Source organism: Macaca mulatta, chromosome 16, assembly GCF_049350105.2.
Source record: "Macaca mulatta isolate MMU2019108-1 chromosome 16, T2T-MMU8v2.0, whole genome shotgun sequence".
Classification (NCBI taxonomy): Eukaryota; Metazoa; Chordata; class Mammalia; order Primates; family Cercopithecidae; genus Macaca; species Macaca mulatta.
The window spans coordinates 18,336,383-18,438,664 of NC_133421.1; the positions used below are offsets into that span (position 1 = coordinate 18,336,383).

Consider the following 102,282-nt stretch of genomic DNA (forward strand, 5'->3'; position numbering starts at 1 on the left):
AAGACCATTATTAGATGCTCCATAAATAAACTGATGACATCATAAAAGGCCCTGGGAAGAAAATATTTTCAAGAAAAATGAAAATACAATGAACAATAATATTTTATAAACAGAAAACATTTCTGAAGGTGGACAGTAGATTGTATTTAGACAAAGCCAGCTGACAAATTCTTGGAGCAGAAGGATGTAAGGAAAGTGCAGTGCTTGTGAGAAATGCTAAACCTCTGTAACCATGGCATTGAACTGGATGGAACAGTGCAGTTACTTTTCCTCTCTTTCCAGGCGATGCTAACCTGCTCTCCATGGATGCCCTCGTGACCCTCTCCCTGCCTAGGGCAGCCTGCTGGGCAATCAGCACTGGCATTCCGTCCTCTTCAAGTTCCTCCAGACACGTGTCAGCATCACCGTGGACAAGCACACTCATCATTTTCAGGCAAAGGGAGAGTCCAGCTATTGTGGATCTTGATTATGAGGTGTGAATATTACTTTTTAAGTATTATAGATTTTACCATTGACACACCAGTATTATAATTATCTAGATAAAATACTACTACATAGTGGAATATCCTTTCTTAGTAATTCAGAATTGTGATGACATATTTCCCATGAGTGACTATCACACAGTTGTAGAGAACATGCAGGCACTATTGAGACATATTATCGCTTAAAGATGTACATTTTCAAATGAGAGTCGCTTGTCACACCATTATGTTTAGAAAGCATATAGATGAAGAGCTATCAGTATAGGAAGCAACATATTTTTGTTTATTTATATATTTTTTTCTGGAGCAATATTTAATTTTAGAGTCCCTTGAATACAGAAGTGAAAATGTACTATTTAAGACTTGTATTTAACTTTATAAAATTTCTTTGCTAGATGGATATTACCTCTTATTGAACAACTAATAAAATATGTGGTATATAGTCATACATTTAAAACGTGGGAAGACGACTAAAACCTTTTTTCTTTTTTTTTTTTTTGAGACGGAGTCTCCCTCGGCCGCCCAGGCCGGAGTGCAGTGACGCCATCTTTGCTCGCTGCAAGCTCCGCCTCCCGGGTTCACACCATTCTCCTGCCTCACCTTCCTGAGTAGCTGGGACTACAGGCGCCCGCCACCATGCCCGGCTAATTTTTTGTATTTTTAGTAGAGACGGGGTTTCACCGTGTTAGCCAGGATGGTCTGGATCTCCTTAGCTCGTGATCCGCCCACCTTGGCCTCCCAAAGTTCTGGGATTACAGGCGTAAGCCACTGCACCCAACCAACAACTAATATCTTAAAGTACATGAAGACAAACTTCAGGAGGCAAACATTAAATATATCCCCAAACTAAATGGACCTGTACTTTGCTTACAAATTGCTTAAATGGAAATGAAATTTGTGTTTAAGAAATGTTTTCACTGATGGAAAATAAATCTAATAAAACCATTATGTAAAAACATACTGATTTACAAAGCCAATGTGTCTCCATTTTAATTTGTATATACTCTAAATGAGGTTTATATTAAATGAAAATAAAATACGAAGAGTCCGTCAACGTGTAGAAAAGAAATTCAGCTGCTCGAGTACTAGATAGAGCTTCATATTCTTTAATCTATTTCCAGACCTGTGAATTGACTTTTAAAAATTTTATAATTTATCAACTACTCCCTATGGTTATTGACAATAGCAGGTGTTGGCCGAGCGCAGTGGCTCACACCTGTAATCCCAGCACTTTGGGAGGCCTAGGCAGGCGGATCACCTGAGGTCAGGAGTTCAAGACAAGCCTGGCCAACATGGAGAAACCTCATCTCTACTAAAAATACAAAAATTAGCCGGGCGTGATGGTGGGCGCTTTTAATCCCAGCTACTCAGGAGGCAGAGGCGGGAGAATTGCTTGAACCCTGGAGGCAGAGTTTGCAGTGAGCCGAGATCGCATCACTGCACTCCAGCCTGGGCAATAAGAGCGAAACTCTGTCCTAAAACAAACAAACAAACAAACAAAACAATAGCAGGTGTTATGACTGGGCATATGATGTCATTTGTTTCTCCTATTACTTTTATCTCTATATTACCATATAAAATTTTCAATCCAGTATTTTATAGCCCTGTGTTTAAACTGATTAGTACCCTTAAAAAAATAAGATTCTAGATATAAACTTGGTGGTTTAAGGCCCAGTAAACAGTAATCAAACAAACAATAGATTTGTCCTCATAAAGAGCATATGAAAGCCAAAGGTTTTTTTCTTTGTTGATCCTGCTTTGTATTACTCTGTTCTGTCCATTTTCTTTTCTGTAAGAAAACCCCAAAGAGATATAAAACAGTGGTGAATGGCCTCCAAATGACTGTTTGCCCTTGTTTTTTGAGCCAAAAACCTCTGGGAACAGGTCTTTAATTCTGGCAGCAGATTAGAACAAATGCTCAAAAATTCATGTTTTCTTCAAAAAATTTCAACTGGCGAGCTTTCACAATGTAAATTGTATACTTTTCACCCACATGCTCCCACAAACGTGCCTCTCTCTCATATTCATCCTCCTCTTCCAAAAGATCATACACCTGCTCTAAAAGCTGAACTCCCAGGCCCTGAATTATATCAGCTCTCAAGACTTCAACTAGTCTCCTGATCTTTTCAGAACCTCACATGGTAGCTGAAGGCAGTTCTTTGAAATGGAGTTCCTCTGCCTCTTCTGCAACTTTCCCATGAAGTATCAGTGTGTTCCGATATTTCCGATGAAGTTTGAATTCTGACACTCAATTTGCTACCAGGAGATCTTCACAGCTCGCTTTAGAATCCAGTTTCAGGTCATCAATTGTACCAAGGCATTAATTTCATTTGTCTGACCTTTCCCTTCCCTGGAATCCCCATCTGACTTATCAGTTGCACTTGTAGAAGAACTTAACTCATCCTCAGACAATGAATCGGTTTCCTTTCCTGAGGGACGCTGCAGTCAGAGGAGAGCCATCAGGCGGGATGGGTTGGTCTTCCTCCGGCGGTTTCCCTGGCCCTACTACACTCAAGAGAAGCTTTCCTCACTGAAGGGCCTGAAGAGAACATTTCTTCCTGAGACTGCTTTAGTTGCCTCCTCTCTGGCTGATAATGTTCAGTCCTTTGATGATGACGTCTCACTGCTCCTTGAACTGCTCAGACCCTGTGGCCACTCTACCTTGATTTTCAGCATCTTTTTTGTGTTGATGTGATATCCACTTTTCCAACAATGGGATGAGAGGGCAAAAATCGAGGAGGCGACTCTTGGAACTGCCTCTTTTCCCCTCTGTGCTCAGTCTGTTCTTTCTTCTTCTGCCATCACTGTTGAGACAGGGAAGGTTCAGATCTCGAGTTGTGTGGCTATCAATCTGGGTGGATTCTGCCGTGTCTTTCTATAATACATTCACCAGCAACTTGATCCTGGTCCTTTGGCTTTTGTTCTTTGATTAGGGGCTGCAGAGCTTCATTGGTTCATTCTTTTCCCCAGTGACAACGTCAGAGGACCACGTGGGAATAAGGTTTTCAGGCTGAGCACTGGATTTAGTGTTGTCCTGCAGCAACCCCTCTTCCACTTGAGAAACACTGCATTTACCTGCTAACTCATTAGAGGCATCCAGGTGTCTTGGCTGATTCTCCTGAATGAAGCCATCGCTCCCTGAGTCCCTCCCTTTTGCTGGTAAGATGTCAATATTTACCCTACTGATTGTGGCTAGTTCTGTGGTATTGCTCAAGTCCTGTTTGTAGGTATGGGCTTTCAGGCTGGCACGTGACTTCAAGGGACCAGTTCCTAGGTCACTTGGCCAATTCCTAGGTTCCCCACTTTGATGATGTTTGTTCTTGTTAGGAAGACATTTTGAGTTTTCAGATCTCGATGAAGGGTGTGTTTTTCATGTAAATACTGCAAAGCCGTGGCGATCTGTACAAATCACTCTGCCACCTGATTCTCAGGCAGAAGCTGCCCTTTCTGCTCCTTGAGTTTTCGGTACAGATCACCTCCTTCAAAGAAGCCCATGACAATGTCTCCTCCCTCCCATGACTCCTTGTAGGTGACAATGTTGGGATGCTTCAGCTGAGACAAGAGCTGGGCTTCCTGTTCAGCAGCTCGCCGCTCTTGGCTACAGGCATTTCGGAGGTTCAGTTATTTTTGTTTTGTTTTGTTTTGTTTTAGACAGAGTCTTGCTCTGTTGCCAGGCTGGAGTGCAGTGGCACAGTCTCGGTTCACTGCAACCTCTGCCTCCCGGGTTCAAGTGATTCTCCTGCCTCAGCCTCCCAAGTAGCTGGGACTACAGGCACATGCTAATTTTCGTATTAGCATGCCCAGCTAATTTGTGTATTTTTTAGTAGAGACAGGGTTTCACCATGTTGGCCAGATGGTCTCGATCTCTTGACCTTGTGATCCTCCCACCTCAGCCTCCCAAAGTGCTGGGATTACAGGCGTGAGCCACCACTCCCAGTCCCTTGGAGGTTCAGTGTTTTAATGACATACTGCTTGTCATCCTTCTGGTGATTCACAGGCATCACCTCTCCATAGCTCCCCTTGCCCACGACCCGCAGGTAGTGGTAGGCAGCCAGGGGCACATTCCCAGCGCTGGCCCAGAGTCAGGATGTGGCAACAACGGCAGGTAAGGCAGCAGGCAGCAGCAGGAGGCTCAGTTCACGCCCAAGAGGCAGCAGTGGGGGCTACTGTTGAGGCAGCCATTCCCCGGGCAGGAGCGTGAGTTCCAGCCCAAGATGACACCACTGCCATAGCCTATTTATTTATATATATATTTTAAGAGGCAGGGTCTCACTATTGCCCAGGCTGGATTACAATGGTGCAATCATGGCTTGCTGCAGCATTGACCTCCCAAACTGAGGTGATCCTCCCACCTCAGCCTCCTGAGTAGCTAGGGCTACAGGTGCACACCACCATGCCTGGCACATTTTTTTATTAAAAAAATTTTTTGGTACAGATGAGGTCTTGGCAAGCAACATTTTAAAATGCATTCTTTTGGACCATTCTTCTGTATTACACCTGGTGTTTCACTGTGAACCCTGAATATTTCTTCTTGCTTTACTTATTATATTTTATTATTTTATTTATTTATTCCTAAATAGAATAAGCAATATGGAGAGGCTGTCAACATGTATTCTAACCTGATTTATTATGGACCAAAGGACCTAAGTGCACATAAATTAAAATACTCTTTCTTTTGGATTTTTAGGATTTTAAAGGACCTAACAGTGTTTGCAATACATTGCCTACAGACCTCTATTCTACCCTGAAATGCAGCATTTATCCTGACCATGCTGCTTATCGCCTGTATTGGAGTGAGAAAACCAGAACATTTTGACATTCACTGGCCTCAGCAGAAGAGACCAGCTGAAGATCCTGGGCTTGAATGAGATTATCAACGACTTTACTATTCTAACCTATTAATGCCACAGCAAAGCCAGTACCCTAAAGTCTCACTACTAGAAAGATTTATACAAAGTCATATGCCATCAGAGTAGGATACATTGTTAGGCAGATCAAGATTTACTAGGGAAATAAAGATGCAATATTCCCCATCATAAATGATGACAGTCATATGACTAGCAAATTATAAGAATGGGATATATCTATATAAATACAATAAAGATAATGATAAACTTACATCTTAAAACTTCATTTGAAATTAAAATGACAATGTAAAATAATGCAAAATAGACTTGAAGGCAACTGACACTATACCCATTAATCATAAATGCTTTAGGCAGATGATATGGTGAGGCTTTGTGTCCCACCCAAATATCATCTTGAATTGTAATCCCCATAATTCCCACATGTCAAGGGAGAGACCAGGTGGAGGTAATTGAATCATCGGGGCAGTTTCCCCCATGCTGTTCTTGTGATACTGAGTGAGTTCTCATAAGATCTGATGGTTTTATAAGGGGCTCTTCCCCCTTCACTCAGCACTTCTTCCTGCTGCCTTATGAAGAAGGTACCTTGCTTCCCCTTCACCTTCCTCCATGACTGTAAGTTTCCCAAGGCCTCCCCAACCATGCTCAACTGTGAGTCAATTAAATCTCTTTCCTTCATAAATTACCCAGTCTTGAGCACTTCTTTATAGCAGTTTGAAAATGGACTATTACAGCAGATAATCAGAAAATCATTAAGCAACATTATTTATGTCTTTTTTTCCCCTAAGATCAGCTTTGGAGGGACTCCTGGACATGGAAAAACAATGGCGTTCCTACATAAAAACTTTGATGGTGTTTCAAAAACCTCTATTAGAATAGAGCAGATTATCATTGATTTGTCAAAGAAACACAAACCACAGATTCTCATTCCGGTAAGAAACTCTATTTGAGTTCAGTAGAAAAGGGAACTGCAATCTGTTTCATTAATTCAGTTTTAAAATATACATCTTCTGAAGGTACAGATTCTATATACTTAGTTCATGTTTGACTTCATTTTTACATATGTATGGAAAGATATGTGTAATTTTACAAAAGTGTTAAAGTGTAATCATATAAAGGTTTTTAAATGCAATATCTTTTCTAAAATTGTGGTAAGAGCATGTAACATGAGATCTACTCTCTTAACAAAACTTTAAGTGTATGATAAAGTGTTTTTAACTATAGGCAGGTTGTTGTACTGCAGATCACCAGAATTTATTCATCTTGCATGTAACACACTTTATATTGGTTGTATAGCAACTCCTCATTTCTTTCTGCTTCCAGCATTTCACAATCATTCTATTCTCTGCTTCTATGAGTTTGACTACTTTAGATACCTCATATAAGTGGAATCATGCAACTCTTAATTTCATTTACTTTTTATTTTATTTTTTGAGATGGAGTCTCACTCTATCGCCCAGGCTGGAGTGCAGTGGCACGATCGGGGCTTACTACTAGCTCCGCCCCCTGGGTTCTCACCATTCTCCTGCCTCAGCCTCCCGAGTAGCTGGGACTACAGGCCCCTGCCACCATGCCCGGCTAATTTTTTTGTATTTTTAGTAGAGACAGGGTTTCACCATGTTCACCAGGGTGGTCTCGATTTCCTGACCTCATGATCCGCCCACCTCAGCCTCCCAAAGTGCTGGGATTACAGGGTTGAGCCATCGCGCCCAGTCTACTTTTAAAAATTTCCTTTTCTGTCCTCAATTTATTTCTGCTCTACTGTGATTTCCCTTTTTTTGCCTAACTTTAGGCTTTGTTTATTCTTCTTCTAGTTTTTTGAGGTGTAAAGTTTCGTATTTGATTTGAGATCTTTTTCAAAGTCAGCATTTATTATTCATTTCCTTCCTGGCACTGCTTTTGCTGCATCCCATAAGTTTTGGTATGCTGTGTTTTCATTTTCATTTGTCACAAGATGTTTTCTGATTTCTCTTTTGATTTCTTCTTTGACATATTGGTTGTTCAAAAATATGTTCTTTAATTTCCAGATATTTGTGAGATTTCCAGTTTTCCTTTAGCTGTTAATTTCTAGTTTTATTTCATTGTGGTCAGAAAAGACACTTAATATGAACTCAGTGTTTTAGTGTTTGTTGAGACTTATTTTTTGGCCCAATATGTGATCTGTTCTGAATAATGTTCTGTGTCCTTTGAAGAATGTGCGTTCTTCTGCAACTGGGTGGAATGTTCTGTCTGTCTGGTCCATTTGGTCAGCAGTGTTGTTCAACTCTGCTGCGTCCTTATTGATTTTATATGTAGATGTTCTATCCATTATTGAAAGCTGGGTATTGAAGGCTACTTTTATTGAATTGTTGTCTCTTTCTCTTCTCTCGGTTCAGTTCTCCCAATGTTTGTTTTATATACAGTATTTAAGTGTTCTGATGCTGGTTGTATATATGTTTATAGTTGTTCTATCTTTCTGGTGAATTGACCCTTTTATCATTTTATGATGTCCGTCTTTGTCTCTGGTGACAATTTTTGACTGAAAGTCTATTTTGTCTGAGATAAGTTTAGACACACCTACTCTATTTTGGTTCCAACTTGCATGGATGATCTTTTAACCATTCTTTCACTTTCGGCCTATGAGTGTCCTTGTATCTAAGTGAGTCTCTTATAGACAACTTTTAGTTAGATCTTGTTTTTTATCCATTCAGCCACTCTGTGTCTTTTAATTGGGGAGTTTAGTTTATTCACACTTGAAGTAATTTTTGATAAAGAAATTGAACTACTTTTGTTCATAACACTTCTCACACCAAATGTGTGGATTTTTTCCTGCTGACATCAAATATGTGGTATCTTTTTAAGCACCAGTTATCCAGTTCTCTGGACACCAATTGTGTGTCCTATAATTGAATAAAACACTGACTACCCAGAGTAGTGTCAGACTCCACAGTTTATTTTATTTTAATTAATTAATTAAGTAATATTATTTTTTGAGACAAGATCTCACTCTGACACCAGGCTGGAGTGCAGTGGTGTGATCATAGCTCTCTGCAGCCTCAAGCTATCCTTTCACCTCAGTCTTCCCAATAGCCGGGACTAAAGCTACTCATGTGCCACCACACCTAGATGATTTTTGTATTTTCTAGACAGGGTCTCACTGGGTTGCCCAAGCTGGTCTTGAACTCTTGGGCTTAAGCTATATGCCCACCTCAGCCTCACAAAGGGCTAGGAATTACAGACATGATCCACCACATCCAGCTGCTACTTTTTAATTTTAACAGAAAGAACAGATCTGAACTCATATGCTTCTGGTAAAAATGAGTCAAGATATATAAAGACAAAAGTTGACTAAACTAGAAGAAGAAATTTATAAATCAACCATGATAGAAAGAGGCTTAAATATACATCTGTTAGTAATTGGTAAGTCAGTTGGACAAAAATTAGTAAGGAAATAGAGTTAACAACAAAACGAACAGCTTGATTTGTTAGAACAAAACTAAAGAATACATAATTTTCTCAAGCACACATGGCATGTTTTTAAAAACTGGTTGCCCAGCCGGTTGCGGTGGCTCACGCCTGTAATCCCAGCACTTTGGGAGGGTGAGGCGGGTGGATCTTGAGATCAGGAGTTCAAGACCAGCCTGGCCAAGATGGTGAAACCCAGTCTCTACTAAAAATACAAAAAATTAACCGGGCGTGGTGGCAGGCGCCTGTAATCCCAGCTACTTGGGAGGCTGAGGCAGGAGAATCACTTGAACTCGGAGGGCAGAGGTTGCAGTGAGCTGAGATTGCACCACTGCACTCCAGTCTGGGCAACAGAGCGAGACTCCATCTCAAAAAAAAAAAAAAGAAGAAAAAGAAAAAAGAAATGCCTACACATTCAGCAAGGTACATTGCAAACAATAAAATGAAAAACACTCTATTATTATAATATCTGCCTAAATACATACAACTTGCATCATGATTTTATATATGTATTTTCAGGACTCTGTACGCATTGTCAACGTTTAAAGCAGAATTAATGTTTAGTTTTTTCTACATTAAAAAATACAGTTTTTGACCAGGTGCGGTGGCTCACGTCTGTGATCCCAGCACTTTGGGAGGCTGAGGTGGGCAGATCACCAGGTCAGGAGATTGAGACCATCCTGGCTAACATGGTGAAACCCCTTCTCTACTAAAACTACAAAAAAATTAGCCGGGCTTGGTGGCGGGCACCTGTAGTCCCAGCTGCTCGGGAGGCTGAGGCAGGAGAATGATGTGAACCCAGGAAGTGGAGCTTGCAGTGAGCTGAGATCATGCCACTGCACTCTAGCCTGGGGGACAGAGTGAGACTCAGTTAAAAAAAAAAAAAAATTGTTTTTAATTAGTTCCTCAAGATTCAAACATCCACAGTGAATAACAAATACACTTGCATTTTTACTCTAGGATGTTTTTTTAAAACAGCAATCATAGGAATTAAAATGTTTATATGTGATGTTACAGATAGGTTGATATTTAACACCAGAAATTAATTCGGTGTATTATCCTCACATTTATAATAAAACAAATGTCCAGGTTCACTCCCCTATAATCTGGTGGTTCCTTCTGCCTTGTTGACCACTGGTTCCAAACACAGCTAGATAGTACTATGTTGGCAATAATCTACGGGCTTTCCTTAGGGGAAATCACAGGGGCTTACCCAGATAAAGCCATGCCATTTTATTTTGTCTGATTTTGGTAGCAGCCTGATTCAATAAAACAATTTCTTAACTTTTAGGATATTCATTTTATATTTCTTCCTGTCTTGCCAAATATTCTGCTGGTCACTTTATTAAAAATTTTAGACAGGATATAAACTTAACAATGCTAACTTTTCTATCTGAAATGAGGGTTCTGAACCTAAACAGAATTTGAATGACTACTAAGTCATTCATATTTTTTAGTGCAAAGCTATTCGTTTGGGTCATATTAAATTGTTGACCTGCAAAAGTGGTAGTTTTACATGCTTCAATCTGTATATCTTGGAGTGAGTGGTGGCTTTGTGATTGTTAGGAATTAAAACTTACTAAGTTCTACACGAATAAAGGGCATCAGAAAGGTAAAACTAGATGAGCGATTATTTGTCCATAAATCAGAAATACACGTATAATTGAAGTATTACAACAACAAATATGAACATCTTAAGAGCTATAGAAAAATTGCCTTACTCTGTCCAGAGGGGAGGTTGTTGGTCCAGCCAGCTCACCTGCCAGGTCTCTGGCTCCTATGCTAGACCTTTATGTGTTGGAACCACAGATACTAGTGTTTCCCCAAGTGTTTACTTACATGATGATATTATTGTTGTCATTATTATTATTGGTAATATCCATCAGATTTCCTGGGGGCATGAATGATACTTATGTCCACATGCCCCACCCACAGGCCTGGCAAATACAAGATATGCAGTAAGTGTCGATGCACGGGTGGTGACAGTCATTGGCCAAACACTTTCCCATGCATTATCCTACACAATAACTTTAAGAACGCATTGTATCATACCTTTATCTTGCTCTTGAATCAGTATTTTTTTATTTTTAAATTTATAACATCAATGAGTAAGGAAATGCCTAATAATCACAATAGGAATCTCTTAGGACTTTAGCAATAAAGTTCTGATAAATTGAAATCCTAAATCTTCTCAGTCAGGTGCTTTTATGGTGAAGGCAGATTGCTATTCCTTGCATGGTAACTGCATTTAAGTTTTATGCAGTGGCTACATTGGAAAAAGCAGTGGTGTGCTTAATTGCATGGAGAATGTAATCTCACGTCTGCACCCACGACCACTTGCTTTTCTGTGGTCAGGTTTATGAACAGTGAATACTGATCCTCAGATGACCTCACTAAATACATTACTGTGTTTGTAAGTGTTCACATGAGCATTTTGATTTCCCTGCTATTATGGATGAAAAAAAGAGTTGAATTCTGTAAAATATCTGAGGAGATTTATTCTGAGCCAAATATGAGTGACCAATGGTCCGTGACACAACCCTCAGGAGATCCTGAGAGCATGTGCCCAAGGTTGTTGGGGCACAGTCTATTTTATACATTTTAGGGAGACACGAGACTCGGTCAGATACATGTAAGATGCACATTGGTTCAGTCTGGAAAGGCAGCAAGAAGCGGGGAAGGGGAAGCTTCCAGATTATGGGTAGATGGAACAATTTTCTGATTGCCAGTTGGTTGAAAGAGTTAAGTTATTAACTGGACGACTTGGAATCGGTAGAAAGGAGTGTCTGGGTTATGATGATAAGGAGTTGTGGAGACCAAAGTTTATCATGTAGATGAAGCCTCCAGGTAGCAGGCTTCAGAGAGAAGAAATTGAAAATGTTTCTCAGCAGACTCAGTTTGTTCCGTCGGTAATTCCAAAAGGGAGGAGGGTGTAATGAGGCACCCCTTGTCCCCCATCATGGCCTGAACCAGTCCCTCAGGTTAGCCTTGGAATGCCCTTGCCCAGAGGAGGGGTCCATTCAGATGGCCAGTGGGCTTAGAATTGTATTTTTGGTTTACATTATGTATTTACAAATGTAACTTAATACCTCTTGAACTGCAATGAAAGGTTATTATTTACTGTGTGTTGTTCAGAATAACATTAAGGTAGTTGTATTTGCTTCCTAAGGCAAGTGACACAGAAGTTCTTTCCCATGAGGAGCTCCTGCTGGTCACTCAGGTTGTGAGGATGGACACACAGCAGCCATGCTCTGAAGCGGCTTACATGCTGGGGCCTCTGCTCTGCCAAAGGGACAGTAAGTAGTGGCAAGAGGAACTGTCTTGGCCCACTAATAATACATCTCCATGTTTTATGGGAAATTTACCTGCTGGGTTAATAACAATATTGTCTGCCCTGGCAGTCTGTGTTTCATTAGGAATAATTAACTTGAAAAAGCAATGTATCTTATAATTGGGAAAAAGGTGATAAAAATTATATTACCTCTGGGTTATGTCTCTTTGATACAGTGTTTAAATAAGACCACAGCTGTAAAGACTAATGGAATCATCTGAAATATTTTATCACTTGCTAGCAATATCACCTATTGAAATGTTTTCAATAGGTGAAACTATTTTATCACCTATTTTACCAAAAGCTAAGATCACTAAAATTGGTCAGCGAATGAGAAAATGCAAGGACAGAGCCATCAGGCCTATTGGCTCGTTAGCACCTCTGACAACTCTGCATGTTCACAGGGAAACCTCCATGACCTCAGCTCCCCCAAAACAGGCAAAATGAAACGCATGTATTCTAGCTTTGATCTCGTCTCTCATGAATATGCTCTGTCCAGGACTTCTCTGTCATCACTCCCCAGAAGCTGGAAGAAAGCCACAGCCATGCCAGGAGTGGAGCCAGGGTGTGCAGGACACGGCAGCAGCACCCACATGTGATGGGCTGTCTACACACAAGGTGGGTGTGCCCATGGAGCAGGTCGCAGAGAAACTGTGGGAGATCACAGACTGCAGAGATCATTCTGGCATTTGGCACTCTAAGGAAAGTATAAGGCAATTCTGTCTGATTATTTAAAATAGAATTGTTTCTGTCCCAAACCCATTTACTTTAGGAGGAGATAGGATTCCATTCTTGAGACGCCTGTGGCTGCTTCTGTTGGATTTGGTGGCAGTCCTTTCTGCATTTCTCAGAGGATCATCAGTGCAACACCCTGAGGAAAGCAGTAACATAGAAATTACACAGTTCTACTGGAGATTCACCTTTATCCAAATCGAAGATGAAGCATTTTGGGGGCAATAATAGGATGTTAGTTGTTAATTCTGGGTCCTGGGAATATGAGGGAGTTTAGTTATCTATATTTTATATTCCTCTTTGTTTAAAATTTAATAAGTTTCCAGCACTTTGGGAGGCCGAGACGGGCGGATCACGAGGTCAGAAGATCGAGACCATCCTGGTTAACACGGTGAAACCTCGTCTCTACTAAAAAAAATACAAAAAACTAGCCGGGCGAGGTGGCGGGCGCCTGTAGTCCCAGCTACTCGGGAGGCTGAGGCAGGAGAATGGCGTAAACCCGGGAGGCGGAGCTTGCAGTGAGCTGAGATCCGGCCATTGCACTCCAGCCTGGGCGACAGAGCGAGACTCTGTCTCAAAAAAAAAAAAAAAAAAAAAGGCCGGGCGCGGTGGCTCAAGTCTGTAATCCCAGCACTTTGGGAGGCCGAGACGGGCGGATCACGAGGTCAGGAGATCGAGACCATCCTGGCTAACACAGTGAAACCCCGTCTCTACTAAAAATACAAAAACTTAGCCGGGCGAGGTGGCAGGCGCCTGTAGTCCCAGCTACTCGGGAGGCTGAGGCAGGAGAATGGCGTGAACCCGGGAGGCGGAGCTTGCAGTGAGCTGAGATCCGGCCACTGCACTCCAGCCTGGGTGACAGAGCGAGACTTCGTCTCAAAAAAAAAAAAAAATTAATAAGTTTAAAAAAACATCAAAATGCCATGATTATTTTACTTTGAGATATTTAAGGATTACGGACACTTTAAAAATATACACAAAGTAAGAGTCTGGCACATACATATGCCTAACATAGCAAAACTGTGTCATTCCAGAGATTTTGGCATGTTGAATGGGCACTGTGGTGTTCTACAATCTTCAAGAACAGTACATTTACACCTTCAGTAAGAACTCCAGCTTCCCTGCAGCTTTATTTCCTGAAGAGGTCATGCTGACCAGAGAGGCGGCCACACTGAGCTTCCGAACCACCGTCCCCCCGCTTACAGCTCTGCAAGAGCTCCTTCCGCGAGGAATACCTTCCAGTTGTTCTCACCTTAAATGGTGAGTGTCCTCAGCGTAACAAGAGTGAGGCCAAATATTATAACCATAACAAGGTGGGGCCTTTCAGTGTTCAAACCACAAACAAGAAACTCGACAGCATATCCTGCAACTGTCATTTTATTAGCATTGGTTTATTTTTCATTATAGCCCTAAATATTTATCCAAAAAAGTTAAATTTTGGTGATTAAAATTAAGATACCTTTCTTCCATAAGATTTTGATCGTTTTTATGTATTTGATGTGAAATTGTGCTTCTGCTTGTCTGGAAGCCTTTCCTTCTCTATATGAATACATTTTAAATCAATTTACTTTGAAATAAGACCTATTATCTCATCTATGGAAATTATTTCCTCCTCCTAAACAAAGTAGCACTTAACCCATGTAAAAGCTGGTATCCATGTGCATAGATACCCGCAGCTGCTCTTCATCCATCGGTAGCTGGGAAGTGGCTCATGTTATCCCTGCATGAAACAGAGAAGTGGAGCGGGAGTTACCCAGCCTGTGCCCCACCAGGGCTTTTTCAGGCGTGGACATTGGAGAGCAAAACCAGCCTTCAACCTTGCCTCGTGGCACACGAGAGGAGAAACTTCTGGAAGCACCTCCACACTCTCTAATAGGATCTGGCATAGGCATCAAGGTAGAGAGTCTATCTGTGAAGACCATTGTGTGGGTAAAGGGTTTAGATATTGTAGTAAACCACTTACTTCTCTTTCCCATGTTCCTTGATTATGGCGGAAACATTAGAAAAAAAAATCCCGGTTGTGCAAAGAAAAATTATGCAAATGTCAGTAATACATTCAAATGTATTAAAATAAGTCATATTAAAAGAAGTTATTAAAAAATGTTTTCAGGGTTCATCCATGTTGTAAGAGGTATCAGAACTTCACTCCTTTTTATGCCTTAATTATATTTTATTGTTTGTATATACTATAGTTTTTAAATCCAGTCATCTGCTGGGTTGTTTCCACGTTTTGACAATTGTCACTACAGCTACTTTCACTTTTTTTTTTTTTTTGAGATGGAGTCTTACTCTGTCGCCCAGGCTGGAGTGCAGTGGCACAATCTTGGCTCACTGCAAGCTCCGTCTCCCTTGTTCAAGCGATTCTCCTGCCTCAGCCTCCAGAGTAGCTGGAACTGCAGGTACCCACCACCACACCTGGCTAATTTTTTGTATTTTTAGTAGAGAGGGGGTTTCATCGTGTTAGCCAGGATGGTCTCAATGTCCTGCCCTTGTGATCCGCCCACCTCTGCCTCCCAAAGTGCTGGGATTACAGGCGTGAGCCACCGCACCAGGCCAACATTTTTTTACAAACAGAAGTTAAATGCTTATAAAACTGAATGGTAATGCGGTATTGCCTAAGTTCTTGCCATTTAATAATATAAATATCACATTAATAATAACTTAGAGACTCACTCAGTTTTCATATGCTTAATTTCACCTTTTTCCTTTATTGAATGAAAATAGGGGGACTTGATTGTTGGTGTTTTTTGTTTATTTGTTTTGTTTTTGAGATGGAGTCTCGCTCTGTTGCCCAGGCTGGAGTGCAGTGGCGCGATCTTGGCTCACTGCAAGCTCTGCCTCCCAGGTTCACGCCATTCTCCTGCCTCAGCCTCCTAAGTAGTTGGGACTACAGGTGCCTGCCACCACGCCCGTCTAATTTTTTGTATTTTTAGTAGAGATGGGGTTTCACCATGTTAGCCTGGATGGTCTCAATCTCCTGACTTCGTGATACGCCTGACTTGGCCTCCCAAAGTGCTGGGATTACAGGCGTGAGCCACCTCGCCCGGCTGATTGTTGGTGTTTTTTAAGACTTGGGTTCTCACTCTGTCACCCAGGCTGGAGTACAGTGGTGCAATCACAGCTCACTGCCACCTACAACTCCTGGGCTCAAGGAATCCTCTTGCCTCAGCCTCCTGAGTAGCTGGGACTACAGGCATGCACCACCACACACAGCTGAAAATGGGGGAACTTGGAAAAGGTATTGTTTATTATAACCTATTTGGTCTTGACTTTTGAAATAATTAGAATTGGATTTAAAATTTGGTCCTGGAATAGCCATAATTGATCATTATTCCAGGAAAAGTAAATATTGGTGCACCCAAGTAAATGCTTAATAGATTTGAATTGTATTAAATAAATTAAAACAAAATGTGCTTTAGAACCTCCATTCACAGTTTAGTACTTCACTGGTTTTAGTTTACTTGGTAGCCAAATGTTGTCTAGTTTATGATAGTGACAACTGGGGATATGCCAATGATAATTTCTGTAAAACTCTGTTTTGGCCAATTAAAATTGTTACTCCAAGAATGTAAGACTTAGAGCAAAAATTTATAATAAATCCTAAAGAGAAGAGATACGCATTCAGCACTGTTCCTCCTTAGATCTTGCTATGACGTAACTTATAGTCAAGGTGTTTTGTTTTGTTTAACAATATTTAACAATGAGATTGTCAAATTATCATTGATATTTGACCATTTAAAATACCAAGCTCTTCTCACTGGTTGTCCTTTACCTGGCAGGGAAATGTTTGATTTATCATAGTGACTACTGGAGACGTGCCAGTGGGAACCCATTCCCACTGGGTACAAAATAACAAGGCTACAGCCAATTTACCTGAAGGAAAAATCAAGATTTGGCTTAAATAGGAATACATATTTATGTATGCACCAGAGACCAGGTGCAGTGGCTCATGCCTATAATCCCAGCACTTTGGGAGGCCGAGGCAGGAGAATCACTTGAGGTAAGGAATTCAAGACGAGCCTCGCTAACAAGGCCCTGTCTCTACTTAAAATACAAAAATTAGCCGGGCGTGGTGGCGGGCAGCTGTAATCCTGGCTACTACTTGGGAGACTGAGGCAGGAGAATCGCTTGAACCTGGGAGACAGAGGTTGCAGTGAGCTGAGACTGCGCCATTGCCCTCCAGCTTGGGCAACAAGAGCAAAACTCATCTCAAAAAAAAAAAATAATAATTAATTAATTAAAAATAAAAATTAAATTAAAAGCTCCAGAGTATTTAAATTATGCATCGTCACTTGGTTTTGAAAAATAACAGTTTTATGTTGAATCTCTATATAGCATACATTTTTCCGCTTGCATTACAAAGTTCCTGTTGATATAAGAAAAGCTTTGGCGGGGTGCGGTGGCTCATGCCTGTAATCCCAGCACTTTGGGAGGCTACGGCGGGTAGATCATGATGTCAGGAGATAGAGACCATCCTGGCTAACACAGTGAAACCCTGTCTCTATTAAAAATACACACACACACACAAAAAGTAGCTGGGTGTTTTGGCAGGTGCCTGTAGTCCCAGCTACTCAGTAGGCTGAGGCAGGAAAATGGCATGAACCTGGGAGGTGGAGCTTACAGTGAGCCGAGATCAAGCCACTGCACTCCAGCCTGGGCGACAGAGTGAGACTCCATCTCAAAAAAACAGAAAAAAGAAAAGCTTTGAGGTTTAAAATAAGTGTCTTTGTGAATTATACCAATTATAGATACTTAAAACATGAAAAAGCATAGAGGAAAAAGGGATAGACAGTGGGGTGGGGTGGAATTTGAGGTATTAGAGAAATTCTTTATGTAACAGTTTCCCCCTTTCCAAATCTTCTATTGTTTGATGTTAGTTTCTTTAACCTTTGTAATAGCACTAATGCTATTGGCTTATTTTTATCATTTTTCTTGAATTTCCTTTGATTCCCCTTCTATTATCAAAATTGCTTACTGGCCTGTCACAATGGCTCATGCCTATAATCCCAGCACTTTGAGAGGCCAAGGTGAAAGGACTGCTTGAGGCCAGAAGTTCGAGACCAGCCTAAGCAACATAGTGAGAGACCTCATGTCTACAAAAAGTTTTTGAAAAATTAGCTGGGTGTGGTGGCACATGCCTGTAGTCCCATCTACTTAGGAGGCTGAGGCTGCAGTGAGCTATGATCATGCCACCACATTCCAGCTTGGGCAACAGAGCAAGATCTTGTCCCCCTGGGGGGGCGGAGGGACCACTCACCATTTTACCGTTTCAACATTTGCTTCTTGTAGGAACATTTAATAGGTTAACCAGATTACACGGAGACAGAATTCTTTTTCATTATAGACAGAATTCAATGATTCAATGCTGTCAAATCCCTTATGTTGGAGGCAATTTTAAGAAAGAAAAAGAAAGAGTATTTCCCCCATGACATGGATCAGAGGCCCTAAATTGCAAATGCAGGAAGCATTGGCTATGCTGAAAGAAGCTCCTTGTCATATTCATAATTTCCCAGTGAGAGACAAGGTAGAAACTGCTCTCGGCTGAGCGCACATGTCATCCTAAATGCTACCTGTGAGACCACCAGGACCTTCCAAGAAAAATGCTTCCACACTGACTCCCTCACTTGGCAATCAGGCATAATGTAAGAAACTTAGCATTTTTCTAACAATTCAGGAAAGCTGAAATCAAAGCAGACATCAACTTCACAAATGATATATTAATCTGAGCTCAAATATGGAAATTATTATTATTATTATTATTATGAGTTGGAGTCTCACTCTGTCACTCAGGCTGGAGTGCAATGGCATGATCTTGGCTCACTGCAACCTCTGCCTTTCGGGTTCAAGCAATTCTCCTGCCTCAGCCTCTGGAGTAGCTGGGATTACAGGCACCTGCCACCACACCTGGCTAATTTTTGTATTTTTAGTAGAGAGGGGGTTTCACCATGTTGGTCAGGCTAGTCTCGAACTCCTGACCTTGCGATCCACCCACCTCAGCCTCCCAAAGTGCTGGGATTACAGGCAGGAGTCACCGTGCCCAGCCAGAAATTATGTAATGATAAAACTAGATTTAAGTGTGTGGGAAGAAGAGAAATAACTGTTCATTTTCTTTTAGCAAATGAATACATTTAAGGCTGTGGCTTGGGTCCTGCCTTGCCTGTCGGTTGAGGTGAGATGTATCCAGTGCTCCCCGTTACTCTTGCAAACAGGACCTAAATATTCCGCAGACATTTTTTCCAGCTACCGGTGATTTTCCATAAAAACATACTTTACTATTTAGGCATTACATTCCTAATGCCTTTATTATGTTTTCTTCTTCACAAATAATTACATTGAAATATAAATAAGTTTTCACCTTCTTTCCAGGTATGCCTTTGGACAGTCCCAGCTATTCAGGAGGCTGAGGTGGGAGGATCTCTTGAGCCTGGGAGTTCAAGGCTGTAGTGAGCCATGATTGCATCACTGCACTCCAACCTGGGCAATAGAGTGAGACCCTGCCTCAAAAAAATAGTTAATTCTTTTCTTTTTGTTCATATATAAATTGTACATTTTAAAATATTTAAATATCATTTGGAGCAAATCCCCCTGTGGCATGTTTATGATTCCTGCTTTGGTACTTGAGACTCAGCCAGGTCTGTTTTGTCCTAAACAACTGCTGGGATATTTGTTGTTTTTTCAGCCATTTGTACATTGATTCTCCTGGTCATTTCTTTTACCCCTGTGTATAATAGCACAAACCTGGGAATGTTAGAGAAGACACATGAATGGGCATTTAAAATATGTTGAGAAGCACAGTAACTATTAAAACTAACACGGCTTTCAAACAGATGATGATTAATAAAATTGTGGCTTCTTATTTTTCTAACAGGAAATGCTATGAATTTTAGTGCACTAAAAACCAATGTGTAACAGAGAGTGCAGCCTGATTTTTAAATTTTGTTTAAAACAGTGTCATAGTGTAGGAAACCAGAAAGAACTGGAAACACAAATGAAAGAAAGAGACTGCTCCCTGCAACTTTTAGCCATGAGAGTAACAGTGTACATTTAGATAGAAAAGGCTATGAGATTCCAAAAAATTCAAAGACAGTATTGAGTTTCAGAGAATAGCGGGATATAACCCAGTCCTTGGTGGTCAGCTGAACCGTATTATGATTGTTTTTAACATGGAAGGAAGAAGACTCTGCTCTCTTTTTAAAAACCTGCTGTTGGCCGGGCGCGGTGGCTCAAGCCTGTAATCCCAGCACTTTGGGAGGCCGAGGCGGGTGGATCACGAGGTCAGGAGATCGAGACTATCCTGGCTAACATGGTGAAACCCCGTCTCTACTAAAAATACAAAAAACTAGCCGGGCGTGGTGGCGGGCGCCTGTAGTCTCAGCTACTTGGGAGGCTGAGGCGGCAGAATGGCGTGAACCCGGGAGGCGGAGCTTGCAGTGAGCCAAGATCACGCCACTGCACTCCAGCCTGGGAGACACAGCGAGACTCCGTCTCAAAAAAAAAAAAAAAAAAAAAAACCTGCCGTTGAGCTGTGTACTCTCTGCCCCAGCCGATAGTCACAGCCTTGTCCTTACTGTGAGCAGAGTGAGGAACTGATCATCTCACTCGTGTGCAAGCTCTCAGACTTGTTCTTTACTAGAGTAGGTGCAGTCTGGGTGCAGTGATGGTTTCTCTCTGTGCCCAGAGGGCTGCTCCCTCCTTCACTGCCAGGACAGATGTCAGTGTGTGTTCTCCCAGCCAGTAGGACAGATGCAGTCAGTAAACAAAACAAACAAACACAGACACACACAAACACCTTCCTGGCTCAGCAACCCAGACCCCTGACAGCAGAGATGAATCATGTTACTCAAAGTAGAAAGTTGCCATCAGTAAGTGAAACTGACAAAAGGGTATCTTAAAACACAATTGCTTTAAATTTAACATCTATAAATTAATATGGCTGGGCACGGTGGCTCACACCTGTAATCTCAGCACTTTGGGAAACCAAGGTGGGCGGATCATCTGAGGACAAGAGTTCGAGACCAGCCTGACCAACATGGAGAAACCCTGTCTCTACTAAAAATACAAAGTTAGCCAGGCGTGGTGACACATGCCTGTAATCCTAGCTACTGGGGAGGCTGAGACAGGAGAGTAGCTTGAACTCAGGAGGCAGAGCTTGCAGTGAGCTGAGATTATGCCATTGCACTCAAGCCTGGCAACAAGAGTGCGACTCCATCTCAAAAAAAAAAAATTGCAGTTGATTATGGAGATTGATTAAGAAGTAAACTGCATGATAGAAAGGGGAACATATTAATCAAAAGTAGAATAATAAATTTCATTGTATAATTTTTTTCTTTTTCTCCAAGTTAATATATAAAGGACAATAGCATAGAATTAAGGGTGTTTGTTTTTATTCAAGAATGATTTTTTTTTTTTTTTTTTTTTTTTTAGGCAGAGTCTCCCTCTGTTGCCCAGGCTGGAGTGCAGTGGCATGATCTCGGCTCACTGCAACCTCCACTTCCTGGGTTCAAGGGATTCTCATCCCTCAGCCTCCTGAGTTGCTGGGATTACAGGTGCTGAGCCACCACACCCGGCCAGGAATATTTACCTTTTTTTTTTTTTTTTTGAGACAGAGTCTCGTTCTGTCGCCCAGGCTGGAGTGCAGTGGCTTGATCTCGGCTCACTGCAAGCTCTGCCTCCCGGGTTCATGCCTTTCTCCTGCCTCAGCCTCCCCAGTGGGTGGGACCACAGGGGCCCACCACCACTCCTGGCTAAATTTTTCTATTCTTTTAGTAGATACGGAGTTTCACCATGTTAGCCAAGATGGACTCAATCTCCTGACCTTGTGATCCGCCTGCCTCAGACTCCCAGAGTGCTGGGATTACAGGCGTGAGCCATCACACCCAGCCAAGAATATTTTCAAAAGCATATCTCTCAGGCTATAAAAATTGAAGTTCAAATTGTGTAATCAAGTTTATAGCCTGAAGCAATTGGGTCTATTAAAATAATAAGTATTCGTTTTATTTCTAAGTAAAAGAGATAAATCAAAGGCCAATAAAACATTTCACTTGGGAAAACTTTCTTTTCAGATGGTTCTCATTCTGATTCTGCTGTTACTTTCAGATCAGTTAATACATAGAAGATGACTACAATTTTGTGTTCAGATTTAGAGTATAAACCAAGTCTCATTTCATTAACTAATATAGACCAATGGGTTGGTTAAGAAAGGAACCATTAATTTTACAAAGAGAGTTATCCTAAACTGTGACTAGTTTTCCAGTACTTAATTCTTTTTGTAAAAAGAATTCATTCTTTTTTTAAATGGCAAATAAAATTGTATATACGTTGTGTAAAACCTGTTTAGAAATAAGCAGATTGTGGAATGATTACATTGCGCTCAGGAACATATGCATACTTACTTTTTTGGTGAGAACACTTCTTGATTTTCAAGAATACAATACATTAACTGCAGTCACCATGTTGAGCAATGTATCTCTTAAAATTATTCCTCCTGTCTAACTACAATTTTGAATGCTTTCACTGTCTCCCCAAGTCCCTGCCTCCCAGCCCCTGGTAACCTCCATTCCACATCCTGCTTCTGTGAGTTCCATTGTTTACATTCCACATAAGTCAGATCACGTGGTAGTTGTCTTTTTGTGCCTGGCTCATTTCACTTAACACAATGTGCTCCATTAACCTCCTGTGAATCCCAGTTTCTAACCTGCAATTGCTCTAAGTGTTTTCATTCCCTTTTCATGGTTTCTACTAAGAATTCCAGAGCTCAGCTGCAATGTGTTCACTGCTTTGGAAGTTATTCATTGTTTTTCTTTACTTCTTGTCCACGGACACACAAATAAATTGTCTGGTGCAAGTGCAGCGGCTATATGCCCTTCCTGTGAAGGCAGGCCGGTTTGACATCTATTAAGCAAATCCATCTCAGCATTCGTAACAGCATTTATATTGTTTGATATCAGGCTCAGCAATTTGAAAAATATGCCTCTGTCTCTGTAAGACTACCTATGAGTTGGAGAAGATTTATGTAATATTCAACCCAGCAGATAATGTATATAAAAATTATTTCATATGATTTAATGATCTTGAATCAATTTAACTGTTTATATGTCATACTTGGAAAAACCAGGGCAATTATAATGTTTAATAATGGCATCTGCATAAAAAGCAATAATTCATATTCTACTTTAAAAATCTTTTCTCTTATGTAGAGGGGTAAGTGGCATCCTAGTGGCACCAGAAGGATGTACTGGTGAGCTTGTGTAGCGGTCCCTAAGTTAACGCATGTTGCTTTATTTGACTGACACTGATGTTCCCATCTTAGCTTCCGGCTGTTACGTGGGCAGAAAACCCAAAGTTAGTAACTTTGAACAGTTCCATCAATGTTAGTAACTCAAGGGCCAAAGTGATGGACTAAACTGCCAGTCGAGTCAATCTTTGGTTCGCCCTCATGATGACAGAGTGTTTTAAGGTAGTGAGGCAGTGCTTAGTCTCAAGGTAGCCTCCCTTCCTCTCATGCATTACCTGGTGTTTGTGTGCAGGAATGTGGATCCCCTGTACATGCCTGGGGCTGTGGGTGTGGGGAGGCGCCTCCAGTGTGCTGGGGTATATATACCCCGGGGACTCTGCAAGTGCCTCACCCATAGATGCTCCCTGTGGCCTGGTGACAGGGGTCACCAGGCCCATGGAGGCTTACAGTGTGGAAGTTGGAGGCTTCACCATAATCTGTGGCCTGAGCTTGGCCTCAGGGAATATTCCTGGGTGGTGTCAGCTATACATCCTCCTTACTCATGGTCATAGGGGAGCAGTGACTCTCTGGGACTGTGGGATGGGTGGTAAAAGAATTTACCAAGACAATTGTAGGTAAAGAAAGGCAGATTTATTGGACACCACAGAGTTTACATGTTTGTGGTGATGTGGGTGTGTACAATTATGTACAGTGCATAGTGCTTGATGAAAATAATAGATGCTGATGTTAATGTTTTATGTATTTAATATCCTATGTTTTTGATTGTTATTTTAGGGTATATGCTTACTTTTTTTTTTTTTTAAGTTAACTGTGAAGCAGCCTCGGGCAGGTCCTTCAGAAGGTTTCCAGAAGAAGGCATTATTATCAAGGAGATGACAGCCCCATGCCTGTTTCTGCCCCTGAAGACCTTCCAGTGGGACAAGATGTGGCGGTAGAGGACAGTGAAATTGATGATCCTGACCCTGCTTAGGCTTAGGCGAAAGTGTATGTTTGTGTCTTGGTTTTTAACAAAAACGTTTTAAAAGTGAAATAAATAAATAAATAATGAAAAAAGCTCATAGAATAAGGTTAAAAGGAAAGAAAATATTTTTGTATAGCTATATAATTTGTGTGTTTTTCTGTTGATCTGTTTGAGACAGGGTCTCACTCTGTCACCCAGACTGGAGGGCAGTGGCACAGTCACAGCTCACTGTGGTCTCAACCTCTTGAGCTCCAGAGATCCTCCCACCTCACTCAGGAGGACGCCAGTCCTGCAGGCAGACATCAGGCCCCAGATGGACCCTGGATTCAAGGTGTACACCAGGCCCCAAGTTGACAGCTAGGCCCCAGATGGACACCAAGGCCCTAGGTGAACAGCAGGCCCATTTGAACACCAGACTCCTGTGGACATCAGGCCGCAGGTAGACACCATGCCTTAGGTAGATACATAGGCTCCAGGTGGACATTAGACCCAGGTACACAGCCAGTTCCCAGGAGAATATCAGGCCCAGGTAAAAACTCAGGCCTTAGGCGCACATCCGGCCTTAAGTAGACACCCAGACCCCAGGTTGATACCCAAGTCCCAGGTGATCACCAGACCTCAGGTGGACACAAGGCCTTAGGTTAACAACAAGACCCAGTAAGCCATCAGGCCCCAGCTGAATAGAGTCCCCAGGTGAACACAAGGCCCCAAAAGGAACATAGGCCCAAGGCAGACATCAGGCCCTAGGTGGACATCAGGCCTGAGGAGGACATCCGGCCCCCGGTGAACATCAGGCACAGGTGTCCAAGCAGGCCCTGGGTGGACATAATGGTGTCTAGGTAAGGAGGTGTCCTGGGGGGAGGGTGAGCAGTCAGCAGCCCAGTGGAGTCCTGAGTAGGACTTATGGAAGAAAGGGGCCAAGGGGACGGAACCTTAAAGAAGCGACCTCACTTCCTCGATGACACATCCAACAGAACTTAGAACTCTGGTAACCAGGCGCCCAGATCCTAGGGTCAGCCCAGTAACCAGCTCACTTGGTGGGAGACGCTTGAGAGAGCAAGATGTTCTCGTGTTGCTTCCCCACTTCGAGAGGCTGCTGCTTCAGGAATGGAGGGAGTGAGAGCCTTTTCCGACGATGCCGAAGAAGGCTCATCCCTCACCCCAGACGCCTGTGGCCCTTTGTAAGAAGGCGCACCCGGGTACCACAGGGCAGCCCGGGGCAGGCCCTAGCAGGGCCAGGCCACACCAGAGATCCCATCGGGGCTGCATCTGCACATTGTCCCTGTCCAGGAGGAGATTCGGGAGCCCATGGAGGCACAGGCACAAGGTGAGGTGGCCTGCAGTCTGGAAGATTTTGTAGGGGCAGTGTTTAGGGGCTGGAACTCCTTTAAATTCAGTGAGGTTGTTTCTGTGTTTGGAAATTCCAGTGGAAAGTGACTGACGCTGCGGACCCTTTCTCCTTTTTCAGCTCCTGGTCCATTTGAAGAAATAGGAGCACTTCCAGCACCAGCTGTTGAGCCAGAGCCAGCATGGGAAGAGCCCCCTCCAGAGACAGCGCTGGAGCTGGAGGGAGCTCCGGCCAAGGACCAACCCAATGAGGGGCTGCCTGAAATTATGGCACCTGCTGTAGCCACTGGCCTTAGCCTTGCAGCTGAAAGGGTGGCTGTAGAGAGAAGTCGGAGGGAGGGGGTGACCAACATGGCCCCAGCCAGCAGCTCCCATGCTGCCCCTAGTCCTGGGCACGGTGGCAAACATGGAGGCAGAGACCAGGGTTTTGTGCCTGGGTTCCTCTACCTTGCTGGAGAGAGGCTTGTCTCATTCACTAGAGCTGCAGTCCTGCTGCTGCAGGGCCTATTTATTCTACTGCTGCTGGTGGGGTCTATCTGTGTGCAGGAGATGCTTGAGGGCATTAAAAGAAGGCTGAGAGGAAGAATTCCAGTAGCTCCTCCTGCACCCAGAGGCGGCCTCCTCCTCCAGGCATGGATGTCTGTCTGCAGCTGGGCATCCGGGCTGTTTGCCCCTGACGTGCTGCCCAGGACAGGCTCTTAAAAGGCGGGCAGAGGGTGAGGGGACCAGGAGGCAGCTCCAAAGGGTACAGCAAGCAAAGCTTTTAAAGACAGCACTTGTGCCCCAGGCTGTCCATGCCACCACCTGCCCTAGCATTTATTAGTAGTGTTAGAATTACTAGTTGATGAAACAATATTTCAATAAAGTTTAATTTCTGAAACTTTGTGCCTTTTTGAACTCCCTAATGTTAGATGGTGTTTTTGAGGTGATCCTGAAAATCTCTGATAGTTGTGTCTTTTGTTGTGGTTGTTTGTGTGATTGAATTACCATGGAGTCAACTGTTAGTGGAAACCTTTCAGGTATGGCTTTTAGAAGACCTTGACCTACTCTTGCCTGTTTTGACTCTCTGGTTTATTGTGGAAAGAGGGATGATGTAGGCTCATGTCTCTGGCAGATCAATCACCTTTTGCCATCAAGGATTTGGCATCAGAGTTTCCAAGAATTATGTGTGCAAGTTGACACGCTGGCACTTTAGCTAATCTGGGTGTCAAAACAGAATGCCATAGACTAGGTAGCATAGAAAATTGATTGCTCACAGTTCTGGAGATGGCAAAATCCAAGGTCAAATGGTCAGGAGATTCCATGTCTGCAGAGGGCTGGCTTCCTGGTTCAGAGATAGCCATCTTTTACGGTGTCCTTACATGACAGAAGGGATGAGGGAGCTCTCTGCAGTCCCTTTGATAGGGGCACCAATTCCATTCATGAGGTCCCTGCCTTCATGAACTTAATCACCTCCCAAGGCCCCACCTACAAATACCATCACAGGGAATTAGAATTTGACACATGAATTTGAGGAGGACAGTAACATTTGCTTTACAGAATCAGGTCTCCCCGAGCCATATGCACTCACAGGAAACCTATAATCTTCTATTAAGTATTTGCTGGTCCCCTTTGAGATTAGGGAATTTTTTTTCTTTAAGAAAAATGATCTTTCATGTGATCCATGGTTTATTCATAGAAAAGCACTGTGAGTTCACACGCTAAAAAGAAGGGCAATGGTGACACAAAAATGACAGTGACCTCTCTCTGTCTCTCTCTCTTTCTCTCTCTTATTTAACCAACCCATTGGGCTGAGACGTTGTAGGGGCGCTTGGCTGGGCAGTAGGACTTGAGTAGCCACAAGCGGCAAATACATCTTTTTGGTCAGCTTGGAGTAGAAAAGGTGACAGTTTGTCAACGAAAGAAAAAGTAAAGCAGATGGAGAAGTTCTTAGTTCGCTTTCTAGCTATACCACCTCTTCCCTATGAAACCCCACCCCCAAATCAGGAACTAAGACATAAAAGAGTAAACACCAAGGCACTGGTAACCAACTGACTCTTCTGAATGCCCTTGCTATCTCCTACAACAATTCCAGGCTGAGCAGAGGGGTCAGGAAGGTGGCAGGAACACGATGATTCCCTGTGGAGGTCAGCCAGGGCTAAGACAGGGCTGCTCACTAGGGCTAGAAATTAGGAAGGAGAGGCTAAGTGCAGACCAGCCCTAGCCTCCAAGTCAGCAAGCAATGAGATTGCGACAAAAACAGGCAGAAGAAGCCTGAGGTAGAAAGGCAGGGGAAGAAAGCAAGTATGGGGTGAGAAGAGAACTGTGCAGCGAAAGCAGCCAGTCTGATGGCAGACGGAGACTGGTGCTTAGAAGCTCATTCGAGGAGAGAATGAATAGAGGAGGCACAGAGATGGGGAACAGACATTTAGCTGGTGAGAGAGATTTAACACGAATAGGAAGAGAAATCTCGCACAAAGGACACATTCATGCAGATCCTCTAAGATGAACATGCAGTCATTCCTACATGTAGAAATACACTCAGTTACACATATAAAACCACAGATGCATGGAGAGCAAGCATACACACAGACACATATTTCTACACATGTGCTCATGTGTGCCCAGATACACACACACTAAACATACAAAACACAAGAGCATTTACACATAGATATGCATCCTCACATGTATGCAAATGTTACATCCTCACACACAGACCCACAGTTCAGTGTGCACATATCCACACAGGTACGCAGTCATAGAACAGACATAGATACGCATAAAGATGTAATGTGCACATACAGACAGGCATGCGCAGTTATATCTATGCACATAGACACATGTACTCAGTCATACAGATACACACACTCTCTAGCACAAAGGTGATCAATGTAGATGAATATTGTGAGCTCAGTGGCTTCCCAGACCTTCATCTTTTCCCTGCACTTGTTTCAAAGGTGCTCAGCAGACTACTGGCGAGGCTGTGTGAGGCGGGGGAGGAGCTTCAGAGTCCTCACAGGTTTGTGAGGCAAAAGTCTAAGTCCAGTCCTGGCCTCTGCTGTTCACCCACCACTGGGCTATTAATGCTTTGTCTGTAGGTGAGAGATTTTGCATAGACTAGTCTTGGGATATTTTCTAACTGATCGTTTTTCTCCTTGGCACCCCCACTATCCCACTGGGAAGGGCATACACTCTGCAAGGGAAACCTGAGAAATGGTTGTGAGTCTCCTCAGACAGTAAGCATATCCTCTACCCACAGCTACCTCAAGTGCCCATCAAATCAGAACCAGAATTATAAATATTTATGACTTTACAATAATTGGCAACACATATACTATAGTATTTACAGCACCATAAATGCATCTATTTCTCTGGTACAGCAATCTCTGAGACGGAACAGTGTTCTGTGTTTGCCAAGAGAGACAGGGCCAATGCCCAGGACACGCAGGACGTAGGGACAGAAGGTGACATATCATGGGGTTTCTGGTCGATCTGCAGGGCCCAGCTTCTCCATGAACAGTGGGCTGTAGTGAGAAGCTTGCCAAGACAGGCATATTGACTGGAATTAGACTCTCCCCATCCTTAGCCCTGTGGTCCTTTGGCCTCAGCCACAGGTGCTCAGAGTCCTCTCAGGGTGCACAAATGTTTCAGTGTTTTTGACCTGACCTGATACTTCCTGGGGACCCAGCCTGCGGGGCCGGTGAGCTACCTGCTTTCTCAGCCAAAGGGCTCTCGAAGCAGCAGCATCAGCTTTTTCTTACCTTTGTAGATCTGTTGGAGATTGTCGATGAACTGGGCAAATTGCAGGTAGCCATCCTGGGGCAGCAGGAAGGTCTCCCGAGCCTTGCTTAGAAACTCAATAAACTCCATACCGGCAATGGCTGATGTGTGTTGGGTGTAGTGTGGGGTGTTGATGTAAGCATTGATGGTGGCATCAGCAACTGGCACAATGGAGCTCTGTCAGTGGAGATGAGCTTTCCAGAGCTGTGGCGGCCTGGGATGCTGACCAGGCCAAGTGCAGTCACCGTGCAACCTCACACACAGGATGTCTGAAAGCACCATGGCAATGTGCACACTCTTCACCACCAGGGGGATGAGAACTGCCAGATCATTCTTTCCCAGAGAGTGGCTGAGGGCACAAACTCAGAGCACGTCATTGATGGCTGCGCGGGTATCCTGGTTAAGAGCCGGGTTAAGATGGCTCATGGCCATGAGGCCAGCTTGAAGGCACGGAGCTGCAGCCATGGAGATGCACGTAGCAGGCAATGGGGAACAGCTGGGAATGGGCCGTGCCACCGGCAACAGCCTCAGTGGCAATCTGGCAGGCGGCCTCAAAGGCAATGTGGTCTTTCTCAGAGTGTAAGGGCTGACAGGGCACAGCTCTGTGGATGCTTCATAGCACGCTGCAAGGCCAGTGTGCAAGCACAGCTAGCCAGTTCCTCCCGCTGTGGATAATCAAGACTGAGGCGCGGGATAGTGGTGTGGGATACGGCTGTGGCAGCTACAATACTAGTAGCCTCAGTAGGGGTGAAGAGTGTGTCCCAGCTCTGCAAGATGCTTACTGGGGCCCACACACCTGTCAGGCCAGTGCCTGAGCTCAGCCGTGGCCATCTGGGTCCTGATTCAGGTCTGCCCAGATTACCATGTGGGGTTTGAACTTGGCCTGCAGAGATGAGTTCTCCTTCCTCCTCAGCAACCTTGAGATGATCTGAGGCAAACCAGGGCAAGGAGGCATCCCAGGTGGCCAGACCCTGCTTGGGGTCTCTTCCTATCCCTTCCGTCCCCAGGCCAGAGGGTTGAAGGTTTCTGCAGGTGCTCTTAGACCCTCACAAGGATGGAGCAGTAGAGCCTGGGGTTTGCTTGCCCCGAGGCCAGGGCTGCAGATCTGCCAGGAATTCTAGCTGAAGTGGGGCCTCTCAGGGTTGAGTCTTGTGCTGGTCTTTGGGCTTTAGAAAAGGTCCTGAGCCGGCCGGGCGTGGTGGCTCACACCTATAATCCCAGAACTTTGGGAGGCTGAGGCGGGCGGATCACAAGGTCAGGAGATCAAGACCATCCTGGCTAACATGAAACCCCGTCTCTACTAAAAATACAAAAAAATTAGCCAAGCATGGTAGCAGGCGCCTGTGGCCCCAGCTACTTGGGAGGCTGAGGCAGGAGACTGGCATCAACCCGCAAGGTGGAGCTTATAGTGAGCCGATATTGCGCCTCTGGACTCCAGCCCGGTCGACAGCACAAGACTCCGTCCCGGGAAAAAAAAAAAAAGAAAGAAAGTGTCCTGAGCCTCCAAGCTGTCTGGGGTTTCTCACAAGCATGGACAGGGACAGGACCAAGCCACCAGGCCCACATGCTCAAACCACAGTGGCTGGCCTTGGGAATTAACGGGTAGTCTTGACCGGGCGTGGTGGCTCACGCCTGTAATCCCAGCACTTTGGGAGGCCCAGGTTGGCAGATCACGAGGTCAGGAGATGGAGACCACCCTGGCCAAGATGGTGAAACGCCGTCTCTACTAAAAATACAAAAAATTTAGCCAGGCGTGGTGGTGGGTGCCTGTAGTCCCAGCTACTCAGGAAGCTGAGGCAAAAGAATGGCGTGAACCCGGGAGGCTGAGCTTGCAGTGAGCCAAGATCACGCCACTGTACTCCAGCCTGGGTTGCAAAGCAAGACTCCGTCTCCAAAAACAACAATAACAACAACAAAAACAAACAAACATTAGCTGGACAGGGCGCCTGTAATCCCAGCTATTTGGGAGGCTGAGGCAGGAGAATCGCTTGAACCCAGGAGGTAGAGGTTGCAATGAGTCCAGATCGCGCCACTGCATTCCAGCCTGGCAACAGAACTTCTAGACTCTGTTTCAAAAAAACAAACAAACAAAAAAAAATTGCACAGATCCCTAAAAATATGATTATATGCATTTTCTTTTTTGTTTTGTTTTGGTTTGGTTTGGTTTGGTTTTTTGAGGCGAAGTTTCGCTCTTCTGCCCAGCTTGGAGCAATGGCGTGTTCTTGGCTCACTGCAATATCTGCCTCCCCCGTTCAAGTGATTCTCCCACCTCAGCCTTTCAACCAAGTAGCTGGGATTACAGGTGTGTACCAGCACGCCAGTCTACTTTTTTTATTTTTCTTTTTTTTGAGATGGAGCTTCGTTCTTGTTGACCAGGCTGGAGGGCAATGGTACCTTCTTGGCTCACTGCAACATCCGCCTCCCAGCTTCAAGCAATTCTCCTGCCTCAGCCTCCCAAGTAGCTGGGATTACAGGCGCCTGCCACCATGCCCGGCTAATTTTTTTGTATTTTTAGTAGATACAAGGTTTCATATGTTAGCCAGGGTGGTCTCGAACTCCTGACCTCAAGTGATCCACCCGCCTTGGCATCCCAAAGTACTGGGATTACAAGCATAAGTCACCATGCCCAGCCTGATTATACCCATTTTCTTTTTTTTTTTTCTTTTTTTTTTTTTTTGAGATGGAATCTCGCTCTGTCGCCCAGGCTGGAGTACAGCGGCCGGATCTCGGCTCACTGCAAGCTCCGCCTCCCGGGTTTACGCCATTCTCCGGCCTCAGCCTCCCGAGTACTGGGACTACAGGCGCTCACCACCTCGCCCGGCTAGTTTTTTGTATTTTTTAGTAGAGGGGGGGTTTCACCATGTTAGCCAGGATGGTCTCGATCTGCTGACCTTGTGATCCACCTGTCTCAGCCTCCCAAAGTGCTGGGATTACAGGCTTGAGCCACCGCGCCCGGCCTCCCATTTTCAATAAACACATATGAAAATGGTCTCAGGCGTTTTAATAATTAGAAGACCAAAATAAATAAAAATGTAATAACATTACCCACTAACCAGAATATAGAAAAGAAAGACTGACAAAATCAGGTGTTGGAAAGGACATCTAATTAGAATGCTATTAAACTCGTGGTTGGGTTGTATATTAGTCAATGAAATCTTTGGAATTAAAAAAATTAATTGATAAATTGTGTGTATTTGTGGTGTACCACTATATATATATATATACACACACACACACACAGTGACACACATTGTAGAATAGCTAAATCTGTGTGTGTATATATATATATATATATATAGCCACAGACATACACTGCAAAATGGCTAAATCAATAAATCAAGGTACCTAGCATATTAGTTACCTTAGATACTTCTTCTTATTATTATTATTATTATTTATTTTTTAGATGGAGTCTCCCTCTGTCATCCAGGTTAGAGTACAGTGGTGTGATCTCGGCTCACTGCAACCTCTGCCTCCTGGGTTCAAGTGATTGTCCCGCCTCAGCCTCCCGAGTAGCTGGGATTACAGGTGCCCGCCACCACGCCCAGCTAATTTTTGTATTTTTAGTAGAGATGGGGTTTCACCATCTTGGCCAGGCTGGTCTCAAACTCCTGACCTTGTGATCTACCCGCCTCAGCCTCCCAAAGTGCTGGGATTACAGGTGTGAGCCACCGTGCCCGGCCAATACTTATCTTTCTGTGTGTGTGTGTGTATGTGTGTGTGTGTGTGTGTGTGTGTGTGTGTGTGTGTGTGTGGTGAGAACATTTAAAATCTGCTGTCTTAGCAATTGCAAATATTACCACGTTGTTATTAACTATAGTCAACATGTTGTACAATAGAGCTCTTGAGCTTTTTCCTCCTAGCTGAAATTTTTGGTGACATGCATTGCATTTGAGCATATGCATTACTATGACCAAGCTATTTCATTTGTAGGGCTGTACTTAACTAAAATATACATGTGAACCAAAAGAAATTAACAAGAATGTTCATAGTGGCTTTTTTGCTAATAGCCCCAAACTGGGAACAAACCAATGTCCATCAACAGTAGACTTGATAGATGTGCCCTATTCAGGCAGAGCACTTCCGAGCAGGGAAAAGAAATGAACTGCTTCATGAAACCGCCTGAAAGAGTGTCACAAATGTAATAATGCTGGGCCGAAGAAGCCACACACAAAACCATTCCTACCGAATGGCCCTCCATGCATCCATTTATGAAACAGGCATCACTAATGGGGCTGCTAAAAACCAGGTGACTCTTTGCTTTGGCAAGACAGATGGGCAGTGGTTAGGGAGCAGAGCTTCAGGAGAGGGATTGCCAGTTTGTTATTTTTATTTCATTTTTTTGGACTGTGTGGTAGCTCCAAGCATGTGTCCTCTTTGTGATAAATCAGAGTAGTAGAATAATAGGATTCCTGTGTATATTACACTTTAATAAATGTATTTGAATTCATTTTTGCCATTAGGGCAAATAGTATAAATTATAATAAATCTTTGCAATTTTAATATTATTTCTGCTTGATTACAAATAAGTCACCTGAAGGATTCCAAACTTGGATATTTTAATATAGAACTTTTGCCTGCAAGTATATATTTCTAGAGACCCACAACTGTCTGATTAATGTTATTTGAGTGTAAAAAAAGCAAAGTTATGTTGAGAATTTGCCAACTCTCTAACCTTTTACTTGAAGTTAAGCTAATTATCCACATCCATCAATGAAATTGCATTCACGGAAGAGTCCAGTCCATGGCATAAATGATAGGAACCTCAGAAAAGTCATTTCTTCTTCATTATTTATGTAAAAACATGACATTTCTTAGAAACACAGACCAGCAAACTCTCAGTTTAGTGTTGCTTCCATTGCTTTCTATAGTCTTGTTACCAGAGAATATTTTTATGTTCCAGAATTGCACAGAGGGAAGAGCTGCCTATTATGGTTACCACTGTGGCCATCGAGAAAGGCACACGATTCCTAGGATCCCAGCAATGACCCTCCCTGGAGGTGAGGGGAATTAAGGGACCTGCTAGGGAAATTGTGGGGGCAGAGTACACAGTCTCTACAAAGCTTTCTCTGTGTCTGGTACTTGAAGTCCACAGGCAGTAAACAAGGGAAGATTACAAAACAGGCTGGGAGGGATTCCATGAGCAAGAGCTGGAACCCCATAAAAATAAAGTGAAACCCATGTTTATGAAGCTAAACACAGGCCAGTAACCCAGCAGTCAGAGAAACTAAAGGAAAAATCCAGGAAAAGGCAGAGCAATTGCAGGCTCAGCAGCTGTTTCATGCCAATGAGGCAAGTCAGCAGATCGGCAACGTGTGTGTGCGCGCGCGCACGCGCTTCCACTTACACACTGGCTATAAAATTCAATTCATTTTATTCCAGTGTGTGAGTGTGCACATGTGTGTGTGTGCACTCCTGTTGACCCAGTATCTGCTCTATGTCCGGGTCCATGACCCTGGACGACCCCAGGTGTGCCCTCGATGACATCTGCAGGGATGGAGCACAGTCCCTGCCATTGGGCATTGCACTGTGTGATGCCATCCTTGGCGCCCTCAATGTGATGGAAACCAATAGGCTTCCTTAGGCTTTCCTTTCAGATGGACAGGAAATAGATGATGCTCTATTGTCGTTTTGTTTCATTTCTTTCCATGGATTCTGTCACTGTCTTCCTCTCCTCCTCAACTCTGCAAGAAGGGGATTCCTGATGGGGTAAGGGTAGCTGGAGAGAAATGAGGCACCAAGAAATTATCAAAGGGTCTTTTGGCCATCTGGGGACAGTCCTCATGTGGTCCCCAGCCCAGTTGAGGGTTCTGGGCCGGTCACCCTGCAGCCTTGGTGCTATATCTCTGGATCCGGCCTCCACAGGAAGAACCCTGGGAGACCCAGCAAAACGGGGTGCCTGGTCTGGCAAACATCCCCCTGTGCCTCTGGCTTTGCGGTTCAGGACTAGGCCCAGACATCATGTCCAGGCAGTGCCAGGCCACCTCACTGCCCCCTTTGAGGTGAGTACAGAAAGCTTTTGGGGGCAAGCATGAAGCTGGGCCTGAGGCCGACTATCCCTCCCTGTGTCCTGGAGAGGGGGCCTTGACCCGAGGAGACCCCCAGGGCATGGCCTGTGGGTGCTGATGTGGGGAGAGGAGGGTCTGTGGACTGAGGGGGGGCATTGGCAGGGGACATTGAGCACCGCGGCTCAGAGTTCTGCTCAGGTCAGTGGGAACCTGGTCAGTGAAGGCCTGGTCAGTAGGGTTCTGGCTAGCAGAGATCTGGCCAAGTGGCCACTAGGTGACCTCAGGCAGGGTTTGTCCTTGGAGCATCCTTGCCGCCATCTGTAGTGGGAATGAGTCATGGCATGCTGGAGGGCTTCTGGGAGGAGGAGGTGAGCAGGTGTGTGAAATCTAGCCCTGCCACACAGATCTAGCACTTCACAGCCTAGCTGAGTCCCCTGCTAGGGAGGGGGCCTGCCCTTTGCCCTTTGCCCCCAACTCTCAACCCTCTGCCCCCTATCCCCCATCTGCAATCCCAGGACTGCCCTGGATGGGGAGGTCTGAGGTTAGGGAGCACCCGTGGATGCTTCGATGATGGCCATGGGTCCTGCCGGGAGAGACAGTGACAAGGGTGACCCAGTGTCCTGGGTGTACATGTGAGTAAGGCAGCCGGGCTCAGGCAGAGCAGTGATACAGGCATGTACCCGTGTTCACCCACATACACATGCATGCTCACATGCACAAACACTGCATGCGCACACGTTGACACTTCAGAGGGTGGAGGGTGCTGACTCTGGGCCCAGCTGACCCAGGCAGGGGCCCATTGTGATGGGTGTCATGACCCCACAGTGTCACTGGTGCTGAGTACTCACCCGCCTGCCCGCCTGCCATCTCTATGTCTGGAGCTCTTAGAAACAAGACATAGAGGTGTCTGGTCCTGAGAAGAGGAAGTTTTGCTAAGCGAGAGACACAGCTGACTCAGCCAACTCAGGTGAGTGTGACCTGCTCTGTTCCCTCCCTGCTGACTTGGTGACAGTCAGTACCTGGTGGGCAGTGCTGGCCTCTGGGCAGGTGCCGAGGAGGGTCATCCCTGAGCACTCACCAGGTGCCTGTTGTGCACTGACCTGGTGGACTCGGTGGGGTAGGTGCTGTCCTCGAATGTACCCCATTCCACAGGTGAGATGTCTAGGGTTAGAGAGGTGGTGACTGGCCAAGGGACCCAGACATGACTCTGGGCTGTGCTCTTAGCCCTGCCCTGTACAAGCCCTGACCTCTGTGGCCCCCCTGCCCTAGATTCCAAATCTGCCCGGGGTTTTCCGGCCCCTGATGGGGCAGAGTCTGGCCCTGGAAGAGCCAAGATCATGTCATTGCATTCCAGCCTGGGCAACAAGAGCAAAACTCCGTCTCAAAAAAGAAAAAAGAATATACAGTATGTTCACATACTAAAACAGCACGAAAACATAAAAATTAACAAATTAGCCATATATTGAAAGTGATTAAAAATTAAAGTGATTAAAAATTAAAGAAGCTATTTAATTGAATATTATACTGGTCAGCATTGAAGTTTGCCAAAATTTAAAGATTTCAGATTGCTGAACATGTATGTTAATAAATTGTAGATAAGAATATGTGTATTTATAAATATATTTCAACAGTTTCACTTCCTCAGAATAGTGTTACTACTCAAGTATCAAAGAGGCCAATTGGGTCATGAACACACGTAGAAGCATAAATGCAATGTTTATCATCTAATCTTCATGGAAAAAAATGCTCAAAAACCTAGAGATGTGAGCAGTATCAATAAAAATTTCTACAATTTGTCAAGATTGTTTAAAATGATAAGTCTATTTCCCTGGTTGGTTGTTACTTTTCTGGAAGCCTGAGGAGAGGAGAAGCTGCCAGTGAGGTCCCTGAGGTTACCCAGGCCCTGGAGAGACACAGCATCAGCTGACAACTGTGGTAAATGCCACGGAAGACTCTTACTAGGAAGAGGCTGCAGGACCGTGTCTGCTATGCTTGTGTTTTAAATGCTGGCCAAGATGAGTCAAAACTCCTTTTCCTTTTTCAAATAGAAGAATTTTCAGGTACTCAAAAAATGTTACACAAGACTAATTTATTGTGTTTGCCCTATATAATTTCTTTCCTAAACAATTTAAGCAGGAGTTATTTCACATACTGTATTTGGCAATCAGCTTTTGTTATTTCGAACCACTGGACAATAAATTTGCTTTCTTCCCCTTTTCTCTCTGTGTGTGTGTGTGTGTGTGTGTGTGTGTGTGTGTGTGTGTTTTTGATATGGAGTCTCGCTCTTGTGGCTGGGACTGGAGTGCAATGGCGCGATCTCAGCCCACTGCAACCTCCGCCCTGGCTCGCTGCATCCCTCTCTTCTGCAGGGAAGATGTCAATATTCACCCTCCTGACCCTGGCCCGTTCTTGGTATTGCTCAAGTCCCCTGGGCCTTCGAACTGGCAGGTGACCTCAAGGCACCAACCACCCTGGGTCTCTCCTGGAACAACCACTTGCCTTCCACCATTATCATGTCTTGTTCAGCCTCAGAGGAGCGTGGTTGGGGTGGATTACTTCATGCCTTGATTCTGCCTTGCTGGAAACCACAGTGGCAGCAGGCTTGGGTGTCACCAAGTCCTCACGTTTCATGCTATTTCTGGAGGTTCTGGCCTTTGTGGCCTCGGAAAGGAAGGTGATCTGGTGCTTTGGGGAAGGCCCTCGGGATGCTCCTCCAGATGGTCTTCTTCAGGCCTTTTGCTCAGCATTGATCTGATCAGTTCTGCCAGCTCTGGGCCATGATCTCTGGCACTTCGCGGCTTTCCATCATAAACTCCAGACTTCGTGTCTTTTGCATGGAAAGCACGCGGTGCCCATTTCATATGACACCGCACCCCGGAGCCCAAACGTCAGCCCTGCAGGTGTTGGGTTTGTTGGGGACAATTTTGGGCTCAGGTGCAGGGGCGCTTCCCCAGGGCAGGCGCGTCCTGGTCCCCATCTGAGGCCGTGGGCTCCTGGCAGGAGGACCTGGAGTTTTCAGATCCCCGGGAAGGGTGTATTTCCCCCACTCTCGGGCACAAGCTGACCTTTGGTGGCTTTGGGCACGGATCACCGCCTTGCAGAAGCCCGCTATAGCGTGGAGCAAGCGGTGTGTCACTGCCTGGGACTACTCCTGGGTGATGGCGCCTGGAGGCCTTGGCTGGGACAGATTGGGGCCTCCGGGTCGGTCAGCGGCTGGCGCTCGGCTGCGGCTTTCAGAGGCTTTTGGTCACCGCCTGCCATCGGGATCCGCTCCCCCGAACTGGCCCTGCCCACGGCGCGCGGGTAGTAGCGGGCAGCCAGGAGCCAGTGGCAGGCGCCGCCGTTGGGATGACGGGCAGGAGGCTGCGCTGGAGCCCGCTAGGCAGCGCGGACCCCTAAAGCAGCGGGGCGGGTGAGCGAGCGGCTGCGCGGGCGGCTGAGAGGCTGAGGTGGGTGAGGCGGTTGAGGGCCTGAGGCGACTGCAGGGATGAGGCGGCTGAGGCGGCTGAGGGGGCTGAGGCGGCTGAGGGGCTGAAGGGCTGAGGCGGCTGAGACGGCTGAGGGGCTGAGGCGGCTGAGGGGCTGAAGGGCTGAGGCGGCTGAAACGGCTGAGGGGGCTGAGGGGGCTGAGGGGGCAGAGGGGGCTGAGGCGGCTGAGGGGCTGAGGGGGCTGAGGCGGCTGAAGGGGCTAAAACGGCTGAGGGGCTGATGGGCTGAGGCGGCTGAGGGGCTGAGGCGGCTGAGATGGCTGAGGGGGCAGAAGCGACTGAGGGGCTGAGGGGGCTGAGGGGGCTGAGGCAACTGAGGGGCTGAGGCGACAGAGGGGCTGAGGGGCTGAGGGGGATGAGGGGCTGAGACACTGAGGGGCTGAGGCGGCTGTGAGGGGCTGGGGCTGAGGGGCTGAGGGGCTGAGGGACTGAGGAGGCTGAGGGGCTGAGGGGCTGAGACACTGAGGGGCTGAGGGGCTGAGACGCTGAGGGGCTGAGAGGCTGAGGGGGCTGAGGGGCTGAGGGGGCTGAAGGGCTGAGGGGGCTGAGGGGCTGAGGCCTCTGTGAGGGGCTGAGGGGGCTGAGGGACTGAGGGGGCTGAGGGGCTGAGGGGCTGAGGGACTGAGGGGGCTGAGGGGCTGAGGGGCTGAGGGACTGAGGGGGCTGAGGGGCTGAGACGCTGAGGGGCTGAGGGGGCTGAGGGGCTGAGGGGCTGAGGGGGCTGAGGGGCTGAGGGGGCTGAGGGGCTGAGGGGCTGAGGGACTGAGGAGGCTGAGGGGCAGAGACAATGAGGGGCTGAGGCGGCTGAGGGGGCTGAGGGATAGAGAGGCTGAGAGGGCTGAGGGGCTGAGGGGGCTGAGGCGGCTGAGGAGGCTGAAGGGCTGAGGGGGCTGAAGGGCTGGGTGGCTGAGGGGCTGAGGCGGCTGAAGGGCTGAGGGGCTGAGGCGGCTGTGAGGAGCTGAGGGGCTGAGGCGGCTGTGAGGAGCTGAGGGGCTGAGGCGGCTGAGGGGGCTGGGGGGCCGAGGGGCTGAGGGGCTGAGGCGGCTGAGGGGGTTGAGACGGCTGAGGGGCTGAGGGGCTGAGGGGCTGAGGCGGCTGAGGGGGCTGGGGGGCCGAGGGGCTGAGGGGCTGAGGCGGCTGAGGGGGTTGAGACGGCTGAGGGGCTGAGAGGCTGAGGGGCTGAGGGGCTGAGGAGGCTGAGGGGCTGAGACGGCTGAGGGGCTGAGGGGCTGAGACGGCTGAGGGGCTGAGGGGCTGAGGGGACTGAGGGGCTGAGGCGGCTGAGGGGGCTGAGGGGCTGAGAGGCTGAGGGGCTGAGGGAGTGTGGAGGCTGAGGGGCTGAGGGGCTGAGGGAGTGTGGAGGCTGAGGGGCTGAGGGGCTGAGGGGCGGGCAGCCTGGCGGGTCCCTGCCACAGGGTCGACCGCACGTCACGTGGCCGAATCCCCCGGGCTGCTTTCTCTCCGGCTGTTCAGTCACTTGTTTTCTTACCGTGAACCTCGTGGGCTCCTGCTCGGCGTCCTTTCTTGCTCTGTCTCTGTTTTCGCTGCATTCTATCGGCAAGTCTTTAATTTAGGATATTTCACTGATATAACTGAGGATGAACTGTGTTTTGCAGCATTTTATTACGCGTTTTCTCCTAGATTTTGGTATCATTTTTATGCTGACTTGATTAAACATTTTGGAAACTTTCCTGGAACTGATAAAATAGCTTTGATATGATCTTTTTCTTGAGGTCATAAAATAATTTACTTTGAAATGTCTCAACCTAACAACTTTTGTGCTTTTGTTGTTTTGTGCAGAGGTGGGAAGACTCCTTTGCATTTTTGGTATAACTTCCGAGTTAATGATTTTGTTGTTTGCTTCGCACAATCACTTAGTGATCTGTGTTTTCCAGCTTCGAGTTAACATGTATCATTTTGTGAATTAAAAAAATGTCTCGCATATCTCTTTGTATGTCTCTTTTCGTTTGTCATATTTGGAATTGCCTTCATTGTTTTCAGCATTAAATCAAGAATTTATTAAATATTCCAAAAAGACCAAAGTTTTACTTCATCTCCTAGGCATTCATTTTTCCATGTGTTATTCACTGATTTCTCCATGTTCATTAATATTGGGAATAATTTATAGAAATTGATTATTGCTGCATTACACACTTACGGAGCAACATTCTTTGCCTTCAGTATTTTAATGTATTTTTCTATTAAATATACTTTAGTCACTTATACCGTATTTAGGTTTATTTTCCTGATTCTCGACCCACTAATTATTAATTGGAATGCTGATAATTTTCCCTAAGCTTCAATTGTTCATAATTTATTCATTTATTTATAACACATGAGCGTACAACTACTTTATTAGGAAGATTTAATGATATATTGTGTAGATATTTTATACTATATGCTTGGACACAAACACTCTTAAATAATTGTTGTATTTTTTCTACCTGCTTTTGACATAATGAAAGTGCCGTTTTAATTTTTTAACTTTTTTATTTAGTTGTAAAAGACTTTAGGATGTATTGGTCCCAGATGCTTTTGTTATCTGTTTTTTAGCCACGTTGTTTATTCCGTTGTCATTATATGATATTTACATGCTGTATTAGTCTGCTCAGGCTGTTATAACAAAATACTACAAACTGGGTGCTTTCAACAGCACACATTTATTTTTACAGCCCTGGAGGCTGGAAAGTCTATGACCAAGACAATGGCTGATTTGGTTCTTGAACAGGCTTTCTGACCTCTTCTTATAAAAGCATTAATTCCATCATCAAGACCCCACTCTCATGACCTCATGTAAACCTAATTACCTTCAAAGGCTCTATTTCCAAATCCCATCACACTGAGAGTTTCTTCGGCATATAAATTCTTGGGGCAGGCCGGGCGCGGTGGCTCAAGCCTGTAATCCCAGCACTTTGGGAGGCCGAGACGGGCGGATCACGAGGTCAGGAGATCGAGACCATCCTGGCTAACACGGTGAAACCCCGTCTCTACTAAAAAATACAAAAAGCTAGCCGGGCGAGGTGGCGGGCGCCTGTAGTCCCAGCTACTCGGGAGGCTGAGGCAGGAGAATGGCGGGAACCCGGGAGGCGGAGCTTGCAGTGAGCTGAGATCCGGCCACCGCACTCCAGCCTGGGCGACAGAGCGAGACTCCGTCTCAAAAAAAAAAAAAAAAAAAAATCTTGGGGAAACAAATATTTGTGCCACAGCACACACTGCTGACCCTTTCTTTCCATTTCCATAGTTGTTTAATTTTATTATTTATAATATTTTGGAGGAATACCCTAATTATATTTTGGGTACTTATTAATTTTTTAATATAAAATGCATTTATTAAGCAGTCAAACTGCTAATAAAGTCATATAGTAGTTGCTTCCTGTACTATATATATCGTGATATTTCAGAAAGATTTTGCATAATATATGTAATGTTATCATTCAAACATCTTTAATAAGTAGGTCAGAAAGAGAAGAATGTTTTCAATGTTCAAACAAACTAAGGATACATTCTAGGTCCAAATCGCCAAATACATGAACTTAGTTTGTAGTCAGGCATTCAACTGTTTAATTACAGTCCACCCAGAACACACATTTTATTCTCAGTTCTCATTTAAGCAGGGCATTGATAACGCATATTTGTCTAACGGCAAGTTTGAGCATTAGCTTTTGATAGCATCTTAACCCAATTTGACATTTCTGTGTGCTTCAGTGTCCAGACAAGCATTCTCCAACACGTTTTCTTCTGCCGGAAATGTTCTGTATCTATGCTATGAAATATGCTAACCACTACCCACATGTGGCTTTTGAGAACTTGAAAAGTAGCTAGTGTGACTAACCGAATTTTTATATTATTGTAATTAATTTCAATTTAAATGTAGTAGCCATGTGTGGCTATTGGACAACGTGCCTCTGGGTCATTACCACTGGTATCTACATAGATGAGACAATTCACAGAAGCCTCACACTTTACCCCATTCTTCTTAACGTCAAAGCATGGGACCTGCTACTTCACCTGTCTACACTTTTGAGTTATCACTCATTTTTTACCCTAACATAAGTCAAGGTAGATAGTATGCCAAAAATTATAGAAAACTAGTGACAGGCCAGGCCAGATGGCTGTAATCCCAGCACTTTAGGAGGCTGAGGCAGGTGGAAAATGAGGTCAGGAGTTCGAGACCCGCCTGACCAACATGATGAAACCCCGTTTCTACTAAAAATACAAAACTTAGCTGGGCATGATGGTGTCCACCTGTAATTACAGCTACTGTGGAGGCTGAGGCAGGAGAATCCCTTGAACCTGGGAGGCGGAGGTTGCAGTGAGCTGAGATCACACCACTGCACTCCAGCCTGGATGACAGAGTGAGACTCTGTCTCAAAAATAAAAAAGTAAAGAAAAATGAAAACTAGTGACAAAATCAGTAACTTAGCAGTTTTCCTTGAACTCTTCGATGTGATCCAATAAATAATCTTGTGGGGGTTTTTTTTGTTTTTGTTTTGTTTTGTTTTTTCTTTTTCTTTTTTTTTTTTTTTTTTGACTGAGTCTGGCTCTGTTACCCAGGCTGGAACGCAATGGTGTGATCTGGGCTCACTGCAACCTCTGCCTCCCAGGTTCAATTGATTCTCCTGCCTCAGCCTCCCGAGTAGCTGGGATTACATAATCTTGTGGTTTTAGTTTGATCTCTGTGTGTTGATTTTATTATCTTTAAAATGATAACACTACGAAGACCTACTTCATATTATTTTATTTTTTTGAGACAGGGTCCCACTCTGGCACCCAGGCTGGAGTGCATTGGTGCTAACAGGGCTCACTGCAGCCTCAACCTTTCAGGTTCCAGTGATACTCCCACCGCAGCCTCCCAAGTAGCTGGGACTACAGGTGGGTGCCACCAAGTCCGGCTAATTTTTATTTTGTTTTAGAGAGACAGGGTTTCGCCATGGTGTCCAGGCTGATCTCCAATTCCTGAGGTCAAGAGATCTGCCCACCTTGGCCTCCAAAAGGGCCGGGATTATAAATGTGAGCCACCATCCCCCACCCTCTATAATTTTAAATTAGGCAACTGAAGTAATGCATTCATCATACCATATCATGTTTTATAAAGCATAAAGTCAGGATAACAAGGTGGTTAAGAGCATGAACTCAGAGGTGAAATCATTCTGGAAAAAGTTACTTTTGATAAGAAGAACAACACATGGAATAGAAGATAAAATTTGAATTGTTTGCAATGTTTTCATTTTTACAAAAATGTTTATGTTTGCATTTAATGTGAAGGGGAAATTTCAAAAGAACTATTTTAAATAATACAAAATATTTATATCATCACTTTTTTTTTTTGAGACACAATCTCGCTCTATCACCCAGTTGGAGTGCAGTGGTACGATCTCAGCTCACTGCAACCTCCACCTCCTGGGTTCAAGCAATTCTGCTGCCTCAGCCTCCCGAGTAGCTGGGATTACAGGCGCCCACCACCATACCTACCTACTTTTTGTATTTTTAGTAGAGACAGGGTTTTGCCACGTTGGCCAGGCTGGTCTCAAACTCGTGACCTCAGGTGATCTGCCCACCTTGGCCTCCCAAAGTGCTGGGTTTACAGGTATGAGCCACCATGCCCGGCCTATCATTACCTTTTTGATTATTAAAGGGTTACATTAAAATGATAGGATTTAAAATATCATTTAAATTATTCAAATTGTTATTCAAAATTTGAGAAGGAAATACTGGGCTACAAAATAGGCATTATTCTGTAAGTTCTGTGTCCTGCTCTGAGCATAAGTGGTCTGACATTAGGAAAGTCAATAATTACCGTATAGTACTTTCTCTTTAAATACTGCAAATAAATAATGTAATTAAATGTATCATTTAATCATTACATGTGGTAAATCAGTCACACACACACACACACACACACACACACATAGTGAATTTACCAGATGCATCCCATCAGTCTGACAAAACACTCAGGATTAATAAAACATGTGTGGAGACCTATTCTTCAAAGTAAAATTCAAGTGGATATGGATATATTATCTTTTCCTTTGAAACTAAAATTAAGGTAATATTCTACCTTTTAAAGGGATAATCATGCTAAGTTTTAACTATGAGAGTATTTCTATCATTCACTCTTGTTGCCCAGGATGGAGTGCAATGGCACCATGGTGGCTCACCATAACCTCCACCTCCCTGGTTCAAGCGATTCTCCTGCCTCAGCCTCCCGAGTAGCTGGGATTACAGGCGTGTGCCACCAGGCCCGGCCAATTTTGTATTTTTAGTAGAGATGAGGTTTCTCCATGTTGGTCAGTCTGGTCTCAAACTCCTGACCTCAGGTGATCCACCTGCCTCGGCCTCCCAAAGTGATAGGATTATAGGCGTGAGCCACTGTACCTGGCCTATCTTCATTTTTAAAATAAAATTTTATGCTATCTTTTAGTTTATGTCCCTATAGAATAATCTTGATCCATATACTTTTGTTATTACAGGCAGAACAGGATAAACTTCCTCCCTCTGGAATAAATGCCATGACCACTGCTCTTTGAGCATTATTTTTTAAAATTATTTTCTAAACAGAAATGTATCTAATCTACAGTAACCAAATTCCTTTTCAATGTAACCACATTTCTTTTAAGTGAAAAATTCAATATTACCTTCTGTTATCAAGAATTCTCCAAATACAAAACATTTATTTTTTTAACTTTAGAAGAAATTGAAAATATGTAGATGTACTAATCTAAAAATACAAGCCCTGGGTTTATATGATGTTAACATGTCTTCCAAATTTTAAGGAACAGGTATTTAAATGCCATACACTTTGTTTTCAAATTTAGAAAATGTTTCAACCTTTTGACTGGGCATGGTGGCTCATCCCTATAATCTCAGCACTTTGGAAGGCCAAGATGGGAGGATCACCTGAGCTCAGGTGTTCTAGACCAGCCTGGGCAACATGGTGAAACCCCATTTCTACAAAAAATTACAAAAATTATCCAGGCATGGTGGTACCACCTGTATTCCCAGCTACTTGAGTGACTGACAGGCGAGGTTTGCTGGAGCCAGAAAAGTTGAGGCTGCAGAAATTAAAGTGTCGAGGTTAACCGATGGTAAATATTTAATTTTTCTCTTAAGAGAAATATTGGTTACATTGAAAAGAAAGTTGCTTAATGTAAGATAGATAAATTTCTGTTAAAAAAATTTTTAAGTGAGCCTTGTTAGCACCACTGCACTTCAGCTTGAGTGATAGAGCAAAACCTGTCAAAAGAAAGAGGAAGGAAGGGAGGGAGGGAGGGAAAGAGAAAGAAAAAGAGAGGGAAGGAAGGAAGCGAGGGAAGGAGAGAGGGAGGGAAAAAGGGAAAGAAGGAAACCAAAGAAAGAAAATGTTTCAAGCTTTACAGTAGCAAAGCCACTCTGTAATGAATAAACTACAGAACCAAAACAAATCGGATTCTACTGACCAGTCTAACCAACAATATGATAAACTTCTGATTTGAATATCAAAAACCAATTTCAATAATAAATATATGGTATGAAAACCCCACAAAGGTCAAGTAGGAGGTATTATACTAAAATGAAATTATGAGTTGAGAATAGGAAATCTACAAATCTAATCAAACAAATTGAAGATTTATAAGGAAATTGTACTGCCAATGTATAACTTGGCAAGCTATTCAGTGGAACACAAAGATATTATTAATGAAGTTGCATATATATTTTTAAATGTTTTCGTTGAAAAGGATTTTTTATGCTGGGCGCGGTGGCTCATGCTTGTAATCTCAGCACTTTGGGAGGCCGAGGCAAGTAGATCACCTGAGGCCAGGAGCTGGAGACCGGCCTGGCCAACATAAGGAAATGCTGGTCTCTACTAAAAATGCAAAAATCAGCCCGGAGTAGTGGCACGTGCCTGTAATACCAGCTACTGGGAAGGCTGAGGCAAGAGAATCACTGGAACCCAGGAGGTAGAGATTGCAGTAAGCCGAGATGGTGCCACTCTATTCCAGCCTGGAAAAAAAAGTGAATTTTTAAAACTGAGGACGTTAATAACTTGAAAAAGTATTCAGGGATAAAGAGAGAAAAAATAAACTCAGATTGTTGCTTACATATATAAATATATTTTAAAAGATAAGCTTTTTTTTTTATTCCTTGAATAAAAGGAGCAGATATTTAAATTCCGTGCCTTTCATTTTAAAATTTAGGAAATGCTTACAACTTCCCACACTGAAATTTATACTAACACAACTAATATAATCTATTGATAATAAAATAAAATAAAACAAAAAACGGAATTCTCTTGACCAATCTGTTTTCCTGATTTTTAAAAGTCTAAATGTATACTCAAAGAAAGAAAACCATTAATAATTGATTCTCTTATTCGAAAATATTTACTGATCATTTACCTTCCACTAAGTGATCTCTAGCTCATGGAGATACATCAGTGGAAAAATATATAAAGTTGCCCAGCTTCGTTAAGCTTAAATTCTAATCAGGGAGAAAAGAAGTAATTGGTCGGTGGGTTTTTTTTTTTTTTAGACGGAGTCTCTTCTGTCTCCCAGGCTAGAGTGCAGTGGTGCCATCTCGGCTCACTGCAAGCTCTGCCTCCTGGGTTCACACCATTCTCCTGGCTCAGCCTCCCGAGTAGCTGGGAGTAGAGGCGCCCACCACCACGACCGGCTAATTTGTTTTTTTTTTTTTTTTTGTATTTTCAGTAGAGATGGGGTTTCACCGTGTTAGCCAGGATGGTCTTGATCTCCTCACCTAGTGATCCCCGCACCTGGGCCCTCCAAAGTGCTGGGATTACAGGCGTGAGCCACCGCACCCAATCTGCACAGTGACTTTAAAACAGGAGTATGATACGTCTTGGAATTCTAAAAATTCCATACTGTGGTTGCTGTGTGGAGACTGGATTGAAAAAAAGGGCAATGATAAAAGCTTAAATTCATATAGAATATGGCTAGCCTATAATTTTGAGGGTCCCTGAAATAAGAATATATAATAGTTCTCAGGCTGGGTGCAGTGATTCGTGTCTGTATTCCCAGCACTTTGGGAGGCCAAGGCAGGTGCATTTCTTGAGGTCAGGAGTTCAAGACCAGCCTGGCCAACATGGTGAAACCCCATCTCTACTAAAATACAAAAATTAACTGGGCATGGTGGCTGGCGCCTATAGTCCCAGCTACTCGGAAGACTAAGGCAGGAGAATGGCGTGAACCCGGGAGGTGGAGCTTGCAGTGAGTGGAGATGGCGCCACTGCACTCCAGCCTGTGCAACAGAGCGAGACTTCTATCTCAAAAAAAGAAAAAAAAAAAACTTGTATTATTGGCTTTTCTATAAATAGCATTTGGACTTATAATTCAGACACCATAGAATAATGTACCAAAATATTTTGCTTCCTTTCCCTTCTCTTACCAGATAATTCTCAGTTTCCTTTTCTTTTCAACTCCTTTTTTATACTTGTTTTTTTTTAAAAAAACTCTGCACATTTCCAATCTTAGTATTGCAGAAACAAAATATGTGGTCAAACCACATATACAGGAAGAGTTGAATTATATCCAAGCACTTTTTATATAAACAATTCCCCATCACTTTGTTTTGTGATTGTTTTATATAATCGAATGTCTTCCAGATGTACATCCCAAAGCAGTGGTTGTCAAGCTCTGCTGTGTCTAATTGCATCAGAATTATCCACAATTTTAATGATAAATACAGATAAATCGGAACAACTCCCGATTTATGAAATCAAAATTTCTGCCGGGCATGGTGGCTCACGCCTGTAATCCCAGCACTTTGGAGGCCGAAGCGGGCAGATCACGAGGTCAGGAGATTGAGACCATCCTGGCTAACCCAGTGAAACGCCGTCTTTACTAAAAAATAAAAAAAAATTAAAAATTAGCTGGGTGTGGTGGCAGGCGCCTGTAGTCCCAGCTCCTGGGGAGGCTGAGGCAGGAGAACGGCATGAACCCAGGAGGCAGAGCTTGCAGTGAGCCGAGATCGTCCCACTGCACTCCAGCCTGGGCAACAGAGCGAGACTTTGTCTCAAAAAAAAAAAAAATTTTTCCAGAACCCAGGAATATGCATTGAAAAAAGTCTCCCTCAGGTGATTCTGAAGTGATAATGTGGTCTGAGTTTAGAATTCAAGGAAAATTACCTTCCTTGCCCTCCACTTGACCCGTATATCCACATGTCCTCTTTCCCTTTCCCATTCTGCTCTCTCTCTTTCTGCACCTTCGTCCATCCTCTCTTCCCTCCACTTCTCCTCATCCAGATCCGAAGCCCTTTCTCACCAATTCTCCTAAGACTCCAAATCGTCAGTTGCCTCTAAAGTTCCCTCTGTTCCATGAGCAAGTTATGTGGGCATATGTAGAATTTAAGCCTGGGCCTAGCTGAATCAAAGGCTGAAATTAAAGATTTCCCTAAACCCAGAGGGGACCAGCAAATACTTATAGAAGGTTATAGATTTCCTATGAGTGCAGATGGCTCAGGGTGACTGGATGCTATAGACCAAATCTTATTGTCCCCCTCAAATTAGTGTGTTAAGATCGAATTCCCTATGTGATGGTCTTTGGAGGTGGGGCCTTGGGAGTCGATTACGACATGAAGCAGAGACCCCATCAATGGGATTAGGCTCAGGCCTGTAATCTCAGCAACTTTGGGATCCGAGGCAAACGGATCACCTGAGATCAGGAGTTTGAGACCAGCTTGGCCACATGGTGAAACCCAGTCTCTACTAAAAATGCAAAAATTAGCCAGGGATGGTGGCAGGTGCCTGTAATCCCAGCTACTCAGAAGGCTAAGGCAGGAAAATCGCTTGAACTCGGGAGGCAGATGTTGCAATGAGCAGAGATTACACCCCTGCACTCCAGCCTGGGTATCAGAGTGAAACTCTTATCTCAAAGAAAAGAAAAAAAACTATGAAAGCAGGGGATAAATTGTACATACATGCAAACATCAGTGTCATGACACCTATTTATCAGGATTTGAGAAATTAATTAATTTGGCTGATTTTGAGCCACAGTCATTGGATAACTTGATTCCATTTAAAACAAGGGAGGATTATTTTGGGTTCAACCTATTCTGCTTTTCTAACTCTTCCTTTCCCACATTCTATTCAAAATGAATTTGACATTGCAAAACTGGCTTGTATCATAATGGCTACTATGCTTTAAAATAGGGTAGGTGCTTTGGGATCTTTGGAGTTTTAATGTACAAACCATTCATAATTTATCCGCAAAGCTGAGTGTGGATTGTTTTGTTCTACATCCCCTGATCTGAAAACTGACCAGAAAAGCTATCACTGAGATAAAGCAGGCACCCCACTTAGGGGCCTCCTTCCTCCCACTCTCCAACAAGCCTGGAAATAAAGGAAAATCTTGAGTTCCTTCAAGGGAGATTCCAGGCACCTAGCTCACCCTGAAAAGTAATGAGCAACTTGATAAACAAGAATGTAATAGTAGCTTAAAACAATAGCCAAGGTAGTTAGAGTTGTGAGATGTTTGGTTCCCTATAGAAACTAATGGTAACATCTTAACACAAGTCCCTGAGTTGTTTTTCAGAAACCTGAAGCCCCACCAAATGGATCCCTTGGCATGCAGACCTCAGATAAGGGGGAAAGAGAGAACTGAATTCTGAACTCTGTTCTTTCTTCTTCCTTTTTTTTTTTTTTTTTTTTTTTTGAGACAGAGTTTTGCTCTGTGGCCCAGGTTGGAGTACAGACGGTGGTGTGATCACAGCTCACTGCAGCCTTGACCTCCTGGGCTGTGGCGATCATGCCATCTCAGCCTCCCAAGTAGCTGGGACTATATGCATGTGCCACCAAGCCTGGCTAATTTGTTCCTTTTTTTTTTTTTTTTTTTTTTTCTTTAGACAGAGTTTTGCTCTTGTTGCCCAGAGAGAGTGGCTGGAGCCGTGGCAGAGGAACATAAATAGTAAAGATTTCATGAACATTTATCAGTTCCCAGATAATACTTTCCTAATTTCTTACACTTGTCTTTATTTTAATCTCTTAATCCTGTTATCTTGGTAAGCTGAGGATGTAGGTCACCTCAGGTCCACTGTGATGGTGGTGTTAACTGTACAAATTGATTATAAAATGTGTGTTTCAGCAATATGAAATCAGTGCACCTTGAGAAAGAACAGAATAACAGCGATTTTAGGGAACAAGGGAAGACAACCATAAGGTCTGACTGCCTGCGGGGTCAGGCAAAAAGAGTCATAGTTTTCGGCTTGCAGAGAGCCTATAAACGGATGTGCAAGTAGGACAGATATTGCTAAATTATTTTCCTAGCAAGGAACATTAATATTAAGACCCTAGGAAAAGAAATGCATTCCTGAGGGGAGGTCTACAAATGGCCGCTCTGGGAGTGTCTGTCCTATGCGGTTGAGATAAGGACTGAGAAACTCCCTGGTCTCCTGCAGTACCCTCCAGCTTACTAAGATTGGGAAACCCCAGCCCTGGTAAATTTGAGGTCAGACCAGTTGTCTGCTCTCAAATCCTGTTTTCTGTTAAGATGCTTATCAAGACAATATGTGCACTGCTGAACGTAGACCCTTATCAGGAGTTCTGATTTTGCCCTGGTTCTGTTTCCTCAGAAGCATGTGATCTTTGTTCTCCTTTGCCTTTTGAAGCATGTGATCTTTGTGACCTACTCCCTGTTTTACACACCCTCCCCTTTTGAAATCCTTAATAAAACCTGCTGGTTTTGAGTGTCAGGTGGGCATCACCATCCTACTGGTATGTGATGTTACCCCCGGCAGCCCAGCTGTAAAATTCCTCTCTTAGTACTCTTTCTCTTTATTTCTCAGACCGGCTTACACTTATGGAAAATAGAAAGAACCTACATTGAAATATTGGGGACAGGTTCCCCCATATCTGGGTGCAGTGGCTCATGCCTATAATCTTAGCACTTTGGGAGGCCGAGGCAGGTGGATCACCTGAGGTCAGGAGTTCAAGACCAGCCTGGCCAACATGGTGAAACTCCGTGTCTACTAAAAATACACACACACACACACACACACACACACAAATTAACTGGGTCATGGTGGGTGCCTGTAATCCCAGCTACTCTGAAAGACTGAGGCTGGAGAATTGCTTGAACCCAAGAGGCGGAGGCTGCAGTGAACCAAAATTGCACCATTGCCCTCCAGCCTGGGCAACAAGAGCAAATCTTGTCTCAAAAAAAAAAAAATTAATTAATTAATTAATTAAAAATAAAAATAAAAGCTCCAGAACATTGAAATTATGCAATGTCACTTGGTTTTGAAGAATAACTGTTGTATGTTGAATCTGCATATAGCATACATTTTTCTACTTGCATTACAAAGTTCCTGTTGAAATAAGAAAAACTTTGGCCGGGCGCGGTGGCTCACGCCTGTAATCCCAGCACTTTGGGAGGCCCAGGCGGGTGGATCACGACCTCAGGAGATCAAGACCATCCTGGCTAACACGGTGAAACGTTGTCTCTACTAAAAATACAAAAAAAAAAAAATTAGCCGAGTGTGGTGGCAGGCGCCTGTAGTCCCAGCTACTCGGGAGGTAGAGGCAGGAGAATGGCATGTACCTGGGAGGCAGAGCTTGCAGTGAGCCGAGATCGCGCCACCACACTCCAGCCTGGGCGATAGAGTGAGACTCTGTCTCCAAAAAAAAAGAAAGAAAGAAAAGCTTTGAGGTTTAAAATAAGTCTGTTTGTGGATTATACCAATTATAGATATTTAAAACATAAATAATGATAGAGGAAAAAGGGATAGACAGTGGGGTGGGGTGGAATTTGAGGTATTTGTAACAGTTTTCCCCTGTCTAAATCATCTATTGTTTGAAGTTAGTTTCTTTAACCTTTGTGATAGCACTAATGCTATATGGCTTATTTTTATCATTTTTCTTGAATTTCCTTTGAGTCCCCTTCTCCTATTACCAAAATCGCTTACTGGCCTGGCATAGTGGCTCATGCCTATAATCCCAGCACTTTGAGAGGCCAAGGTGAGAGGATTGCTTGAGGCCAGGAGTTCGAGACCAGCCTAAACAACAGAGTGAGACCCCCATCTCTACAAAAAGTTTTTGAAAAATTAGCTGGGTGTGGAGGCACATGCCTGTAGTCCCACCTACTCAGGAGGCTGAGGCTGCAGTGAGCTATGATCATGCCACCACATTCCAGCTTGGGCAACAGAGCAAGATCTTGTCCCCCTGGGGGGGCGGAGGGACCACTCACCATTTTACCGTTTCAACATTTGCTTCTTGTAGGAACATTTAATAGGTTAACCAGATTACACGGAGACAGAATTCTTTTTCATTACAGACAGAATTCAATGATTCAATGCTGTCAAATCCCTTATGTTGGAGGCAATTTTAAGAAAGAAAAAGAAAGAGTATTTCCCCCATGACATGGATCAGAGGCCCTAAATTGCAAATGCAGGAAGCATTGGCTATGCTGAAAGAAACTCCTTGTCATATTCATAATTTCCCAGTGAGAGACAAGGTAGAAACTGCTCTCGCCTGAATGCATATGTCCTCAGTGCTACCTGTGAGACCACCAGGACCTTCCACAAAAAATGCTTCCACACTGACTCCCTCTCTTGGCCATCAGGCATAATGTAAGAAATTTAGCATTTTTTTAATAATTCAGGGAAGCTGAAATCAAAGCAGACATTCAACTTCACAAATGATATATTAATCTGGGCTCAAATATGAAAATTACTATTATTATTATTATTATTTTGAGTTGGAATCGCGCTCTGTCACTCAGGCTGGAGTGCAATGGCATGATCTTGGCTCACTGCAACCTCTGTCTCTCGGATTCAAGCAATTTTCCTGCCTCAGCCTCCGGAGTAGCTGGGATTACAGGCATCTGCCACTACGCCTGGCTAATTTTTGTATTTTTAATAGAAAGGGGATTTCACCATGTTGGTCAGGCTGGTCTCGAACTCCTGACCTTGAGGTCCACCCACGTCAGCCTCCCAAAATGCTGGGATTACAGGCAGGAGTCACCGTGCCCAGCCAGAAATTATGTAATGATAAAACTAGATTTAAGTATATGGGAAGAAGAAAAGAACTGTTCATTTTCTTTTAGCAAATGAATACATTTAAGGCTGTGACTTGGGTCCTGCCTTGCCTGTGGATTGAGGTGAGATGTGTCCAGTGCTCCCCGCTACTCTTGCAAACAGGACCTAAATATTCTGCAGACATTTTTTCCGGCTACAGGTGATTTTCCATAAAAACATACTTTACTATTTAGGCATTACATTCTTAATGCCTTTATTATGTTTTCTTCTTCACAAATAATTACATTGAAATATAAATAAGTTTTCACCTTCTTTCCAGGTGTGCATTCGGACAGTCCCAGCTATTCAGGAGGCTGAGGTGGGAGGATCTCTTGAGCCTGGGAGTTCAAGGCTGTAGTGAGCCATGATTGCATCACTGCACTCCATCGTGGGTGACGGAGTGACCCCGGTCTCAAAAAAAAAATAGTTAATTCTTTTCTTTTTGTTCATATATAAATTGTACATTTTAAAATATTTAAATATCATTTAGAGCAAATCCCCCTGTGGCATGTTTATGATTCCTGCTTTGGTACTTGAGACTCAGCCAGGTCTGTTTTGTCCTAAACGACCCCTGGGATTTTTATTGTTTTTTCAGCCATTTGTACATTGATTCTCCTGGTCATTTCTTTTACCCCTGTGTATAATAGCACAAACCTGGAAATGTTAGAGAAGACACATGAATGGGCATTTAAAATATGTTGAGAAGCACAGTAACTACTAAAACTAGCACAGCTTTCAAACAGATGATGATTAATAAAATTGTGACTTCTTATTTTTCAAACAGGAAATGCTGTGAATTTTAGTGCACTAAAAACCAATGGGTAACAGAGAGTGCAGCCTGACTGAAAGATTTTTAAATTTTGTTTAAAACAGTGTCATAGTGTAGGAAACCAGAAAGAATTGGAAACATAAATGAAAGAAAGAGACTGCTCCCTGCAACTTTTAGCCATGAGAGTAACAGTATACATTTAGATAGAAAAGGCTATGAGATTCCAAAAAATTCAAAGACAGTATTGAGTTTCAGAGAATAGTGGGATGTAACCCAGTCCTTGGTGGTCACCTGAACCACGTTATGATTGTTTTTAACATGGAAGGAAGAAGACTCTGCTCTCTTTTTAAAAACCTGCTGTTGAGCTATGTACTCTCTGCCCCAGCTGATAGTCACAGCCTTGTCCTTACTGTGAGCAGAGTGAGGAACTGATCATCTCACTCGTGTGCAAGCTCTCAGACTTGTTCTTTACTAGAGTAGGTGCAGTCTGGGTGCAGTGATGGTTTCTCTCTGTGCCTAGAGGGCGGCTCCCTCCTTCACTGCCAGGACAGATGTCGGTGTGTGTTCTTCTCCTAGCCAGTAGGACAGATGCAGTCAGTAAACAAAACAAACACAGACACACACAGACACCTTCCTCGCTCAGCAACCCAGACCCCTGACAGCAGAGATGAATCATGTTACTCAAAGTAGAAAGTTGCCATCAGTAAGTGAAACTGACAAAAGGGTATCTTAAAACACAATTGCTTTAAATTTAACATCTATAAATTAATATGGCTGGGCACGGTGGCTCACACCTGTAATCTCAGCACTTTGGGAAGCCAAGACAGGCGGATCACCTGAGGTCAAGAGTTCGAGACCAGCCTGACCAACACGGAGAAACCCCGTCTCTACTAAAAATACAAAATTAGCCAGGCGTGGTGACGCATGCCTGTAATCCTAGCTACTGGGGAGACTGAGACAGGAGAGTAACTTGAACTGAGGAGGCAGAGCTTGCAGTGAGCTGAGATTATGCCATTGCACTCAAGCCTGGGCAACAAGAGTGAGACTCCGTCTCAAAAAAAAAAAAAATTGCAGTTGATTATGGAGATTGATTAAGAAGTAAACTGCATAATAGAAAGGGAAACATGTTAATCAAAAGGAGAATAATAAATTTCATTGTATAAATTTTTTTTCTCCAAGTTAATATATAAAGGACAATAGCATAGAATTAAATGTGTTTGTTTTTATTCAAGAATGATTTTTTTTTTAGGCAGAGTCTCCCTCTGTTGCATAGGCTGGAGTGCAGTGGCATGATCTCGGCTCACTGCAACCTCCACTTCCTGGGTTCAAGGGATTCTCATCCCTCAGCCTCCTGAGTTGCCGGGATTATAGGTGCTGAGCCACCACACTTGACTAGGAATATTTTCCTTTTTTTTTTTTTTTTTTTTTTGAGACGGAGTGTCGTTCTGTCACCCAGGCTGGAGTGCAGTGGCACGATCTCGGCTCACTGCAAGCTCTGCCTCCCGGGTTCATGCCTTTCTCCTGCCTCAGCCTCCCCAGTGGGTGGGATCACAGGCACACGCCACCACTCCTGGCTAATTTTTTGTATTTTCTTAATAGATACAGGGTTTCACCGTATTAGCCAGGATGGTCTCCTGACCTCGTGATCCGCCTGCCTCAGACTCCCAGAGTGCTGGGATTACAGGCGTGTGTCATCACATCCAGCCAAGAATATTTTCAAAAGCATATCTCTCAGGCTATAAAAATTGAATTGAAATTGTGTGATCAAGTTTATAGCCTGAAGCAATTGGGTCTATTAAAATAGTAAGTATTCATTTTATTTCTAAGTAAAAGAGATAAATCAGAGGCCAATAAAACATTTCACTTGGGAAAACTTTCTTTTCAGATGGTTTTCATTCTGATTCTGCTGTTACTTTCAGATCAGATAATACATAGAAGACGACTACAATTTTGTGTTCAGATTTAGAGTATAAACCAAGTTTCATTTCATTAACTAATATAGACCAACGGGTTGGTTAAGAAAGGAACCATTAATTTTACAAAGAGAGTTGTCCTAAACTGTGACCAGTTTTCCAGTACTTAATTCTTTTTACAATTCATTAGTTTTTTTAAATGGCAAATAAAATTGTATATATGTTGTGTAAAACCTGTGTAGAAATAAGCAGATTGTGGAATGATTACATTGCACTCAGGAACATATGCATACTTATTTTTTTGGTGAGAATACTTCTTGATTTTCAGGAATACAATACATTAACTGCAGTCACCATGTTGTGCAATGCATCCCTTAAACTTATTCCTTCTGTCTAACTACAATTTTGAATGCTTTCACTGTCTCCCCAAACCCTTGCCTCCCAGCCCCTGGTAACCTCCATTCTACTCTCTGCTTCTGTGAGTTCCATTGTTTACATTCCACATAAGTCAGATCACGTGGTAGTTGTCTTTTTGTGCCTGGCTCATTTCACTTAACATAATGTGCTCCGTTAACCTCCTGTGAATCCCAGTTTCTAACCTGCAATTGCTCTAAGTGTTTTCATTCCCTTTTCATGGTTTCTACTAAGAATTCCAGAGCTCAGCTGCAATGTTTTCACTCTTTTGGAAGTTATTCATTGTTTTTCTTCACTTCTTGTCCACGGACACACAAATAAATTGTCTGGTGCAAGTGCAGCGGCTATATGCCCTTCCTGTGAAGGCAGGCCGGTTTGACATCTATTAAGCAAATCCATCTCAGCATTCTTAACAGCCTTTATATTGTTTGATATCAAGCTCAGAAATTCAAAAAATATGCCTCTGTCTTTGTAAGACTACCAATGGATTGGAGAAGATTTATGTAATATTCAACCCAGCAGATAATGTATATAAAAATTACTTCATATGATTTAATGATCTTGAATCGATTTAACTGTTTATATGTCATACTTGGAAAAAGCAGGGCAATTATAAAATTTAATAATGGCTTCTCCATAAAAAGCAATAATTCATATTCTACTTTAAAAATCTTTTGTCTTATGTAGAAGAGTAAGTGGCATCCTAGTGGCACCAGAAGGATGTACTGGTGAGCTTGTGTAGCGGTCCCTAAGTTAACGCATGTTGCTTTATTTGACTGACACTGATGTTCCCATCTTAGCTTCCGGCAGTTACGTGGGCAGAAAACCCAAAGTTAGTAACTTTGAACAGTTCCATCAATGTTAGTAACTCAAGGGCCAAAGTGATGGACTAAACAGCCAGTCGAGTCAATCTCTGGTTCGCCCTCATGATGACAGAATGCTTTTAGGTAGCGAGGCAGTGCTTAGTCTCAAGGTAGCCTCCCTTCCCCTCATGCATTACCTGGTGTTTGTGTGCAGGAATGTGGATCCCCTGTACATGCCTGGGGCTGTGGGTGTGGGGAGGCGCCTCCAGTGTGCTGGGGTATACCCTGGGGCCTCTGCAAGTGCCTGACCAATAGATGCTCCCTGTAGGCTTACAGTGTGGAAGTTGGCAGCTTCACCATAATCTGTGGCCTGAGCTAGGCCACAGGGAACATTTCTAGATGGTGTCAGCTATACATCCTCCTTACTCAGTGTCATAGGGGAGCAGCGACTCTCTGGAACTGTGGGATGCGAAGTAAAAGAATTTACCAAGACAGTTGTAGGTAAAGAAAGGCAGATTTATTGGACACCACAGAGTTTACATGTTTGTGGTGATGTGGGTGTGTACAATTATGTACAGTGCATAGTGCTTGATGAAAATAATAGATGCTGATGTTAATATTTTATGTATTTAATATCCTGGTTTTTTTCTTGTTATTTTAGAGTATATGCTTACTACTTTGTTTTTAAGTTAACTGTGAAGCAGCCTCGGGCAGGTCCTTCAGAAAGTTTCCAGAAGAAGGCATTATTATCAAGGAGATGACAACTCCATGCCTGTTACTGCCCCTGAAGACCTTCCAGTGGGACAAGATGTGGAGGTAGAGGACAGTGAAATGATGATCCTGACCCTGCTTAGGCTTAGGCGAAAGTGTGTGCTTGTGTCTTGGTTTTTAACGAAAACCTTTTAAAAGTGAAATAAATAATGAAAAAAGCTCATAGAATAAGGTTAAAAGGAAAGAAAATATTTTTGTATAGCTATATAATTTGTGTGTTTTTTTGTTGATCTGTTTGAGACAGGGTCTCGCTCTTTCACCCAGACTGGAGGGCAGTGGCACAATCACGGCTCACTGTGGTCTCCACCTCTTGAGCTCCAGAGATCCTCCCACCTCCCTCAGGAGGACGCCAGTCCTGCAGGCAGACATCAGGCCCCACATGGACTCTGGACTCAAGGTGTACACCAGGTCCGAAGTTGACAACCAGGCCCCAGATGGACACCAAGGCCCTAGGTGGACAGCAGGCCCATTTGAACACTAGATTCATGTGGACATCAGGCTGCAGGTAGACACCATGCCGTAAGTAGACATGTAGGCTCCAGGTGGACATTAGACCCAAGGTACACAGCCAGTCCCCAGGAGAACATCAGGCCCAGGTGAAAACTCAGGCCTTAGGCACACATCTGGCCTTAAGTAGACACCCAGGCCCCAGGTTGATACTCAAGTCCCAGGTGATCACCAGACCCCAGGTGGATACAAGACCTTAGGTGAACAAGACCCAGTAGGCCATCAGGCCCCAGCTGGATACAGTCCCCAGGTGAACACAAGGCCCCAAGAGGAACATAGGCCCAAGGCAGACATCAGGCCTTCTGTGGACATCAGGCCTGAGGAGGACATCCGGCCCCCGGTGATCATCAGGCACAGGTTTCCAAGCAGGCCCTGGGTGGACATAATGGTGTCTAGGTAAGGAGGTGTCCTGGGGGGAGGGTGAGCAGTCAGCAGCCCAGTGGAGTCCTAAGGAGGTCTTATGGAAGGAAGGGGCTGAGGGGACGGAACCTTAAGTGACCTCACTTCCTTAATGACAGACCCGAACAGAACTTAGAACTCTGGTAACCAGGTGCCCATATCCTAGAGTCAGCCCCGTAACCAGCTCACTTGGTAGAATACGCACAAGAGAACAATATGTTCTCGTGTTGCTTCCCCACTTCGAGAGGCTGCTGCTTCAGGAATGGAGGGAGTGAGAGCCTTTTCCAACGATGCTGAAGAAGGCTCATCCCTCACCCCAGATGCCTGTGGCCCTTTGTAAGAAGGCACGACCAGGTATTACAGGGCAGCGCAGGGCAGGCCCTAGCAGGCCAGGCCACACCAGAGATCCCATCGGGGCTGCATCTGCACATTGTCCTTGTCCAGGAGGAGATTCGGGAGCCCATGGAGGCAGAGGCACATGGTGAGGTGGCCTGCAGTCTGGAAGACTTTGTGGGGGCGGTGTTTAGGGGCTGGAACTCCTTTAAATTCAGTGAGGTTTTTTCTGTGTTTGGAAATTCCAGTGGAAAGTGACTGCGGCTGGGGACGCTTTCTCCTTTTTCAGCTCCTGTTCCACATACAGAAATACCAGCACTTCCAGCACCAGCTGTTGAGCCAGAGCCAGCATGGGAAGAGCCCCCTCCAGAGACAGTGCTGGAGCTGGAGGGAGCTCCAGCCAAGGACCAGTCCAACGAGGAGCTGCCTGAAATTATGGCACCTACTGTAGCCACTGGCCTTAGCCCTGCAACTGAAAACGTGGCTGTAGAGAGAAGTCGGAGGGAGGGGGTGACCAGCACGGTCCCAGCCAGCAGCTCCCATGCTGCACCTAGTCCTGGGCAGGTGGCAAACATGGAGGCAAAGACCAGGGTTTTGAGCCTGGGCTCCTCTACCCTGCCGGAGAGAGCCTTGTCTCATTCACTAGAGCTGCAGTCCTGCTGCTGCAGGGCCTGTTTATTCTACTGCTGCTGTTGGGGTCCATCTGTGTGCAGGAGGTGCTTAAGGGCATTAAAAGAAGAGTGGTTAGAAGAGTTCCAGTAGCTCCTCCTGCATCCAGAGGCGGCCTCCTCCTCCAGGCATGGATGTCTGTCTGCAACTGGGCATCCAGGCTGTTTGCCCCTGATGGGCTGCCCAGGACGGGCTCCTAACAGGCGGGCAGGGAGTGAGGGGATCAGGAAGCAGCTCCAAAGGGTACAGCAAGCAAAGCTTTTAAAGACAGCACTTGTGCCCCAGGATGTCCATGCCACCACCTGCCCTAGCATTTATTAATAGTGTTAGAATTACAAGTTGATGAAACTGTATATCAATAAACTTTTATTCCTGAAACTTCGCACCTTTTTGAACTCCCTAATGTTAGACGGTGTTTTTGAGGTGATCCTGAAAATCTTTGGTAGTTGTGTCTTTTGTTGTGGTTGTTTGTGTGATTGAATTACCATCGAGTCAACTGCTATTGGAAACCTTTCAGGTATGGCTTTTAGAAGACCTTGACCTACTCTTGCCTCTTTTGACTCTCTGTTTTATTGTGGAAAGAGGGAATGATGTAGGCTCATGTCTCTGGCAGATCAATCACCTTTTGCCATCAAGGATTTGGCATCAGAGTTTCCAAGAATTATGTGTGCAAGTTGACACGCTGGCACTTTAGCTAATCTGAGTGTCAAAACAGAATGCCATAGACTAGGTAGCATAGAAAATTGATTTCTCACAGTTCTGGAGATGGTAAAATCCAAGGTCAAATGGTCAGTAGATTCCGTGTCTACAGAGGGCTGGCTTCCTTGTTCATAGACAGCCATCTTTTTACTGTGTCCTTACATGACAGAAGGGATGAGGGAGCTCTCTGCAGTCCCTTTGATAGGGGCACCAATTCCATTCATGAGGTCCCTGCCTTCATGAACTTATTCACCTGCCAAGGCCCACCTCCAAATACCATCACATAGAATTAGAATTTGACACATGGATTTGAGGACAGTAACATTTGCTTTACAGAATCAGGTCACCCCAAGCCATATGCACTCACAGGAAATCTATAATCTTCTATTAAGTATTTGCTGGTGTCCTCTGGGATTAGGGAATTTTTTTTCTTTAAGAAAAGTGATCTTTCATGTGATTCATCATTTATTCATAGAAAAGCACTGTGAGTTCACACACCTGCTAAAAACAAGGGCAATTGTGACACAAAAATGAAGAGTAACCTCTCTCTGTCTCTCTCTCTCTCTCTTAACCAACCCATTGGGCTGAGACATAGGGGCGCTTGGCTGGGCAGTAGGACTTGAGTAGCCACAAGTGGCAAATACAACATCTTGGTCAGTTTGTAGTAGAAAAGGTGACAGTTTGTCAACGAAAGAAAAAGCAGACGGAGAAGTTCCTAGTTCGCATTCTAGATATACAACTCCTTCCCTAAGAAACCCCACCCCCAACTCAGAAACTAAGACATAAAAGAGTAAACACCAAGGTAACCAACTGACTCTTCTGATAGCCCTTGCTATCTCCTACAACAATTCCAGGCTGAGCATAGGGGTCAGGAAGGTAGCAGGAATATGATGATACACTGCAGAGGTCAGCCAGGGCTATGACAGGGCTGCCTACTAGGGCTAGAAATTAGGAAGGGAGAGGCTAAGTGCAGACCAGCCCTAGCCTTCAAGTCATCAAGCAATGAGACTGTGACAAAAGCAGGCAGAGGAAGCTTGAGGTAGAAAGGCAGGGGAAGAAAGCAAGTACGGGACGAGAAGAGAACTGTGCAGCAAAAGCAGCCAGTCTGATGGCAGAGGGAGACTGGTGCTTAGAAGCTCATTTGGGGAGAGAATGAATAGAGGAGGCACAGAGATGGGGAACACACATTTAGCTGGTGAAAGAGATTTAAGACGAATAGGAAGAGAAATCTCACAAAAAGGACACATTCATGCAGTCATTCCTACATGTAGAAATATGCTCAGTTACACATATAAAACCACAGATGCATGGAGAGCAAGCATACACACAGACACATATTTCTACACATGTGTTCATGTGTGCCCAGATACACACTAAACATGCAAAACATGAGAACATTTATACATAGATATGCATCCTCACATGCATGCAAATGTTACATCCTCACACAGAGACCCACAGTCCAGTGTGCACATATCCACACAGGTACGCAGCCATAGAACTGACATAGATACACATAAACCTATAATGTGCACATACAGACAGGCATGTGCAGATTTATCTATGCACATTGACACATGTACTCACTCAGTTATACAGATACACACACTCTTTTAACACAAAGGTGACCAGTGTAGATGAATATTGTGAGCTCAGTGGCTTTGCAGACGTTCGTCTTTTCCCTGCACTTGTTTCAAAGGTGCTCAGCAGACTCCTGGCGAGGCTGTGTGAGGCAGGGGAGGAGCTTCAGAGTCCTTACAGCTTTGTGAGGCAAAAGTCTAAGTCCAGTCCTGGCCTCTGCCACTCACCCACCACTGGGCTATTAATGCCCTGTCTGCAGGTGAGAGATTCTGCATAGACTAGTCTTGGGATTTTTTTCTAACTGGCTGTTTTTCTCCTTGGCATCCCCACTATCCCACTGGGAAGGGCATACACTCTGCAAGGGAAACCTGAGAAATGGTTGTGAGTCTCCTGAGACAATAAGCATATCCTCCACCCACAGCTACCTCAAGGGCCCATCAAATCAGAACCAGAATTATAAATATTTACAACTTTACAATAATTGGCAACACATATACTATAGTATTTACAGTACCATAAATGCATCTGTTTTTCTGGTTCAGCAATCTCTGAGATGGAACAGTGTTCTGTGTTTGCCAAGGGAGACAGCGCCAATGCCCAGGACATGCAGGACATAGGGGCAGAAGGTGGCATATCTTGGGCTTTCTGGTCGACCTGCAGGGCCCAGCTTCTCCATGAACAGTGGGCTGTAGTGACAAGTTTGCCAAGGTATGCATATCCACTAGAGTTGGACTCTCCCCATCATTAGCCCTGTGGTCCTTTGGCCTCAGCCACAGGTGCTCAGAGTCCTCTCAGGGTGGACAAATGTTTCAGTGTTTTTTTTTTTTTTTTTTTTGAGACGGAGTCTGGCTCTGTCGTCCGGGCTGGAGTGCAGTGGCCGGATCTCAGCTCACTGCAAGCTCCGCCTCCCGGGTTTACGCCATTCTCCTGCCTCAGCCTCCCGAGTAGCTGGGACTACAGGCGCCGGCCACCTCGCCCGGCTAAGTTTTTGTATTTTTTAGTAGAGACGGGGTTTCACCGGGTTAGCCAGGATGGTCTCCATCTCCTGACCTCGTGATCCACCCGTCTCGGCCTCCCAAAGTGCTGGGATTACAGGCTTGAGCCACCGCGCCCGGCCTATGTTTCAGTGTTTTTGGCCTGACCTGATACTACTTGGGGACCCAGGCTGCCGGGCCAGTGAGCTACTTGCTTTCTCAGCCAAAGGGCTCTCGAACCAGCTGCATCAGCTTTTCCTTGCCTTTGTAGATCTGTTTGTGGTTGCTAATGAACTGGGCAAATTGCAGGAAGCCATCCTGGGGCAGCAGGAAGGTCTCCCGAGCCTTGCTTAGAAACTCAGTGAACTCCATACTGGCAATGGCTGATGTGTGTCAGGCTGATGTGGGTGTTGATGTAAGCATTCATGGTGGTATCAGCAACTGGCACAATGGAGCTCTGTCAGTAGAGATGAGCTTTCCAGAGCTACGGCAGCCTCGGGTGCAGTCACCGTGCAGTGTCGCACACAGGATGTCTGAAAGCATCACGGCAATGTGCACACTCTTCACCACCAGGGGGATGAGCACTGCCAACTCATCCTTGCCCAGAGAGTGGCTGAGAGCACGTCATTGATGGCTGCGTGGGTGTCCTGGTTAAGAGCCGGGTTAAGATGGCTCATGGCCAATGAGGCCAGCTTGAAGGCACGGAGCGTGCAGCCACGGAGCTGCGCATAGCAGGCAATGGGGAACAGCTGGGAATGGGCCGTGCCACCGGCAGCAGCCTCAGTGGCAATCTGGCAGGCGGCCTCAAAGGCAATGTGGTCTTTCTTAGAGTGTAAGGGCTGACAGGGCACAGCTCTGTGGATGCTTCATAGCAGGGCTGCAAGGCCAGTGTGCAAGCACAGCTAGCCAGTTCCTCCCACTGTGGATAATCAAGACTGAGGCACAGGATAGTGGTGTGGGATATGGCTGTGGCAGTGGCAGCTACAATATTAGTAGCCTCAGTAGGGGTGAAGAGTGTGTCCCAGCTCTGCAAGATGCTCACTGGGGCCCACACACCTGTGAGGGAGAACCTGAGCTCAGCCGTGGCAACCTGGGTCCTGATTCAGGTCTGCCCAGATTACCGTGTGAGGTTTGAACTTGGCCTGCAGAGATGGGTTATCCTTCCTCCTCAGCAACCTTGAGATGATCTGAGGCAAACCAGGGCTAGGGAAACATCCCAGGTGGCCAGACCCTGCTTGGCGTCTCTTCCTATCCCTTCCATCCCCAGGCCAGAGGGTTGAAGGTTTCTGCAGGTACTCTTAGCCCCTCACAAGGATGGAGCAGTAGAGCCTGGGGTTTGCTTGCCCCGAGGCCAGGGTGGCGGATCTGCCAGGGGTTCTAGGTGAAGTGGGGCCTCTCAGGGTTGAGTCTTGTGCTGGTCTTTGGGCTTTAGAAAGGGTCCTGAGCCGGTCAGGCGTGGTGGCTCACACCTATAATCCCAGAACTTTGGGAGGCCGAGGCGGGCAGATCACGAGGTCAGGAGATCGAGACCATCCTGGCTAACACGATGAAACCCTATTTCTACTAAAAATACGAAAAAAATAGCCAGGGGTGGTGGCAGCCGCCTGTAGTCCCTGCTACTCAGGAGGCTGAGGCAGGAGAATGGCGTCAACCCAGGAGGTGGAGCTTGCAGTGAGCCGAGATTGAGCCACTGGACTCCAGCCTAGGCGACAGAATGAGACTCCATCCCCCTCCGCCACCCCAAAAAAAGAAAGCATCCTGAGCCTCCAAGCTGTCTGGGGTTTCTCACAAGCATGGACAGAGACAGGGACCAAACCACCAGGCCCACTTCCTCCCAGGGGCACACTTGAGTATTGGCGGCTGAAAATTCATTCTCTTAGGCATGTCTCTGATGCAAGGGTCAAAGTGCTGCTGACGTCAGCATACGGTTGTTTTAAGCAGTGAGGACAGAACTTGGGCTGGCTGAACAGAGGCCATCTTCTCCCACCATCAGCCCCATCCTTTCTTAAGCCATCAGGAATAGGAATATGAGAGCTCCATGGATTCATTGTCCTGTCCCAAGAGTAGGGCATAGAAACTCCTTTCCCCTGGGCATAAAGGGAGGTGGGAGTTACCCACTTCTGTACCACAGATCACCAGCCATCGTACTATCTCTCGGGGTCTCCAGTTAAGGGTTGATAAGGTCATCTGCATCACCTGTAGCCCAGGTTCCAGGGCCACGTTGAGCAGGGTGCTGTCAGTACTACTGTTAGTGGGAGTAGCAATCTTGAATGCATTTTCAGCCAGTTCGAAGATGAGGGAGGAAGAACAAATGTGCCTCTGCATTGCTTCCGGAATTGTTCAGAGCCTCAAAGTGTCTCCTTTGGCAGCAGTCAGCATGGTGGAGGCCAGTTCCCGCTGCTATGATTCCAAGTGTCCAAGCAGGAACCAGGGAGGGTAACGGCTGGGCACCAGAGACACCATTTGGTGAGGGAGGGATGTGTCGCCTGCACAACCTGAGTTTTCTAAAACAGGTAACCTTACGATACGTAAGGCTAATTTATAGGCCAGGTCTGGATCATGAGACAGCAGAGCTGAGAACAAATACTGGCAGAAGTAAGCATGGAAATGCTCTCTCGCTGGATGACTCCCCAGATTGCTGAAAGGGCCACCTTCCAGCAGCAAGATGCCCTATTTTTGGAGAGTTTGCACTAAATCTTCACCCAGTTCCAGCTCTTGGAGTTGGCTGAGGAGCTGCTCCTCATTACCACACACCTTGTACTGTGGGTAGGAGACTTCAGGCATTACCCTCTGTGACCCAGGCCCATGGATGCAGCTTCCAGGGCCAATGACAAGTAGGACTCACTGCTGTTTGGGGAGCCTATAGCCACAGGTACATGTTGGTACACAGGGGGTCTGCTTTCATTCATATTTAGATAGCTGTCATCATTCAGGAGGCAGGCCTCAGTCAAAGTGAGAAACATGCAGTCAATGGGATCCAGGGGGTGGCCCACCCAGCCCTCCAGGTTTGTGATGGTTGTGGTTCCTCTCTGCAACACCTCTTTCTTCTGATGCTTGTAGATTTTCAGTTGTCACTGCTGCTGCAACCTCAGAGTATTAATAATGGCCACTGTGAGTCTCAGGGCCTCTTTTGGATAACCATGGGAATGTGGGGCATCAACCCGAGCATAGGCTGTGGCACATGCTCAAACCACAGTGAGTGGCCTTGGGAATTAAAGAGCAGTCTTGGCCTGGTGCGGTGGCTGACGCCTGTAATCCCAGCACTTTGGGATTCCCAGGTGAGCGAATCCTGAGGTCAGGAGATCGAGACCGTCCTGGCCAAAATGGTGAAACCCCGCCTCTATTAAAAATACAAAAACTTTAGTGGGGTGTGGTGGCAGGCACCTGTAGTCCCAGCTATTCAGGAGGCTGAGGCAAGAGAATGGCATGAACCCGGGAGGCTGAGCTTGCAGTGAGCCGAGATTGTGCCAGTGCATTCCAGCCTGGGCGACAGAGCGAGGCTCCATCTCCAAAAAAAAAAAAAAAAATTAGCTGGGCATGGCGACACGTGCCTATAATCCCAGGAGAATCTCTTGAACCCTGGAGGTGGAGATTGCAGTGAGTCTAGATTGTGCCACTGCACTCCAGCCTAGCAACAGAGCTACTAGACTGTCTCAATAAATAAATAAATAAATAAATAAATAAATAAATAAATAAATTTGCACGGATCCCTGAAAATATGTTTATATACATTTTCTTTTTTATTTTGTTTTGTTTTGGCTTGGTTTTTGGAGACGAAGTTTCACTCTTGTGCCCAGCCTGAAGCAATGGCACGTTCTTGAGTCACTGCAACATCCACCTCCCAGGTTCAAGTGGTTCTCCCGCCTCAGCCTTTCAACCAAGTAGCTGGGATTACAGGTGTGCACCACCACACCTGGCTATTTATTTATTTATTTTTGAGACAGAGCTTCGCTCTTTTCGCCCAGGCTGGAGTGCAATGGTACGTTCTTGGCTCACTCCAACATGCGACTCCCAGCTTCAAGCAATTCTCCCGACTCAGCCTCCCGAGTAGCTGGGATTACAGGCACACGCCACCACACCCGGCTAATTTTTTTTGTATTTTTAGTAGAGATGGGGTTTCATTATGTTAGCCAGGCTGGTCTCAAACTCCTGACCTCAAGTGATCTGCCCACCCCGGCCTCCCAAAGTGCTAGGATTACAGGCATGAGCCACCGTGCCTGACCAAATACCCTTTATTTCTTTCTTTTGCCTGATTGCCCTGGCCAGAACTTCCAATACTATGTTGAACAGGAGTGGTGAGAGAGGGCATCCTTGTCTTGTATCAATTTTCAAAGGGAGTGCTTCCAGCTTTTCCCCTTTCAGTAAGATATTGGCTGTGGGTTTGTCATAAATAGCTCTTGTTATTTTGAGATATGTTCCATCCATATCTAGTTTATTGAGAGATTTTAGCATGAAGGGTGTTGAAGTTTATTGAAGGCCTTTTCTGCATCTATTGAGATAATCGTGTCTTTTTTGTTATCGGTTCTGTTTATGTGATGGATTATGTTTATTGATTTGCATATGTTGAACCAGCCTTTCATCCCAGGGATGAAGCCGGCTTGATTGTGGTGAATAAGTTTTTTGATGTGCTGCTGGATTCGGTTTGCCAGTATTTTATTGAGGATTTTCACATCGAAGTTCATCAGGGATATTGGCCTGAATTTTTTTTTGTTTTGTCTCTGCCAGGTTTTGGTATCAGGATGAGGCTGACCTCATAAAATGAGTTAGGGAGGAGTTCCTCTTTTTCTATTGTTTGGAATAGTTTCAGAAGGAATGGTACCAGCTCCTCTTTGTACCTCTGGTAGAATCTGTCTGGTCCTGGAGTTTTTTTGGTTGGTAGGCTATTAATTACTGCCTCAATTTCAGAACTTCTTATTAGTGGTCTATTCAAGGATTCAACTTTTTCCTGGTTTAGATGTGGGAGGGTGTATGTGTCTAGGAATTTATCCATTTCTTGTAGATTTTCTAGTTTATTTGCATAGAGGCATTTATAGTATTCTCTGATGGTAGTTTGTATGTCTGTGGGATCAGTGGTGATATCCCCTTTATCATTTTTTATTGTGTCTGTTTGATTCTTCTTTTTTTCTTTATGAGTCTAGCTAGCAGTCTATTTTGTTGATCTTTTCAAAAAACCAGCTCCTGGATTCGTTGATTTTTTTGCAGGGTTTTTCATGTATCTCCTTCAGTTCTGCTCTGATCTTAGTTAGTTACTTCTTGTCTTCTGCTAGCTTTTGGATTTGTTTGCTCTTGCTTCTCTAGTTCTTTTAATTGTGATGTTAGGATGTCAATTTTGTATCTTTCCTGCTTTCTCTTGCGGGCATCTAGTGCAATAAATTTCCCTCTAAACACTGCTTTAGCTATGTCCCAGAGATTCTGGTACATTGTATATTTGTTCTCATTGGTTTCAAAGAACTTATTTATTTCTGCCTTACTTTTGTTATTTACCAAGTAGTCATTCAGGAGCAGGTTGTTCAGTTTCCATGTAGTTGTGCAGTTTTGAGTGAGTTTCTTAATCCTGAGTTCTAATTTGATTGCACTGTGGTCTGAGAGAGTGTTTGTTATGATTTCTGTTCTTTTGCATTTGCTGAGGAGTGTTTTACTTCCAATTATTAGTCAATTTTACAAGAAGTGTGATGTGGTGCTGAGAAGAATGTATATTCTGTTGATTTGGGGTGGAGAGTTCTGTAGATGTTTATTAGGTCTGTTTGGTCCAGAGCTGAGTTCAAGTCCTGAATATCCTTGTTAATTTTGTCTCATTGATCTGCCTGATACTGATGATGGGGTGTTAAAAGTCTCCCACTATTATTATATGGGAGTCTAAGTCTCTTTGTAGGTCTCTAAGACCTTGCTTTATCAATCTGGGTGCTCCCATATTGGGTGCATATATATTTAGGATAGTTAGCTCTTCTCATTGCATTGATCCTGTTACCATTACATAATGTTCTTCTTTATCTCTTTTGATTTTTGTTGGTTTAAAATCTCTTTTATCAGACTAGGATTGCAACCCCTGCTTTTCGTTTTGTTTTGTTTTCCATTTGCTAGGTAAATATTCCTCCATCCCTTTATTTCGAGCCTATGTGTGTCTTTGCACGAGTCTCCTGAATACAGCACATTGATGAGTCCTGACTCTTTATCCAGTTTTCTAGTCTGTGTCTTTTAATTGGGTCAGTTAGCCCATTTACATTTAAGGTTAATATTGTCATGTGTGAATTTGATCCTATCATTATGATGCTAGCTGGTTATTTTTCCCGTTAGTTGATGCAGTTTTTTCATAGTGTCAACGGTTTTTACAATTTGGTATGTTTTTGCAGTGGCTGGTACTGGTTTTCCTTTCCATGTTTAGTGCTTCCTTCAGGAGCTCTTTGTAAGGCAGGCCTGGTGGTGACAAAATCTCTCAGCATTTGCTTGTCTGTAAAGGATTTTATTTTTCCTTCGCTTATGAAGCTTAGTTTGGCTGGATATAGAATTCTGGGTTGAAAATTCCTTTCTTTAAGAACATTGGATATTGGCCCCCACTCTCTTCTGGCTTGTAGGGTTTCTGCAGAGAGATCCACTGTTAGTCTGATGCGCTTCCCTTTGTCGGTAACCCGACCTTTCTCTCTGGCTGCTTTTAACATTTTTTCCTTTGTTTCAACCTTGGTGAATCTGATGATTATGTGTCTTGGAGTTGCTCTTCTAAAGGAGTATCTTTGTGGTGTTCTCTGTATTTCTTTAATTTGAATGTTGGCCTGTCTTGCTACGTTGGGGAAGTTCTCCTGGATAATATCCTGAAGAGTGTTTTCCAACTTGGTTTCATTCTCCCTGTCACTTTTAGGTACCCCAATCAAACACAGGTTTGGTCTTTCCACATAGTCCCATATTTCTTGGAGGCTTTGTTCATTCCTTTTCATTCTTTTTTTCACTAATCTGGTCTTTATGCTTTATTTCATTAAGTTGATCTTCAATCTGTGATATCCTTTCTTCCGCTTGATCAATTCGGTTATCAATATTTGTGTATGCTTCATGAAGTTCTTGTGCTGTTTTTCAGCTCCAGAAGGTGACTTTTGTTCTCTAAACTCATTATTCTAGTTAGCAATTCCTCTAACCTTTTCTCGAGGTTCTTAGCCTCCTTGCATTGGGTTAGAATATGTTCCTCTAGCCTGGAGAAATTTGTTATTACCTATTGTCTAAAGCCTACTTCTGTAAATTTGTCAAATTCATTCTCCGTCCAGTTTTGTTCCCTTGGTGGCAAAAAGTTGTGGTCTTTTGGAGAAGAGGCGTTCTAGTTTTTGGAATTTTCAGGGTTTTTGTGCTGGTTTTTCCTTATCTTCATGGATTTATCCACCTTTGGTCTTTGATGTTGGTGACCTTAAAATGGGGCTTCTGAGTGTCCACTTTTAAAAAGTGCCCTTTTTATTGATGTTGATGCTATTCCTTTCTGCTTGTTAGTTTTCCTTCTAACAGTCAGGCCCGTCTGCTGCAGGTCTGCTGGAGTATGCTGGAGGTCCACTCCATATTTTTTGCCTGGGTATCAGCAGCGGAGGCTGCAGAACAGCAAAGATTTGCTGCCTGTTCCTTCCTGTGGAAGCTTCGTCCCAGAGGGGCACTTGCCAGATGCCAGCCAGAGCTCTCCTGTATGAGGTGTCTCTTGACCCCTGCTGGGAGGTGTCTCCCAGTCAGGAGGCATGGGGATCAGGGATTCACTTGAGGCAGTCTGTCCCTTAGCGGAGTTCAAGTTCTGTGCTGGGAGATGCACTGCTCTCTTCAGAACTGGCAGGCAGGAACGTTTAAGTCTGCTGAAGCTACACCCGCAGCTGCCCCTTCCCCCAGGTGCTCTGATCCCAGGGAGATGGGGTTTTATTTATAAGCCCCCGGCTGGGGCTTCTGCCTTTTTTTCAGAGATGCCCTGCCCAGAGAGGAGGAATCTAGAGAGGCAATCTGGCCACAGCCACTTTCCCATGCTGTGGTGATTTCTACCCAGTCCAAACTTCCCAGCCTCCTTAGCACTGTCATGGGAAAAGAGCCTACTCAAGCCTCAGTAATGGTGAAAGCCCCTTCCCCCACCAAACTCTAGTGTCTCAGGTCAACTTCAGACTGCTGTGCCGGCAGTGAGAATTTCAAGCCAGTGGATCTTAGCTTGCTGGGCTCCGTGGTGGTGGGATCCACTGAGCTAGACCACTTGGCTCCCTGGCTTCAGCCCCCTTTCCACAGGAGTGAATGCTTCTGTCTCACTGGCATTCCAGGCACCAGTGGGGTATGAAAAAAAACTCCTGCAGCTAGGTCGGTGTTTGCCCAAACAGCTGCCCGTTTTGTGCTTGAAACCCAGGGCCCTGGTGGCGTAGGCACCCGAGGGAATCTCCTGGTTTGTGGGTTGTGAAGACTGTGGGAAAAGTGTAGTATCTGGCCAGAGTGCACCATTCCTCATGGCACAGTCTCTCAAGGTTTCCCTTGGCTAGGGGAGGGAGTTCCCCCACTGCTTGTGCTTCACAGGTGAGGTGACGCCCCACCCTGCTGAAATGTTCAGTTTTCATGTAATAGCTTTAGTCAGTCATAGACCTATGTTTACAAAAGAAAGGCAACAGTGATCCTGTTTCAGCCACAAAAAAGATCTATATCTGCTGAAAATTCATTGAAAGACTCCTATTTATATAACCATATTTGTCCTTCACTTTCATAGATCACTGGATTTGTGTTCAACAGTTTTGAAAACTCTCTTTATCCGTGTATGCATCCATATATGAATGTATCTATCTATGTATGTAGATATGTGTGAATGCTTGCATGTATGTGTGTACCTATCTGTCTATGATCTATCTAGTCCCTCGGTTCTCATCTGTGATGCCATGATTCAATCAAAGAAAAGCAATATGGCATCACTGCTGTGACACGGTTACTGAACGTGCAGTATAGCGTAGGATTTGGTCAGCCTCCTCAAGCATTTTCTTGTCTACTTGATTTTAGAGTTAGTTCTTACTATCAGGCAGCTACTAAGTAGTTGATATTAAAACCAGCCCTTGTTTAGGCATTTTACTTCAATAATATAATTTTTATTGTTTAGACATTTTATAAGCTTAACCTTTCTCTTGCTATCGCTCCAGAAAGATGACAAGTCTGCATTTATAGTTTTGCAGCTACAGATAATTGTACAAATAACTAAATATATGAAATTGTTAATGTGTCAAGCACTGTACTAGGCATATTATATACATAATTTTATTTACTCTATATATCCACAGTATAAATTACTTACCATTATAATCCACTTTTTACAGATAAGAAAATGAGGCACCAAAAATTTAAGAAATATATATGTTACACTAGTAGGATGTAGCAAAACCCACATTTACCGACATGTTCTCCCCAAAGAGCTTAAACTCCTAACTTTTATGTTATACTGATTTGGTACTTATCACTTTTGAGTCTCAGTTTTCTCATCTAGGAAGTATACTACTTCATTTATTCATTAACTCTCAGCTGTTTAATTGTCTACTATGTGCTAGGTTATATGGAGGTGCAGGCACAAGGATTAACCAGGAACAAAACAGACTGTGTATGCTGTCAAGGGCATAACTTTCCAGTGAGAAGAGTCAGACAGACAGGAAATAAATGACTGTAACACGTCGTGTGGCGACAAGAACTTTCATGAAAAATGAAGCAGGCTAAAGTAGAGAGAAAGTGTTGTATTGGAAGCACTATTTTATATCGTACGTGGAAAATTCTGCTAAAGAGACATTGGGAAAGCAAGAAGAAGATTCTAGGCAAAAAGTAAGACAAATGTAAGAAGGAGGATGTTCTAGGAAGAACGTGTCCATCAGTGAGGCCAGAGCAAAGTGCACAAGGGGAGGATGGTAGACGACAGTTTCAGAGCAATGCCAGGAACTAAATCATGCAGGGCCTTGGGAGACATTGTGGTCAGTTACTGTCCAACCAGGAGACTGAAACTGCACAGTAATTTGAATAAGGGGAATTGAACGTAAATAACTATTAACTATTTCAGGGAATTATCTCTTAAAGCAGGGGTGTCCAATCTTTTGGCTTTCCTGGGCCACATTGGAAGAATTGTCTCAGGCCACACATAAAATAAATACATGAACACTTAACGATGGCTAATAAGCTAAAAAAAATCACACAAAAAATTTCATAGCTTTGTTTGTTTCTTTTGGTTATTTGTTGTTGTTTTTGGTTTTTTGTTTGGTGGTGGTGGTGTTTTTTGATACGGAGTCTCACGCTGTTGCCAGACTGGAGTGCAGTGGCACCATCTCGACTCACTGCAACCTCCACCTCCCGGGTTCAAGTGATTCTCCTGCTTCAGCCTCTTATGTAGCTGGACCTACAGACACACACCACCACACTCAGCTAAGCTATTTTTGTATTTTTAGTAGAGACGAGGTTTCACACGTTGGCCAGGATGGTCTCGATCTCTTGACTTCGTGATCTGCCTGGCTCGGACTCCCAAAGTTCTGGGATTATAGGTGTGAGCCACTGTACCCAGCCTGTTGTTTTGTTTTTTGAGACAGAGTCTTGCTCTGCCACCCAGGCTGTAGTGTAGTGGCATGATCTCGGCTCACTGCAACCTGTCTCCCAGGCTCAAGCGATTCTCGGGCCTCAGCCTCCTGAGTAGGTGAGATTACAGGCATGTGCCACCACACCTGGCTAATTTTTGTACTTTTAGTAGAGGGAGATGGGTTTTCACCATATTGGCCAGGCTAGTCTTGAACTCCTGACCTCAAGTGATCTGCCCACCTCAGTCTCCCAAAGTGCTGGGATTACAAGCTTGAACTACTGGCACCCAGCCAAAAAGCTCATAGTGTTTTAAGAAAGTTTGTTGGGCCTCATTCAAACCAGCCCTGTGCTGTGGGTTCTACAAGCTTGTGAAAGGTAAAGCAAACACACACACAAAATAGGGACAGCAAATTCAGGGAGCTGCCACTCCACTCTCCACAGCTTCAGGCAAGCACTGCAGGAAAAAACAAATCTGGAAGAATCCCCCACACACACCAGAGCAGAGTGCTAGACCTCCTTGGAGAGGGTGAGGATGTGGCCTGCTCGACAGCAGAGAATTTTGCTGAGTTTCTGCACTGACAAAACACTGGGAAGCTGCTCCCCTAGATGCTGCCTGTGACCTGCTTTGTCCCCAGAGAGGTAATGGCCACAGTTGGCTATTGCGCACCACAAGAGCAAGCTGAGGAGCACTCAGAACTAGGAAGAAGAACTCTGTCCTTCTCCAGCATCCCTCCAGCAGATGCTGCATAGTTTCACACCATGACACAGATAAGGCAAAGCCGGCAAGCAGGGTAAAGTGGGGAGGTTTGGAACTAATGGTAATCAGCTGAAGAGTGCAAGAAAAATGAGTTCTCACCTTTCGAAGAGTGGAGGGTGGGAGGAGGGAGAAGAGAAGGAAAAAAAACTAATGGGTACTAGGCTTAATACCTGGATGATGAAAGAATCTATACAACAAACCCCCATGACACAAGTGTACCTATGGAACAAGCCTGCATATGTACCCTGAACTTAAAAGTTAAATTAAAAAAAAAAAAAAAAAAGAGTTTTGTCCTCATTTAAAGAATTTGAGCCAAAGGGTGACATTTTATTTTTTTTTTAATTTTTTATTTTATTTATTTTTTCTCTTTGAGATGGAGTCTCGCTCTGTCGCCCAGGCTGGAGTGCAGTGGCAGGATCTCAGCTCACTGCAAGCTCCGCCTCCCAGGTTCACGCCATTGTCCTGCCTCAGCCTCCAAAGTAGCTGGGACTACAGGAGCCTGCCACCACACTCGGCTAATTTTTTTTTTTTTTTTTGTATTTTTAGTAGGGACGGGGTTTCACCGTGCTAGCCAGGATGATCTCGATCTCCCGACCTCGTGATCCACCCGCCTTGGCCTCCCAAAGTGCTGGAATTACAGATGTGAGCCACCGCACCCGGCTAGGGTGACATTTTAAATGATATTTTTGAAAAATCAACTACATGGCTTCGTGGAAAGACAAATGGAATAGTAGGAGTAAAAAGCATCTAGAAGGACAGGCTACTAATCGAGACCTGAGATGATAGTGGCTGAGCAAGTGGCAGCAGTAGACCTGTAAGAGATGCTTGGATTCACAGTATGTTTTAAAAGAATCACCAACACGATCTACTGATGAATTGGTTTGGAGTATGAGAGGAAGACAGTAGTACCAGAAGATTCCAGATTTCTTATGGAAGAATAGAAGTGACATTTACTAGATGATAAAGACTGAATAAAAGTGAAAAACAGTGAGTTTCTCACTTCAAGAAAAACTGACAATATCCTATATGTCAGTGATAAAATTTAAAATCTGAATTAAAAAAAAGAATTTTGGAAAACTTTATCAACTACTTGAGCCAGACTGCTGTCCAAACACCTAAAGATCTTTCTGGTTAGGCTGGCAATGATTTAACAAAGCTTTTGTTTGTTTATTTGACATTGTATAATGCAATGTGCCAACATTTAAAAGATCTGCTGAACTCCGTGAAGCAATGTCTAATGGGTGATATTATAAAATTGGGCATGGGTAAAAATTAAAAGTGTAAGATGGAACAACAGATTTTTGAGTAAATGTAATCTTTTTTAAATCTTAAGAGTTCTAGGAGTTTTCATATTTAAGGTTCCAGATTCCACATTACAGCTAACCTTTAAGAAACTACCCCTTTAAAATTTTCAGTGTAGTATCAAAGAAGATTGTCCCCCATTACCCGAAAAGGTTATTAAAATACTTCTCCCTTTCCAACTATTTTTCTCTGTGAGACCAGATTTTCTTCATACACCTGTTTAAACTCAGTAACATATTTTAACACACTAAATGTGGAGTTAAATATGATAATCCAGCTATAATCTATTAAATCAGACATTAAAGAGGTTAAATAAGATAGTATCACTCTTCACATTAATTTCTATTTTAATTTTTCATGCAAATTTGTTACTTAACACACAATGAGTTTGTCATCACTGCTTTGAATCAGCTAACATACTTCTTTCAATTTATCAGATTCAATTTTAATACGGTAAATACCTACACATATAATTGAGGTCAGGAAATCGAGACCACGGTGAAACCCCGTCTTTACTAAAAATACAAAAAATTAGCCGGGCGTGGTGGCAGGTGCCTGTAGTCCCAGCTACTCTGGAGGCTGAGGCAGGAGAATGGCATGAACCCGGGAGGCAGAGCTTGCAGTGAGTGGAGATCGCGCCACTGCACTTCAGCCAGGGCAACAGAGTGAGACTCTGTCTCAAAAAAAAAAAAATATATATATATATATATATAAAAATATACACACACACATATGTATATAATTTCATGCTAACCCTCTCCATTTATTTCAGAATCAGAACATTTCACCTTTGATTATTAAGCAATGTTTTCAGTATCATCTAATATTTATGTTCTTTGCAAATGCAAGCACTGAACACTGATGTTTTAAATAACATTATCTTGTTTTTAAAAATCATGTATCTTTCATGCATCTGTAACCATCTGATCAATGATCAGAAAACGGGAAAGTGAGTAGCACTGGGATTCTCTCAGAGAGGCGCATTTAATTGACTGGGCCCCTTTGAATTTCCATCTAGAATCTTCTGAGATTAATGTACAAGTGATCACTCTGCATAAAAGCAGCTTAAAATATTGGACATAGCTTCAGTATCAGAACACTTTTCAACTACAGTGTGATGTGCACAATTGCTTTGTATTTCTTGAATATTTTCTCTCTTCCACTTGGTTAAGAATTGAGCAGATTGTGCTTTTCTGGAGAAAAAAAAAACGACGTCGGAAACCAAGTTTTATTTAACAAAATTAAGTGATTTAAGCAGAGAGAGATTTTGAACTTCATTCTACGGTACATGTTTCACAACAAATTTCCTTGTATTCATGGTAGGCCATTTCACACACAGAGCAAGTTTGAGCATCGCAGAACACAGCTAATTTTGCTAACGTATCACAATTACAGAAATACCTATGCTAAATAACCTTGTCCTATTTTCATGAAAATGAACAGTGTTCAATAACCCTCAAAATATTTTATTTCATGCTGATTCAGATTTTTTCTAACCATTTTTTTCTGTGACATTGCTTCAACATAGAATGCTTTTAAAAAGACAAATGCAGTTTGTTTTCATGTATCTTTTTCAGACACTCTCTTTCTTAAGAAAGCATGGTGACTTGCATTTATTACCATGCGTATTCTTTCTTTTTGGCAAAAATATATAATTTGTTTTAAAAAGCCAATCCGAACACTGTCCTATGTGTATATAGGGTGCCCATGCTGTTAAATTTGCATATAGAGACTGTCAGTGACTGAGAATGACTCAAATTGCAACCTCCTTGTTTTAAAGTTGCAAAGGTTGCCTATGCCTGATGGTGTGTTAAATACCCATAGCTTGCACAGAGGGAACTAACAATGGACCTTTCCACTGGGTGGTGCTGCACAGTTGTGCTTCCAGAATCTTTATCCACTTTACTTCGTAGTAAAATAACAAGAGAGAAACAAAAGACAAACCACCTGATCTCCAACAGCTTCTTTAAAATCAAAACCACCATGTGAGACTTAAAGATTACAGAATTAGTATAGCATGCATTAGATATGGATCACATATCTGCAGCAAGTCACTTGTAAGTCTAGTAAATATCCAGATGAAAACATCTATTTAAGAGCAACACTGATAATTATATATGAGGAAGTCATGTTAGTGTTCCACAACAAATTAAAGAGATGAAGTCCATGAAATTATCTATGCTATTCTATATAACAGATGGGAAAAGCTTGGGTAATACTCATTGCGGATACTGACTTGTGTTCCTGACTCATAGGCGGTGCTCAGACACGTTTAACCCACTGTCTGACAGTATGAATGAACGTAAGTGAACTGTAAGTGAACCGTAAGTGAACCCCTTTTGGGCATGAGGTTAATTATTTTCTGTATGAGTACATTAAATCATTTTGTTTTCCAGGTGTAAATGAAGCCTTCAATTTGATCAAATAAAATACAAGAGGTGCACCACCATGCCCGGCTAATTTTTTGTTTATTTTTCTACAGGCAGGGTTTCACCATGTTGCCCACCGCTAGTGTGGGACTCCTGAGTTCAAGCCATCCACCTGCCTTGGCCTCCCAAAGTGCTAGGATAACAGGTGCGAGCCACTGCAACTGTCCTAAAATACAGATTTTGCTTAATTTCTACAGTTGATGTTCCGGTACAAACATTTGCTTGGAAATACAATATAGTTAGCTGAAGCCTTTTCATGGGGAAATAAGATATCAGTAAGTATTCCAGGATTTTAAACTAGAATACAAAAGAAGAAAATATTTTTTAAAAACTATACCGTAATATAAAATGTATTTACATCATTACATTTAACTGCTTATTTTACAAGCAATAATAGTTATCATTCACCAATTAATAAGTTGTCAAGTTCACCTGTAAGTATTAAAACACATAAACTTCTATGAAGTTCTATAACTTAAAAAAAGCAACATTTAAGGTTTAAAACGTATTTCATATAGGCATAACGCAACACCAGCATTACAGGATTGCATTTACAAATTCTCTTGACTCTAAGCTTGAAGTTATGGTAAAAGACTAAGGCAATTTAACTGTTTTGGGGTTTTTTATATTAAGGAAATCTAAATTTGTATGAGTGAATTAATTAAATTGAATTAATTTTCTTATAGGCATATCAGTTTACCCTATCTTTGTTAAAATAACATGCACTGCCCTACAAAATGAATGCCGTATTCAATCACGTTTCTGCCACATTCTTAAAGATTTAGGGAAACAAATGCAATCTAAAATCAGAGACTCCATGTTCAATGCCAAAGGTACACACCTCTATTTTTTCCCCAATGAGTCTCTTAGAAAAGTGTTTGAATTACATATTGAAGTGCGCTTCAAGGAAATGTGAATCTTTTGGTTTATAGCTGGTGAACAGCATGCAATTTGATAGCACCGTCACTAACAATCAGAGACTGCTCTGGATCTAAGTACCAAAAACGACCCACACTGCAATCGCAAAATATTTGGAAGTGGGAATTTATTGAACAAAGTTAGGCCGGGACTCTAAAGCAACACTTCATTCTTCAGCTCCAAGACGACGACTTTTAAACGTTAGTATCACTATTCTTTTTCCCCCAACTCTTCTCCCACACTGCCTTCTTCTCCCCCACCACCTTCTCCCACCGTCTTTCCCCGCTTCCCTTCTCCCTCCCCTCTTCTCCCAGCACTGTCGTCTCTCTCAGCCCGTCTTTCTGCCTTTTTCTTCCCCTCTCCCCACCTCGTTCCCTGCTTCATCCTCTTCTCTCCCACCCATCTTTTTCCCCTCTCCGTCTCTTTCCCCAACGTCGTCTTCGCCACTTTCCCCTCCCTTCTTCTTCCCCGCAACCCGTCCTCTTCCCTTCTCCCTCCCCACCCTTTTCTTCCCCTCTCCCTCTCCCCTTTCCAACCGTCTTCTTCCCCACCTTCTCCCCTTTCCCTCCCCTCTCCTTCCCGACCCTTCTCCTTTCCCACCTTTCCCTTCCCCAACGTCTTCTTCCCACCTTTTTTTTCCCCTCTCCCTCCTTCCCCACCGCGGTCTTCCCGCACCCTCTGCTGCCCTCTCCCCACCGTCTTCTTCCCGCACCTTCTTCTCCCCGCAGTTTTTTTTTCTCTTCCCCACCGTTTTCTTCCCCTCAGTCTCGCCGCCTCCTCGCAGTACCGGTTCCTGTGGCGGCAGCTTTTCCTCCCCGTCTCCCTCTCCCCACGGCCTCCCCCACCCTCCTCTCCACCCGCTCGCTTCCCCTCTCCACCTTCCCGCCTATTCCCGCAGCAGCGTCTTCCCGCCGCTCCTTCTTCTCCCCTCCCCCTCCCTCTCCTCACCGTCTTCTCCCGGCCTATTACTGCAACCGTTTTCTTCCTCACCCCGCACCGTTTTCTTCCCATGTCTTCCCACCTCCTCGCAGCAGCGTCTGTCTGCCGCGGTCTTGCCACCACCCTCTTCTCCTCTCCCCATCTTCTTCTTTCCCAGCCTCTTATTCTCCACCATCTTCTTGTGGCCTCCATCTCCCCACCTTCTTCTCGCAGCAGCGTCTTCCTGCCGCGCTTTTCTCTCCCCACTGTCTTCTCCCCGCGCCGTCTTCTCCCTTCACCATCTTCTCCCCGCGCCTTTCCCACAACCGTTTTCTACCCACCCGTTTTCTTCCCCCACACCGTTTTCTTCCCGTGTCCTCCCACCGTCTCGCAGCAACGTCTGTCATAATCTTCCCACTCTCCCTCTCGCCATCGTCTTGTTTCCCAGCCTCTTACTCGCCACCGTTTTCTTCCCCTCCCCACCATTTTCTTCCCGTTTCCGTCTCCCCACCTTCTCGCAGCAGCGACTTCCTGCCGCGCTTTTCTCTCCCCGCACCCTCTTCTCCCCTCTTCCTCTCCCCACCGCCTTCTCCCCCGATCGTCTTCTCGCCCACTCCCTTCTCCGCGCTCTCCCACTGCCTTTCACTTAGAAACCCTCCACGCATGCGCGCGCCTGTGTCCCAGCGCCCAGTGTGTCTCTGCGCCCAGGTAGACCCCTGAGCTCCGCCCCTGAGCGAGCTCGGCCCCAGCAGCCGGCTGGAGACCCCGGAGAGTCGCTGCCTGTGCCCCCGCGGCTGCCCCCGCCCCCGCCCCCGCCCCCGCCCCCGCCCCCACCGCTACCTCAGAACTGAACAGTGTTGGCTGCGGCTGGAAGTCAGTGGGGCCCAGAAGACTGCGGGGAGAGGGGGAGGAGGGGACGGAAAGGGTGGGAAAGAACCTTGGAAAGTCGGAGAAGGAGAAAGGAGGGTGGGAAAGAAAACGGTGAGGACACAGCAGGGCGCGGTGGCTCATGGCTGTAATCCCAGCACTTTGGGAGGCTGAGGCGGACGGATCACAAGGTCAGGAGTTCCAGACCTACCTGGCCAACATGCTGAAACAGTCTCTACTAAAAATACAAAAATTAGCCGGGTGTGATGGCGACCGTCTGTAATCCCAGCTACTCCAGAGGCTGAGGCAGGAGAATCGCTTGAACTCGGGAGGTGGAAGTTGCAATGAGCTGAGGCCGCACCATTGCACTCCAGCCTGGAGTTTTATTTATCTCAAAATAAAAAAGAAAAAATCTACTGTGGGGAGAGGGCGAGGGGAAGAAGATAGTGGGAAAGAGGACCACCGAGAGAGGGAGATGTGGGGAGAGCTCTATTGTTTCACTCAACATTCCTCAGTTAAAATGTTCTCATAAGTTCTCATAAATTACTTAATAATTTTTTTAAACCAAGAAACTCTTTTCACATACCAGGCCCAGTGATTGGAATTGAGTATTCAGTACTGAACAGAGCAAACAAATTTCTTATCATTAAGCTCATATTCTATGACATAAATATTTTTCCAGTGAAATTACTGGAATGTTTTTAAGCAATATTGAATTGTGTTCTTATAATCGCTTATTTCCATTTATTGTTGAGAATGAAGAAAATTTTGGAGCATACAATTCAATGCAATAATTTTTTTTTTTTTTTTTTTTTTTTTGAGACAGAATTTCACTCTTGCTGCCCAGGCTGGAGTGCAGTGTCACCATCTCAGCTCACTGCAATCTCCACCTCCTGGGTTCAAACAATTCTCCTACCTCAGCCTCCTGGGTAGCTGAGATTATAGGCTTGTGCCACCACACTCGGCTAATTTTTTGTTTAGTAGAGACGGGATTTCACCAGGTTGTCCAGGCTAGTCTCGAACTCCGGACCTCAGATGATCCACCGCCTCAGCCTCCCAAAGTGCTGGCATTACAGGCATGAGCCACTGCGCCTGGTCCAATGCAATGATTTCATAGTTATTATGGTGGTTTTAAAATGACCTGAGTGAAACATAGTGCTTATAGCAATTCCTTACCTGTCATGCATTTCATCTAGTAATCTGCTCTAACTACATTAACATTATTTATTTTTATTAAATGTCTTGGGATTTAAAAAGATATTTTGTAGTTATACTCAAGCTTGGAACCATAGTGACCAACTGGTATGGACTGGATTGTATCCTGGATTGTATCCCCCTCCAATTAAGTTACGGTGCTGCTTCAGAAGGAAAAGAGGTGAACTATTTTTTAAAAGCATATATCTATTGGCTTTGAAAATGCCTATATCATCATGAACAGAATGTTGGTAAAATTATGAAAGGTGAAGGCCATTCTGGTGAGGTCTCATATGGAAATAAGATGTAGCTTATTAGAAACAGGAGGAAAAGGCCAGGCACGGTGGCTCACACCTGTAATCCCAGCACTTTGGGAAGCCGAGGCGGGTGGATCACAAGGTTAAGAGATCGAGACCATCCTGGCTAACACGGTGAAACCCAGTCTCTACTAAAAATACAAAAAATTAGCCAGGCATGGTGGCAGGTGCCTGTAGTCCCAGCTACTCGGGAGGCTGAGGCAGGAGAATGGCGTGAACCCGGCAGGCGCAGCTTGCAGTGAGCCGAGATCGCACCACTGCAATCCAGCCTGGGCAACAGAGCGAGACTCCGTCTCAAAAAAAAAAAAAGAGAGAAAGAAAGAAAAAGAAACAGGAGGAAAAGTGATCCTTGTTATAAAGTGGCAAAGAACTTGGATGTATCATGTTCTAATATTTTGTGAAAGGTAGAACTTGCAAGTGATGAAACTGTATATTTTGCTGAGGAGATTTCTAAGCGAAGTGATGAATGAGTGGTGTGGTTTCTCTTTACACTTACAGTAAAGTGCAACAGAAAAGAGATAAATTAAAATAATACTTAAATAAAAAGGAATCACAGGCCACCTGCGGTGGTTCACTCCTGTAATGTCAGCACTTTGGAAGGCCGAGGAGAGCAGATCACTTGAGGTCAGGAGTTCGAGACCAGCTTAGTGAAACCCTATCTCTACCATTTTTGTAAACACACCAAAAATAGCTAGGTGTTGTGGCATGCACCTGTAGTCCCATCTTCTCGGGAGGCTGAGGCATGAGAATCACTTGAACCTGTGAGGTGGAGGCTGCAGTGAGCTGAGATCACTCCACTGCACTCCAGCCTGGGTGATGGAGCGAGAGTCTGTCAAAAAAAAAAAAAAAAAAAAAAAAAGGAAATCACAGCTTGAATATCTGAAACATCCTCAGCCTATCTATATTGCAAAACATAAGAAACATGTTCAGCCGGGCGCGGTGGTTCACACCTATAATCCTAGCACTTTGGGAGCCCCAGGTGAGTGGATCACCAGAGGTCGGGAGTTCAAGACCAGCCTGACCAACGTGGAGAAACCCCGTCTCTACTGAAAATACAAAATTAGCCAGGCATGGTGATGCATGCATGTAATCCCAGCTACTCGGGAGGCTGACTCAGGAGAATCGCTTGAACCCAGGAGGCGGAGGTTGCAGTGAGCCAAGATTGCGCCATTGCACTCCAGCCTGGGCAACAAGAGCAAAACTCCATCTCAAAAAAAAAAAAAAAAAGGCCAGCCGCGGTGTCTTATGCCTGTAATCCCAGCACTTTGGGAAGCCGAGGTGGGTGGATCACGAAGTCAGGAGATCGAGACCATCCTGGCTATTACAGTGAAATGCCGTCTCTACTAAAAATACAAAAAATTAGCCGGGTATGGTGGCAGGCGCCTGTAGTCCCAGCTACTTGGGAGGCTGAGGCAGGAGAATAGCATGAACTGGGGAGGCAGAGCTTGCTGTGAGCTGAGATTGCACCACTGCACTCCAGCCTGGGCAACAGAGTGAGACTCCATCAGAAAAAAGAAGAAAGAAAAAAGAAAAGGAAAGAAGCATGTTCTGAACAGAAAACAAAAGGTGAGGCAGAACAGCCATATGATGGAGATCATGGATATGACTCATGGATTAATCAGCCATCTCAGGAAAAGCCAAGAATGGAGATGGATTATATCCACAGAGATAGAGCTAGTTTGAACTAAAGAGGAATTAAAAAGTGGGATGACTTAAAGGAAGACTGTCAAACTTCTTGGGTTCTACAGGACAGGACAGTAAAACTGTTAGGCTGCAAACATTTTTTTGAATGCTGTATCATTCAAGAAAAGAGAATGACCATGAAGATGACTCAGTGGTCATCAGGGCTGCACCATCCCCAGAGACCCAGAGAGGATATCAGGACTCTCCCTTCCCAACTTGCAAAGGAAGGGCCACGGCTTTGGTTTCCTAGGCCAGGCTGCTGCTGCAGAGCATCTTGGTTTTCTCTAGTAAGATTATGATTTTTCAAAGTGGATATTTTATTTATCCTGCTTGAGATGTATTGGTCTTATCAAATCTTTGGGTTGATATTTTATTGATTCTGGAAAATCAAACATTTTTGAACTATTTTTCTTCAAATGTTATGTTTGTATCACTTTCTCAACTCCCCAGTGACACCATTAAATGCATGTTAGGCTATCTCAATGTATTCCCAAAGTTTCTACCTTCTGTTCTGTGTTTTCATTTGTAGACTGTTTTCTGTATATTCTATTATGACTTTTCTTCAGGTCCATTAATTTTTTACTTCATTTAAATAAAATCTGAAATCACTTCCATTCAATAATTGAAAATGGAACAATTTCAGTTTTAAAGTTTTCAGTTGTAAAAATTATACTCTATTCATTTTCAAGTTTTTATGTTATTCTATTTTTTTTTTTTTTTTTTTTTTTTTGAGACGGAGTCTCGCTCTGTCGCCCAGGCTGGAGTGCAGTGGCCGGATCTCAGCTCACTGCAAGCTCCGCCTCCCGGGTTCACGCCATTCTCCTGCCTCAGCCTCCCGAGTAGCTGGGACTACAGGCGCCCGCCACCTCGCCCGGCTAGTTTTTTGTATTTCTTAATAGAGACGGGGTTTCACCGTGTTAGCCAGGATGGTTTCGATCTCCTGACCTCGTGATCCGCCCGTCTCGGCCTCCCAAAGTGCTGGGATTACAGGCTTGAGCCACCGCGCCCGGCCTGTTATTCTATTTTTTAAGTAACCAGTTTCATGATCAAATTTTACTATGTTGGCTTTTCTTTTTCTTTTTTTAAAAGAATTATTTTACTTTAAGTTATGGGATGCCTGTGCAGAACATGCAGGTTTGTTGCATAGGTATACACGTGCCATGGTGGTTTGCTGCACCTATCAACCTGTCATCTAGGTTTTAAGCCCTGCGTGCATTAGGTGTTTCTCCTAATGCTGTCCCTTCCCTTCCCCGCCACGCCCCATCCCCGACCCCAGCAGGTCCTGGTGTGTGATGTTCCCCTCCCTGTGTCCATGTGGCTTTTATTTCTTAGAACAAAATCATATTTGCTTAATCATCTAAGCTTAAAGATCTAAAATGTGAACACTTTTTGAGAATATTTCTGTTGTCAATTATTTCTCTTGATTTTTCCTTATAGTATCTTGTCTTGTGTGTCTTTTTATCTTTATGTGCTAGAAATTGTATTTGATAACTATATTCCTGGGTCTTTGAATCACACAAATGACAATGACTTAGGTCCCTGAAAATGTGATTATCAGTTTGCTTTTTGAGCTATTAGAAGAATAATAAATTATGTAAACACATTATATGTGAAAGAGAAAATATCAGTTCTCATAAAATATAGGACTTTTACTGAATATTTTAATAATAAACTCATCCTTAAATTTTGATACTTTTATGCTAGTGCTATTGTTTAGAGTTGACATATAAAAATAATAGATATTCAAAACTCTTAAGAATTTAAAACATTTTATTCAGTGTCAACAATTATATAAGTTTTTGGTTTGAAAAGTAATCTTTATAGAAATATAAATAGAGCTTGAATAACATCTGAATAAAAATGTATTTGTACTAAGGTATTTTGCATTAGATATTGAAGAATACTTTGATAATACATTTTTGATGTACTCTGCACATTGGAGTTAAGAAAGATGAACTTCTTCTTTTTTTTTTTTTTTTGAGACGGAGTCTCGCTTTGTCGCCCAGGCTGGAGTGCAGTGGCACCATCTTGGCTCACTGCAAGCTCCGCCTCCTGGGTTCACGCTATTCTCCTGCCTCAGCCTCCGAGTAGCTGGGACTACAGGCACACACCACCACGCCCGGCTAATTTTTTGTATTTTTAGTAGAGACGGGGTTTCACCGGGTTAGCCAGGATGGTCTCGATCTCCTGACCTCGTGATCCGCCCGTCTCGGCCTCCCAAAGTGCTGGGATTACAGGCTTGAGCCACCGCGCCCGGCCAGAAAGATGAACTTCTTTTGGTTACAGGTTGAGTCACTCTGACCTTGTCCCCATCATAAGAATGGACTTCCTTAATTTTGAAGATGTTCTACACACATCACATAGGTCAGGATTTATCAAATAGTGATCGTGCTAATTTAAGTTCCAAGTAAAAGAAAATCCAGCTTAAACTTGCCAACCAATAGAGGGATATGATTTACTAACAAAAGTCAAAGTATAGGTTTCAGGACTAGTATATTTCAGTGTATTAATAAAATCATAATACCTGATTTGTTTCTATTGAGTAACACTTGTTTTCTTGTTTTCAGATCATTTCCCTTGCAAAGTTATCAAAGTGCTCCCCAAAAGGCATTAGGTATTTGCTTTCTAATCTACGTACAATGAAAAGGAAAAAATGTCAGTTTCTGAAGCTCTCTCAAAACATCAACAGATGGTAGCCAGGCACAGTGGCTCACGCCTGTAATCCCAGCACTTTGGGAGGCCAGGGTGGGCAGATCACTTGAGGTCAGGAGTTAGAGATCAGCCTGGCTAATATGGCAAAACCCTGTCTCTACTAAAAGTACAAAAAAAAAAAAAAAAATTAACCGGGCGTGGTGGCATGCGCCTGTAATCCCAGCTACTCGGGAGGCTGAGGCAAGAGACTGAGGCAGGAGAATTACTTGAACCTGGGAGACAGAGGTTGCAGTGAGCCGAGATCATGTGACAGCACTCCAGCCTGGGTGACAGAGCAAGACTCTGTCTCAAAAAAAAAAAAAAATCAACAGATGGAAAGACATGCCCACGTTCTGCCCCTCGGTCCACTCTGGGGGCTTGGAAATGCTGCAGTAGGGAGCAGGCCCCAGGCTGGACCTGCCCTGTCCTCACGATGCGTGTGTGCAAAAGTGAACAATACATTATTTCAAAGATGCAAGGAGAAAAAGAACAAAACAACAGCAGAATCTTCTTTCCCACAATCTTCATGCACCTCCTGGTCCGGAGGAGTTCATGTTCTCATCTCTGAGCACAGGGATTGATTACGATGGCATTTATAGGACTGAGCACCCCCACACTCTGTGATCCAGCATGGAGTTATGATTTACATCACCACAGGAAGAGTACAGAGGCTTTAACAGAAAAAAAGGCAAATTTTCAAGTAAATGGGCAATGGATTTGGGGAAGGCATTAAAAATTTCTGCTATATCAGATATATGATCCAAATTACAAAGTGTTGCAAAGCAAAACACTTATGCTTAGTTTAAATAGGTTTCAAAAGATGTGTGCTAGGCAAAACCATCGTCCTCTGATTAAAGTTTTAATCAGATTAATGGATTTTTTTCCTGAGTTTTATTTATTTATTTATTTATTTATTTTGAGATGGAGTCTTGCTCTGCTGCCCAGGCTGGAGTGCAGTGGCATGATCTCGGCTCACTGCAAGCTCCGCCTCCTGGGTTCATGCCATTCTCCTGCCTCAGCCTCCCGAGTAGCTGGGACTACAGGCGCCCGCCACCACGCCCGGCTAATTTTTTGCATTTTTAGTAGAGATGGGGTTTCACCATGTTAGCCAGGATGGTCTCGATCTCTTAACCTTGTGATCCATCCGCCTCGGCCTCCCAAAGTGCTGGGATTACAGGCATGAGCCACCTCGCCCGGCCTTCTGAGTTTTAAAAAGAGAAGTTTTCCAGTTCTCTGAAATTATCAAATAAATTAACCGTGAATAATCATTACCTTAATAAACAAAGTTATTTTCACTTTTTTTTTTTTAATGCAAACACAGAACCAACAACAATAGTGACAAAACCACAAAAGAAAAGGTCCACAACAAAAACACTGATACGGAGCATAGAAGATCTAGAATCACACAAAGACGTGATGTAAGCCTGACTCACACATTGACTGTTGTGACAGTACAAAACTTACAATGATATGTATATATAACACTTATATGTATATATAATCCATTTTACCTGGTTTTGGGTCCCGTAAGAATAACAATTTATATTTGAGTAGCTCCACAATGAATTAATATGTAGAGAGATTTATTGATTCATTTGTTTGTTTTATTGTTAAATTGATTTAATTATCACAAATGAACATACTATTTTTACCCTCTTAACCATTTTTAAGTACACAGTTCAGTATTTGGTATATTCACATTATTGTAAATCCAATTTCCACAACTTTTTCATCTTGCAAAAATGAAACTGTATACCCATTAAACAACTCCCAATTTCTCCTCCCCCACCCCCTAGTAACTTTCATTCTATTTTCTATTTCTAGGAGTTTGCCCACTCGAGATAATACATATAAATAAAATTATACAGTATTTGCTTTTTGTAAATGGCTTCTTTCACTTAGCATAATGTAGTCAAGTTTCATCCATGCTATAGCATACATCAGAATTCCTTCCATTTTGGGGATGAATAATATTTTACTGTGCGCCAAAACATGTATCACATTTTGCTTATACAGTCATTCACTGATGGACACTTAGGTTGCTTCTACTTTTTGGCTGTTGTGAACAATGCTGCTTCGAACATGGGTATAAAACTATTTGTTTTAGACCCTATTTTCAGTTTTACTTAGTATGTATCCAGAAGTGGAATTGCTGGATTATACAGTAATTCTGCTTTTAAGTTTTGAGGAACTGACATACTGTTTTGCATAGAATCTGCACCACTTTAAATCTCTTCCAACAGTGTACAGGGGTTTCAATTTCTCCACGTTCTAGATATTGGTTAATTTCTTTTTAAAAATATAGTAGCCATGGTTATTATTTATTTTAATCACCAGATTATCATCTTCAGTGTTTGAGTTTTAGAAGAATATCAATTCTATTTTTCTACTATTATCCTTTTATAAATATTTCATATAAATAGCTCATCAAATAATTAAGATAATTTATTGTTACTGTTTTTATTTCAATACTTTATGGTAAAGGCCACTGAATACATAAATATGTAAAATATATAAATGATGTATTTTGCTTTGACTCCTTTGTGAATGGCTATAAATAAAAATTTTTCAATAACTTACTATGTGCCAATCGCTCCACAATGTTCAAAGTAGGCTTAATATTGCCATGTTAAACTTCTCTACTTGTGATTTCTATATCTAACCCAGTTGGCAACAAGACAGTTTTGTTTCTTCGTTATATGACTCTGGCTTTATGCAGACCATTCATTCACTTTCCATGCCACTTCCCTGAAATATCTGTGGTTCATTTTTTCAATTCAAGTAAACATGCTTTTTTTTTTTTTTTTTTTCCCAATACTCTGCTACATTCCTGATGTCATACAAACTATGCAAGGGGTCAAAACATAACTCTGGTCCTTTTCAGGAGAAACTCATAATATTTCATCATAAATAACTTATGAAAACATGACCAAAATATGATAGACTATTCATTTGTCTTTTAATTAGGTTCATGCTTGTCTTTCTCAAATGTTTCACCTTCTTCTGTAATTTTATCATATGGTTTTTTACCTTGTCTTTTGATTTCTAGATAATATTCATTCCTACAAGACCACATTTTAGTTTTGATTTCATTTCCTATACATTTGGCATTCCTATCTGGCAAGCTTCCTTTGTTATTTAGTGGTATACAAGTAATTGCTTATTTTTCATTTATATTTTACTGTCTGTGACATCTTTATAATTAACTGATAATTTCTGTCATGCATCAAAATAACTCATTGCTATAAATGTCCTATTTTTAAAGTTGTTCTCAGCTTCTCATTTTCCTTTTAATTCTTCATGTATTCCATTTTCTGATTCTATTTTTCAGACTTCAAAAATACCTTTACATATTCTCTGGATTACTTTAGTGTCACAATTATTCTTTAAATTTTATATAAGCTTTACATACATTTAGTATTTTATGGAGAATGATACTGTATTTGAAGCTTGAGTATAACTACAAAATATCTTTTTTTATCCGAAGACATTTAATAAAAAGAAATAATGTAGTTAGAGCAGATTACTAGATGAAATGAATGGCAGATGAGGAATTGCTATAAGCACTATATTCACTCAGGTCACTTTAAAACCACCATAAGCATTGTGCTGGGTGCAGTGGCTCATGCCTGTAATGCCAGCACTTTGGGAGGCTGAGGCGGGTGGATCATCTGAAGTCAGGAGTTCGAGAGTGGCCTGGATAACCTGGTGAAACCCCTTCTCTACTAAACAAAACATTAGCCAGGCGTGGTGGCACATGCCTGTAATTCCAGCTACTCAGGAGGCTGAGGCAGAAGAATTGCCTGAATCTAGGAGGCGGAGGTTGCAGTGAGCCGAGATGGTGACACTATACTCTAGCCTGGGCAGCAAGAGTGAAACTCTGTCTAAAAAAAAAAAAAATCATTGCAGTGAATTATGTGCTCTACAATTTTCTTCATTCTCAACAATAAATGGAGATAGGTGATTATAAGAACACAATTCAATATTGCTTGTAAACATTGCAGTAATTTCACTGGAAAAATGTTTATAACATAGAATATGAGCTTAATGATAAGAAACTTGGCCGGGCGCGGTGGCTCAAGCCTGTAATCCCAGCACTTTGGGAGGCCGAGACGGGCGGATCACGAGGTCAGTAGATCGAGACTAGCCTGGCTAACACGGTGAAACCCCGTCTCTACTGAAAAAATACAAAAAGCTAGCCGGGCGAGGTGGCGGGCACCTGTAGTCCCAGCTACTGGGGAGGCTGAGGCAGGAGTATGGCGTAGACCCGGGAGGCGAAGCTTGCAAGTGAGCTGAGATCCGGCCACTGCACTCCAGCCTGGGCGACAGAGCGAGACTCCGTCTCAAAAAAAAAAAAGAAACTTGTTTGCTCTGTTCAATACTGAATACTCAATTCCAGTCACTGGGCCTGGTATGTGAAAAGAGTTTCTTGTTTTAAAAAATTTACTTAAGCTGTCAATGAGTGAAGTTTTGAAAAATAAGACAAATTATATGTTATACTACATACAATACCAATAGAAATTGTGGAACAGATTTTTCTTTTTAAATGCCGATTTTACTTATAATCTATACATAAAAGGAAAATGGAATTATGTTTTTATTAACTACAAGCAGCTGTTGGCCGGGCGCAGTGGCTCACACCTGTAATCCCAGCACTTTAGGAAGCCAAGGCGGGCAGATCACAAGGTCAGGAGATCGAGACCATCTTGGCTAACACGGTGAAACCCCGTCTCTGCCAAAAAATACAAAAAAAATTAGCGGGGCGTGGTGGCAGGCTCCTGTAGTCCCAGCTACTCCGGAGGCTGAGGCAAGAGAATGGCATGAACCCGGGAGACGGAGCTTGCAGTGAGCTGAGATTGTGCCACTGCACTCCAGCCTGGGGAGAGCAAGACTCCGTCTCAAAAAAAAAAAAAAAAAAAAAAAAAAACTTAGATATATGATAAAAAATTTGTTGTGTAGCAAGACAAACGATAATCTGTACAAAGAATTAAAAACCTAAATATGTCAGTGGATCATAAGTATCAAGTAACAACAAATGAATGGATTTTTAAAGGGCTCATGACCTCTGCTTATTACCTTTAAATACTGCAAAAGAAAAAATAATTCTTTTGGTAGGTTAATATTTGGATTTTATTGATCATATCACTTGTGCCATAGGTCTCCAAAAATGTTCTGGGCTGCATGTACGTTCTGCGCTGCATGTACATTCTGCATATGAATCTTGGAAGAACACTCATTTACTGTCAATAGTAGTTACTTTAAAAAGTAAAATGACATTTTACGCAGAATTTTCTTCTTTTCCCTTAGCATGCTGTGTTAGTTTCCTAAGGCCAGGAACAGAACAAATGACCATAAACGGGGTTTCAACATGTTGGCCAGGCAGGTCTCGAACTCTTGACCTTGTGATCTGCCCGCCTCAGCCTCCCAAAGTGCTGGGATTACAGGCGTGAGCCACCGCGCCCGGCCTTGTCCTCACCGTCTTAAGACGATAGAAATTTATTTTTTCACAGTTCACAAGGCCAGAAATTCAAAAGGGAGGTGTGAGTATGATTGATTTCTTTGGGAGGCTTTCAGGTAAAATCTCCTTCTTAGCTTCTGGTGGTTTCCAGCTCTCCTTGGCATTCCGTGACCGTAGGCAGCGTAACTCCAGACTCTGCCTCCCTTGTCTCATGGCCATCTTCACTGTAGGTCTCTGTATGTTCCCACCACCTTCCTGTAAGGACACAGCCATTGGCTTTACAGGCCACCCTAATGCATTGTGACCTCATCTTCACCAAGTGTATCTGCAGAGACACTTTTTCCAAATAGCTCAACATTCTTGAGTTCCAGGTGGATATGACTTTCTGTGGGACACTATCCAACATGGGAGATATGCATGTATTTTTTAGAAAATAATGAGTTCTGCCTCTGCTATAAAGTCCCTTTTCATTAGTGTTATTATAAAGTAACATGTAGAGTTGACAGAGCTCTAAGTAGTTCTGAATGGCCACAGCGTGGGAAACAAATGGGGGAGTGGGAAGAAATAAGATTTGATAAACAGTTCAGGGCAAAATGATAGAAGGGCATGTACATCATACTAAAAAAAAAAAAGTGATTGCTGTTTTGTGGCAAGGAAAAACAATAAAAATTGAGAAATATTTATTAGGTGTCTATTTTGTCAATAATGTACAAAAACATTTTGGGGATAATGAGCTGAAAAAGGCATATGGCTTCATATATATCACAGTGCAACAAGAAACCAATTCCTGGGACAGAAACAATTGGTAAAGGAGCACATTTGGTCACGCCTATAATCCCAGCACTTTGGGAGGCCGAGGCAGGCGAATCACGAGGTCAGGAGATCGAGACCATCCTGGCTAACACAGTGAAACCCCGTCTCTACTAAAAAAATATAAATTAGCCAGGCGTGGTGGCAGGCTCCTTTAGTCCCAGCTACCTGGGGAGGCTGAAGCAGGAGAATGGCATGAACCTGGGAGGTGGAGCTTGCAGTGAGCCTACTGAACTCCAGCCTGGGCGACAGAGGGAGACTCCCTCTCAAAACAAAAACAAAAACAAAAAACAGGAGTACATTTTGGTTTGTCAAGTTTGAAGTTGAAAAAAATTAAGTAGAAAACAGGTCTAGCCAAGCTGAAATGTTCCTAGTGTAAACAAAATAATGGGATGAAAATCTCCTGATAGCTCAATGGGAAAGCATGAAGAGATGACAGGAAATAGGATTCAGAGCTTTGCAACATTAAGTGTTAGCGTTAGGAATGGTCTTAGAAGAAAAACATTGGAAAATAAAAAGAAGGTCGTTGGAGTTACAACTTGGTGTTAAAAAGGAGATGGAGGAAGAAAAAATATACCAACTAGAAGAGCAAAAGTTGTAAATACGTAACTTATGAGAACATTTTAACTTTAACTGAGGAATGTTCAGTGAAACTAATAGAGCTCTCCCCACATCTTCTCCCTGTCTCGGTGGTCTTCTTTCCCACTATCTTCTTCCCCTCGCCCTCTCCCCACTGTAGTTCTTTTTTTTTTTTTCTGAGATGGAGTCTCCTCTGTCATCCAGGCTGGAGTGCAATGGTGCAGTCTCAGCTCACTGCAACCTCCGCCTCCCGGGTTCAAGCGATTCTCCTGCCTCAACCTCTGGAGTAGCTGGGACTACAGGTGCATGCCCTCACGCCCGGCTAATTTTTGTATTTTTAGTAGAGACGGGGTTTCAACATGTTGGCCAGGCAGGTCTCGAACTCTTGACCTTGTGATCTGCCCGCCTCAGCCTCCCAAAGTGCTGGGATTACAGGCGTGAGCCACCGCGCCCGGCCTTGTCCTCACCGTCTTCTTTCCCACCCTTTCTCCCTCTTCTCACCGTTTTCTTCCACTGTCTTCTCTACCACCCTGTCTTCTCCCTGCACTTTCTCCCCACTGTCTTCTTTCCCCTCCTCCCCGCTCCCACTTTCCAAGGTCTTTCCCACCCTCTCCGTCCCCTCCTCCCCCTCTCCCCGCAGTCTTCTGGGCCCCACTGTCTTCCGCCCGCAGCCAACACTGTTCAGTTCTGAGGTAGCGGCGGGGGCGGCGGCAGCCGCGGTGGCACAGGCAGCGACTCTCCGGGGTCTCCAGCAGGGTGCTGGGGCGGAACTCAGGGGCCCAGCTCACGGGTCTACCTGGGCGCAGAGGCACACCGGGCCCAGGAACACAGGCGCGCGCATGCGTGGAGGGTTTCTAAGTGAAAGGCAACGGGAGAGCGCGGAGAAGGGAGTGGACGAGAAGACGATCGGGGGAGAAAACGGTGGGGAGAGGAAGAGGGGAGAAGAGGGTGCGGGGAGAGAAAAGCGCGGCAGGAAGTCGCTGCTGAGAGAAGGTGGGGAGACGGAAACGGGAAGAAAATGGTGGGGAGGGGAAGAAAACGGTGGAGAGTAAGAGGCTGGGAAAGAAGACGATGGCGAGAGGGAGAGAAGAGAGTGGGAAGAAGATTGTGACAGACGTTGCTGCGACATGGTGGGAGGACACGGGAAGAAAACGGTGTGGGGGAAGAAAACGGGTGGGTAGAAAACGGTTGTGGGAAAGGCGCGGGGAGAAGACGGGGAAGGGAGAAGACGGCGTGGGGAGAAGACAGTGGGGAGAGGAAGAGAGAAGATGGGGCGGGAGAGAAAAGCGCGGCAGGAAGACGCTGCTGCGAGAAGGTGGGGAGATGGAGGCGGAAGACGACGGTGGAGATTAAGAGGCTGGGAAAGAAGACGCTGGGGAGAGGAGAAGAGGGTGGGAAGAGACCGCGGCAGACAGACGCTGCTGCGAAGAGGTGGGAAAACATGGGAAGAAAACGGTGCGGGGTGAGGAAGAAAACGGTTGCAGTAATAGGCCGGGAGAAGACGGTGAGGAGAGGGAGGGGGAGGGGAGAAGAGGGAGCGGCGGGAAGACGCTGCTGCGGGAATAGGCGGGAAGGTGGAGAGGGGAAGCGAGCGGGTGGAGAGGAGGGTGGGGGAGGCCGTGGGGAGAGGGAGACGGGGAGGAAAAGCTGCCGCCACAGGAACCGGTGCTGCGAGGAGGCGGCGAGACTGAGGGGAAGAAAACGGTGGGGAAGAGAAAAAAAACTGCAGGGGAGAAGAAGGTGCGGGAAGAAGACGGTGGGGAGAGGGCAGTAGAGGATGCGGAAAGACCGCGGTGGGGAAGAAGGAGGAGAGAAGACGTTGAGGAGAGGGAGAGGGGAGAAAAAGGTGGCAAGAAGACGTTGGGGAAGGGAGGGGTGGGAAAGGAGAAGGGTCGGGAAGGAGAGGGGAGGGAAAGGGCAGAAGGTGGGGAAGAAGACGGTTGGAAAGGGGAGAGGGACAGGGGAAGAAAAGGGTGGGGAGGGAGAAGGGAAGAGGACAGGCTGGGGGGAAGAAGAAGCGAGGGGAAAGTGGCGAAGACGACGTTGGGGAAAGAGACGGAGAGGGGAAAAAGATCGGTGGGAGAAGAGGATGAAGCAGGGAACGAGGTGGGGAGAGGGGAAGAAAAAGGCAGAAAGACGGGCTGAGAGAGGACAGTGCTGGGAGAAGAGGGGAGGGCGCGGGGAGGGAGAAGGGAAGCGGGGAAAGACGGTGGGAGAAGGTGGTGGGGGAGGAGAAGGCAGTGTGGGAGAAGAGTTTGGGGGAAAAAGAAACAATAGTGATACTAACGTTTAAACGTCGTCGTCTTGGAGCTAAAGAATCAAGTGTTGCTTTAGAGTCCCGGCCTAACTTTGTTCAATAAATTCCCACTTCCAAGTATTTTGCGATTGCAGTGTGGGTCATTTTTAGTACTTAGATCCAGAGCAGTCTCTGATTGTTAGTGACGGTGCTATCAAATTGCATGCTGTTCACCAGCTATAAACGAAAAGATCACATTTCCTTGAAGCGCACTTTAATATGTAATTCAAACACTTTTCCAAGGGGCTCGTTGGGGAAAAAAATAGAGGTGTGTACCTTTGGCATTGAACATGGAGTCTCTGATTTTAGATTGCATTTGTTTCCCCAAATCTTTAAGAATGTGGCAGAAACATGATTGTGAATAAGGCATTCATTTTGTAGGGCAGTGCATGTTATTTTAACAAAGATGGGGTAAACTGATAAGCCTATAAGAAAATGTAATTAATTCAATTAATTCATTCATACAAATTTAGGTTTCCTTAATATAAAAAACCCAAAAACAATTAAATTGCCTTAGTCAAAACATAACTTCATGCTTAGAGTCAAGAGAATTTGTAAATGCAATCCTGTAATGTTGCGTTATGCCTATATGAAATACATATTAAACCTAAATGGTGCTTTTTTATTTGTCATTACAGAACTTCATAGAAGTTTGTGTGTATTAACACAGGTGAACTTGACATAAACTAATTGGTTAGTGATAACTATTACTGCTTGTAAAATAAGCAGTTAAATGTAAAGGTATAAATACATTTTATATTACCCTACATTTTTAAAAAATATTTTCTTCTTTTGTATTCTAGTTTAAAATCCTGGAATACTGATCTTACTTCCCCATGAAAAGGCTTTAGCTAACTATATTGTATTTCCAAGCAAATGTCTGTACCAGAACATCAAGTGCAGAAATTAAGCAAAATCTGTATTTTAGGACAGTTGCAGTGACTCGCACCTGTAATACCAGCACTTTGGGAGGCCAAGGTGGGTGGATGGCTTGAACTCAGGAATCCCAGACAGCATGGGCAACATGGTGAAACCCTGCCTGTAGAAAAATAAACAAAAAATTAGCCGGGCGTGGTGGTGCACGTCTTGTATTTTATTCGATCAAATTGAAGGCTTCATTTTTACTTGGAAAACAAAATGATTTAATGTACTCATACAGAAAATAACCTTATGCCCAAAAGGGGTTCACTTACAGCACACGTTCATTCATACTGTCAGACAGTGGGTTAAATGTATCTGAGCACCGCCTATGAGTCAGGAACACAAGTGAGTATCCGCATTGAATATTACCCAAGCTTTTCCCATCTGTAATATAGAGTAGCATAGATAATTTCACGGACTTCATCTCTTTAATTTGTTGTGGAACACTAACATGACCACCTCGTATATAACTATCAATGCTGCTCTTAAACAGATGTTATCATCTGGATATTTACTAGATTTAAATGACTTACTGCAGATATGTCATCCATATCTAATGTGTACTATACTAACTAATAAATTGAATTACTAAGTCTTACATGGTTTTGGTTTTAAATAAGCTCTTGGAAATCAGGCAGTTTGTGTTTTGTTTCATCTTATTGTACTATGAAGTAAAGTGGATAAAGATTCTGGAAGCACAACTGCACCACCACCCAGTGAAAAGGTCCATCCTTAGTTCCCACCTTGCAAGCTTTGGATATTTAATACACCATCAGGCATAGGCAACCTTTGCAACATTAAAACAGGAGGTTGCGGCCGAGACGGGCAGATCACGAGGTCAGGAGATCGAGACCATCCTGGCTAACCCCGTGAAACCCCGTCTCTACTAAAAAATACAAAAAACTAGCCGGGCGAGGTGGCGGGCGCCTGCCAGTCCCAGCTACTCGGGAGGCTGCGGCAGGAGAATGGCGTAAACCCGGGAGGCGGAGGTTGCAGTGAGCTGAGATCCGGCCACTGCACTCCAGCCTGGGTGACAGAGCGAGACTCCGTCTCAAAAAAAAAAAAAACAAAAAAAAACCAGGAGGTTGCAATTTGAGTCATTCTTAGTCACTGACAGTCTATGTGCAAATCTAACAGCATGGCCACCTGTATATACATAGGACAGTGTTCGGATTGGCTTTTTACAACAAATTATATCCTTTAGCCAAAAAAAAAAAAAGAACACGCATGGTAATAACTGCAAGTCACCGTGCTTTCTTAAGGAGAGTATCTGAAAAAGATACATGAAAACAAACTACATTTGTCTTTTTAAAAGCATTCTATGTTATTGTGGAAGCAGCATCAAAGAAAAAAATGGTTAGAAAAAATCTGAATCAGCATGAAATAAAATATTTTGAGGGTTATTGAACACTGTTCATTTCATGAAAATAGGACAAAGTTATTTAGCACAGGTATTTCTGTAATTGTGATACATTAGCAAAATTAGCTGTGTTCTGCGATGCTCAAACTTGCTCTGTGTGTGAAATGGCCTACCATGAATACAAGGAAATTTGTTGTGAAACATGTACTGTAGAATTAAGTTCAAAATCTATCTCTGCTTAAATCACTTAATTTTGTTAAATAAAACTTGGTTTCCAACATCTTTTTTTGTTTCTCCAGAAAAGCACAATCTGCTCAATTCTTAACCAAGTGGAAGAGAGAAAATATTCAAGAAATACAAAGCAATTGTGCACGTCACACTATAGTTGAAAAGTGTTCTGATACTGAAGCTATGTCCAGTATTTTAAGCTGCTTTTATGCAGAGTGATCACTTGTACATTAATCTCAGAAGATTCTAGATGGAAATTCAAAGGGGCCCAGCCAATTAAATGTGCCTCTCTGAGAGAATCCCAGTGCTACTCACTTTCCCGTTTTCTGATCATTGATCAGATGGTTACAGATGCATGAAAGATACATGACTTTTAAAAACAGGATGTTATTTAAAACATCAGTGTTCAGTGCTTGCATTTGCAAAGAACATAAATATTAGATGATACTGAGAACATTGCTTAATAATCAAAGGTGAAATGTTCTGATTCTGAAATAAATGGAGAGGGTTGGCATGAAATTATTATTATTATTATTATTATTATTATTATTATTATTTTGAGACAAGAGTCTCTGTTGCCCAGGCTGGAGTGCAGTGGCACGATCTCGGCTCACTGCAAACTCCGCCTTCTGGGTTCATGCCATTCTCCTGCCTCAGCCTCCAGACTTGCTGGGACTACAGGCGCCTGCCACCGCACCCGGCTTATTTTTTTTATTTTTAGTAGAGACAGGGTTTCACCGTGGTCTCGATCTCCTGACCTTGTGATCTGCCCACCTCGGCCTCCCAAAGTGCTGGGATTATAGATGTGAGCCTCCGTGCCTGGCCAAAATTACTATTTTACTTACATTTGTTACCAAATCACTGAATTCAAAAGTAGAATTGCTGAAGTCACTGGAGTTTGATACTTCAGGATTGATGGTTTTGGTTGAATTATTTAAAAAATCAAAACTATAACTATATGGTATAAACAAACATGTTTATTTGTTTCAATATAAGTTAAATATATGTCCATACAGTATTCTTAGGTCAAATAGTCAATTGAATGGTTAACAATACTACTTCCCAGTCAATTGCTTTGTCATTGTTAAGATAAATCTTCAAAGAGTTTGAATGTACTTTAAAATATTTGACTTGTAACTTACATAAGTATGAATTTGATAGCTATAATTTGATTTGTTGTAAACAAATCTGAATGATTATAGAAAATTATTTCAATATGTCAAATTAGTTCCATGACACCCGCGGTTATGTAACTGTTAGTACCTGTGGGGAGGGGTCCTTTTTTTCTTAATTCTCAAGCCCATAAGCAATCATTGACAATACTCAATTCTGATTCCTTTTCTTGGGGCCACATAAAATTTAATCCCTGTCACTATTTCTAGAAAAATCTAGAAAAACTTCCTATCCTGAGAGAGAGTCTTTTGCCAGACAATATAATACTTTTTCAGGGATGCAACTGCTTGGATAGATATTTTCAGTTTGGAGTTGTAAAATCATGTTCTATCATCTCAACTATTCCATATACCAGTCGTTTTTTGGGACTGTGACATAACAATTTATTTTTCATTTTATTCACTTGGAAAAAAATAAAGTAGTAACTATGCTGTTGACTTAGGAATCAGAGGTATTTGCTGTTTGATACAGAGTGGGAACACTGCAATTACTTCAAGAAAATGATGACATTCTTCTAGACTGAAAAATGCATGTGTCCTTGACCAAATAACAACTCTTTCTTGTACAGATTGCCCGGACACTCAAACTGCCTATTCAGAACATGGCACATCATAGAGATGAATTTTTAACAATTTTATTTGCCCATGTTTTCTGATTGTTCTATTTCACTGTGAACTCTCAGTACCAATGATTAATAACATAATTTGGAGGCTGGGGTTTACAACTGATTGATGACACCGGTTACAGATTTCTTTATTCCTTCTCTACTCCATTCTATGCTGCGACAAAAAATAAGACATTTATAAATAGAAACATTTTATTTGCAGTATAGCATACATTCAAATTAGGTGCTTGCATAGACATTTTGACAAATACTGCCATTTTTCTTTTAACACATAGGTCCTTAGTAAGCACTGCTTTGTAACACCAGTTTAAAATAGTTCTTCTTTTCATCTAACCATTTACAACATAAAAGTTTCAAGAATGGCACAAAGAAAAAATTATTTGTCAAAACAATATTATCAGACATAATTAAGAACATTTTTGTAAGATAACTTTGTGAGGTCAACAACAAAACAGATCACAAGTGAAAGAAAATTTCAAATATCGTCTTTTATGATGAATAAATGTCAGACTTAGGCTTCTGATAAAGACAGACTAGGTACCCTAGAATAATTTAAATTAGTTTTTGTATGTAAAATAACATTTTAAAACAAATCAGGTCCAGGCACGGTGGCTCACGTCTATAGTTCCAGCACTTTGGGAGGCCGAGGCGGGTGGATCACCGAGGTCAGGAGGTCGAGACCAGCCTGGCTAATATGACGAAACCCCGTCTCTACTAAAAATACAAAAATTAGTAGTGGCATGCTCCTGCAGTCACAGCTACTCAGGAAGCTGAGGCAGGAGAATCCCTTGATTCTCGGAGGCGGAGGTTGCAGTGAGCCGAGATTGTGCCACTGCACTCCAGCCTGGGTGACAGCAAGACTCCATCACAAAAAAATAAATAAATAAATAAATATCGGAGGTAATAATTTAATTTTTTTTAACACTAAATTAATGCACAGCCGAGAATTGTCAGGCTGAGATTTGGAGAGAAACAGCATCTAGAGAAATAAAAGCTGTTTTGCCCTGGAGCCATTTGTTACTTCAGATGGGATATCTACCAGATTGTGTTAAACCTCTGCTAGTCTTGCAGAGGCCCTGGGTTTGGTCATGGATATTAAAGGCTGCTGGTGCATTAAAGCAGTGAGAAGGAACTAGAATTCACCCAGTCACCACAGCAGGCTGGCTGCTCTCCACCTGAGTGCCCCAAAAAGGTTCCAACTCCAAATTTTTATGAAAGTAATTCAGGACTTGACTGTCCTTATCCTTCTGGCATGAGCCAATAGCAATCATTTGAGAAAGAAAACATTATCTGGGCCTCTAAAGACAGCCAAAACCAGTTGTTCACCCACTATATTTTGTACATTTGCTCAAAGATATGAGGGTCAATGAAGAAAAAAGACACTGTGAGAAGGAATAAACAGATGCCAAGGGAAAAAAAAATGTGTCAAAGCAACTAGAATTACTATATTCAAAGACATGAGGTCAAGCTTGGAAATTTCAAGAAGAAAGTGGAAACTATAAAAGTGACATTAGGGTAAAAAAACAAAAAAATTCTAAGACTAAAAAATGTGAGGAAGAAAAAAAGGTGACTCAATAGATGAGTTTAACAGCAAATGAGACAGGTGAGTAAAGAAGCAGTGGATTATAATTGATATCGTAAGAAACTAACCAGAAAAATATGCATGTTTATACATACATTCATAAAGATATGGATACAAGAGTTTAAGAGTCACTGAGGATAGTTAATAATCTAATATACACTGAA

General features: G+C 43.7%; 1 protein-coding gene and 4 pseudogenes across 2 annotated transcripts; 3 read left to right on the forward strand and 2 right to left on the reverse strand.

Annotated features, from left to right (window-relative positions):
- Positions 1-24,929: 24,929 nt before the first annotated feature.
- LOC697209 (CMT1A duplicated region transcript 15 protein-like protein) lies at positions 24,930-26,279 on the forward strand (annotated as a pseudogene). Its single transcript, XR_003723635.2, has 2 exons — positions 24,930-25,376; positions 25,518-26,279. The product of XR_003723635.2 is annotated as a CMT1A duplicated region transcript 15 protein-like protein (transcript).
- Positions 26,280-29,095: 2,816 nt separating this feature from the next.
- LOC100426329 (zinc finger SWIM domain-containing protein 5-like) lies at positions 29,096-70,386 on the reverse strand (annotated as a pseudogene).
- LOC106993910 (CMT1A duplicated region transcript 15 protein-like protein) lies at positions 59,450-60,435 on the forward strand (annotated as a pseudogene).
- A 9,695-nt stretch (positions 70,387-80,081) lies between the features above and the next one.
- LOC114673209 (uncharacterized) lies at positions 80,082-81,426 on the forward strand (the record flags this gene model as incomplete). The annotated part of the gene is given in 5 exon segments (XM_077971026.1): positions 80,082-80,592; positions 80,595-80,687; positions 80,690-80,797; positions 80,800-80,957; positions 80,959-81,426. Coding segments are annotated over 5 exon segments (966 nt in total), but the record flags the coding sequence as incomplete, so codon positions are not given.
- A 13,146-nt stretch (positions 81,427-94,572) lies between these two features.
- Positions 94,573-96,141, reverse strand: LOC114673066 (uncharacterized; annotated as a pseudogene).
- Positions 96,142-102,282: the final 6,141 nt, after the last annotated feature.